Here is a 102,313-nt window from a genome sequence, read left to right on the forward strand (position 1 = left end):
AATTAACATTTACTTCTGCTAAGGATCGACTTACTACTTGTACTTTTTCAACTCATTTGCAACTATTTTTGGGTTGGGGAAGATGAAAGATGTGTAATTGGTCAAAGTCCCCGATCACTGAATGAGCATACATTGACCGTGGCTGACTATGCCTATCTGCACCCGGTCGCGACTTGTTCACCCTTTTTTTTTGTCAAAGCGACTTGTTTACCCGTTCTTCTTGTTTTGGTGACAATCGTGGTTATAGTTTTTTAAGTTATCGCAGGGTGGCGGGGTCGTCTCTGTCCTGCCGTGTTAGATGGCGCAGCGGCTAAATCCAACTCTACTGTCGCCAATTCGTGAGAACTTTCAAAGGGGTGAATCACGTTGCTAAGGGTTGTAACCATTCGCAAACTACTTGTGAGCAACTCGGTCAAAAAATTTGACTCGAACTCACATTGATCGAGTTCGAATAGCTCAATAAAGTTAAACGAGTTGAGTTTGAATATCTAGTAGCAATACTCGATGAGTCTTATTAAGTTTTTGAAATTTAATTTTTAATATATTATTATTATGAAATTACCCCTATATCCATAAAAGTACGTGGTTGAATTTATAAAATGTTTTAAATTGTATGAAATTTTTTGAAGGGATATAATGTCTTTTCACTTAAAATTTGTTACAAAAAAATGAAATCCCAAAATCTTTCTGACTCGAGCTAGATAAGGCTTGTTTCGACTTGAACTTATGCGAGTCGAACTCGAGCTCTATGAGCAAGGCATCCAATTCGAACTCGACTATCCTTCTTGAAAGTCATACTCGGTTCGATTCGATTACATTCCTACCTACGCGTTACATTACAACATAGGTACTAAGGACGGAATTTTAACTTCGCCTAGCTGCCTTAGAGTTACATTATAGCCTGCTGCTACAGGATGAAAATAAGTGGTGGCAGAATTACGGTGGGCTTTCGTGTTAAAAGGGCAAGACAAAACTATGAATATAAAAGGAGTACAACATGACATGTATTCTTAATCTTCCATACTCGCACTTGCACAAAAGAAACGTTGAATTGTTCACAGCCTTAATTATCAATTGCGTTTTTTTCACAGTGCACACTGATCAGGTCAGAGCTAGGCGAGGCTTACAGCTGACTATTTACTATTGCATCTGCATCCTTATCTTAGGAAAGATTTATCTGCATGCAGGTGCAGCAGAAAGTTTGGATAAAGGGTTTTCACCAGGAAAGGTGATCATTAAAAACATGATACATTTTCTGCAAAAGTTGGAAAACGCACTTCTTGGAGCTGACATGCGTTTAGCACATCGGTCCTGCTGTGTGGAAAGTGGAAACCAGTCCTTTTTGTTTTATCCGACCTATAACATGTCCAAAGAAGAGGTTTTTTTTTTTTTTGGGACGGGGAGCAGCTGGATGAAAGTTGAAGCCTGTATACTAGATGCAGCTGCAAATTTTTCGAATAAGGATCAGGTTTATTGGCTAATCCGTTTCGATGAAACCATAATTCAGTAAGATTCCAGTCATCAGCAAATGGTTACCACCGTCCTAGAAACCAAACAAAATTACTGCTACTTGAATCAACTATTCACACGGCACAAAAGGCGAACAAGATTCTCTAAGCAAAATCGTTTTTAATTTAATGGGGGAAATGTTATCTATACTCCCACTTTTGTCAATCACACATTCACTATTATTTTAATCATATAATTTTTATTTATTAGGATATATAATATAATAAATGATGATGGAAGTTCAAATAACAAAAAAAAAATGGAGTGTAAATAATATTTTCCTTTAATCGTTGCAAAAAACAAGAAAATTGCTCCACTGCATTGATATTCTCTCCGTGGTTGAGAAATATTTATGCATTGCGGGAGGGTGGACCTTCTGGTGTCCATGCATTACGGGAGGATGGACCCTCTGGTGTAGATCTATCCAATGGGCCTTGGTCCGTGTTTACTTGTACGGCCGGGGTTTCAGAGATAACTAAAACACGGACTCTCCTCATGCAAATACCCAAGATCCATCATGAACAATCTCTAATGGGCCATAGTGTAGCCCAACAATTTCTATGACAAAATTACCCCCAAAATCATTTCCAAATCCCCAATTGCTCCAACCTCCCCAAAACCCCTAACTAGTGATTCAAACTCTTCCCAAAAAAAAAAAAAAGAAAAAAAAGAAGCGCTGGTAGAAATGCTCCGATCACTTCTCCGATCGGTCGCCGCTTCCCAACCGCAGTCCAACCTCGCAAAGATACTACTCCCAACTGCCAGCCCAGCTCAGTTCACAGCTTCTAGAAGCTTCGCCTCAAAAAATTCGAAATCAAATGCAGGTGCAGCCCAAGCAAAGAAAAAAGCTGGTGGTAAAAAAGATGGCCCCGATGAAAAAGTCAGGCCGGAGGATGTCCTAGTTACTCCCACCGAAGAATTGGTCGCCGAAATAGAAGAAGAACACCGCCGCCGCCTGGCCCAGAACGCTGGCAACAAAGCCCTCGACGTCGGCCCCAATGGCCGTCCGTTGTTCACATCCACTCCGTCGCTTTCGGAGCTCACCCGTAAAGATGCGTGCCATTATATGGAATTCAGGTGAGGTGAATCCTTCTGAGAAATTCTTAGATGCTACTCATTAACACTGCTATAAATGTTTTCAAATGGTGTCGTTGTTGCTACTATTTGTTCTTATCTTTTATTTGTTCAGCAAGGAGGAGCTAGAAAGAGTGTTGCCGGAGGGATTCCCGCCGGGCATGGAGAAGGAGTTCGAGGAAACAATGCGACACGCGTTGCTGATTCGGCAGAGTTTTCTGGACCTGCGAGATAATTTCAGAAGGGTTGTTGATCCTCCCATGTACCCCACTGCTAAAGGTGAGAGATTTTTCAACTTTCTTTTTTTTATTTTTGTTGTTTTGAGACGTGTCTTCTATTCAGAAAGAAGTTCGTATTTTTATAGGAGTAATGTAGTACGTGGAAAAGCTTCAGAGCAAGCTGAGAATTGCTTTTCTCTTTCTACATTGGAAGGGCTTCCGTGATTGTTGTTTAACTCATGTAACGTATTAGTATGTTATTCTGAGGAGTTCTCTAGCTTGTTTGTCATGTTTGTTCGTCTTGGAAAGCTGGGGAGTGAGTTCCTAAAACAAATTGTAACTACTTGTTATTTATTTCGGTCTTGGTATTTTGCAGTCCCACAAACTAGGAGGAAAATTGTATTGGATGGGCATCGAAGTTGTGGGAAGAGTATAGCACTTGCAATGCTTGTTCATTGGGCTCGTGATGAAGGATGGTTGGTTCTCTATGTTCCCAAAGGACGAGAATGGACTCATGGAGGATTCTTTTATAGAAATCCTCGAACAGGTTTATGGGACACCCCTGTGCAGGCAGCAAATGTTCTTCAGGTAGGAGTTCTAATCTCTTTTCCACTTTTCTAATATGCAAGTTAAATAATTTGACCTGCCTTTTCTCCTCCCTAAATAGCATCTCACTTGTAATGCCTTATTGAGAAATGACAGGCTTTAATGTTGTGTTTAAGGCATTATGTTTTCACAGTTCTGATTTGCTTATAATTGAAGTTTGATATGTTCTTTTGCCCTCTCTTGACTTTTTTGTTCTTCTTTATTAGGATTTTATGAAGTTTAACCAAACACCTTTACAAGAACTGCACTGCAAACTAACCGAGCCTATCCCATTGGGGGAGGGTGCTGGTGTTGGATGGGCAAAGGGTGCTGACACAATGCCAGTGCCTGAAGGATCCACACTATATGACCTAGTTCAGTATGGGATCAAACACACACATGCTTCTGTTGGAGCACTAGTTCGTTTAAGGGAAGAGTTATTGCTTGTAGAAAAATATCCTGTACTTTTTGCAATTGATCAGGTGAGCTAATTTTGTTGCCAATCACATATTTCTTTATTTTCACCTATCTATTTGTTTCTCAATGTTGAATGATAAGCTAGTTTTGTAAGCATATGACTTTGACTCTTTTTATTGGTTTCTTCATTGGTAGTATAACAGTTGGTTCACATTTAGTGAGTATGAGGAACCAGTTACTGTTCGTTCTTGCCGTCCAATTCATGCTAGAGAGCTCACAACTGTAAGTTACAAACATGATTCTTCAACAATGTAAACGCTAATGAAAAAGTGACTTTTCCCCATTTTTTGTTATTGCTTCTTGAGTCCATTTATGAATATCACCAGATTATGGTTTTGGTCCAACAAGTTTTATCTGCACAGCTAGTGTTACAGACTCTGTTTATACACGGTCCACGAGTTGGTGCATGATGTTGATAATGTTATGATGAATTAGGAATAGGATGGAAATTTCAAGTAGTCAGAATACTAGTCTAATTTTGTTCACATGAGAGAGAGAGAGCGAGCGAGCCTAACTAATCTCTACCCCTTTTTTTGGTGGTCACATTTGAAGAAAATAAGTTTTTTTTTCACATCTCTTTTGCTCTCTTATGGGTAGCATTATTGTATGGTACATTGTTTCTCTCTGTCTGTATTCTTTTTTTCTTCTGTGCTTGCCAAACTATTTGATTGATTGAACCTAGGTGTTGCTATACTTGCTTGATTTTAAGGTACCTTGTTATCTACCAACTGTAGGTGAATGCATTTAGGTCCATGATGCACAAGGATCTGATGATGGTTGGTGCTTTCTCTCATTCAACTGCAGTAGGAAAATTACGCAAGGACTTACCAGAGGTTCCACCAAATGCTAGGATCAACTTCCCTCGCTACAACTTGGATGAAGCTGCTACTGTTTGTCATTATTATGTTAGGTACATATGCCATCTCTTTTGCTAGGATCAATTGTTAAGTTAGGTACATATGTCAGATTAACTTAAGTTTTCAATTATCAAGTTACCAAAAAGGTGTATCTGCTTTTATCTTGGTTTGTGAGGTGTAAGGTGTAGCACGAGTTTACTTTGGCAAGTTTGGTGAAGATATCCCTCTCCAACTGAAGCTACTTAATTCAGAAAGAATTGTCATATATATATATATATATATATATATATATATATATATATATATATATATTTGGGAATCAACAATTTGAGTTTCCTTCTATGGAGGCAATTTGTGTAATTGGGATTAAGAGTTAAATTGTGCAAACCTGGAGTCTCATGGATATGGTTTTCAAATTAAAGATGATGGCCTGTATATTTATGTTGTGTACAACTGATTGATGTTTCACTCTTGTGAAGATGTTAGCTATTACTTTGCTTGAACCTAATATTCAAGAGTACTAAATCGAGCATGGTGCATGATTGGATATGCATTACTTGAGAGTACTTAGAAATGTAAAATGCTGTTAGTCTGCAAGGTTTGCTATCATGACTTGGTGACTCATTTTTTCTGCTTAATTAATTACCAGGCAACAACTTGTAAATCGAGATGCTTTTTCGGAGGACAACTGGAAGAAGATATACTATCTTGCCAATGGCAATGGATCAGAGATAAGACAGTTAATGCCTTTCATGAGATGACCACAGAAAACATTTTGTGCTAACTTCTTGTGGTTCAGCAGAGTCCAACTCTTTCACGCTTTTGATTTTGGTGATTCTGTTCAATGGCTGCTTCGCTGATGTTTTCATCATACAATTTTGACAAAGTTGGTGCTTCTCTGTTTTTATTGGTTCGACTGGGGGAATGTTTTTTAGCTTTCCCTTATCTTTGATCAGTTGGAAATAGATTTCGGATCTTCCTTCTTGTTACAATTTGAGAACAGTGCTGCCTGCCCATAACTTTTTAACATCCTTTCAAGGATATCCGTCTTATCCCTATTTACTTTGTGCTCCAGTCCTTGTCATAAAATATACATATGTGACATGTCGCTGTTGGAGAACTACTTTTTGTTTAATTTTCATTTAAATTGTTTCGATTGCAAGACTGTTCACTGTTGCCTTTTCCGTAGTGATTGTTGTTTATGACCTGGAAAATGAGAAACTCCTCAATTCAGCATGGAATATGAGAAACTTTTTGTTCGATGAACTCAGGCTACTATTGGTAGTAAAGGACGTGCCCATGGTGATGCTGTGGATTTTTTATTCTTACGCCGCCCAGAGTGGCTGAGAATGGAAAGGGGTATAATAATTGATCCTAGATTTTACGTTTCATGTTTTATTTTTCTCCTGAAGTTTGTTACTCTTTTCTTGAAGCAATCCGAAAAGGGAAGAAGTTTCTATCAATCAAATGATTTTCTTGACTAAATTCAACTAAAAAATTGATCCTTGCTTTAACAATGGTACAAAATGGCATAATTTTATTGGTCTTTAGATGGAACACGAGATAAAATTGGTGGCTGTTCCAAGCGATATTTTAGTGGCATTCATATTTGCCACAAGAAAAAAAGAATGAACGACTATCACTCGTAGACTTTCTTCGTATCGGCTGAAAGCAAGGATATGAAGTCACTGGGGAAGAAAAATGACAAGCAAGAAGAATGCGATAATGCATTTTTTTCTACTTATAACAAGCAGAATATTGGCTAGAACAAAGTTGAGGCTCCACAAATTAAGGGTCCCATATTCAATTCTCTCCTTCTCCACCTTTACTTCTTAAATTTCGATTTTCAAAAAAAGAATAAAAAATATATATAGAGAATATTGGCTAGAAAGAAAAATTGGGAAGCAAGAATATCAAGAAGCAAAACGCATCAAGTGCATTCTATTGCAGAAGACCAAATAGATCGGAGAACCATTGAGAGATACTCATTGTAAACTCCACGATGCGTAAAGGGAAGGATGGAGGGAAAGGATGGATTGGATGGTACAGAAAAAGAGAGTATAGTGAAAGATCCCAAATTCAAGACCTTTGAAAAAAAAAAAAAAAAAGAAAAAGCCTCCACAGAACGTTCTTCCTACAACTTTGGGCTGTTCATCCATCTCTATTGTACATAAAACTGATTGAGACAAATTTTGCTACAGTATTGTCACTTTAAACCAGATGTGCCTCGCTTCCAGTTCTAGGATTGCCAGAAACTATCATTCCAGAACATTCTGCTCTACAAAGCTATATCTAAGCTTCTACATCTCCAGGTATACTGAGTCTCCAACAAAGCCAGACAGGGTTCTCAAAATCTATATCAATATTCTCCACTCAGGGATCTCAAAATATATATCAGTGTTCTTTCTCCGCTGAACTTCACTGACAAGGTGAGGAAAACCATTCGTGGTAATGAAAGTATTTACCCACTCATGAAGCTCACAGCTTGGTTTTCTTCAAGGTCTACTAATCCTGCCTCAAGCCCATTCTTTTTTTTTTTTTCGGTTACAAATAAACTAGTCTACGGGTGCAAGATCAAAAACCAATTCCTTATGCATCAAAGATCAAAGAAACTGGACAAAAAAGCTTCTTTGAGAAGTTGCAAATCCCTTCCAAGGCAGGCTCCATGGTAACCAGTCTTGTGCTTGAACTCAACGAGATCAGAAAGGAGACTGGCATAATGGGCAAGTAGACTTGTGAGAAGTCGAAAACCACTTGTAGAGGCAGGCTGAGTGGAACTTATGCTTGCAGGTTTTGCATGCTAGGCGTGGAAGGCTATGGTTAGAAGTATGGATGACACTGTAACAGATGGGACACTCCTCCACACCTTCAAATTCCTTGTCAAAGTTGCTTTTCCATATTCGTATTGATTCGGCTAAGGCACCATTCTGCATCACAGGAAAAATAGATTATCAGGTCCATAGTTGCAAGCTGACGAAAATCAATCGTTCAAGTAATGGCTGATTATAATAAGTGGTCAACAAATACAGTATTGCTCAAGCAACATTAGGTGAATCACATAATCTCAGATGAATGGCAAGTGAAAAACTATTACTTCGTACTTTCAGCTACTGAAAGAAAAACTGAATTCTTCAAACAAACATCACATACCTCCCGCGTTGAATACAGGACTAGTGATTAATTGAACAACTCTCACTTCTTATAAACCATTTTATAGCCCATAAGCAATTTCACAGGAAAATTAGATGAATTGAATCTTATAGGAGATACCTGATTGCGAACAAATAACATCATTGACATTAACCACTTTCTCTGCTTCACGTCACTAATGCCAAGGCTCCTAGTACAATCTACATCCACAGATCGAAGCGGATAAGATGCAGGAAGTCGAATGACTAGATCCATGCCTGTTTCATCCTTTGTGTAGGTAGCCACGACCTCATTGGCGGATTTACTCACACTAACTGAGAAATTCTCATCAGCAAAATCAGCTTTCTTGATCTGCAGATTCAAGGTTTATATTCCTTAATTAATTCCATAGTCAACGAGATGGACATATAGGCTGGATTAGATACTGAAAAAAATGTTATCAAGCATAGGCAGAAACCCCAAACATCATCTAGTAGTAGTAGATCAGGGAAAATTTGCTTCATTAAAAGAACCAAATTATTATTATTTAAAAAAAAGGTCAGCCAATCAGGTAGTTGGATACTGTTGGATTTGCTCAGCCATTACAAAAGCAGAAGGAATGACGATCACGTAAACTTCCATAATAAGCTTATTCTTCCTTACCCACAAACATACTCCCTCTTGAATTTAAATGGACCACTAGTTTCCAAGGGCTTATGACAGTAGTATACAGTCAGTTTCCACTTCATTGCCCACTGCCCATGAAAAGACAGCTCTAATTTTAAGTTTGTAAGCCTTTCTCAATGCTTACACATTCCTCAGCGATTAAAATTACCTAGGACAGGCCTCAACATCTCTACTCTGTCCAGTATTCATGTAACTTTGAAATAGGAATAGCATTTTGAAATGGTCAGAGCAGTAGTTTCAAAAGATTGGAGTGATTTGCGACACACCTGATTTAGCTCATTTTTTATCAGCAGAGGGCTGCACCATCTTATTGTGAAGGATTCAATCATAGATGACCTAGAGCGATCACGTATACTGTTAAACCATTCTCGAACATAAGCTGGAAGCATGCAGAGCATTAGACCATATATTGCACCAGCCAATGAAGTCATTTTCTCTGCTTCAAGAGGCCAAAGATTTTCTACAGAAAGCAATACTGAACCAGTAGTGATGGCATGTGCAGCAGCTGTTGCTGCCCTTGACACAGCAGGTGGAAGTTCTTTCCTTTTCAAGCTGGACCCAGCCAAGGATTCCAATGGAATATGTTGGAAAATGCAATCCAGTATTGTTGAATCAGCAGTATCTTGCATGTACTGAACCATTTTCTCCCTTGCAGATGTTGACGACGGCAAAGACGCTAGATGTGATAGCAACAAAGACCAAATAACAAATAGATTTACCTGTGAAATAACATAAAATCTGTAAATGATGCCAAATTAACTTTCCTACAAGTCATTTGCTGTATGCATCATATATTTTCTTTTCCATTTAGGCTAGGTAAGGATGCCTTGAGTATAGTGGAGGTGGATCCAAGGTCCAAAGTACCAAATTTATACATGCAAAAGCAGCTTTTAATATTTTGTCGTACATTAAAAGACTACGTACCTGTTTACAGGCCAATAAATCCATATCAAGGACTTCACGGGGGAATCTTTCAAACATGAAACTGATTTCGTCCCTCAAACGGAAATTCTGTTCTGAAGCCAAATCGGGAAGGACAGAACCCTGATTACTGGAAGTATCTTCATCAAATGATGTTTTAAATTCTTCACTTATAAAAGCCACACGTGATATAGGTTCACTAGAGAGAAGAGTATAGGCAGCAAACTGCAGATGAGGAAGGGGTTTTGAAGAAAAGAGGATAGCATATAAAGAATCAAGGGGCCCTTTACTTAGTCCCCACATATCAACTGATTTTGCGGCTTTGTCTCTTGCGTGTGATGATGACTCAGCAACAGATGAAGCAACTAGCTCCCAGAACTGCGAATCCTCTAGCCTAGATGCTGCTATAAAAGATGAAGATTCACCGCAGAAAGAGCCTTCTATCGCCTCAGCAACACCAGTAGAAAAAAACAGACGAAGAATACACTCATAAATTCGATCTTTCATGATCTCCCATCTGTCATTCCTCAATGGGTTTAAATTATCTTCCAGTTCATTGTTTTCATTCCCAAGATGGCCACAAAACAAAGAAAATGCAGCAAGAGCATTTCTTGCGATATTTATAGCAGAATGGTCTACATTTGAAGCTGTAAGCATAAGCTTGTTTAAAGTAGCTTCCAAATCACTACAAGTTGAACTGCTTGTAATAGCGTCATTCACACTTTCAGCAACTTCTTCCATCATTACAACTGTGGATTCGATCCACCATCTTAAGCGATACAAGACAAACTCCCAATCATCATGATTGAAATCCTCCCAACAATAAGCAACTGAAACCAGTAGAAGCTTTGACAATAAAACTTGGACCATGGGCAGTTTGTTAATCAAAGTTGCTGCACCAAAATTTTGTCTTTGCTTCCGAAATAATTCAAAAAGAACACCTCTCTCCAGAGAGTCAATACTCCTTTGTTTCTTTATACAATTCACTCCTTTTGCTGCACTTACAGGATAACAGGATAAAACTAGCTGAAACCAACCTTCCATATCTGCACGACATAATCAGGTACTTGCAATAAAATCAGGGTGTCATTTGAAACAGAAACTGGAAAAATTAAATACAAGAAACTATTAAACACCCATATTTTTGGCTTTTCTTTCTTTAGTTGGTAAGAACTATGGCTATTCATGCGCTGCTAATTTGGACAAAAGGAGGACTTGCCACTTCATGCTCTACCCAACAGGTGAAAATCAGAAAGTTCATCAATGTGACAAATTGCTATTGACAAGTCGCTGTTCCCAAAAATCAATGGCTTAATTACAGAAGATAATGCACTTTCACTAAATTGGAACTTTAAACACTACTTTATTTGTTCCAATTAAGTACTTAAGTAAACAAAAATAGGTAGAAGTCCAGCATCCTCCCCACCTATTAATTTTTTGCTTAGCTTTCATTTAACAAGAGGGAGCTTCACATGTTCCTGACTTAGTCATGTATCTAATTTATACTTTCAACTCATTCTGAACTTTATGTTCCAAGAAACTAGGACACTGAAGTGGAGGGAGTATATCATTACAAAGTTTTAGCATCATAAAGTTTTCAGAGTGTCAATACCTTTTCCACTTTGCCATGTATTTAGAGGAGGGAAGCATGCAGTTTTCCTGAGCCAGTCCACAACAGTAACATGTAGCTCACATTCCATGAAATCATCAGGCTGGTCGCTTTTGTGGGATGCATCAGAAGCAATGCTCAGCGGTGCTATAAAAACTTCCATACATGCAGGAAGAACATTCAAACAATTTAAGTTCACTGTTTCACCAATAAAGAGCTTCTCTCGAAGCATCCTAAAATATGACACAGCTTTGACCTTTCCCCATATATTTTTTTGAAAAAGAGTAGAGAGTAATGCTATGAGCGCTCTTAGAAAGGGCTCACTGATACTCTCAGCCTCATGATACAACCCAGGCCATACATTTCCAGGAGTCAGTTCACCACTTTCTCCATGCATAAGAGCACCATCAAGCAAAATGGAAACAATAGAATCTAAAAGGCCATGAGCAGGAGAATAATCTTGACTGATTACATAAGCACTTAGGAGAGGCAAAAATGAGCTAAAAGCACTACCACCAGGCCATTTCCAGGTGCATAATATTTCCGCAGCCAGCCAGGCACGAGAATAAGAAACCTCTGAGGTTGTCAGATTTACAGTAGGCTCCTCAGACACAGTTGGAGAATCGTGAGCAACAGCACCAGCAATAACTCTATGAAATCCAATTCTGGATATAAGTTTGTCAATCAAAATAACAAACTTCTGGTTTCCAGATTCCTGCAAACATTCCGTAAGTAAGCTTTCAAAACTTGCAGTCATCATTTGTTCAGTGTAACCCACAGACAGGTCAGCAATAACTCCGCAACTGCCTAAGTAAAGCATAGAAACTAGCACACCAATTTGTACTACAAGATTTGAAGGTGGCAATATACAAGTTGGTGGATTCACCTCTATCAAAGGCTTCAGAACTTAGACAACAGAGACCAGACATGAATTCCACCATTTACAATTGGGTTAAATACAGAAAACCCGCCTATAGTTGAGCGAATGTTCACCTTAACTCCCTATGGTTTGAAACCTACAATTTACCCCTTATGGTTTTAAGAAAATTGAAACCGTTAGTTTTTCCATCCAATTTAACAGACAAATGAAAATAGTCAAAATTTTTAATGAAAACAATGATGAAATTATCAAGTTGCTCTCTAAGCTAAGGTTAAATGAGATTCTAAAGAAAATCTGGGGTCACACTATGATTCCAGATTGACTTTAGGTAGCAATAGAATATCACCAAAAAAACCTTACTCGTCCTCTCCAATCTTCTTCTTCAACCAAGATCCAGAGATGTCTCTTGCACTACGCTGTGTGCCAGAATAATTGATGCTGGCAGCCACCACCAACGGTTACATAATTACATGAAAAATATACCGCAACTTTGTGGAAAACCAGAGTGCCAAGCCGCTATTCGGCTAATTAAGTAAAGGCTGAAATCTCGCAAAGGGTCATAATATATTGTACAAAAATTTCATAACACCATAAGATTATTACTAAGAAAAGTGAAAACTTCATAAAACTGGTCAGTGACTCAAAAAGCGCAATGAAAAAACTAGTCAATGACCAGAAATGATCAATGCTGTTTGAGCAATTACAAGAAGCCATCATAAGATGTTTTGCCATTGCAGCACCAAGCAAGCCTTGTCCAAGCTTGGTAATAAAAACTCAATTTAACAAGACAGTAATTGCTCCTCAATTGTGATGCAATCGAAGCTATAATCATGCCCAAGATATTTCTTTTCGATTGGAGACAATTGTGCATGTGGATTTTAAGCATGTTGGACTTTGGAGCCCAACAACTTGACCGGAGAATTTTTTTTTTTAGAGTGCTTCCCATCTCAAACTACCAGGGAAGTATTGGGAAAAAAAAGAGAAAATTTGCTGATTCAGCCACCCCACCTTCTCATGGTTTCTTTAAACAATCCAGCCACCCCTTCCCATTGGGTCCAAGTCTGCTGGTTGTGAAAATGGTTGGTCTAGGTTAGCAGAGGAGGTTCATATGTGAGGAGTGAGAGCAAATAAAAAAGAAAACGAAAAAAGAATTGGAAGGGGGGGGTATGGAAAGAAAGAGAAGAAGAAGAGTCTTAACTTTTGTAATATGAATTTGTCAATTTAACCTTTAACACTGTTATATGTAACACAAAATTTAACATTTCACTATAGTCTAAAGCACAAGGGGGTTTAATGTAGCTTTTTAAACAATAAGGAGTTAAGGTGAACATTTGGTTAACCACAGGAGGGTTTTTTGTATTTAACCCTTTATATTTTGACAAGAACGGATGCAACAGAGAAAAGGGATGACTGAAGTTAACAGCAAGGGTCATGAATGTTTAACTAGTTGAAGCTCAATGTCAGAAGATCCAGATCACCATGGTCATGAGAGCTTGTTATTAATAGGCTAAGACATTACCTATGAACACAAAATACAAAATCACATGATATATGTAGTTTATGGAAAAAAACTTAGCAAATTTCACTTACATCGATAGTAGTGCAATCAGTGTTCAATACAGCTGATCTTTCTTGAGAATTGGCATTTGGCATTATCCACAATGGCCAGAAATCACTTCTGCCCAAAAACTCATCTAACAACATTTGTTCCTCAAATTGGTCTAAGCATAGACATTCCATGACTTCATGCAACCATAGGCAGGATAGAGAGGTTATTTTGTCAATGTCTAACTTATCTTCCTTAAGTACAGCCCACCTTCCCATATGAACCAAAATGCTCCTCAAGTTCTTGCGGATCTCAAGGCAGAAGCTCTTTAAAAACAGACAGCTTATATTACTGCGAAAAGCATGCACAGATTCACAGAAAGGCATCCTCATCTTCACTTGCTCCATGCATTCAACATCAAGCTCACTGCTGATAACAGTTCTTATGCTATTATACTCCCAATCAATGACAAAAATAGCACCCAGTATACCAGCAATCATCTCAATTTCACAATCTAACTTCTTCAAGCAGAAGAAACTACCAGTTAGTACTTCAAGAGCAAAATTAGCTTCCTCAAGAACATGGTTAGAAGATCTCCATCTAACTTCTGACAATTTTCCTGCACAAGGAATCAGAGAGCACACACAATTGACCCATGCAAAAGTTGAATCTGCAACGAAAGTCAGCAGCTTTCTAAGTACTTCCTTGAATATCAGACTTAATGTATTTCTGGAGATGAAGGAACTTTCTTCTTTGGTTTCCCCACCAATAAGAGCACTGCACATCAAGTTGAAGAGGACACTGAATATACAGATGATGCAACGAGAAATATGCAAATATGTCCATATATATGGAAATTAAAAAAAAAACTTTTTGAACAAACCAGGCATCTAGACAGAGGGAAAGATATTACTTTATAATACTTCTAGAAAAGACACAAGATCTGCAAAAAGATGTCCAAGCAAAACAGCAAAAAAAAAAAATTTTTTTACTCGCAAAAAAAAAAGAAAAGATCAAAAAGTAAAATTTACGCGTAGAAACAACAAATGAGGCATATATATTTGAAAAGAACCATGACAAATATGAAGCCACAGGCATGCGACAGGGCTTTTGTTCTCTCTTTTTTCTATTTTTATTGTTCCTTGTTTTAGTTTTTTTTTTTTTTTTTTGGTTGGGTGGGGGGAAATGCTCCATATGCAGGATGGGATTTTTGTTGGATCAGATCTTTGGACCTAGCAAAAAGGACACTAAGCCTTCAGGCAAGCAAGAAAAGTTAGAAGCAAAATGAGGAAGCAGATCTGTCAACGAAGCAGTACCTTCCGACCGCTAAAATATAAAAGTGGTGACCCTACCTATGGAATTTCTTTCGTCCCTTTTTTGGATGAAAAAGGTTTTGATTTGTTAATAAATTCATATATTCTATATATATAGACTCAGAAATTTTTTTTTGTTTTTGGGGGGGGGGGGGGGGGGATGTCTTCTGAATCACAGCTATGACACTACATTACCAGCAAATAAATTCATATCTCCCACAAATAATACTCCTGAAATAGGAGAATTTAGAAATTCAATCCCCTATAAAAATGGGGAATTTGGCATCATGACAATAACATAAACTATGGGGTTACCAAGAAAGAGTCATAGGAATGGAGAAAGCCTCATCCATTAGTTAACCAGCTTCAGTCATAGAAACTTTTCTTTCCCTTTAGAACACGACATTATTGCTGTATAATATCAATGTCTTTCGCATACTTTACAAAGAAAAAAAATGCTGTACAACAGTTTTTTTTTTTCAATGTGCATGGTTCTTCGTACCAAAAACCCAGTAAAAAAAGGGTGGCCGGTTAATTGATTAGAAGTGCATGAAAACAATAAAAGACATGCTCAAGTTACCCAAAACAATATCAAACCCCCAACTATTATGAAACATTTAGTCCTGTGGAGAGAACAATACACAGACATAATCTGCATACCGTAGAAATCGGGCATCAGAAGTTCCAAAGGGAGGGTTGGCATTAACAACAGATAGTGCAGCAATGTCTAGAAACTCGTGTTGCCAGTCCTCTGGTTGGGAACCTTGTAGAGTATTCGCCTTTCTAAGTCTCTCCCTTGCCTTCTCCATGAGCACTGCCAGGACAGGTATTTTGGAATCCGAAGTCCTCAAAGTGCTATCCTTTGGATTTATGGCATATGTAACAATACTATTCCACTGCTCTGAAAAATATTCACTGTCAATTAATGCAAGCAAAAAATCCAATTTGGCGCTGGTAGACACACTCCAATCTTTCAAGCACCAAGGAATAAATATTTCATTGAAAGCTTGTAAAAACTGCTCTTTTCCCAATTCAATGCCCATAAGCTCTTGAATTATCTTGTGAGGTCCAAATACATAGGCTACAGCAGCCATAAATCTCAAAGCATCTGGTGGGTCCTGGAGTCGGCAAAATCAGGCATAAGAATGATTAAATATTCAAACAACATTAAACATACGATAAAAGGCAAATTGAAATGCCACAATTAGAAGTTCAAATACTATCTCATATATCCCCAGCATGAAGGTTTTACAGATGGCTGAAAATGCAGTATTCAGTAGAAACAATCAAATGAAAACCATCTATTCTTATTACAACTAATATTAAAAAGCCAAACTGTTTACCTACAATATCTTTGATTCTCGTGATTTAAGGTAGTTAACAAAAAAATTTCAACACAATGTAGTGAAGTTCTATCCTAAGTAGCAGCAATAATATGGCATGAACTGACCACAATAATTACGAGATCGCATTAGAAGCTTCGCAAAATCAACACCACATTTAAGAGGTTGAAACAGACCAACCAAGATAATATTTCAAAGTGGGCAGCCTTCCAAAATTCACTGGCAAATGCATTCTTTCCTACTTATCAAAAAAAAAAAAGAGTCGCAACTGACTTAATAACAGGATACCAAAAGTTTCCAAGACCAACTTACAAGCTCCTTAATCAATGGGAAAGATTTTGCCAGTGTTGGCCCCACCAAATAATCCAAAGGCCATGTTTCACCTTTCTTCACCACATGCTGATCCAGTAATAATACAAATCTAATGACTACTTCAACATTTCCAGAACTCTCAATTTGCTGAAATATTTCGATGCAGTGATTCTGAAAGACAGAACAGAACACTGAAAGCAGATTGTTTTCCAGAGAATACACACCAGAAAGAATCTCAACAATGCATTTCCCAAGATCTTGCTTGTAACCAACTGGATACTTCATCTTCAGGTTTTCTGTTCTTTCCATATTGGAAGTCTGAATTGTATCCTCTGATGAAACAGGGGAAGCCCCAGGAACCATTGCGCTCTTGTCTTTTGGGCTAACAAACTGTGAGTACTCACACCAAATAAGCTTCAACAGGACCTCGTCAGTAAGAGCATACTGCAGATGCTGAATAGCATCTAATGTATCACAATACCTGGCAGAAAAAAAGATTATAACCACAAAAAAGAAAAAAAAAAGTTGAAGAATGACAAATGAAACAGAAAAGAGGAAATTGCCCAAAGCAAAGAACAACGCCACATGAACATGAAGCATCATATTTGAATGTAAACTAAAGATTGCTGAACTCCCACCTTGAAGCATTTCTTAAGGCCCAAAGAAAACACTCTTTCAATGCCAGAAAGAATGCTTGTTGATCTGCAGTTAAGGAATGAGACAAGCTTCTTCCCTCCCACAGGTTCTTAAAGAAATCAAAAAAGAAATTCTCTCCAACTATTGCCTTCGGAGGTACTGCATCTAAAAACAGAATTAAAGTGGGATATGACACTTGTTGGGAGCCAAAGCACCCATTTTTAAGAAAATGCCAGAAGCAATTGAGAATGACATTTTGAACATTCAACAATGTCCAGCTTTCTGGAAACTTTTTGGAAAATAGCAACACTGTCTCCCACATTGGAGAATGACATGTGGGATCTTTTTCCTGGAAAGCACCAAGTATTGCCACAGCAAGAGTTTTTACATTTTCTTCATTAATTGCATGAGGAATGTTCTTGATGAAGCTTCTCATTGCGGAATATGTAGCTGACCGTACACCAGGGTTTTTAGACTTCAGAAAGTCTATAAAATACTTATTTGCAGAGAACAACTTTTCGGCATAAGCTATAGCAGTAGCTCTAGCTTTTGAAGCATTCTTTGGTTCAGCTTTTATGTTTTCAAAACCAGGTCTTTCAGATTGTAGGCATACCAAAACATCAAGAAGAGCCGACAAAGCAAGTAAAGAAGATGAGATCACCTGTTCTCCAGTAACAATAATTAAATGCACACCATTAGGAACAAGGAAAATAATACTACAGAATATACGACCCGGAATCACAGTAATGCTCAGTATTCCTTTTATATAAAATTACAATGTAATGTCACTAAAATACAAATGAGAGAGAGAAACAAATGTGATGAAAAACACCCAAGCCTACAATTCAAAACAGGGACAAAATAAGATACAATATAACATCATCTGTTGTACTATTTAATGCTTATGCCCCATAACTCAAGTCCGACTCTTTGGCCTAGCAATAGATTGAAAATTGGTAATTACAAACGCAAAAACCAAGACATCCAAGCTAGTAGTGTTTGAGTTGAACAGTGTTATTGAGTTCTGGTGAAATAACAAGACAACAACCAGATCACAAAGGAGGTCCAAAGTAAAGTTAAATGAAGATGCATGTTAATCATAAGACAGGAACTTAAGCATCTGTTGAAAAGATGAAGATCACTATAATGATGAATTAGAGATTCACAATCTCATTTTAAAAATAATAAAACATGAAAAGAAAAATTTCACAGAACCAAAGAAGTCATGATTGTTAATACACAAAGCAAGGTATTTCAATTGCATCAAATTCAAGGTGAAATTTCTCCGTTCAACCACTGAATCTCTGCTCTTCGACAATCAAGTAGAGCAGAGCAAATGCCTGAAGCGCTCGAATACCACATCAAGTATCTTTGACTACTACTCCTAAGTTTCAGTCTTGGACCTTGTTTAACAAAAATAATATTAAGCAGGAGACTTGAACTCCAAAAATAACTAAAGGGATTCCCAATTAAAGACCATGTCTTTGTACTCTCTCACTCTCGCTCTGATATGCACAGAGGTGAGAATCATAACTGTGAGCTAAATGCAGAAGTTTCTTCATGGAGCAGGCAGGTTATTGACATATAGTTGACCAGGTAATGCAACTGAATCATAGTGTGGAAATGAGAACATAAATCAGTACCTGCTTGTGCATCTCTTCCAATTCATCGGTGGCAGTCACTTTATCAGACATACTTTGGGGTGTAAGCTTCAGATTTTCTTCTATATACATAAAAATTTCAGATGTACCCAAAATTAAGGCATCTAGTCTTTTCTCCTGCGCTGGAAACGCTGCCTTTTCCAAGATCAGAATTAAGCAAAGTCAAGTTTTTCTGGATTAATTTTTGATAAACAGGAAGGAAAGTTCAAACAAACGAAGTGACAGGAAATAGAACTGTACAAAAGATATCTTCTTGGTATGGAAAAAAATACTTTTGAAGCTTCATTGCATCACTGGGTTGGTTATAAAATGTATAACAAATTCAAATATAAAAAAATGCTCAAATAGAGAAGCTTTTAGTCCTGAAATGATGCAGAGATCGAAGCAGGTAAGATGGAATTAGATAAAAGTTAAAAAGATTCCAAACAAGAACATCTATTCAAACTAAAAACCATGCACAAAATACAAAATGAATAATTTTGCACTAGATAATTAAAAGACAGCTGTTACAGGCAATGCAAGAGATGAAGCAAGGGTATCATCCTATTGCCACTTGCAATGCACACAAAACAGCATCGTGAATTCACTGAGTCCACATCGTCAAGAAACAGATGCAAACCTGAAATGACCTTTTTGCAGCTAGAGAAACTTCATAAACAGAATCAAATTGAGAAAACCACCAGGGTCCCAAGAAATATTTGAGATGTGGTGCTAAGTCTCTTCTGCAAAAAGGATAAATGAAGAATAATTAGCAAAAACATTATTCAAAGACTTGATGCAAAATGGGCATCCTAGTATTATACCACATAGTATATTATTGAAGGTTAAAGTTTGTAATGCAATAAATCAAGAATAATAAATTCTGAACACACAAAAGGTAAGAACCACAGGCCTTCACCATGCAATCATATATTAGTGAACACAAAGAAAAATGAGTAAAGGGACTGCAATACATTTATCATGTTTGAGAGTATATGATCCTTTTGACTGGACTAAATGCCTGCACTACATTTGCAGTTTCTCATCAGTTATGCAAATTAACTTCCCCTTGGTTTTGTTGAACATCTCTTTCAGAGGTAAGCCATGTAACACAAAATTCAGCATCAAGCCACCAAGAAAGGTAAGTTACAGGCCTACATAAGAGGGCAGTTCTCTTCTCGCTACTGCTTCCAACGCTCTACATAAAAGGCATTCCTGCTCTGAGATTGTGCGACCATGAAATTGTTTTTGAATAGCGGTTTGTCAACCTTTTGAAACTACACATTAACTGCTAGAATCTTTAATGAACTTTTGTTCAAGTACTCTTCATGAGACTAAATGATAGAGGAATACAATAAACAGATATAATAGAGGTTCAGTTCTGAAAGGAGAGAGAAGCAAGAACTATGATAGTTTAGCAATGTCTTTCTCAAATCCAAAAACTTTTTAAGTTAAAATTTCCTGTAACTTGACATTAGTTGCACAAAAGAGACCAAATCTTTTATTCCTTCCGCATTATACATAGAAGATGTCACCTTGCCAACAAGCACCATTCATCTCAAGCATGAAGCCATAGAAATAGACCATTTACAGACAGTTAAAAATCATGACCTTTAATGAAATCATGTTTTTAGTACACAAAAAATAATGTCAATTTGTGAAACAGTCTTCATCCACATAAAACAAGTTCACAAACCCGACTGCACGAACAAGATAAGCCATTGTATCATGAGTTGCTCGCCGAACGTCGCGGTTGTAATCCAACAACAGCTTCTTGTACTCAAATGCCTAGACAGAGAGCAAAAAAAATGACTTTAAGCCCCAAAAAATGCTATTTTTACCACAATACGGAATTTAAATTTGCACCCAATATGCAACCCATGCATTAGCAGCACACTTTGACATCGGAGTGAATCTGTACAAATCAAAAGATTCCTCCCACCACTTCCAAAAAATTTATGCTTCAGCTATGATCTCTATTATTATAGACCAGAGTATTTGTGGTCCCCAGCTGAACTGCAACAAGAAGGATTTGCAGCACTAAAAATTGCAGTGTCTGTTATTAGTACGTTTTGTAACGTTAATTCCTTTACCACTTGAACAAGGACTATATTTACTAGAATTGCAGCTCTTTAGAGTTCCACTTAAAAAAGGTTGTTCTTCATTCCCACTGTAGTCTAAAAAAAAATAGAAACATATGTCAATCCAGTTAAGACCAAATACACAAGAGAAAAGCCTAGTTGGATGCATTCATGCATGTCAACTATCTTAACCCAAGTAATAACTGGAACCATAAGCATGATACAAACCGGTAATAACCGTATCAAAACCAGCCTGATGAAGATGTATTGACATTCATCTAGATTTAAGCGTAGTAGCGTACCCATTGCGGAATTATAGGAGCAACTTCACTCGCAGATTTTTCTTTGAGAAGTTGAGACAATGACGTTAATGCTTTAAGCTGATGAAGCAGCAAGAGAGACGATGAGCTCGTAAGACATACAAGAGAAAGTGAACAAGGCAGAATATGTATAGAACTGGAATGCCGAGACAGAATGATGCAAATGCAAGCATTACCTTAGTGGTGGGGTCCTTCCTGGAAAGTCTCTTCAAGTGTTGTGCCACTTCGCCATCTATATCCTGTTTTTGTCAATTTCATCCCCAAACTAAGAGTCATCACAAACCCAATCAAACAAGGGGCAAGGAAAAGAATAATAAGAAGGTAGAGACACAGAATAAAAAATTTTTAGGTTAACAGAATTGGCAAATGGCCGATCAAAATTTGTGAAAAGTTCCTGAAAACTGCTAATGCTGAACTTTCAAGGGACTCATTTTCTAAGGCCACATTCAACATCAACCATTAACCAAGGTACTTCCCTGTTAAAAGGAGGGAACCAAAAAACGATTTTTTTATTCCTTTTTTTAACATTATACATATACCCATATCTACAAATACATCGGAGCTTGAAAATAGCGATAGACAACCAGTCTCCTACCAAAGAAACAGTAGGAGCCTCAGCCGAGAAAGAAGAATCGACGCGTGAGCTACCCACATAGCCTCCGAACCCTACTGCTGCAGCACCTGAGGGCAATAGCGACGCAGCAAGACTGCAAAATAGGATCGAAATTACAGCCAATTTCATCGCAAAATAAATAAGGAGACAAACCCTGAAGATAACAGAACCAAGAAGACAACCTGCTGCTAGAGGGACGAGACTTGCTTCTTGCTCCGTCTCCTTTTGGCCTTCCCATTCGCTATTCCCAAAATTTCTGTTTCTTTCTTCTTCGACCCTACTCCTCGTATTCTCTAAGAATGCGTCCTTCTTTCCTCAATTATATTTACGATTGATGCGGTAGATTACAAGAATAGGGCTTCTAAGTTCTCACTTCTTAGCTCCCGAGTGTCGAGCAGGAAGACAGAATGATGAAGAAATTGGCGCTGTCGGATATTTATAGGGTTGCCAGAGTTAGCAATTAGCTTAGAGCATCCACAATGCTATTACACTTTGTGGAGTGTAATCTACATGCCACGTCAACATTCCACTTTCTCCTCTTTTATTACACTTTCACTCACAATGAATTACACTCCATAAGGTGTAATAGCATGGGTCCACAATTAATCAAATATTTATTTTAATAATGCATAACTCATATTCCATAAATAAATAAAGTAATTTTTAAAACTAATTTTGTTATTTTTAAAAAATAAAGTACTAACTTTCGCTAAATTTTGTACATTTTGAATTTTTTTATTTTCTAAAAATGATATTATTAATTTTTAAGTTTGAATAATATATCTTTTTCTATGTTTCAAAAATAATATATTGTTATTTTTTTAAAAATAATTATGTAGGAAATTAAACAAATATTTGATACTTCAAATGTGGAGATATCATAATAATCCATACTTAATTAATAATTCGGAATGTAATTAGTTGCACTCCATAACATAATATTACATAAGTTAAATCAAATAAAATACAAATAATAACAAAATGAATTACATAAGTTCAATGGATTACACGCATCATGCGTGTAATCTCCATGACACGGCTCCAATGGGGAGTCGTGTCATGGAGCGGTGTAATGGCTCCCCATTACATCCGCATTGTGGCTGCCCTTAGCGAGGCTTTCAGTCACCGCCGCCTTTGGTTCTCTTCAATGCGTTGTCTTTTCTTCTTCTGGTTCTTTATTATTAGGGAAAAAAAGAAGAAGAAAAAGAAAAGTTACTCCCCACAAAAAAAAACACACACACACACACACTTTTTGGCCACCCAATTTCTTTCTCTTTTTTTTTTCTTATTTTGCATGGGTTTTGGAACCTCAAGTATTGTTTTAATAATTCAGCCAAAAGGAGAAGTATAAATAAAAATTTCTACTTATTTTCTATTTTTTGTTTGAAACTCAAAAGAAGAATGAGTACAATTTCTCTTTCTCTTTTCCTGTTTATTCTTTATTGAAATTTGCTACATGCCATGAATTATTGCCTAACTCTTTGCAAAGTTAATTTTCTTTATATGAAAAAAACTTTCGTTTACAATCTCACAAATAATATACATATTTTAGAAAAAAAAATCTAACCAAGGTACTTTGTTTTAATGAAGCATATTAATTTTATAATTATTTAATCTGTTTGATTATGTGTGAATATGATCATAGAATATATATATATATATATATATATGGAACACAAAAGGAGCAAATGGAGAAAGAAAAAAAAAAAGAAAGAAAACACCATCCAAACTTCTTGGAATGATTTGTGAAAAATAAAGGTTTTGCTCTTTTTTTTTCTCATTATTACTCGTAAAAAATATAAGATTAAGGATGTTATGAAACCACCACGAAAATGATCATTGTCCAGTAACATATTATATATCTATCTTGCAAGGATAGAGGGAAAAATAATTCTCTCTAAAAATGAGAGCTTCTCTCTCCAAAAGTGAGAACTTCCCTCCTTAGTGTAGGAGCTCCCTAGTTTTGTACCCGCTTTCCATTTCTCTCTATTCTCACTTTCTCGCCTAGCTTTTGAACATCTTTTCAAAATTCAAGAATAGAGAATTTAAAATTCTGCTATTTCAAGATTGTCGGATCGATGATCTGCTAAATTGCCTGAATCATTAAAGAATACAGTATGTAGTTTCTTCAGATCAAAAATTGTTTCTGTAGCTCTCTTGAGTGTCCATTTTCTTTCTTTCCCTCTCCCTTCAAATGTCTCTAAATCCACCTATCATGGAGTAGTTGTAAGCTCATATGAACAGAGTTCAGACCTACGAAACTCCAGGAACCCAGTTGGGGAGGGGGGGAAGGGCCTTATACCTTGCTTTTCCTTTTTCGGTTTACTTAATTACTAATTAGTTTTACTCATTTGTCTTTAGTCTCTGTGGTGCTTTATTTTTTTTCCTTTTATTCCCAGGTTAAACGGGAGTTTCTTTCCATATTTGAGATAGTAGTGGGAACATTGCATATTTTTGGGGAAGATGGAGGAAGCTGTAGCAAAGTGCCTTGCAAAGATTTGATCTATTAGAGACGAAAGTGGTTGGAATAGATCTAAGCAGTGCAGATGTGGAACAAAGTGTACAGGACTGTAAAGGTAGCTTAGTAGGGAGAATAATGAGAGAAAAGATAGCTAACTTCACTGGAGTTAAAAACTTCACAAATTATGCTTGGGTTATCCCAGAAACTTAAAGAGTTATTGAGATAAGCCCAAATGTGTTTCAATTTCAGTTTGAGAAGGAGGAGGAACGGAAGAAGGTCCTATCTGGAGGTCCTTGGATCTTGACCAATCATATTCTGGTGATTGGAGAATGATGTGCAGGTTTTGAAAAATATATATTGAGTGCTTTAGATTTTTCTGTCTCTGGATACAAATCTGGAACCTGTCAGTTCACTGGATGAGCAATGCAACATGAAAAAATAGGAGTGTTTAGAAAGGTAAAGGAAGTTCTTTTACCACCAAAGAGTGGAAAAGAGGGGAGACATATGAAGATTTTTGCTGAGATAGACTTGCTACAACCACTTGCAAGAGGGACCCCTGTGAAGCTAAATGGAGTGATGGTGTGGATAGAATTCAAATACGAGAGGTGTCCAGATTTTTGCTCCAAATGTGGAATCATAGGACATGGAGATAAGAATTGCAGACTTAAAATGAACTCCAACCAACCTCACAGAGACACCCAGTTTAGGCCATGGATGAGAGTAGGGAACATTATGATGTCTCATTCAGGGGCGAGTATGAAAAGGAACTGATCCTTAAGGGACAACCCCAAACATCAGAAGAAGTAAAGACTGGAGGAAGAAAGGTTCACGGGGCATTGGAGAGGATGGAACTAAAAGATTTGAGAAAGCCAATAGATGAGAGGGTAGGAAAGGTAGGGGATAGAAAGAAGGAAACAAGTAGGAAAGTGGGAAACATGTGGGACGAAGTCAATAAATAACAAGGGAGGGACAGATAAAGGAGGAAGGAAAAATGAAGAAAGGAAAAAAGATTAGGAAAAAGAAAAATAAGGAGAAATATAGCAGAAAGAGGACTTTGTAAGGGAAGGAGAGGGCCAAATGGACATGGAAATGCAAACAGGTGAAATTGGAAAAGAGAACATGAAACAGCCAAAAAATGTGGAGAGTATGCAAGGAGAACAGAAAGGGGAGCACCAAAAAGAAAGTTGCAGGCATCAAACTCAAAACCAGAAGACAAAAGAAAACAACAAAAAAAATTTCATAGGATCAAAAGAATCGCACTTGGGGAAATGAAAGAAAACATTCAGATACTGGAGTAGGGAGGCTAAAGAAAGAAGAATACAGAAAAAGAGGAGGGAGAACCAATGGACGAAGATGGTTGAAATGAACCACTGCAGAAATAAGTGAGAAGGCAAAACCAGAAAACAACTAACCAAGGGGAACTGGAGGCAACCCCAACAAAGCCTTCACAGTGCAAATAAAGGTTCTACTGTGGAATTGTCAAGGTGTGGGAGGACCTTGACAATTCTCCAACTAAAGGAGGTGATAAATCTCTACTTTCCAAGTATTGTCTTCTTGTGTGAGACAAAAAACCAAAAAATAGCAATGGAAAAGGTCCAAAGACAGATTAAATTTGATGAATGCCATGTCATTAATCCCAGTTGAAAATTAGGTGGTCTTACATTGTTCTAGAAAGAAGAGGTAGAAGTGGCAAGCATAAAAAATGAGAGTTTCTTCATAGAGGCAAAAATAAATGATACAGAGTCAAGGTGTGTGTGGTGGCTGGTGGAGGTGTATGCTAGCGCAACTGAGAATGTCAAGAAGGAACAATGGAAGATTTTAGAGCAAAAAAAGAGAGAGGGGGAAACATTGAATTATGGTTGGGGATTTTAATGATATAAGGTCTGGGAAAGAAAAATGGGGAGAGAGAAGGAGACTTGAGTGTAGTTTTAATGAGTTCAATAGGTTCATAAGGGAAAATGAGTTGGTAGATATAGGTTTTGAAGGTAAACCATGGACCTGGTGCAATCAGTAGGAAGGTGAGGAGAAAGTAAAGAAAGGATTAGATAGATGCCTTGGAAATGTGAGCTGGTACCAACTTTTAGAAAGAGCAAAGTGTATTCACCAGGAAAATGAAGCATCAGATCATAGTATGCTCATATTGGATACTAATCCAAATCACAAGAAAGCAAAAAAAAAATTATACTTTGATCAAAGATGGGTTAGAAATGAGGAGACCAAAGGGATAATAGAAAGAGCATGGAGAACTGAACAGCATGTCTCAAGAATGTTTAAGGTTACAAGGAAGATAAAAGAATGTAGAATGGCTCTTTTGACATGGAACAGGAGGAACAGCTTGAACTCTGGGGAGAAAATCAAACACATAAAATAGACACTGCAAAAAATAAAGAACTCTGACAATACAGGAAAAAGGGGACAAATAGTAGACATGAAACTGCAACTCAGTAAAGCATATAGAGAGGAGGAACTCTACTGGAGTCAAAAGGCAAGGACAATGTGACTACAAGAAGGAGACAAAAACCCTGCTTTCTTTCATGCAAGTGTTGTAGCTGCGAGAAAACAGAAAAAAATTTGCAAAGGGACAATAGAGATTGGTGCAATACTGAACAAGAAGTGATGGAGGAAATATGTAAATACTATAAGCAGATGTTCACCACAGCAAACACAGAGTAGATTGAGGAAACAATGCAAGGTTTCCCACTACTATATCAAGACAGATGAATAAGCACCTGATTAAACCAATGGATGAAAGTGACATCCAAAAAGCATTTTTTTCCATGCATCTAAACAAATCCCTTGGGACAGATGGTATGTCTCCCCTTTTTTTCCAAAAGTATTAGTACAGATCAACTCTAATATGGTTAATGCAGTTGTTAGTTTTTTTCGTACTAGTAACATGTTAAAGACTGTTAATTAAACTCTGATCCCTAAAGTGGAAAAGCCTATCAATTTGACTCAGTACAGACCGATTAGTTTGTGTAATACTTTGTATAAAATCATTTCAAAAATGCTGGCTAATAGGCTCAAAACAGTTTTGAACAAGTGCATCAGTGAGACCCAATCTACTTTTTGTCATTCTGAGACAAATCATTGATAATGTTCTCATTGCCCATGAAGTGATGCATTTTTTTTTTAAAACAACTGAAAGGGAAAAGTAGGATTCATGACTCTCAAATTAGATATGTCTAAAGCTTATGACATGGTTGAATGAAAGTTTATAGGAAGAATGATGATGCACATGGGTTTCTGTCCCATTTTTGTTAGGTTGATCATGTCCTATATATCCTCAGTTTCTTATTCTTTTAATCTTAACGGAGTAAAAGTTGGATTTATAAAATCCAGTAGAAGCCTGAGACAAGGAAACCACCTCTCCCCTTATCTGTTCTTAATTTGTGCAGAAGAATTGTCTTATCTGATTAACAAGAAGATAGACCAAAAAATGATCACAGGAATCAAAGTGTACCAGAAAAGCCCGCAGATATCACATTTGTTTTTTGTAGATGACTCTTTAATCTACTGCAAAGCAACAATCCAGAAAGCTAAATAGGTAAAAGACTTGCTAAAGATTTGCTTAGTGGTTTCCGGACAGCTGGTGAATTTTGAAAAATTAGCAATGTACTTCAGTAGGAATACCCCAACCCCAATCAAGAAAGCTATTTGTGAAGAATTAGGAAACTTGAAGGAGGCAATTAATGGCAAATTCTTGGGGCTACCAATGGCAATAGGAATGACTAAGAACCAAGTGTTTGGCTACATCAAAAGCGCAGTGACCAACAAACTGAAAAGATGGAGAAACAAAACGCTGAGTTTGGGTGGGAAAGAAATACTCATAAAGTCAGCGATCCTAGCAATGCCAAACTATGCCATGGCTTGTTTTAAACTGCCAAAAGGACTGTGTAGGGATATTTGTAAGAGTATAGCCAACTTTTGGAAAGGTAGTAATCAGCATAAAAAAAATTACACTGGATAAGTTAGAAGAAACTAGCAGAGGTCAAAGGGAGAGGAGGACTGGGGTTCAGAGATTTAGAAGCTTTTAATGAAGCTTTACTTGCTAAGAAACTTTAGAGGATCATCTCTTTCCCAAATTTGCTTATGAACAAACTAATTAGGGCCAAATACTTAAGAGATCCTAAAGCTCTGGAAACCCGCCCTCCTCAATCAGCTTCTTGGACCTGGAAAAGTATTCATAGTGCATGGAACTTGATCCAAAAAGGTCTATGGAAAATAGTGGGGGATGGAAAGCAGGTGAACATATGAAAGGACAAATAGGTGATGGGCTCTAAATCAGGAAAAGTATGAACAACATGCCCTCCAAACTGCCTTTTGTAAACAGTGGACCAGCTAATACAAGGAGGAAGATGGAATAAGGATACCCTGCAGCAAGTTTTTAATCAAAAAGACAGAGAGTAAATAGCCAATATGCCTCTCAGTGTATTTAAAAGACGAGATAGGTTCTTCTGGTGCTTTTTTACATAGTAAAAAGAAGTTATGCAACTGTTGTGCAGGAAAGCAGTAAAGACAGAAGAAGACAGAATCTGAAAGAGGAAACAAGCTGGGAAATCCGAAAACACAGCATCTGGAAGCAACTTTGGAATCTGAGTTTAAAGCACAAGTTGAAACACTTCATCTGGAAGTGTTTACAAAATGAGGCAGCTGTTAAAGAAGAACTCCATAAAAGAACAGGAAAAGGGGACAATATATGTACAGTTTGTGGAGAGAAGGTAGAAACAATAGAACACATGTTTTTCCAATGTCCAATTGCCCAAATAGTGTGGAAATTAACACCAGTCAAATGGGAAGGGCTGAGGGATCCCCACAGTAATATGTGGAGATGGTGGGAGACTGTAGCTCAGACAGGAACAAAGGAACAAGGCATGGAACAAATCAGCTTGACTGCAAACATCCTATGGCAGCTATGGAAAGCAAGAAACAAGTCAGTGTTTGAACAGCAAAGAGGAGAAGCAAGAGACATAGTTCTGAGGGCACAACAAGAATGGATTGAATTTGAAGAGACAATGCAACAGGAAACACTAAGGAAGCAGGGAAGAGGAGTTCCAAACCAGAATGAACAGACTAGTGTACCATCACTAGGAGGAGTCATCAGAATTAATATAGATGTTGCTGCCAATGCAAGGATGATCAGAATAGGGAAAGGAATAGTTGCAAGGCACTGGACAAGAAAGATTATAAGAGCAACAGGAATAGTAGAAAAGAAGAAAGGTGAAGCTCTAATGTAAGAAACCTTAACCATTAGAATGGCTCTCCAAATGCCAAGAGAAGCAGGCTGGAGGAAAATTGCAATCCTATCAAACTGCAAAACAGCCACTGACCAAATCAAAAGCAACAATGTGCAGGATGGTATTCTAGCAACCATTCTGGAGGACATTAAAGATCTAACACAAGGTTTTGAGTAATGCACAATATCTTTTGTACCTAAAACATATAATGTAGCAAGTCATATGCTAGAACATTTTGCAATAAAGCTAGTTAATGACATAGATTAGGTAAATAATTTCCCAAGTTGGTTGATAGAAGCAGCTAGGAAAGATGAGAGGGCTGATGCCCCTTTTTGTAACTAATCCTTGTATTATCAAGTGTTAATATATATAATGATATTGCCGTTTGTTGAAAAAAAAAAAAAGTAACATATTATATGACGTTTTTCTGGAACTGGATGGAATGAGGAAGATGAAAGCACACTATTACGGGAACATAATTTGACATGTATACTATTATCGCTTACTAGTTCTTGATTAGATTAGATGAGGGCTATGGCAGAAAGGCAGGGAATGGTAGTTGATGATAGCACAGACAATAATAATATTGAACAGGTAGGAGTGTAGGACTGTCTCATAAAGGGTGTAAAAAAATGCATGTGATCGACCTTGGAGTAGCATACCGGAAAGAAAAGTAGTCTCCAAGGAATGACCTTGGAGTATTTCCACTTCTGTAATCAAAACAATGGAGAATGTAATGTAATGAGTGGCAACTTATTTTGTACAATGTTGATAATCTATATCCAGAGTTTCCGTCCATCAAAAAATATAACCACCAGAGAAACAACCAGAGCAAGATCAATATGTCCAGGGAATATGGTTACTCGAAATCTACTCCTTGGAACAAAAGCCTTCTGTATCCCCATCTTGTACATTAAACTGGTCTGCATCAAGTTCAATAGTCAGACAATATCTACTTTCCAACACATTTAAACAGTTGAAAGTATCTCCCACCAACAATAAAAGGGAAATAAAAAGAGATGGAAAAAGTAAATATCTCACTATTTAGAATGTTGTCATTGCGTGACACATTGGAATAGTATAACCAACAATCATGAAGTTACTACCATTTAGATACAAATTCAAACTCAATAGCAAACTAGGGGTTACACTGCACACTGATGGAATTGAAAGTCAGGTATTATTCATATCCAACAGGAGTAAGCACATCCCTAGAACCAAATTCAAGCTCAAGACATTAACCATAGAAAAAATTGAAGAATTACAACAATAGACCATGGCCAGAAAACTTGGACTTGATCTCACATTAACTTCAAGAAGAATTCATCCGTATTTCGAATCATTTCAGAAATCACAAATGTAATTTTGACAAGATAGTATACGATTCTCCATCTTATCATGAAAGAGGGAGTTTAGTGTCAGACAGAAGACGAGTTTTAAACTAGTGAAAATTGCATTCATATCAACTGTTAACCGTCCTATAAGACTTGGACTCACGAATACCGCAAGCAAATTTAGATGGTATGTGCATTTAATCTAAACTGAAGTATGTTACTAAACGTTTCCCACATATAATCTTTTTGTCCAATGAAACAAAGTCGCATACTGGTTACAGAAGAACCATTGCAACTTATATATCAACCCAGAGTTTTGCCATTTCCATCAGCTTCAAACTCTATCTATTACTTTAAATATTAGTAAAGATCATGAAAAAGACCATGCCGACTTAAACTCAGCTTTTCCAGGGAATAAGTAGTGCAAATGATATGATTCAGACATAACCAAAATTACCATCATCACTTAATTAGTACAGCTAGATTCTACAAGTAGTACCTCGGCCATTATGGAATTGCCTTTATAGATAGTGCAGGATCTCTTGAATGGAGAACCTCTCATCTTGAAATCAGTTTTCGAGTCTTCACTTTCTTCACCAATAAGAAATATCTCAAACTCAGTTCTAGTGAGTTTATCCACAGTCTTTTGCACTCTGAACATCAATTCCTCCCTGGAATCAGTTACCCTAAAGCCTTGCCAAGATCCATCCTACAAGAAGAAAATATTAGCTTACATCTAAAGTGGCAGACACCATCACATTCTAGAATTCCTAAAACAAATCCTATCCAGTTTTCTGACACCCTCGTACATGGCTTCAACAAATACTGACCTTCCTGCACTTCCATCCCCACTCTTAGACATTATTCATACAAAGATGCAGGACTTATGCCCCTCCTAGTTTTCAATATTGAAATAAATTTCATTTTTTCAAATAATGATAATGTGATGTTAAATGAAGTAATCAAGCAAAGAATGGTCAGTTGAGAGCTTAAATAGCACCAGTATTTGCTGAAATCCTAGATCTTTTTTCTTTTTTGGAGGGAAAAGATGAATACTTTCATTCATATAAATCAGCAGACAGCATTAACCAAAAAGGAGGGAAAATTATCCCACCATACAAATCTCCGCTTTAAGCTAGCTAGCTTTAAGCTAGCTGCTAGTTTAGCTATCAGCAAGTTTGTTCACTGTTCTACATACATGTGAAATCTTGAACGTCTGGAAACTCTATTGCAATTTTCTAGCTATTCAATTGTGTGACTGTTATTGCAGTTCCAAAAAATTGTAACTAAATTTTTTAAGTGAAGTTGCTCTCCAGTTTTCTGCCTTCAGTATAAAATTTGCTACTTCTATAAGTTTAATCTTCATAAATCCAAATATATTCTGTGTAGCACAATATGGCAGCAGACAAAAGAACATGGCAGCAGGCATACGCTAATTCAACAGCTTGAGATAGAGCAAATTGTGAAGAGGTGCGGTCAGAGAAGTACTATAAACCTCACACAGAATCAGATGCTTTTAACGAAGTTAGATTGATTTGCAGAGCTATTATCTGAAATTCAAAGAAGACCACACCTCAACATTGATCATTCCTGTTGCAGCTGCAAATTACACATTCATGAAGAGCAGCTGTAGAGTCTAAACTGCTTGATCCCAGTACCATCGGACGCATTATAACTTCTCAATAAATTAACGGGCATTTGATTAAAATTTCCTTCTCCAGCCAAGTCTCAGCATGAGCTTGTAAAACTCTACCTTTTTTCAGCTTACTTCATGGTAACATTTTAGACCTAAAGCACCCAAAAATAAAAAAGTTTCTCTTCTATATTTTTGTTCCCTTATTCAGAATCCTTCTCAAGCCGGTTCATCAACCTCTATTCGCAGATAATTCTGCTTCTGATTCAACATTCTCATTCATGCCAAAACCAAAAAAGATTACGTTTTTAGGATTCAAGATACTTTAAAGAAAATGAAAATCCCAACTTTTTGTACAATATTGAAAGAGCTCGTGGTTAAAGTTCTTTGACTTTTCCAACAAAATGGAAAAAGGAGAAAGGAAAAGAATCTCACAGTTAATTTACGAATGCAAAAAAGAGTATTCCCGGAAGCATTAAAAATGAGTTTAATCGGAGGGTTCTGATGACAAGTTGCAGCTGACTTCTGGTCGCGGCTGTTTGGTGGTGGGGGACGTTCGACTTTGAATACTAAATTTCCACAAGAATCGTTGAATCTGATGCAGCTTCCGCTGCCCAGTATTCCATTCTTTTGTTTCTTTGACACAAAAAGATCGAACGGTATTCGGAACCTGGCATCATCTACATATTGTTCACTTTCATCTGGGACACTAGAGCTCCCCATCTAGAAATCTTTTCTTCTTCTTTTTTGTTTTCTTTTCTGGTGGAAGAACTGTACAAAGTGATCCTTAGGACGATAGAAAACAGATCATGGTAATGGATTTGATTAAAAAAGAAAAGGCCAAAAAGAGCAGAGATTCTTCGACTTTGAGGGGCTTTTTTTTTTTTTTTGCCCCCTTCGGAGGCAGGCAAGAGGAGGAGTAGAGACAATAAAGTTCATTGGCCGCCGGCAGGATTGTCTATCGTTGTTAAATTCCATCTCGGCCAGCACCGCAATTGTCAAAAATATGCTGGTCTGAATATGGGCCAATTCTAAGGCCTGTTTTCACAAAGGATCGCACTAATCTCCTCCCATTTCAGCCAAAGCCCGAAGCATTTCCTATACCTTAGTTTGAGGCCCATTATCCAAGTGGGTCGTACTGAGCTTAGCAAGTTTTCAGCCCAAGCTTTTTTTCTTATATATATATATACTTTTTTTGTGGATTAATTTATTTCTCACTACCTTTTGTTAAAAATAAATATATAGTGGATTAATTTATTTCTCACTACCTTTTGTTAAAAATAAATATATAAATTTTTATGAAATTTGTGCTGTGCAAATTGAATGCCATGACAAGAATCGGAATTAAAAGTGATGGCCATAGTAACGGTGATTAGGACTGTCAATGGGGCTGGGCCAGCCCGAGCTCGGCTCGTTTGGCCCGACAGAAAGCCCGATGAGCCCGATCATTTAGTGAGCCGGTCTGAGTTTGAGCCTAAAAATTAGGCCCGAATTAAATGTGAGCCGAGCTTGGGCCTTATTAGGCTCATACCCGATATAGGCCCGGCCCTTTAATTACCTATATAAATAATATTTATATTTTGATATTATGTATAATTATATATCCAAATATATTTTTGCTAAATACTAAATATATATATAAATTACAAAACACAAAAACACATCTAAAGACTCTTTCATGAGCTTTCTTGAGAGCCAATATTAGTAATGCATAACTAAATCTCTAATTTTTCTTATTAGTTGAGTAACTTTTTGTATTGGCATATTATTGATTGATTTTTTTTTTGGTCTACAAACACAAAAATCATCAAGCATATTTGGATTTAAATCACAAGATTATAAAAAAAAGTTTCAACTTTTAAAGATGTATTGGCTTATGATTGCATGTTTTATTACTATTTTTCATGCATTTTAAACGGATTACATATAAATATTGTTGAAAAAATTTTGGTTTATATACTTTTTAAGAACTATTATTTGTTCATGTTTAGTTTTAATATTATAGTCTTGTAAATGTTAAATTAGTTTTACAACTTAATAGTTATAGTAATTATATTAAGAAAATTCAGGAGTAATAAGTGAGCTTGGGCTAAGCCCGATTAAGGCTCACAATCCGAATATTATGTGAGCTGAGTATGAGCTTCACATTTACGAACCCGAAACTCATAGCCCGAAGCCCGAAAATGTCTCAAATTAAATGAGTTGAGCTTGAACTCATCAAAGCCCGGCTCATTAGGCCCGATTGACAGGCCTAATGGTGATCTTGCAAAATGACCCGTTTATGGATGTGTCAGATCATAATACAATACTCAATCCATAATTCTTTGCATTTATCCGAAACAGAGCAACAGCATTACTGTCTATAACATAAAATAACCATCAAACGATCAAATTAACATCATCAACATAAATTTAACATCAAATAACCATAAAATTAACATTTGAAAGTAACATAAAATTAACATCAAATAACCATCAGATGATAAAGGCAAATCAAAGCCCCCATTGGGTAGTTCGATTGGGACTGATCGTCCGTCTTTACAGTAAGATTCCAGGTTTGACTCCACTTGCTATCGTTGCTGGGCATATTTAGGGCGAGTTCTGCCTAATTTGGAGGATTAGTCTGGATAATTCCAGGATACCCCTGTAGACCGGAAGGAAAAAAAAAAAAAAGAAGAAGAAAGAAAGATAAAAGGCAAATCATGAATGCAAAAACAAACAAGCTGCGCTGCTTTATTTCTCATCACCCGTCAATGTTGATCCGAGATGATCTTCAGAGCAGCCATCTCTTCTTCAAACCTGTTCATTGCAGCTTCAGGAAGGGCGACGAGTATCCTCACTCCTCCTTTCATGGAAGCATTAATTCTGCAAGGAGGCATGAAAATGCACAAATCCACGTACCCGAACATGTTCCAAGGGAGTGGCACCATATTCACAGATTCCTTCCACCCAAAATCCTCCTCTTCCAGCAATCCCAGTTGTCTCCAATCAGTCAGTACTAGAGAAGCACCATAGGTTTCAATCTTCATTTTTTGCCGATTAAGTTTCTCGAGCATGTTCAATGTACGACATACGTACTCATTACTGGAAGCAATTCTTTTGCTCTCCTTTATTAACTTGGCAACTTTAGATAGTGGTCCGTGATCTAAATCCCTTCCTAAAAGCTCAACATTTCCAGATACGAAGGCATTACCATAATATCCAGCAGGCAACGGTGGATTTATGAAGTTTCTCATCCCTATAGCTAAACAAAACATGGTTTTTCCATCGGGATTATGGTTTAGAGCTCTATATCTAGACCTCCAAACGTAAGCACCAAGAACCTCAAGCGTGGTGAAGCTTTCTTTTGGAATTTCATGATCACATTCCTGAACTAGATCCAATTTCAGTTTTCGTATACTCTCACTATCTAAGTTGAAACACGCATGAGAAATTTTATCAGTGGGAATAAATGGCGAAATGGCGAAGGAGACTTGGTCGAAAGTTGGAACTTGTTCTTGATCGCTAGGCTTCCCCACGAGCCTTTCCCTTTCCCACACAGGTTTTACGGTTGGCGCAGTCTTTCCGCTTGCTAGCTCGCTCATTGTTCGAAAGAAGAGAGCTGCCCCGAAACCATCACACACTGAATGTGACAATCCCATGCCAATGGTGAATCCGCCACAAGAAAATTTTGTGACCTGAAGGACCAGTGGATGATAGCCATATTCACCATCAGTCGCCCAATCAAAGACAAATTTCTTGCCAGTTTCAACATCAATACCATCAAAATAGTTGAGCGCTGAAAGATGGCAATCGGCAGTCGCCTCCAAGAACGGGACACCGTCCCCATTGCATGTAATTTGAAGCCTTCCATCAGCCTGCCTCTTCAGCTTTCCAGCCAGGGGATAGAAGTGTACTAAAGCCTTTGAAAGGGCTTCTTTCACTATTAAAGCTGGCTCTTGCTGCAATTGTGCTTTGCCAATTTCATCATGGTTCTTGCTTTTATAGGAACTGACATTCGCTTGGTAGACGTAAAGGGTCTGGCAGAGAAGCTCAATATTGTAGTCATTGTCTATTGTGGACAAAGAAAGAACTTCTGATGGCGTTGGTTCTGCAGGCATAACAAGCACGACATCCTTCTTGTGAAGAAGGAATTTTGTATTATGTTGTTGTGTTGCCATTAAGGTGTTGCAGACACAAGAGCCTTTAACGAGCAGAATCAAAATGGCAAAAGATGTTGTATTATAGATGCTGTGTCATGGTGAAGGACACAAAAACTGTGGCCGATATTCTGCAAGACACGAGCATTCCTATATAGATGTTGTATCATTGTTGCAGACACGAGAGCCTTCAAAAGATGTCGCATTAACGAGAAGGAACAAGCACATCATTGTCCATAGATGGTGTATTGCCATTAAATAGTTCCACTACCCCTAATAAATTTATAGGAATGCAATAATACATAATGTATCTATCCCTCGTTCCCTTGTGCCCAAATGGTCCAAACCTTCGTTCGAGAAACGAAATTTGACTAATTTAACCTAATCCCAGAACCGGCAACTCTTGAATTGCTTCTAGGGACTTAACTATCCAAATCTCAACCCCCAAAATCGCACGTGGGATAGAAACCCCTACAGGGGGCCAAGCCAATTGGACCCAAATGGTCCAAACCCACTTAGAGAAAATTGTTGGTGAGCAGGGTCAACGAGAAGCTGAATGGTGATATCACGTGTGACCATGCTACTCTGCATTGGAACCAACTAACAGGAAAACGCTTGCGCGTGCACCCCATTAATTTTAATTTTGGACTCGAAGGTGGAGGCCATCATGCCTTTACTCCCACCCCCATGTGTGAGATGACCCTGGAAGCTCACGAATTGCATCAATTCAAGATAGTGTAGCATATCTTCTCATAAATCATGACTGCATCACAGTCCGGCACAAGTATACTGTTCTTATCATCATTTGATCTTAAGGTGGGAGGACCGCATACAAACATACGTCATACATGTACATTGGATAAGAAATAGCTAATTATACATGTAGGTCGACACACCAAATATAAAATCCTATTTTCTTTTGGAAAAATCCTATTTTAGGTGACAAAGGACTTAACCGAGAATAATCCACTTCCTTGATTTTAGGGATTCCCGTATCTCTTGAAAGTTGTCATAATCAATTTTCTTGTAAAAAAAAAAACGAAATAATTTTAGAAACCTTCCTAATTAAGATTTCTGATACTTTTATTGACCTCTCCTGAATTTTTGGAAATATCACACACCTCCCATATCAATTAATTGGGATCCATTGCTGACATCACCAATGACAGAATGACTCTTATTACCCGCCTTAAATTGGTATAGCTAATTTAAACTCAATCACAAAATTGATCCCGTGTAATTAAGAGTTGGTAACTAGTATTATTCATATGCTCATTACCCTTTGTTGACTAACGCGCTCCATTAATACGTGGCCAAATATGTATTTTATATTATCTATTTTCCTTTTAGTTTCATTTTTTTAAGTAAGTTGATGTAATTCTATCCTCAACACATGAAGGTTACACGACGCTTCACCGGATGATCATGCTATAGTTTCTTTATTTGTTCTTCATAGTTTCTAATTCTTAAATTACTAATTTGTGATAAAGGAATTAGGCACTCGCGATAACAAGTCAGAAAACTATATAAGTTAATTTTTTTTATAATATATACTACTTGTTAATTTATAATGGTTACATATGTTTCATAACAAAATAAAAATATACGTCAAAAAAGAAATTATTGATAATAATAAAGAAGAAAGATAAAATTAAAAATTTAAAAAAAGGTGTAAGTAAAATACTTTTACTCAAATTTTAATATCTATTTTATGAAAAATTAATGCATAATAATGTGTTGTCAATAAAAAAAAAGAAATTACATTAAACGTTTGCACTAGATAGTTTTAATGTCTTATGATCATGGATGATGATTACAGATCTTTCAATGAAAATCTCAAGAGCACGAGTCATGAAAAGAAATTTTTTTTTATTACGATGAAGAAGAAAGAAAGAAAGAAAAAATATGAAAGAAAAAGGCAAGTATTTAGCGATATAGGGATAGGAAATGAATTTCCAATTTGAGAGCACAATTATTATTTTTATTTTTTTACAGCCGTCTTAGAGTTGACCAATCTGCTTGACAAGAGTGTACCGTACCGTATCGTTTTGAGCATATGGAATAGATTGCTTGACCGATTTAACGTTGTAAAATCAGTAGTAACTATAAAAGTGGTACAAGGCTTAGGCAAGAATTCTCGAGCGATAGAATAGAATATAGCCCTGAGGCACCCCTCCACACATGTAAAAACTTTTCATTGCTTTGATAGTAGATATACAAAAAGTGAAGTCCAGTTCTTGGACTGTTGTGTTATTATACTCTGCTTATGCTTCACTCTTTCGAGTCCAACACAACTTTTCCAGAAACAGATTACTCAGAAGTCTACCACACGTTTAAACAAAATGGAGAGGGAGACAACGAGGTGATGCCTCACCATCCCCTTGCCAGAAGGCAAATATACAATTCAAATACGAACAAAGTTCCAGAGAGAGCTGCACGCTTGTACATAATTATGGCAGTTTATAAACATCTGTTTTCTTCCATTACTGCAATAGCTTCACATCTTTGACATCACGAAGTCCATCACGCCCACCAAATAATCTAAAATAGGGTTAGAAAAGACATCTGATTTAGTCAGCAAATAGTAGGCAAAATGAGGAGAAACAGAGGACGACAATCATGCAAGGAAAACAGACCAGCATCTTCTTTCTTGAAGCAGAGGGGAGGAGTTATCCTGAACACGTTTCCAAAAAAACCACCTTTCCCGATAAGAACTCCCAGCTCTGGAAGCATCAGGAACTCTCAGTCAGAATACGTGCAAGATACAGGGTTCGGGGTTCACAAGTCTGTAGATAAGCAGAGAAGAAAAGAGAGCCATTACCTTTCATCTCATCCATTAAATGAGCAGTCTCAACCTTAGCTGGAGTTTTCAACTCGCGATCTTGTACAAGTTCAACCCCAAGCATCAGACCCCTGCCCCTTACGTCACCAATGACTACAAAAGTAGGCAGAGTCAGTAACAAAATTTATTGTGAGAAATCAAATCTGAAGTTTTTCCATTGATCTCCCTACTCATTCGCGTGACTTGCCTTAGGCTCAACCTGATTTGCATTATTATTATTATTTTTTTTTTTTTTGGCCAATCCCGCATGATTAAACCAAACATTTTTCCACATTAATTTCCTACATTTCCAAGAAAACTTACTCTCATGCTTCCCCTTGAGTGATGTAAGACGCTCCTTCAGATATGAACCCACGGTAAAAGCATTTTGCTGAAGCTTTTCCTTCTCTATCACTCTAAGAACAGCAAGACCACCAGCGGTACACATAGGATTACCTCCAAAGGTATTAAAGTAATTGCGACGAGTCAAGACATTCGCAATTTCTGGAGTTGTAACCACAGCCCCAATTGGAATTCCATTCCCAATGCCCTGAAGCACAAAAGAAGTGAAAGATAAAGCATCCTAGCAAGAAAGACTTAACGCAATAACCAATGTTTTAGGGACAAAACATCTTTGAGAAAAATCATGTCTAAATTTTAAAGAACTCACAAATCCAGCTAGAGATGATAAACTTGAGACAAGGTCATCACCTCTTATAGCATCGATAGAAGGAGAAAGAGTTTCATTAAACTATCCAAAATTCATAATAGTAATGGAGATATCCATCCGATAAGGATAAAATTCCTATACATTGACATGTCTAATATACTTTTACCAACAGAATATATGAAACTGGATGTAAGTAGATGTAGTGATGATGACAAAATTTTCATGAAGATGCCTGTCAGAATTCACGGATGAGGATTCTACCTTTGCCATAGTAACAATATCAGGCACAACACCGTGGCCCTCAAAACCCCAGAAATGGCTTCCAATGCGAGCAAAACCTGACTGAACCTCATCGGCTATACAGAGGCCACCAGCCTTTCTAATGGTGCTATAGACAGCAGGCAAATATCCAGGGGCCAACTCTAGAATTCCACCTACACCCTGTCAAAAGGAACACAGCTGACCCTGAGAAAGCCATGCATTCGTTTATCTATGTTTTTAGCTTTCGTAGCCGCATGGTTGGATGATTACCTGTATAGCTTCTGCAATAAAGCCAGCAACACAGCCACAAGTCCCATAGGTAATGAGATCCTCCACATCCTTTGCATATTTAGGTCCATCAGATCCAAAGATTCCTCTGTACTGATCTGGGTTTAGGGCATGGTGTACTCCTGTCTGTTGACCCATCATGCCATAAAAGAATAAGAAAGCCAAACAAAACACAGAATCACAAAAAAACTTACACACGAGAAAAATCACCACTATAAACGTTTCTTCACAAGTTAGAAGACAAATTCATATGACCTTCATACTTCATATCACACATAAAACATACAGGCCTGCACATATAAAAAAAAAAAAAACAAACTAGATATGTCACTGGCTTACTACTAAAATAACCAAAGAACATTTCTCAGCTCTTGACCAGTTCAAGTTATGCGAAATCTAGCATCTAAAACCACCTGGTCCTCTACTAAGTGCCTAGCCGACTGCCATAACTGTAGCAAATGCCAGAAAGCATCATATCAGTACTTTCACTAGGCATTTATCTGCATGTAGCATGCCAAAAATGTGATGTTTTTGTCATCACAACATCATGAGACAGAAACAGGCAAAAGATCTTCTTAGAACAATTTTAATGTACCGACCATGTTCTCGACAATCTCATTTCTGAGATTACAAAGCATAAAGCTAGTGTTACTGTTCCCCAGTTTTCTCGTACATAGAGAAAATAGGAAAGAATAATACGTATTTCACGTTGCGATAGCTTCAAGTACCTGCATAACATTGAATTTATAGTTGCTCTGAGCAGTAGCTCCCATTGTTCCAGCAGCATTTCCATGATAAGAGTTCCTCAGAGAAATGATATCGTGGTAACCCGTGTACAGACGTGCCAACAGCATTGCCAACTCATTCGCCTCTGTCCCAGAATTTGTAAAGAAAACAACCTACACAAAAACTTCCAAATTCAATCATCGGATAATCCCAACCAAGAATTAGAAGAGATTAAAAAAAGGTAATGTCACCGAACGAAGACGAGAGTTAAAACACCAGAAATTTAAAAAGAAAAAAAAAAAAAGACCTTGAGATCACCGGGGAGTTTAGATGCAAGAGCTTCAGCAAAATCAGCAATGGCATGATTGAGATATAAAACGGTGGAATGCTGCAATCGCTTAGTCTGATTAACAATTGCATCCACCACTTCAGGGTGACAGTGCCCACAACACACAGTTGCTATCCCGCCAAACGCATCCAAATATCTACGACCCTTTTCGTCGAATAAATATTGCATTTTCCCATCTACCAAATTCAACTGCCCCAAGCCCACCAAACACAACATGAAAAAAAAAGGAAAAGAAAAAAAGACCTAAACTTGGTATCATAAAAAGGGAAAAGAAATGCAGAAACGGAGGTAGAATGAATAAATGATCCTTACAGGTTTTTTGTAGAAATGGCAGATGGCAGGGCTGAGATATTGCTGGCGTTTCCGGAGGATTTCTTCGGTGGAGGGGCCGGAATAGGGAGGTGGGGTGTAGTCGAAGGGGGGCATTTGGGAAACAAATGCGTCATTTTCTTGGATAGACGTACTGGAATGGGACTGCTGCGATAGCGTGGACAGAGATTGACGGCTTAAGATGATCGGCTTTCTTCTTGATAACACCGCCTTGGGTTTGATGATTCGCTGCATTTTTTTTTTCAGGGAAACAATAATAATGAGACCGGGGGATGAAGCACTGAAGAGGAAAAGATATTGGCTATCTTGTTTTGGTAAGACACTGAAAGGTGGGGTGGCCAGAAATGCCAGAGGCTGATACAGAATTTGAGTATTTAATACTCCCTGTGCGGGAGATTCAATCAGAAAATACTCGGGTGTGACTTGATAGCGTCATCGGTATTTGTTTGTTTGCGGCTGCTGAGTTGGCCCTTGTCGTGTTCTTCGGAATGTACCCGAATACCTGCTTTACATGTGTCATCACATATTCAATTCCCGAATACCTGCTTTTCATTCAGCCCAAAAAAAAACAAAACAGTTAGCAATTGACTGGATGGTAATAGCATACCCTTTAGGTTGAGTAAAACTCTCCTTGGTATGTTCTGAGTGTAGTTTAATTTTTTTCCTGTTAAATACTTATTGTCAAGAAAAAAAATTTTCAGCCAAAAAAAAATGGTTTTTTGGGATAGACTGTGATTTTCTTTTGAATTTTTCAAAAAATGTACTTTTCATCCCTATTTTGACGGTTTGAGCAATTTGGTCCCAATTGTTTCAAGAGAAAATACATTTCATCCCTTTACTCATTGGTCAATAAGGGACAATCGATGTTTAATCACTCAATTTAGCAGAAATTGATATTTGATCATTTAATCTTGAAGAAATAAAACGCATGAACACAGGAGTCCCATGTAGATGCACAGGGCCGTTTGGATGTACAAAGAAGTCATTAGACAAATCACATTGGCCCTTTCATAGATAACTACTAGGTACCCTGAGAAGTTGATTAGCATCAAGATAAAATTCCTCTCCAAGTACAACTTTCAAATCCTTCTGTTTTTTATTTAAAAAGAATATTCCCCTGATGTATGGCCTAGTTCTTACTTTATCACCTAACATTTATCTTGTGTCAACTAACCTCTTGCGAGGCAAAAATACCAGCTTACCATGCTAATTTTTTTTTTATTCCAAATGAGTTTTCTTTTTTCAAAATTTTGTTTTAATCCAAAATAGAAAATTTATCTAACAAAAAAAATTTTGGATTCCCACTCTGTAATATAGTACAAAATTGAAGGAACTATATAAATTTTTATATAATTAGTTTCATGTACTTTCCAATTTAAGAAAATAATTATATTGTATTTTCTTATAATTAGAAATTCAAAGTCAATTTTCATTTGTTTACAATCACACATTCACAAGCTAGCTATGTGGACATTTTTTGTTCTTTTTTCCTGTGTCAGATTATAGCTTATTAGGATCTTTTCTTTGCATTTTTACGATTTCTAGCTATGTGGACATTCACAAGGTTTTTTTTTTCTCTGCAAAAAATAATCAATTGTTAATGTATTCTCTAATAAATATACTCCTCTCATGTGAAACTTTATCACCAATAATTAGAGTGGTGAAAATTAAATCATAGGTTAAAATTCATTAAAAAATAAATTAAAATTTTAAAAATAAAAAACTCATCGTAGTAGAAAGGTATTTTGTTTCTTAGGAGGTCAAGTGACACAAAATCAAAATTAGAGGACAAAGCGAAATTTAGGTCATGCTTGGATTGCTTGTTTCCGTCAAAAAATATTATCGTTTTTCGTGATCACATTTCCCTATCATTTTTTTCCCTCGTATATATCAAATCGCTACAGTAATTTTTCTATGAAAAATGAGGGAAAATGCAATCCAAACACAACCTTAGACTATACTTTAGAGGGATCAATTGTAGTTAACCCTCGAATATGAATTTGAAATTCCCTCAAATTACTAGTCATTTGACATCCCTCGTTCCATGTCTCCATTGCTTGGCTGACCTGCCTATGGTTTTCTGCTCATGAAGCATGTTAGAAACATGGCATCGCTGTCTTCCACCATCGCCTTCGGAAAGAGAAATCGTGCACACACATACATAGCGAACTGTGGATGTCTGTCCTTATCACGATGGCTCCAATGCCGTGACAAGGACCAACTTACTCGTGCTATTCTGCGTGTGAGAAAAAAATTCATCGGCCACCAAAAAGGTATCTTCTCTATGAAAGGGAGATGGAACACAAAACTACAGAAACGGCGATACCTTCCATTGGGACATGGGAAGATAAAACTAGTGGGTCGCCTTGTGCGAAGGAGAAAGGAAAAATGGAAATTCAACAATTGACCCCCTAAATTCTCGAGTATATCAACTTTACCCAAATTATTTGTGCTAATTATAAGTCTGGCTCTCGTGATAATTCTTGGCAGCCAAAATATTTAAATTACTGGAATTTGTTGTCTGTTCATTCGAAAATCCATCTCTATTGTTGATTTGCTCGTTTGAGATGATATTTTTTGGTTAGTGCTTTGTTTGAGTAAAATAAATTGACCTATTGTATATGAGTAATCTTTTTTGGTAGAAGACAATTTACTCAAGAAAATGAAGATAAAACAAAATTAACAACAAATACAAACGTACCTAACAAAAGTATGTGCTGTATTGGTAAACGCTTCCGTTAGAGCAAAGTACATTGCCCTTTCCGCGGGAGTATTATCTTTTTCGGTAAAAGACAATTTTATCAAGAAAATTAAGATAAAACAAAATTAACAGCAATAAGAAACGTACCTGACAAAAGTGATATATACTTATGGAAATTATCATTCATATAACCAAACGCTTTTCTATCTGTTTTCTATGAGCTAAGGATAAGCACACAAAATAAACTTCAAACCTTACCGTCTATCCTTTGATTTGTGTTAATTTTTACCTATAAAATGAATTAAACATCTGAGTTAACTTCTTATTCTGTCCTCAAGGGCACGTAATAATACTTTTTATGATATGATACGTGTGAGATAAAAAAATAATTAAAAATATAAAAAAATAAATTGAAAAGCTTTTAAACTCTTGATGCTAACTGATGCCGCTTCAGTGCAACGAGGAATCTGCCATAACTATACGTGTCATTCGTCTCCTGTTTCTCCAGTTGAAGGCCGAAAACACTCGCATTCTTCCACACGAGTGTAACTCCATACATATATAGAATCAGGACACATCAATGAAAAGTCATTGGTCGGGACAGCACAAGTGCTAAGCCAATTGCAACTTCGCGTAAGTGGCAAGGCAAAAGTTACGTAGAAAACGGCACAACAACTTCAGATATCCACTCATCTTCTTCACACAACTCCATATTAAGTTCATTCATGGCCTTTTCCTTCGTCTAAATTTACGGTGTGTTGCAATTCGAGTGCCCACATTGCAGAAGCTATAGTCACCAAGTCAGATTTTTTGCTTCTAAATCACCGGGGAGCATGGAGAAGAATGTACTAACTTGGCAAATATTCACGATGCCAAATATATAAAGCAATCTTGTGTACAGTAACTAATACACAATCCTACCAGGCCAAAACCAAGGTTCTGGTCATCTCCACTCCTCTAGGTCACTAAAATCACCATAATCATAACTTTCGACACCATCATAGTCATCATACATTTCATCTTCAGACCAATCATGTTGTCCCGATAGTCCAGATTCGATAGACTTTTGACTGATACTTTCAGCTTCTTCTGATTGATGACAAGAGGATCTACCGTCTATTTCTGAATCATCCTCGGAGCATTTGCTACCAACATCATCCTCAACGTCTGAGGACTGTTCATCCGGATAGTCATTCAAAGGATTGTTTTCAGCTGAAAATGCAAAGCATATCAACTACATGATAAGCACCTTCAATTCCAGGGCCACAAGGAGAGAGTCAAAACTAGAAGAGAAAAATGCCTTACCATTAGAATCATCAGTTTCATATTCAGAATCATCTGGACCATCATAGCAATCATCATCCTCCACTTGCAACCTGGAACAGTTAAAGCATTCTCTTAGTGAAAATGGCAACAGATGAGATCATTACGTTTGACTATCACCACAAATTCTTACAAAGGAAATGGGCTTGCAGCATTTTCTTCAGTGATATCCATGTCATCCTGAACGGCATAATAGTCATAGACATATTTATCTGGTAACTCTGCACAATAATAAAGATAATAACTCACATCATTCAAAAAGGGCATGAATGAGCAGAACCATCCAAGTAAAAAAATTTTTTTTAAGAAAAAAAATCCTCCATGGGCATCATAAACCAAAACAGAAGAAAGAAAAACACAAAGAAGTAGACTTAAATGCGCCAGCTCTATCCTCACTGATGTCATGGAAAACCAGCATTTCCTTTTGTACCATGGGATCAGAAACCAAACCTAAATTGACAAATTACAACAATCAAGTCCCAGTTTTTCATGACATACAGATAAATTACTGCATAAGTTTTCTCCCTCCTGTCTATTGCCTTCATTGGTCAGACATTCAGTTCAAGTGATCCATCTCTATCATAACTCCTTATATACTTCCAGGAGAATCTTAACTAGATTCGTTTACTTACAACCATGCTAACAAGAGAAGAAAAGTAAAGAACCAAAATACCAGTTTTAGAGGTAGAAATACCAGGCAATCTAACAATTCTGAATCCAGTTTCATTAGCTCACTCTAAACAGTGAAGTATTCCATAAGAAATAAATGAGAAAACAACTGGTTCTCTAGCATTTAAATTTCTATTTCTATATAACGCTAATAAACAAATTAATTTTTGGAATGGCAAAAACTTTTGAAGCAAATTACTCCATCCACAGCAAGAAACTGGAAAATAGGCCAAGCCCACCCAAACATTCTACCCTAGAGAAAAAATGGATAAAGATTCAAGACCTCCTTTTGCCATGCAGCCAACAATATCGGCTTCAATTTCCACTGCCACACTAGGTAGGGCTTCTCTTAAGAGAGGCAAATATTCAGACATCATCCTGCAGTCCTCAAGTTCAGAGTAACTGCATGAAAATCAAAGAAGCTGCATTACTCTCAAAAAGTTCTGCAATTTGCTAGCAATATCATCTCATGTACTGAACTTACTCTACATTAACTTCACTCTTTTTCTCAACATCAACACGAACAACATCGTAGAGTCGACACATCTCCTGTAGAGCATCATCATTTGCATACTCATTCTTCTGCTTTCTGCTTCTCCATATTTGCTCAAAACGAGCATTTTTTGATGAAATCTAGAGGAAGAGAAAGCCAAATAAGTCTAAGGCAAATTGAAAATGGTAAGGTTTCCACTTTTAAACCTCAGGAAACAAGGAAAGACTGTCTTTCTTCTTTAAACAGAAGATACTAGCCTCAAGTTTATTAAACAACAAAACATTCCCAGCAGCCTCCAGAAAAATGTAAAGCAAATTTACCAGAATTTCACCACTCATTGTTAGAAGATTCAGAACACCATTAAATGGTTAGATCAACTACAATTCACAGGAATAACATTTTTGTTCTCTGATGTGATTCAAAAAGGAACAAATCTACAATCTTATCACACCAAATGTAAGGATAAAATAAATATATTGCTGCCTCCATAAACAACATTCTGACATTTACAAATTCTCAATTAACTATTACAGAATTTTTATTGGACAGGTGGGCTCCAGAATATGGCTTTGACATTTTTTGGTTCCCAAATACAGCCAAAAGAAATATGGCAACTCAACAAGCTCAATGGTAGGGAATAACTTAGTGGGAAAAAAAGGGTGCATGAATACAAAAGACTAAAGAAATTGGAGAACACTAAACAGACAAATACCATCCTCAAAACAAAAGAAAGATAGAACTAAAGCCTACAACACAAGACAAATACAGAACAAGAGAACCTACAGCTGTTGTCTTCTCTATCAACTGAAAAAGTAGGTTCTACAAATAACTACACACCAAAAATTCAAGAAGTAGATGGATAGAAACAAGGTTTACAGTTCAGCATACCTCTTGCTGTTCTTTTGCTTTAGAAAGCAATTTCTCTTGTTTCTGTTGACATCACATTGACGGATTAGTCATACAAATAAAGGTAGTCTTCTAATAATCTGAAGTACGAAAAAATTATGCCTATCTCATGAGGCAAAAAGAAGCTTTACAGACAACAAATAGATGAACCCACAACTACTCATGTGTAGATGAAGCACAAAATAAGATTCAATGAATAAATTCAATTGAAATCATTATACATAAAATATCATTTTCAAAAGTTTAAACAATATTTCCTATGGCAGTCCAAAGATGACATGGTTTTGGCTGATAATTCTTAAAAAACAGAGCAGGAAGTTTATAGTTCCAATTGTAAATCTAAAACAAGGAAAGTATCAATACAAAAAGAACGTTACGAACTGATCTCAAGTCTGCGCATGCATGCACAAACATCACACATAGAAAGAGAACTTACATTCTCAGTCTTAAACTTCCTCTTGATTTCATTTTTACCTTTAAGTTCCACCTCATCTGCTGGATTAGACTGTTCAAAATTGAGCAAATGTCAGACTACTAAATATGTAGAGCTTTAAACAAAAGTAGCCTTTTCATTATCACTAAGCTAACCTTTGGAACTGAAGGATAAAGAACAAAACAAGCAAGCTTCAATTAGCACATAAAAGAAAATCAGCATGACATCAAATAACAATAAGGGGATTAGCAACTACACTAACCACAAGTGTTTGCAGAATATCGACAGTGACCTCCGAAGTCGTCACAGTCTCCACATGTCGCACAAAGACCTTTCTACTCTTCAGTTCCTCAACTGCCAAATTTTAGAAAAGCATTACCATAAATAGTTAATTTTAGCCATCCCCAATAGGACGATAATTCAGCAGAATGTTTGTAAACATTTACATGTAAAGTTGAACACGTTTACGCCATATATAAGCTTACAACATAAGTAGACGGAGAGCAAGAGCATCGGTTATTCAGCACACCTTTAGTAGAAGAATCGGAGAGTGAGAGCTTCTCAAAGTCGAGCAATGGCCGCTTTAAAGGCCTTTCATTAATTTCGAGCCCTACCACAAGCAACAGTCACAGAAAGCGCAACTTCATAGCTCAAAATCAGTAAATTCGGCCAGAATTCCGGTAAACAGAGGAGAAAAATACAAAGCTGAAATAAAATGCAAGAGTAAACCGTAGAATTAACCCACAGAAAGCATCGATCCGCGACTGAGAAGCTTTCCTTTTAACCCTGACAATTACGGGCTTGTCATTCTCGGCCGGAGTCGAAGAGCTCGTCGCCGTAGCAGCCATTGAAATGGGAAATTCGAAGGAAACAAAACCCAGGGTGATTTTGGAATAGGTAGTAGGTTTCTTAAGCTCTTTTTTTTTTATTTATATATATAAATAAATAACGAACGGGAATTATTCGTCAGAGTCCGTAAAATTCTGAAGAAGACGAAGGAACATTTTTCTCCCGCGCACAGGGCCTGTGCCTTGTTGCTTCTGTGTTGAATTAAAGATCTCCTTGTGGCCCAAGCCCAATAAAACCTCTCCAAGTAATAGTAGGCTGACTCTTACAGATGCGACAAGCCTATGGACTTGCTTCATCTACTTTTTGGTGATCAGGCCCAGTCCGTCATTTGAAGGTTGCTTTTTACCTTCTTTTTTTTTTTTTTTGCCCTCTTTTCCGTCATTCCGTTTTGGCGTGAATCTCACTTGTTTTATCTTTTGGTCGTCAAAGTAGAGTTTGAACTTGGCATTCAAGGTGACATAGAAAATAACCAATAAATAATGTCCAGTTTGAATTCTCTAAAGCGAGTTAGGAAAAGAAACAACAAACAAACCATCAAGTAGTATCAATCATGGTTTGTTCCTCAATTTTTAGCATCATGGTTCATGATTATCTAGGTCAGTTTTTTCTTTTTGTGGTCAAAGTCAAAACCAAAATACGAGAATAAATGTGTTGCCGAATATGAAAAAAGAATATTCCTGTATCAAAGCCTACCCATGTAGTTCAAATTGCTCTACCCACACGTGGCACAAGCAATGTGAGTTTTCAGGTCTGATAATTAGAGAATTGCAATATTGTATGGGGAGTCATTATTAGTTCTATATCTACGCGTGTGTAATAAAAAAATGCATAATACTTATGATAAATGAAATTTATATGAATTTTGTATTGCTAAAGTAGACTTTAATCTCTTAAGTTTCTTTCGCATAATAATTATTATATTGCTCGTTATAATAATGTTTAGGATCTATGTTTTCAGAACCGGACCGGATAGCGACTCGCCCAAGGTCAGGGGTCAGGGGTCAATGGGTTCGACCGGGGGTCGATAGGGGGTCGAACCGGATGACGTCATAAATAAAAATTATTTAAAAATTAAAATATTATATTTATAATATCTAATAATATATTGATATTAATAAAAGTATATTCATATATATTTGATGTTTCAAATATATTTAACAAGAAAATATAAAGAAATTAGAACAATTAAGTAGCAATTTATATTATTTAATAAATATTAACAAGTTTAGAATTAAAATTATGAGTTTAATTGAAAAATAACATCAAATTTTAGGACAATATTTATAAAGTATCAAATATTTGAGGTATATCGATAAGTTTTAACAATTTAGGGAGTCAAAACATAATATTATAAAGTTTGAATTTGTTTAAAAAAAAATTACTGTTGAACCGGAAAAATCGATTTTTTTCCAGTCAAACCCGATTTTTGACCGAATTTTAAATTTTCGGTTTTTTAATAAGACTCGGACCGACTACCTGGCCGGTTCTCGGTTCGACCGGTTCGACCGGCCGATCCGATCCGAGTTTCAAAACAGAGTTTAGGATTAGTCGTCTTGAAAAAGTAAACAGTTAAAGCGACACGTGTTTTCAAGATAATTAACCACAAATATGTCTTTAGAAAGTTAAAAATAAAAGCAGTTTCTATAAAGGGTAAAAATAAAAGTTTAAAAAAGTGACAAATAATATTTACGCCAAATCTCCCTCTTTTCCTTTTTTTTTTTTTTTTTACCACCTTCCCCGTTTCCCAAATCCCCTCCTAACCCTCAGTCTATTAGTCTAGGGGCTTGAATCCCTCCTTTATATACTGTATAGATATCAAAAGTAAATATATTCCAAATCTTGAATCCTTGTTCACATCTTACGACATTAACTTACCGTACAGTAATATCCTAACCACGTACACTTTCTGACTTTTTACATAGCTGCTCATCATGTTCTTTAACAGTAGTGGATTTTCCTTTTTCCTTCATAAAAGCATGTCTAAAGTCTAAGCTGTGCTCGACTGGAACTTTAGAAACGCTTGAATGATGCGTGTTAAAATAATTCTGCTAGACGATTATTTCCGTGAAGAAATATCCAAAACTTGAACTAGACGAAAAAGTTGTATATCCTTTACTGTTTGTATTAAGGGTAAGCCATTCGCCTTCCTTTCTTAATCTTTCATGAGTTTTCACTCGCCTGTGTCCTTATTCTGAAGGTATGTATAGCTTTTTAAACAAACTACTTTCTTCTGTAGTCTTTCAGGAGCTTTAAACAAAATTTCTTGTGTATTAAGTTTTTGTACCACATTGATAAGTTGTGGTATATTCTAATACACTAATCAAATCCACGTAATAAAAGTTCCTTAGCCAAAGTACGTGGGATTGATCGTCAAGAAATTAAGCTAGCTTAGATGTAAAGTAAGTACTAGTATTAAAATGACAAATCTAAGCCAAGCGTAATCCTTTCTACCATGCAATAAAATGTAAACTCTAAAACAGAATAATACAGATGCTGTCCAAGGTGTATCTGTCAGATTAAGACCCTATTTGATAATCCAATTCAGCACTTAAACTTAATGGATTCAGATGTTAACATATTCAAACCGTTTGATAGCAAAATATTGAACATCTGAATTAATTAAATAACATTGAATTTTCTAGGCAAAACTTATTCTTAAAGTTACGCGATAACTTATTTTCTTATTACTGAATGTAACATGCACTCAAATATATTAAATTTAATATTTAACAATTCAATAATTTAATGAATTCAAACTTCAATTTTATCAAACGCAACCTAAATTGTCTAGAAAGGGAAATCAAGCCAAGCGGGCCAGTGATTTCGTGGTGAGCATTTTTTCGGGTGTTCTATATCGATCTGGCATTTCATATGCCCCTCTTGAGGAGAATTTATTTCACATGATACTACTGTGTTTGACTGAAAATTCAAAAGTTCACAATGCAAATGGACTATTCCACGTTTGGTTAACTCATGTCTCCAACTGATTTGGATATCTTAATCAGGAGTTCCAAAATTTTAGATAACCTACGTGCACATAAGCTTATCATACACATGATTAATTGACCTCGGTAACTGATTCAATGGTATGGAGAAAGCTCTAATGGATTTTAGAGTTCTCTCCACTGTCAAGTTCAGAAATCAAATCTTGAACCTGATAGTTCAAATCTTGAACCTGATAGTTTCCACTGTCAAGTTCAGAAATCAAATCTTGAACCTGATAGTTAGGGATGAAAATGGTGGAGATTAAAAGAAAAAAAAAACTATTTGATCTTTTGCCTTGTCTAGTTTCTGTCAAATTTTTGTTTTTGTGGTGTATAATCACTAGTAAAATACTTAAGCCCGCTTCCCACCTGCGGTGTTACTTTACTGGTGATCGGTCCCGTTCCGTGGCGGAATTCTTGTTTCAAAGCCAAAATATTTCTTCTATGTTTCCAGATTACGGTCAAGAATGCCAAATGCTTTGACAAGAAGCCAGAAAGATCTTTTAATCGTCGTCTTGCTTGTAGTCGATCCGAGGGAATCTTAAATTTTGCCAGTAATAACAATCTCGTTCACTGTTTTCTGGCGTGTGCATGCATGATTTTTACAAGTACAATCACAGTTTACAAAGGTCAAAGACGGGAAATTAAGGGTCCAAGGCTTTGAATATATTGTATGCGTATATTCTCGCAAAAGTATGTTTAATCTAATTGTCCTACTGTCGAAGTATAATAGTTAAAGTTGAAAAATTAAGATGTAGAGGCCTTGATTCGAAACAAGTTTACTGGGAATGGATATTCGAAAAAACAGGAGGAGGAGGAGGAGGAGGAGGGGTCACGTATTCTCGTGCATGAGCATGACGCCAATAACTTCAAGTTATAAACCTCTTTTTTATTCGGCAGAGATTATAAACCTCTTCATTAGGCGACGGCACGGAAACGGTGGCCGTTAGTCGCTGCTGATTGCCCATCTGCCTGCCAATTACGAGATTACCATCCTTCACCATTGACAATTAACGATCCGTAGCATTGCTGAAACCTTATTTTTCATTTCACACACATCAAACCCAAAAGCCATTAATTGCAAAGGTGGTGGTCCTTGAACGAACACATTCTAGGCCTAACCACCACAATATATATAAAATGGTTCATCTCCATTGTATCTCGACTCTCTCTATTTACTCTCTTTAACTCCACATATTACCCCACAACAAAACACGCTCTATAAACATATACATGCATCACTTTGAAAGAATTTCAACCAATTCCAACTGCTAAGCTACGTTTTATCTGCCTTCTATGGCCATACAGTGGCTTAGTTTGATAGCTGCCATTTGGCTACAATGCATAAATGGAACTAACACAAACTTTCCTGCTTATTCTTCCCAACTCAAGCATCTTCTCTCACTATCGCAACTCCAGTTGAACAACTTGGCTCTTGCTTCTGATGCCGGGAAATTGCTCGGTTGGCTTTCTGGGATCGCCACGGCTTATTTGCCACTTTGGCTGGTCCTTATGATCGGCGCAACTCTTGGATTTGTGGGTTATGGGGTTCAATATCTCTTCATAACAAACCAAATTTCCGGTTTATCTTACTGGCACATATTTTTACTGACTTCTTTAGCTGGAAATGGCATATGTTGGATCAACACTGTTAGTTACATTATTGCCATTCAAAATTTCCCTTTTGACCGCCAAATTGCTGTGGGTTTATCGACTAGTTACCAAGGTCTAACTGCAAAGATTTTCACGGTCCTTGTTGATGTTGTCAGTCGCACTTCACCAAGTCACAGAGCCAAAACCTACCTACTCCTCAACGCTGTTGTGCCTCTGTTAGTATGTATTGCAGCTTCACCTATCGCGAAGCATGTCAAGATAGGAAAATCGAAGAACTTGGCAGGTGGGTTCATTGCTATGTTTGTCATAACAACATTGACGGGAATCTATGCTATTCTAAGTAGTTTTAGCTCTATCACAAGTTCACTCCCACCGGTGGTTATGGTTATTGGAATGGGATTATTTCTTGCCGTCCCTCTCGCAGTTCCATTGGGTGAAAAAATCAGGGAATCGTTACAGCAGAAATGTTGGTTAAGAAGAGAAATGAGAGTGTGCCATGTAGCCACGGAAAATAACGATGACAATATCATGAGATCAATGGAGAGTGGAGAGGCGCAAGAAAATGGAAGCGAAGTCTATAACGTGCGTGTTAGGGAGGAACTGGGAGTGAGATTGATGTTACAAAGAGTAGATTTTTGGTTGTACTACTTCGCCTATCTGTTGGGAGCAACCCTTGGTTTAGTTTATCTCAATAACTTGGGACAGATTGTTGAGTCTCGCGGCAGCTCAAGGACTTCATCCCTTGTCTCGTTGTGTTCATCATTTACTTTTTTCGGTCGACTCATTCCGTCAGTTGTGGACTATCATTTGACAAAGTAAGTAAAAAAATAGTAAGAATCGAATATTTTCCCCTCTCTTTTTTGATTTTTCCCTCTTGAGACTGGGATGGCTCATTTTCCAGCTTTACTTGTCTTGAATTGACAGAAAAAACTACATAGTTTCAAGACCAGCATCAATTGCACTGACGATGATCCCGTTATCTGGTGCCTTTTTCTTGCTTCTCATGGGGAATAATCTCTCTCTTTACATCAGCACCGCCATCATAGGTACATGCACAGGCGCAATCACTTCTATCTCTGTCCCTACCACAACCGAGCTGTTCGGAGCAAAAAACTTTGGTGTAAATCACAACATATTGGTTACCAATATCCCAGTGGGCTCATTTGTATTTGGTGATCTAGCAGCTATACTCTATAAGAATCAAGAAACCGCAGCAGATGGCAGCTGTATGGGGGTAAAATGCTATGAAACCACCTTTATCATATGGGGTTCTCTATGCCTTCTTGGAACTTTACTAGCTGTTATTCTCCATGCAAGAACTAGAAAATTCTATTCCCAAAATTTAGTATAGCTAGTTGGCGGCGAAGTACAGCTGCAAGGTTACTAGATGGTACTTCCTTTTGTTTTCATTTTTCTCTTTTCACCAAGTTAAGATTTGTTTTCTTTATTTATTATTATTACTTGTTTTTTTTTTGTACCTTCAGCTGGATATACTACAGCTATATACATATATATATATATATATATATCTATGGTGACTCAGTAAATGATACATGACAGCACCGATCGATCGATCGAATATTACTGCTTCTGCTGTGTCACTCTTCTGAATTGATCTACTTAGTATTAACATTGAATGCGGGATTTCCAAATGACCACAAGTAGTTTGTACACGAGATGTATAGCTATAACTTGTAGCTGAGCTTGATTTTCACGTCATCTCACCTGTTAATTCTTCACTAAACATCGAAATCAAGGCAGATTGCGACAAAATTCTGATACCAAACTGTTGCCTGGCACTGTGGCCTGATTTTTATGGCCGTTCTGATCTGAGCCGATGATAATTAAAGACGGCAATTGATACCAAGCTGTCGTCTTGTGGCGTGCGTGACATGACCAAAAATTCAACCTTTGTAAACGAAGCAGTCTGAGTGGAACTATTAGGCATGACTTCCTGTTGACGTCATCCAGCATCATACCTGATCAATTTGGTAGTAAACTGGAGGCAGCAACGAAAGGTTTCATTAAGAAGTGGGGATGTTGCCGTAACTACGCTTCTTGGTGATGGGGTGGGGTGGGGTGCGGTTAGATAACGCAAATGCTTGCGTCTTAGCGTAGATGCATTTACACTTGCACTGCTCCATCAATGATCATGAGTACAGCAGCTTCCATGTGTGGTTGCCCGCTGGAACATCTGTTACCAGTACATTTTATAGCGGCGCCGGTCGTAGTCAGAAAGAACGAGGCTTCTTTGTATTTATAAATATTTACAATTTTTCGTGCCATTTTTTTTGGTTCTTTGAAGATTAATCTCATGATACAGGCTGCCCACGTACCGTGACATTTTTTGCTACGCATATTCAAGCATGATTGAACTGGACGTCTAGAGAGCTAGTACTAGTACAGGTTGATCCTCCTCCTGTTCGCAGAACGTTGCAAATGTACGTCGGACGTGTTTTATGGGACGTATTAGGAATGTCCGAAATGAACTCTGCTGAGCTCGCTCCCGCTAATCGGATCCTAAGCAACAACTCGTGGCGTAGGATTGAGAAATGTTGGAATTCTGGAGGTTGATGAAATTAAATCCTAAGTCGGCACGACAGAAGGACTCCGTCGGTTCTGGCCACCCGAGCGCCACATATGACGGAGGGAACTGCCGTCCCAAAAAATACAACATTAATGTATCCGACCACCCAACGCTGGTGATTGGTAAATGTCTTTAAAGATGGCTCGAAACTCGGGGGTTATCTGGCTCTCAACGATCCTTTTTTCCTTTTTTATGCTTCTTGGCTTATTGACAAAGGTGAACGAGGGACTTAAACTTAAGTGGGGTCGATTAATTGTTTGAGTATGACTGATGCGCTTATCGAAGACGGAAATCTGGAAAATTCTTTTACCTTGTCCGGCTTTTTTGACATACGATTGGACCTACGGACCAATATCATTGACGGATCTGGATTTTCTGTTGTGACCGCGGACGACAGTGATGGTGTGTGATTTTGAAATGGATGGCTATGATTGAATTTGTTGGCAAAAATTTTAATAAGCAACAAAAATTGGTTGTGCTTTTATGTGTTGCTAGTATTTTAGTATCTACAATTAGTTTAGGATCTGGATTTATTGTATTGTTGTATGAGAGTCTAATGTTGCACCATACACAGAAGCCAGCCCTTAAAGAAAAAGGTATTGGATGAATCATGTACATTATGTGACATGTTATGTGCTACATTATTATTAATCATTAAATAATTAGTCATGGTATTGGAATAACATACATCCAATTATTAGTCAGGGTATTGGAAGCGCCTTTGAAGGGACCTCCCCAGAATTCGAACCCTTGATCTTTAAGGTATTTGGGTTGGAATGCCTGGCCTTTTTGTGGAGACCAATTATGGATTTGTCCACTGAGGAGGTGATTTTTGGTGGGTTTACGTGTCCGAGGTGGATGGCGGGGCTTCTCCCCTGGGATCACTCCGACGATCAAGTTAGTATGAGAACGAGAAATACAATAGTATGAGTGAGTGAACAGTGTGCTTACTGATGAGGGGTGTCCGAGAGGTATTTATAGAATGAGAATAGAGGACAGGACGGAGGGCTCATGCTAGTGGGACCCACATTCTGACATTACGGCTCTGTCCCCTGTCAGGAGGTCTGACCCTGACACTGTAGCCGCCTGGACATGATGACGGAGGTATTTAAGTACCTCCAGTGCTTTTCAGATAAAGCACTGGCCCCGGATGATGTCAGGTAGGTGGATATCTCAGCGACAGCCAAGGTCGAACCATGAGAGGTGGAAATCACTTAAGCCGTCGACCAGCGGGTCCCACGAGCTCAAGGCCCGAACTCAGGATATGACTAAGCCCAGGTGGAGGATGAGATGGGGGTCACCTCGGCCGTAGTACAACGGCCGAGGTGCGCATCCTCATCCACCTTTGCACCGTCTTGGAATTAAGAGTGAGCCCTTTAAACCCTAGTAGCGCTTTTAGAGGGGCCTTTCCAGGATTCGAACTCTTAACCTTTAAGATCTTTGGGTTGGAATACCTGGTACCACTTGGGCGCCAGAGTTTAAAGGGCTCACCCTTAACCCCAAGACGGTGTCGAGGTGGACAAATTCACAATTTGCCTCCACACACATCGAGTATAGCCTAGTTCCTCACCTTATAATTAAGGTTAAAATTCGAGAATTAAAAGTTCTAATTTCAATTTTCAAGGAAGCACTTCTTGAAAGTCTCACACTTCTCAAGATACATTTCTAAATATGGTTTGTTATTTGTACAAGATAATTCTTGACACCATGTTACCTAAGTATGTATTCTTATCCTTTCAAAAATTTTTCATCCAAAAATTTGTACGTGTTTTCCGTAAACATGAAAGAAGAAAAATTTTTCTAATTTTTGCTACAGTTGTACTCAACCAAAGGTTCTTATACTGTCCCCATATACTTGTGCTTCTCAGACAATAGTCTCAAGGTTCAATCACCAACTATGTAACAAAAAAAAAAAATTTTGACAAACATTTTTGCAAAATGAAATACGACTTTGAATTGAAATTCTTTCTTACAAAATATTTTTATAGTACGATTCCTTGCATCTACATCGGCTTCTTCGTAGTCAAATGTGTGACAAAATGGTTACGTACTTCATAGCTAGACGGGAAAGAGCATCTACCGAAAGGCCAAAAAAGAAGGAAGATCCTGTGCCACGAAAAAACCACGAGAATGACCAGTCGGCTACTTTTTGGAGCCAAGAGTAAATGATTAGGACCACAGGCGAGAAATGGACGGGCAGACTAGACGCACAGGTCATAAATTATTGTTGAATTTTACGATTTTGTGACCTCGATCTACAAATGAATGCCTAATGGCGGCATTATACAGGACACTTCCACTTGGCGAAAATGTTCACCATTTCATAGGCTAGATTGCAATAATTATGTACTTAGAAAATACATCGTGTTATAATTATAGTGCATTGACGTCTAAAATTTAATGGATATAGCAAATCTGATAAATCATCACGCATTAAAATAACATTATTTGTAACTCGAAAATATCTTTATCATCAAGAGAAACTATTAATTGTAACTCAATAAAGCTGTGCATGTCTTCTTATGTTAAAATAAAATAAAACGCTGCTTCAAACCTATTCAGAAATTTTAATTTGATGTGATAAAAGGTTGAAATTTCACTCCTAGATCTATGAAGTTTCAAATCTCACAGAAAAATGGCAAAAATAAATGAATAAAAAACCTCCACATAGACACAAAAATATCTCACAAAGCAGACGGAACAGTGAATTAAACAATCTTTTTTTTTTCCGGACACGATAGATCCAAGGGGAGTTATTGAGAATCCGGAAGAAACTGAATCGCTCCCGTCGGTGAAATCTTCACAAATTTTTGGACAAGAATGCAGGCCAAGGATCCGCAGAGTAAGGAGGCACATTTTTCTAGGTGCCAGAAATTAATGAACCACCCTCGTACGTACAACTACTTAGAGCATCTACAATGCTATTACACTTTGTGGAGTGTAATCCACATGCCACGTCAGCATTCCACTTTCTCATCTTTTATTACACTTTCACTCACATTGGATTACACTCCACAAGGTGTAATAGCATGGGTCCACAATTAATCAAATATTTATTTTAATAATGCATAACTCATATCCCATAAATAAATAAAGTAATTTTTAAAACTAATTTTGTTATTTTTAAAAAATAAAGTACTAACTTTCGTTAAATTTTGTACATTTTGATTTTGTGAGGATGATGAATTTTCTATATTTGGAGCATTTAACATATTTGTAAAACTACTCCAATTTTCATCCATAATCACAAAAAATGAATTAAATGAGTGAGAGAGTAGAAGTGTGTGAGAGAATAAAAGAAATAATAGAGTAGAATATTGGGATATGTTTTAGCAAAAAGTGTTGTGTGTTTATATAGAATTCTAAAAATAGTGCCGTTGATTATAACCGTTGGAAATGTTAAATGTGCTTTGTGCTGAAATTTTACCGTTGCCATAGGGCCCACCTTCAATGGATTACACGCATCATGGATATGATGCGTGTAATCTCCATGACACGGCTCCAATGGGGAGCCGTGTCATGGAGCGGTGTAATGGCTCCCCATTACACCCGCGTTGTGGTGTCATGGAGCGGTGTAATGGCTCCCCATTACACCCGCGTTGTGGCTGCCCTTAGGAGAGTATCTGCCTCATGTCGTATATCTGTGAACTTGATCCAATACAAGTCGTATATCTGTGAACTTGATCCAATACAAGGAGACTTGTATGGGTCTCAATTTAATGCTTTGGCGAAGAGCTGCAATGATGAACAAAATTTGGTGTTGGAAATAGTCGGAAGAATAGAAGGGGTTCAATAAATTTGACTGGAAGGAAAACGTGGCATCTGTACACCCGACTGGTCTTGCACGACATGCAGGCGGAGGACTGATGAGTGATCATCATTTCTTTTCGTGAATTCAACCTTCAAACTCCCTATTTCCTTTTAACAGGAGGGTAACTCAATCTTTAAGAATGGACAAACCAAAAAAAAAACAAGGCATGGTGCCCAATATCAAGAGTTCTTATCTTTTCAGACAGTAGACAGAGTGGAAAATTCCGAGTTATCTTATCTTTTACTACACGCAGCAGTAGTGGCACCCTCTCCTTCCCTATCTGTAACTAGAGTTAAATAATAATAATGTTCCGTTATACCCCATGAAGCTTCTATTGATACATCAGCATCTGATCTTTTTGCCATCCCCCAGCCAGCAATATCATGAATTCATTGACCCCATTCCCGTCCCAGTAATCTAGCAACACATCGGTTACAATTGAACGGCTCAGCCGGTATATTGCTCTCACTGTATCCAGGCTTCTTGAATTACTGTATATGTTTTTATGATGATGTCACGGCCGGGAAGCCCACCCTGATTTTTTCTCTGCAACAGTGAAGCTGCGGTCCAATTTTTTTTTCTTTTTATCTTATTTTTTAATTTCACTCACCATTTTCAGCATTGCTGGATGTGAAAACGGAATTCGATTGCATGTATACACACATGCACTGGGCGATATATGGTACCTCTTAATCTCATCTTAGACGGAAGATGGATTACTCTGCAGAGGAGCTGGAAGACGGAGAAAGATAGTAGTATTATAATAAAGGATGAAAATGAGAGCGGGCGCAGGGAAATCTCGACATTGGTTTATTGAACTGGAAATGATCGACAGGCCAAGAGCCCAAGTCCTGTTAGACCAACTTCGGCAAAAACCCAAATCTCAAGACATTAATACATCCGTAAATGTACACTGCATAAAGCTAGCACAAGCACAGCCAATTGACAAGAACAGGAAATTGTGGAAAAGAAAAAAGTAACAGAGGTTAAAAAGGGGGGAAACAAAGTTAATCGAGCATATCTCTTTACTTGCCATGCGTATATAATTCTCGCACTAATTCATTAATAATTCATTTCGGGAGAACAACTTGGACATCCAATCATTGTGGACTACCATGAAACTTTCTCCAACATTCATGCACCTTAAGCTAGACCAAAGACTATATAATAATCGCCACGCAGCTGGCCCTTACTTAGCATTTCACCGCAAGAGAATGTAAAAGACATGGCAAAATATATAGTGTGCAACAGCTTTTGCTCGATGATTCGCAAAACGCTGGAAACTTCGGTGCTTTGCAGAAAGTACCTTCAGGTGAGTTCTGTTCAGAAATTGGGAAACACACAAGCTAGTCAATTCACACCCCGCAAAGTGTTGTACCTCTTGATCATCTGCACTCACGCAATCAACTAAACATCAAAAACTGAACTAACTACTGTTGTGAAAGCATCCATAACTCCGTCACATTGTTTACGTACTAGTGCTTGTAGGGGAAGAGATTTGGGGTTTGCTACTCAGCAGGGGATAATCTTCTTTACAAATTGAAGAACCAACTGCAAAGACAAAATTTTGAGTCCCACGCCCCCAACCCAGAGGAAATTACAACAACGCCTTGATTTTATTTTCTGGCTTTTCCTTCCATAATTTCCAAGCAGTCCTGACTTCTGCCAGTTGGAATTCTGGGATGCTTGTGTTAGCATCTAAAGTATTCACCCAATCATTCCAAGGGTACTTTGAAGGGTTCAAGAAAGTAGCCACCTGAGGTAACATTACAGAATGGTAGAATTCATCCACTGCAGTGACAATTTCTTCTGATTCAAGAAGGGTCAACATCTCTGGCCTTGTTTCTTTCCCAGGTCGTTTTCTCAAAGCAAAATTGTTTCCCCTCAATATAAGAACCTCAGATGGAGCAAGAGGTAGAACAATCCGCGAGAACTTTGAAAGAGACAACTGCAGGACATCAACCGGAAGTAATTTTCGTTTTATTGCCACAGCTGTCCCAACCATTTTGCGTATCTAATTTGATGCCACAAGTAGGCATAGAAGATGCAGCAAAATATATCAGCATATGCAACATCAATGTCAAAAACCATTTACATTAACAAAAATCTCAGTATATCGTGCATGGAACAAATGAACTAATTGACAGCTGAAATGTCGCGAATTTAAGCAAATAATCCAGCTGAACAATGGTCACCCAGAATGCCATTGCTATGGCAAGAAACTTCTTTTGTTCTTTTCCTGCTACCCCAATGCCCAATTAGAACTCGCAGAAGTAATGTAAAGAACCACATCATCAAATCAAATATGATTTTGTTTAAAAAAAAAAAAAAAACTGGTGGAAAAGTCTTAACTCTTTTCAGTTACTAGGAAAATAATCTCGAGCATATAGCACTGGCAGGAACATATATTATTAGTGGAAAATGTGCGAGAATATAAGCAGTCGATCAAGAATACCAAAAATCAATCAACAGCTTCATTGCCGACTTGAGAAGAGAAACAAGTCAAAACAAAAGGACTTTTCTTCTTCTGCAGAACTAAAATTTTATGCTGGATGAAGAAGGTAATTGATAGCATATTCCGAAGTAAGCCTCCACAAAATTTTGAAGTTTCGTCACAGAATATAAGCATTTGATAGAAAATGAGAATTTGCAGTCCTGCACTCATGTCAAAAGAGACTTACCTGATGCAACATGAACGATTCTCCACAAATCCAGATCTCTACATAATTCATACCACACATGCGCTCCAACTTTCCACAATAACACTGAAAAATCTTTCTGAAGTGGGCAGCACTAAGTTTATCCCTCGCATCAGGTTCATACAACCATCGTGCAATTGGCAAAGCAGAATTTTGTTTCTTCAAATTTCTTCCATCCTCACCATAGCTGCTTGATGGAGATTCACAAAAAGAAGGTGAAGAATCATAAATCCTTTTGACTAACTCTGGCACAACTTTTTGCCCATCGATAGGCTCAACTCCATCACTTTCATCAACTGTATCAACTTCTTTCCCTTCAGAAACTAAATCTCCATCACTTCCTTCATGCTCACAGGCTGCTTCCTCATCAGATGATCTTGCTCCCTTGTCACATATGTTAGAGCTTCTGGTACGTAACTGTTTCCTATACTTGGCTCTTATTGTATAATTGTGGAAAGGATGTTCTCCCTACACCACCCATAATGACAAAATAATTATACGAAATTCATTCTTTAGGTGAACTATCCACAAAATAGGTTAACAATGACAATTCAACGAATTTCAGCGAAGTTCTGGTGGAGACTAAGACAACCATAAATGCTAACATGAATTACACTGGAATTCTTTTCATCAATGTTTTATTAAGGACTTACTTCTGCTGAACATGGAAAATTATTTTCCTTCTACATTTTAAAGGGAAACCTCAAACTGGTAAGTGGCACAAGCAAAAGCTTCAACAAGGAATGGTAGACTGTCTACTCATTAAAAACAGACCTCAAAAGAATTCAGGAATCCATTAAATTCTGATAAATGCAAATCAACTTCGGCAGCAGTAAATTCATTCCTTATGCCAATAATTTCAGCAGGAAGGAGATAAGAATATTTGCGGACATCGCATTCCCTTCTGGCATCAAAGCTCCTGAAAATCTCCCAAATAAAGTAAATGCCACTAAATTGTAAGAGCAAAAACATCATGGAACAAAGAACTCCATAATTTTGAACAGGTGGCAGACAAGCACCAAGAATATACAGCCATTGCAAGAAGGCCGTGTTACCCTTGCTATTCAGAGAAGCAATGGAAACTAAAAAGTTGCAGGCCTTTATTCCTGAGATCACTAATGGCACAAAAATTGAGTTGATGGCTTCCATAGTTGAACTTCAGCTGTCCTCAAAATGTTAGAAAATGGCATTAGTGAGAAGATTGTATTGCAAGACACTCAATTCATTCTCCGACTTGGATTCATTTGAGGAAAATGATCTGATGTTTTTCCAGGCTTGTTACAATCTCTAGGCCTTTCTTCTATCTCCATGTTATTGGGCGCTTTCTATTAATATCATCCTTAAATAACAGTACAAAGGGATAGAGAAACTTGTACTTAAATCGAAATACCATTTACTAACATTGTTTGTGTTATAGAGCACTTTCTATTAATATTGTTTGTTGAATTTTGCTTTTACAATTTGCATACTTATCCAGGATTAAGCAGCTCATACTACTTGTACATTCTTTTACCTGTCATTTATATTTTCAATCTTTCTTCTCTGGAAAGTTAAAAATGAAAGAGATATTGCAATCTGATTACAATATTTCTCCTTATTTCCTGCAAATTCTCTACAAAACTAACTGTAATAAGATCAAAAGAGCCACGCAAGAAGGGTTCATACAGATATATCAATATCCTAGGTGCTTAAACTTAAAACCAAGTTGCACTCATGAATCAAATGCACCATGCTTTTTAAATTCATATCATCAGATATTCTAAAGCATCAGAATGGAGACTAACTAGAAAACTGAAGTGTCTCCTCTAGACAGCTACAAATGCAAGAGAATGAAATGAGTGGTAAAGACACAATACAAAAACTCACCTTTGTGATGGTAAAATGCTGAACACGCAGATGTTTTCCGGAAGAAATGAGTTGACATAGTTAGCAAGAGCAATTCCGTTGGGGTCATCCTTCCAAGCATTTTCAGGGATTTCCATTTTAAAAGATATCATCGTAGCCAGCGAATGAACCTGAAATTCATATTATCTTGAGAGACCAACAAGCAGCCAGGAACAGGTCATGTAATGCAAAACATCAGCATAAATTGGAGTTTGAGAAACATACTCCTTTATCAGTCCTGCTACTTCTTGCCCAAGCAATTTTCTGCAAGTCTCCAAAGTTACTATCACGAATTCCGCCAGCTTTATGAAGTGCCTTCTCCAGTTCACCTTCAATAGCTGCATTATGGAATTGTAATGCTTTAGCCCAATTCCATCCATGCTAGCTATGCTAATGAGATATGTAATATGGACGAGTCAACAGGACGTTATATCATTAGAAAGGTAGAGATTGTCACCAAAAGTTTTTTTCCCTCCTTTTTGTGAAGGTAAAGGTAATCAAAAGTCTCTTCAGTTCTTAAACCGCAGCAAATGCAATTATAAGAGTTACAACAGAAGATTTCACAGCAAGCAAAAGCCTGCACTTCTTCATATAACACAAAATCCAATTGCAGTTCAGGAAAGATAAGCACCAAATAAGTCGCGAAATATGTCCATTTGAAAAAAATAATTATTATAAAAGGACCATTTTAGCCAATAAACTCACCAAAAAATTTTGTTTTTAAGCTCAAAGTCTAACTGGCTCAGCCAAAGACATTAAAGAAGCAGAATTGATCAAGCAAGACTAATGAGCAAGAAAGCAAATGAAGCACCCAGACACGAATGACAATGCCATAAAAACTCAATCCAAAAGGGAAATGACAAAAAAAAAAACTTACTGGGTAATGCATGTTCATCCCTTTGCATTTGAAGACCTGCCCACCAACAATCACTATTTAATGAGCACACTAACAAATCACACCAAAATTGAGAATTGAAAACTAGTGATGGAAAAAATAAAGAAAAGAACGACTCGAATTCTCAACGGAAAGGACGGAGGAAGAGATTGGTATAGTACCTCGATAATCGGACCCTACATAACCAACGCGCATTACCACTTTCTTTTTGCGAAAGGGCTCCCATTTGTTTTGGGGAGGAGGGCTAGGAGAAGAAGAGGGAGGCAGAGGGACTGAGTCTTGGGCGGCGGCATCGGAGGCAGCTGCTGAAGTGGAGAAACGAAGAAGAAATGGTTTGAGAGGCTTGTTTGGGTTAAAGAATTGGAGGGTTGTTGGAGCTGCTCGCGCAGCCAGCCACGGTGATAGCGGAAGCCGTAATGGAATAACTGCCATTCTTTTGCTTTAGCCACTGCCGGTCTGCTACTGTAACCATCTGAAACGGAGTTTAGATCGTTAAGGGTCCCTTTGGGAGTTGAGGATTTGAACGGAAGAGAAAAGGAAAGAGGGGAAAGCCTGATTTTCTTTTGTTTGGTAATTTTAAGTAGGGAAGAAAAGAAAGGAAAGAGGAGGATGAATAGTGATCAAAATGTTTCCTCCCAAATCGGAAGAAAATGAAGAGAAAGTTTGGAGGAAGCTTGTTAATTTTTCTAAAATACCTATTTTGTCCTTAAAATGCTTTGAACAAATATTTAATAATTTTTATATTCAAAATTATTTCACTAATTCTCAAAACTCCCAAACAACATAACAATCTCTTCTCTCATGACTTAAGCTTTCCCTTTTTTTCTTTTCTATCCTAAATTCCCAAACTAAGCCTAAGAGTTGATACTAATTGTGAGCTGATGATTTAATCGATTATTCCCAGCAGTGGTCTACTCTTGTTGGCAAAATGCCTTGAAAGACCCTCGAGAGGGATGCTATGCTTTTGTGCTTGTGGCAACTTTGGTGTATTTGGATTGCTTTGAAAAATTGTTGCGTTTCTGTAAATACATTTTTCAATCATTTTTTTACCTCATATATATCAAATTGCTGTAGTAATTTTTTTACAAAAAATTCAGAAAAATGCAATCCAAACAAAGCCAAGCAAATTACAAATAATATACAAAAAGATAATTACAGAAACCTTCCCTGATATTTCTGATTGTAGTACTCATCTTCCTTATGATTTAGAAAATAGCACTTACCATCGTTGAACTTAAGGTTTGTGTTGCAGATTCAATCCATGCCAAAAAAGTTATCATTAAAAAAAATTATGGAATGAGATGAGAAATTTGTATCAGATTTGCCCTTCATGCTGCTTGTCAAATTATATTAACAGAGAAATGACAAAATATGAAATGCTATTAAGAATTAGTAAATTCAAGGGGTATAAGTGCAACTGAATGAAATTTACCAATAATACATGAAACAACAGTAGATATTAACGATCAGTTAAATGACTATATATCCAAATTCTTGCAGCAAAGTTTATAAAGTAATGTCACTTTTAAAACTTTCTATTAGTAATATGAATAGTTATTTTATAGGAGTAACATAACTGCTTATGTTGTCAGCACCAATCATATACAAAAAAATTATCGCTAAACAATCAGCTAATTAACTGCATATTTAAACATCACTAAAAGTTACTGTGCATGAAATAAGCCTAGTTACAAGTAATTAAAAGTGCATGCTAATAAGATAAAGTTATCTTTAGTAAATGAAAAATGCAATAAGTGCATTAAAACTACGTACTAAAACTGTTGCCACTGCTGATATTTTCAAATTGTAGGATTATAACTGTATTAATAGAAAGAGGTGTAACAACTGGAGAAGTAGTAGTAAACTAAACTACAAGAATTTTTGAAATAGAAAAGACTTGAGCAACTATATTGTGCAAGTTCTCTTTGTACTTACTTTAGTAAAACCTCCAAAATTGCTTACTGGACTTCCTCTCTGTAGTTGTATAAAATTAGATTTAAATTGAATGGGTTTAAAAAACATAATATAGAAACATGTACGTCGTTTTCTTCCCTCAATTGACACTATTTCTTAGTTTTGCTTACAATAGCTAATGATGCTAAAACTCACAGGTAATCTAGTTTAATTAGTCACTCAATTTGTTGACAAAAAATAAAATTTTTTTTCTAAAATTCTTTCATTAAGTTTCTACAGTTAGTTAGGGTATAAAAGTAAAATCATACAATTTATTGTTAGTTATAGGTCCAATTTCCTCCTATGGGAGGTTAATACAATTTTAGAAATCATATGGGAGGTGAGTGTTAGTGTTAAAAAACTCAAGGGAGATTTCTGCAATTATCCCATATACAAAAGTAAAAAGTTTTTTTTCCTTTTTTATTTTTTTGGCCAGAACAAAAAGAAGATTAGTACATATGTGGGTAAGAATAAAAGATGACTGCAGCCAATGTCATGGTCCAAATTCCATCTTCACGAGCGTTCTTGCATTTAAATGTTCAAACTTACACCTCTCAAGCCGAAATACAAGATGGACTCCAAAAGGATAGTTTTATCTTTTAATCAAAATTATTGTGGAAATAAAATTTAAGACTGTGATAATAGTGGGGAGGAATGAGTTTGATGGTAAAAAAGAAAATAGTGTAAGTGAAGAGTTCAAATTTATATCATTCCAATTCTCATTTACACAGTTAAAAAATAATTATTTGTTAAAAAAAAGACCATGGCAAATATTTGCCATACAAGATTGGGATCATAACTTCATTAAGGTAACAGATTTTAAGTAATAGGTATAAAAGAAGAGAAAAACACTTTTAAGAAGATTGTAACAAATATTACCTCTTTTGTAATGGAAAAAAATATATTAGACGATTTGACAATTTAATCATAATTGGTTTGTGAATGTATCTTTTTATTGTGTGTGCGGAGTTAAATATTGTAGCATTTGAAATTACACTAATATGATCACAATAAAGAGTAAAGGAGTTCTTTACTTTATGATCCTCAGATGGCAAAATTTTGAAGCTAATAAGAAAAGTAAAAACTTTTTTTTTTTTTGGGTTTGTGCAAGGAGATTAAAAACTTGCAAACGTATTCCTGAAATTTGAAAAAAATAAATAAAATAAGGTATAAAAATGATAGAATTGCTATAATTATGTAAGAAACTCAGTACAATGCTTTCTTAGAAGGCCAATATTAGAGAAAATTAACAAAATAAGTGTGAAGAGTTTTCAAAGTAGTCAATGATGGAGGCAACAATCATTTAGCTGAAAAATAGAGGGCTAATAATTAATTATACAAATCTTTGACTGTCACGCCCCAAATCCGGATCCTTGGACCCGATTTGCAACGTGATACGCCGTATCTATGAGACGTTATTCCTATAAATATAAGGCACCATAATCATAACTTATAAAATCCACTAAAATTTTAAAACTTACATATACCAATGAGACATATAAACTTCAATAAATTACCTCTACAAAATGCTTTATTCTAATTCCTCATAATTTAAACATCTATCTCTATACCTTTCTTACTTATCTTTTAAACGTACATGAGTCGGCTTTCTTAACCTGCGAGAAAGATAAATAGACGTGGGTTGAGCGACATATGCCCAGTAGGTAGTACTTACTCCCCTGTCGGATCATGTAGTTATATACATACTATATACATTTGCAAATTCGGTCACACAATACCACATGCATAAAGCAATTAAAAACATTTATCATCCTATTTCATATATTACATAAGTATATTTCATTGAAAATAAGTGGCTTATACATAAGTGCCCTCAATCCGACATGGCACTTAGTCTCGTAGATCCCAGAGGTGGCCTCCGCCGAACATAGCTTAGAAATATACATAATATAACATGATCGTATTCATTGAACATAATTGCAAATCATAAATTATATCAATCATGTCATCTCATTTCATAACATAGCTCATAAACAAGCACATGCAATATTCGGCTTCTTAGTACTCAGTCTAGAGATTAAACCCATTTTAAGTGGGTGACCAATAGATTTCGCAACTATCAATTGGTCTCATTTCATACATGGGTCAATCGGCCGGACTTTATATCAGGTTATCATGACCTTCTTAATCAGTCGGACTCTATACCAAGCTGTCATTACAATTAGACAGGTCTATAACCCCTACCGTTTATTCCATGACTGTTTTGAGCTTTTCGTAACATAAAATCATTTCATACATCACATGCACATTTCTTTCGTTTCATGAAAATATACCACTCATTCCATAAAATATTGCATAGCAAAATATTTCAAGTATTCATAATTTCATGCTTGCAAAACATTTGAAACAGGCATACATGATCCATTGCTTCATATATCAAAATAAAGCTCTTACTCGAAAAATATTCATATTTAACATTTAAAAAATACAAAGGGGTAAGCACCACCTACCTCAAACTGCACTTTTGAAGAGATTCTTAGCGCACCGTTAAACTTGCTTCAAGCCTATAACCAATAATATATATACCTTAATTAATTTAATTATCTTATTCTTAAAGTGCCTAATCCTACCTTAAACAACCTAGAAAACATGTTTACGTATTCTCTAAAATGCACTTGAATAGTTTCCCAATAAAAATAGAATGGCTCCCCTTCCCAAAAATTTCCTAATTTAGAAAGTTTCATTTATTTTTATTTTTAGAAAGTTTCTCGATTTGAAAACTTTTCTATTTTTTTTTTGGCAGAAAACCAAATAAGATCCAGTGGTTGTGTCTAACTTATCCAAATCCGAGGCCTGACTTTAGTTCATGCAAAGCCTTAACATTTCTTACTTTCTAACTAGCGGCACAAGATGAAATGTTGATACCTTATACTGACTGAAATATTACAGACTATGAACTAAAAGGCTCTAGTGGCAGACACTTCCAGGTATATTTTTAGTGAATTCTAGGCTAAGAAAATTCGTAAAATGAATAAATCAGAAAATTATGAGTCAGAACCTTACTTGTTCAAGGTGTGAAGATGAAAGTTTTTTTTTTTTTTTTTTTTTTTGTGTTTCCGAACCAAAGAACCGATTGGAATAATGCATGACAAATTCATGTTTACAAGTTTCGATCAATCCGGTTTTTTGACAAAAGTAAGGTATTAGTACCAATATTAAATGACGAAGAGTCTAATGATCCCAACTAGAAGTATAACATATAGATTTCATATAGTCAGCCGTGAAGCCAATCAGGTCTTGATTGTGAAAAGAATTTCCAAAATAAAACCGACTTCGGTTCAGACATGCTTAAGGCTTATAATCATGAATCAAAAACCTTGAAAAATAAATAAATAAATAAATAATATTACTAAAGAAATAATAACGAAATCTGTAGTCTTTCATGTTCACACCTTAAGGATGTTGCATTCTGTCTTCTTTTTGCATAATTCCTCCCTTTTATTTTGCATAACTATATGCACACAACTTTCTTTCTTTTGGGCTTTGGTCTTTGACAAATTAGAAGTTACGGAGAGAAATAGGTTGTTGAGTAGTAGTTTAATACTTTGGCAAAATCATTTTGTTTAAGGACTCCCACTACTACTATTTTACCCAAGAGTAGGTTAATTTGAGTAGGTATCTTCGTAAGTTACACAACATTTCCTCTCAACATCCACTATCCTTAGTGGTTGAGATAAGATAGGATACCATTAAAACCTCTAAAAATATATAACTGACGTGATTAAACCAAATTGGTATTAGCAAAGAGAGGTAAAAATTTGGGGTTTTACATTGACAGTAGCAGTTTATCTTCTCCCTCGCATTCTCCACCCCAAGCTCCAATCCCTCACCTGTCTTCTCCCCGCTGCTTTCTGACAAAACATTCTTTAAACCCTATAAAACCCCGCTTCCACCATTTTGCTTACCCCCTGCCTTCCAACACTCAGTTCCCTTTCTCTCTTCCCAACCCTCCACCACCAACAAATAGAGGGAAAAAAGAGAGAAAAAAGACATCTTTTTTCTTATTTTAACCAAAAATGAACACATCCATTTTCCTCACAGCTAGCCCATCCGTTGCCCAACCGAAAGTACTCTTCTCCCCGTTTCTTCCCCCAAACCCGCTCCGCCTTTCCACCACACTAGCTTACCACCAGAGCCATCGCCGCCGCCGTTACCGTATATCCACAATCCGCTCCGCCAGCATACCCACCTCACTGTCCGCGTCATCATCTTCAGACCAGCCCATCAAGGCCATTAAGCCGGATGTATTTGGGGGAAAGAAAGAGCTCACGGGCTTCCAAGCCCTGGCGGATGCAATGTCGCCGACTGTGAGAATTGCAAGCTCAGCCCTTATATTTGCTGGTGCTATTGCTGCTGGATATGGACTTGGGTCCAAGTTTGGTGGGTCCCGCAACGTGGCCATGGGTGGGGCCGTGGCTCTTGGCACTGCTGGCGCTGGAGTGGCCTACGCATTGAATTCTTGCGTTCCTGAAGTTGCTGCTGTCAATTTGCATAATTATGTCGCTGATTTTGATGACCCTGCTGCCTTGACCAAGGAAGATATTGAAGCAATAGCAAATAGGTAACTTGGGACGGTTCAAAATTTTGTTTTGAATGGTCTTGTTTGCTTGTTTCCTTGGTTTACCTATTTCTATTTCAAAAATTGTCTATAAAGAAATTCAAAGTATCAGTCTGTGGAAGGGTCGCCTCAAGTTTTGATAGTTCTTTTGTTCGTATTGTGGAGTAATATTTGTTTATTAAGGTTCTATATCATGATAAATTCACATTATCTGGTGATTGAACATTCGAACACTGGTAGATATTATGAATTGAAATACTTCAGGGGTACCAAAAGCTGATAATGGGAATGGTGAATTTGTTCTAAAAGTTTTTTACTTTTAGTTAGGATTGAGTTGAACCAAGGAGGCTTTTCTGAGGAACACAAGTTTGTTTTGCAATTGAGAATGGTTTTTGATTTCATTTTGCTAATTACCGTCGTTTTAGATCAGAGAATTGCTCCAAGATACAGCAATTAGGTCAGCTTGAAAGTACTCATCGCCTCGCTATGCTTAGTCGTATTCTATCCCATTGGTTTGGCACTTTGGCTGCCCTACTAGAGTGTATTAGCTTAGCTGCTTGTGCATTTTATAGGCCAGATTAGGTCGCTTTGACTTTCTGTCTGGCATCCACTTTCCTTGCCGGAAACGGACTGGTGTCATGTTTGCTCAGGGAATGCAGAAAGCATGTGCTGATGTGCTATGTATGAGCTGTGTTTTATTTTCATCTTGGTTTTTTAGTTAATTTTATCTTGTCTTGGTTGCATATTTTGCACTTTTTCAGTTTTTGACATTGTGCTGTCACTAGTATTAGTTAGTCACCCAATAGTATGTTCTTTGTTTTATTTCTAATTTCGCACATCTTTTCAGATATGGTATTAGCAAACAAAATGAAGCCTTCAATGCAGAGCTTTGTGATATATATTGCAGGTGAGTATAGAAATTCATTCTATAAAAGTAGCTGTGATAATTAATCTTTTCGAGTCATTTCTCCTAATGATTAGTATTCTTGCCTGTTGTCAGTTTGGACTAATTTCTGTTAGGAAAGAGAAAACCGTATTACTACTATTAGTGATTGTAGTGGTCTGTATGTTCTTCGGGTTCTCTTTGATCTTAAACTGTCGCTTTGATGTGAAAATAATGGAACTATATATATTTGGATTTGCATTATGCAATTCAAACTTTTCAGATATGTATCTTCCATCCTTCCTCCGGGAAATGAAGATCTCAAAGGTGATGAAGTTGAGACAATCATCAAGTTTAAGAATGCATTGGGTATCGATGATCCAGATGCAGCAGCTATGCACATGGAGGTAAGTATGATTGTTCTTTTGATTTTATTATGAAGGATGTGAATCTTTCCATTGCTAAGTTTGAATGGAGAGGTCATATTTCCTTTTGCTTGGAACTAATTTAACTGTTAATTTCTCAGATTGGTAGGCGAATTTTCAGACAAAGGCTTGAAACGGGAGACCGTGATGCTGATCTGGAGCAGCGTCGGGTATGTTGTTGCTTTGATACATCTACTAAGACAGTTAGTTAGCAGGTGGTCAGGTCTATAAAACAAGGTTTGGAACTTGACCGTTCTCAGTGTTTCCAGTGCAGGCATTTCAGAAGTTGATATATGTTTCAACTCTTGTGTTTGGGGAGGCATCTTCTTTCCTTTTACCTTGGAAACGAGTTTTCAAAGTCACTGATGCACAGGTATCTAGTTTGTTCATGTTTTTCCGCGGACTTCTATTCCTGTTAACTTGCAAAGTTTTGATCTTTGCTATCTTTCTCATGTAATATGCTTTACTATTAAGCATCATTTGGTCTTCTGAAGGCACTGTGAACAGAGCTGACATGCCTAAGGTTGAATTTATTTGCCATGTTTTAATGTCTTTAATGTTCTTGTTCATTAGGTTGAACTTGCTGTTAGAGACAATGCACAGCGGTTGTATGGCTTCAAGGTTAAATCAATTGGTCAAGGTAACTGCTGAGTTTCTCCTGCTTGTTTGATGTGCCTTTACTTTTGTAATATTTGACATATATTTGTGGCAGGGAATGTCCCAAATCGACATGTTTTTCACTTTGTATAACAATACATTGCCCAAGCAGAAATATCCAGTAAACTTACTAGTGTATTCCTTTCATTTTCATGTTTATACAAACTGTAGTGAATAATCAGCTCAGAAAAGCAAATTTTTATGCTTTAGTCTAATCTTCAATGCAATATTTTGTGTTAAACTTTGAATTTCTAATAATTGAAGCCGTTTCAACTTCAAATGCAAAAGTCTGGCTTTTGATCCTTCTATGAAATCAAACGCTGCCATCTAAGCTTGGAAGGATCAAAAAGGTTAATTTACTTTGTATTTTTTTGTTTCATTCTAAAATGATTGATTTCCTTCCATATTCTTATGGAAATGGCTTGGAAAACATGCAAATGTTTTGATCATGTCTTTTGTATTTGTAAGTCCTTGGCTTTCATGATGGACTGGTCTTATTTGAACTCTGGTTGGTTTGCTGGTATCCAGACTTATTTCAAGATATATTCTCTAATTTTACTTTCTTAAGAGTTTTGCTTATCCGCTTTGGGGTCTGGTTATTTCCATTTTGCTGCTTGTTTTTAGAGTCATTGGATGAGCTGCTGGGCTTTTCAAGTTGTATTGCCATACTGTAATTTAGACAAATTGCACTTGCTGCTCTTCTGTATTAACAAGAGTTGGAATTTTTGTTAGATGTTAATGTTGACCAGCTGGTTGGCCTCAGAGAAGCACAGCTTGCGTATCGGCTTTCAGATGAGGTACTGCCATCTGTATATTTGATCTTATCTGCAATTGTCTGGCATGTTACAAAAACAAGACATATAGTATTTCACATGAATGTTGATATCTTTTTTTGGCTCATCGCTTACCCTTCTTTTGCAGCTTGCTGAGGATATGTTTAAAGAGCTTACAAGGAAGCTTGTAGAGGAGAATATATCAACTGCTCTTAACATATTAAAATCCAGGACAAGAGCATCGTATGTATTTTTTTCCTTCTTGATTCTTGGTAATAGAAAGGATGAGAAGCGCATGGTCAGAACTAGATAGTCTGTAGGAGGTAAACTTGCATCTATGCAGAAAGTTAGAATTGATAGGCATCCTTTTAACGCACTTTTAAGAATCCCTAGTTTTTAGTGAAGATGAGTTTTCAAACTTTTATGGAACAAGTCAGTAAGAAAATGTGGGTTTGGCCAACTATGGTTATCAGTGGTGATATCTTTCGCTGTTTTTCTTTTCCTTGTGTCAGCTTGTAGAATCATTTTCATGAAAACCTATTTGGGTACCTGCAGGGAAGCAACTCGTATTGTTGAAGAGCTCAATAAGGTGCTGAAATTTAATAATTTGCTTATTTCGCTGAAGAACCATCCTGAAGCCAACCGTTTTGCTCGGGGAGTTGGGCCAGTTTCTTTGTTAGGTAAGGAGGATGCTAACTGCTTTCCACTTGTCTGCGCAAATGATGATGTGGCTTTCTTCTTTTTCCTTGTTTTCGTTGTTATTTTTGTTTTGTAATTGATTGCAATTTTGGGCCTTGGTTCTTTCAATGTATACTGTTTAAACTTTCAGCTGGAGTTAATGTGACATTATTGCCTAGGTGGGGAGTATGACTCTGACAGAAAAATAGATGACCTAAAGCTCCTATACAGAGCCTATGTCTGGGACTCATTATCAAGCGGTCGGATGGCAGAAGATAAGGTGCTTAAGTGACCTCATTCCTTTGCAAACACATGCAACCTGTGTATATGTGTGTGTGTGTGTGTAAGTACAGAGATAAAATATGCAGATTAACCTATAAATTGTTATACTCAAACTGCAATGGTTCATACCTGCATTCTTTTGTTTGTATAACTCTTGGTAGTGTTAAGAGTTCTGAGTTTTACAGAATAATGCTTTATGCCCGGCCTCATGGAGTGAGGACTATCATTATCATGCATGCCCGGAACAGATTTCTCACATGTGGCCTCGCATTGGCACGAGTTTGTTTCATGAACAATTTTTGACTGCTAATGAAACACATGAGTTGCATGCTTGTCTCCCACCTGACCCCTGCAATCCTGGCCCCTTTCTTTTTGATCTTCTTTCTTTTGCTTTGTAGCGCAAATACTTTTCTGCTCAATATTCTTGAGTATAAAATGTATGTTCGGGTATGGGGACCTGTTAAATTTACAACTGAGACGATCCAGAATTTCTTTCATGACATTTCGTAATTGGCAAGCTTGTTGCTGACTATCAGAGCTCATGTATGACAAAATTGTGGATTGCACATTAAAGCTCATAACTGTGTGTAAGATGTTGCAAAAATGCTGGCCAAAGCTAGAGCACATTCAATGATATTTTGTGTACATAAATAGTTTAAAGATTGGGTGCAAAGGAAGGCTTTATTTCTGGAGATGTAAGACTGTTGGTGCTCAGGAAACAAGATTTTAGTCAGTGGCCACATCAATTGTCAGATGTAAAATATCAGTCAAAACGTACTTTATTTGAGTGGTATACTTCCATTTGGAGGCCAAACCTTCACAGAAATGACAAGAACCCTTGGGGTTGAAACATAAAATGGAGAGGATTGAAAAAAAGAAAGGAAAATAGAGTGAAAGATAGCTTTTGCTGGACGTTGTTTGTCAATATTACATGTTATTGTTTTTTATTTTTTTTTGTGTCTATTGACATTGACTTTCTTTTCTACTGTAGCTCACTGCACTGAACCAGTTGAGGAATATTTTCGGTTTAGGTATGCGAGAAGCAGAATCCATTAAACTGGAGGTTACCTCAAAAGTGTATCGCAGGCAACTTGCTCAAGCTGTATCTAGTGGTGATTTAGCTGCTGCTGATAGTAAAGCAGCTTATCTTCAAAACCTCTGTGAAGAGTTGCAGTTTGATGCGGAGAAGGCTGTTGAGATCCATGAAGGTAATAGTGGTTCAAATAAGTGGCAGCTCTCCTGTCTTTGCAACTTGCACGGGCTGGTTAAATATAAATATTCTACTATTTCCTTTAAAACTCTATCATGACATGCTTTTACTTTAGTGACTGTATGCTCTATGGTATAGGTCGCAATTAACAATTTGCAGAAAGTTCTCTTAAATGTATATTTCCTAATATAATAGTTGAGCAACTTGTCAAGATCATGTTTTTGATTTACAGAAATCTACCGGCAAAAGCTTCAGCAAGCTGTAGCTGATGGAGCACTAAGTGACGAGGATGTTAAAGTGTTGGAAAAGTTACAGATTATGTTCTGCATTCCAAGGGAAACAGTTGAAGCAGCTCATGCAGACATCTGTGGTAGCTTATTTGAGAAGGTAACCACTATTTGAATTCCATTGGTGTCGTTCTCTGTGATCAGATTGGAAGTACGGAAAACAGATGGAGGGCCATTTCCACCAGGGATTAAATGACCTGATGTTCCATTAATTACACATGGCTTGGCTGGTAAATTGGTAGAAAAGATAAAGTGTGCATCTGGCAAGCGTTTAAAATACATATTGATGTTCATAACTGGTAAAGTGTTTTTCAATCTTTACAACCTTGATTAGAGTTGATAGTCACTGAGATTTCTGATGAATGATGGAGTCATAAAGTACCAACATGTTATGACTAAAGTAATGATGCCCTTTGTGTGCGTATTGGGAGAAACACTGCCAGCTTGTTTTCCAACAAAATGCTTACTTGTGGCTTTCTCAAAATGGTATTCAAATTTTCAGAATGTGTAGCTTTAAGAACTTCTAGTGTATTGTAATCATGTTCCAGATATAGGCCCTATTGTCTTGAATCGAAGATTTTTTTCTATATAGGTGCAATGTCTACAGTTATAGTGGCCTGATTCTTTTTCCAGGTTGTTAAGGAAGCAATTGCCGCTGGAGTCGATGGATATGATGCTGAAATCAAGAAATCTGTGAGAAAGGCTGCATTTGGTTTACGCTTAACTAGAGAGGTTGCTTTGAATATAGCTAGCAAGGCAGTAAGTATCAGATCCTGGCTACATTTCACTTTACTTATTGCTTCAGAACCTTTTGTTTTATTGAACAAGCCCCGTGTTCTTCCGGTGTCAATCACGGTAATACCAGTAATAATTACCCTCCCATTTGCACTGCATATGTTCAGGTCCGTAAGATCTTTATTAGTTACATCCAAAGAGCACGAGCAGCTGGTAGCCGCACGGAATCTGCAAAAGAGCTCAAAAAGATGATTGCTTTCAACAGCTTGGTTGTGACAGAATTAGTGGCAGATATTAAAGGCGAGTCATCTGATACTCCACCTGCAGAGGCCCCTGTGGAAAAGGAAGAAAAAGTGGTTGATGAGGGCGAGGATGAGGAATGGGAGTCGTTGCAGTCACTTAGGAAAGTAAGACCTGGTAAAGAAAGTTTGGCAAAGAAAGGCCAGACTGAGATAAACCTTAAAGATGACCTACCAGAAAGGGACAGAACTGATCTTTACAAGACATATCTGCTTTATTGTATAACTGGAGAAGTGACCAATATCCCTCTGGGTACCCAATTCACCACAAAAAAGGATGATTCTGAATATGCATTGCTGAACCAACTGGGGGGGATACTTGGCTTGACTTCTAAGGAGATTGTTGAAGTACATAGAAGCTTAGCGGAGCAGGCCTTTAGGCAAAAAGCAGAGGTGATTTTAGCAGACGGACAATTGACAAAAGCTCGAATTGAGCAGCTCAACGAGTTACAGAAGGATGTTGGCCTGCCGCCTCAGCATGCCCAAAAGATTATTAAGGGCATTACAACAACTAAAATGGCAGCAGCTCTCGAAACAGCTGTTGCACAGGGGAGGCTTAGCATAAAGGAAATTAGGGAACTGAGAGAGGCTGGTGTTGAATTGGATACCATGATTTCTGAGAGCTTAAGAGAGAATCTTTTCAAAAAAACTGTAGATAGTATTTTCTCATCCGGTACTGGAGAGTTTGATGAAGAGGAAGTGTATGAGAAAATTCCTAAAGATCTAAACATCAATGTGGAGAAAGCTAAACGAGTTGTTCGCGATCTTGCACGGAGTAGATTGTCAAATTCACTTATTCAAGCCGTGGCACTTCTTCGACAGAGAAATCATATTGGGGTGGTAAGGAAGCTTATTCTTGGAATCTCTTTGATTGGTTTTCTAATGTATTTGCGCTTGATATGTCTTAGATTTAATGCTTCTTCCTACTGTTTTAGGCATCCTCACTGAACGACTTGTTAGCCTGCGACAAGGCTGTTCCTTCTACCTCATTAACATGGGAGGTACCAGAGGAATTGGCTGATCTGTACGTCATATACCTGAAAAATGATCCAGCACCAGAAAAGTTGTCCAGATTACAGTATCTATTGAACATAAGTGATTCAACAGCAGAAGCTTTACAAGCAATGAAGGATAGAGCACTGCCAAATGGAAATGCTACTGCTGGTGAGGAAGAGTTTGTATTTTGAAGGGTCCAACCACGTTAGGTTGTGACCCTGATTGAGTCACATTGCTTCGCCCCTTTTTCCTTGTAGATGGAAAGGAAAAGATCACGATTTTGTTTGCCCATTAATGGGTTATAGGCTTGTAGTAATTTCTTGGCTCGAGTTGAAAATGCTTTGGGTTTGAAATGAAAAGAAAAATCTGCTCCTAAAATTAAGTGATAAGTTATTCATTTATTATTGAATGTAATATATATTCAAATATATTAAATATAATAATTAATAATTTAATAAATTCAAACTTTAGAATTCAATTTTCAAACTTCAGTTTCATTAAACACATCATAAATATCAAAAAATCTTGTCTTGGAAGTTTGAAAAACCAGAACCTTGTCTATAAGCTGCTGCAGGCTGGGTAAATAAATTTTAAACTAAAAAAAATTCGAGAACGAGATTAACTTATGCTCTTCTTTTATATATGCATGCCGAAATTCACAGAATGATAAAAGGTCGGTAAATTTACGCTACCAATTGCTAATAAAATTCTGGGTTAAGCCTGTTAAGTGGATACCACCTCATTGCAAGTCTAATGGTGCGAATAATTCAGATAGTATTTGCCGAGTGAAAGTCCCGGTTAAGAGTTGGGATAACATTTGTTTGCCCAGGCACCTACATCACGTGTTTTGAGTGGGCTTTTTGTCATTCAGTCTACCCGAGAAGGTTCTAAAGTTTGGGGGCCTCGCAAAGCACATAATGGATATTCAACTGAACACACAAAAACTGAAGCTTAATGAAAGAAGCATAATACGTCTGACTAATGATGAGATTCTCTTGAGAAACCCGTGTTCACACCAACCCACCACGCCAACAACCTCATTCTAATACAAAATTTGTCGATTAATTCCAAGCATAAAAGTCCAAATATTAGTGCGCCTTCTTTCTCTCCATTATCCAAACAATTTAGACTTTCCCCACCTGGTCTCAAACATGACATACAATCAAAGGGGTAACGTGCCATACAAATAAACTCTTCGGGCAGGTAGATGCGTGGTTATGTTACGTGCACCAATTACTATCACCATGTGTATTAGCCAACCAAGAAATCTTTAAAACGCTACTTTGATGTAGGTCAAGATCTCTTGACCTGCATTTTAATACTCAAACTTTTTTTAAAATATTTCATTAACGGGTGCGTAGACAGGCACTTGTTTGAATCAGCGATGATTCATCGAATTTTTCTTGAATTCTTTAAGTTCCCTTCTCTCGCGTAGAATCTATCGTGTCGAGAAAAAAAAAATCACCATGTATACTAATTCTAGTGGTGCGTAAGTATAATTACTCTCAATCATAGAGAGATTTCCACAGAAAAAAAGAATTTCATAAATCCATTTTTGTTAACAATGTTATCGTAATTAAGTATACTAAAGTGTGAAATACTCTAAGCTATTCGACTTGCTAATCAAATGAGAAGCTGCGAGGATTAGAAAGCCTGATATACTACAGTACTAAGACATCCAAATAAGAGTGAGCGATCTAGTCCAGTCCCGTCATTCTCAATGAATTGAAAAGCCATAAACATGATTATAAGTTGAAAACCACAGCATATTCCGACACAGACAGGCCAGTCTTGTGCAGATCTCGGTTTTGTCAAAGGGTATTCTCATTACTTATTCTTTTTAAAGTGTCTTTTAACTCCAAAATGGTGATGACCATGGACAGATTGTCAATGGGCTAGATCTTTAAATCCCTCGGGTGACTCCTGCAGCATTGTCGTCAAACTTGGAGTTGCACATCTACAAATAGCTAGGCAATTAAGCCACATATATCCTTTCTCTCCTCTCTACTGGTTAATTACCATCGTCGTATTTGAATCATGGCAATAGAGCACTCATCAGTGAAGTGCAGCTTCGTCTACTCATCCTGTTTTCTAGTACTACTTGTCTTAAACTTCTCGTCAGCGCAATTGTCCTCAAATTTCTATGCAAAAACATGCCCCAAAGCTCTTTACACCATCAGAAATGTCGTCAGTAACGCCGTGGTCAAGGAGCATCGCATGGGGGCCTCCCTCCTCCGCCTTCATTTCCATGATTGCTTTGTCAATGCAAGTCCATCATCTCATCATCTCCTTCATGCGCGCCTTTTCTTGCATAAAATACATCCATGGTCTGGATGCATCATGCGTTCAGTTTTTTTTTTTTTTTTTTGGGAGAAGAGAGAGGGGGGGTGGGGGGTGGGGTTGAGATCTTCTTGCATGCTGCATGTTCATAGTAGCTACGCATGGTTCTTGGTTGAATAACAAAGTGGAACCAATTGCATGTTGTTGGTTAGTTTGAGTTCTTCATGCACGACAGAGATTCACGTGCATGCATAGTAGACCATAGAGCTCCATCAATCGTATCTTCATATTTTTTGACAATAAATATTCTTCTCCAGGGGGAAAAAAAATAGATGATTTTAAAATCAAAAGTAATTTTTAGTCATTTAGATACTGATTCTTTATCTTTTGTGCACAAATTTTATCAGGCGCACATCTTTAATATTTTGAAATTCCCATATGATAAGATCTTTTTTGATAAGAAATATGAAGCTTTGTTATGAAAACTGAAAATCAGCCATTACAACAGGTCTTGCTTCTTGTACAACTTTATCTCAGGGTTAAGGGGGCGTTTTTTTTTTTTTTTTTTTTTTTTTCTGGCTGCTGTTTTAATTAATGGCGTGATACTTTAAAGCAAAACAAGTTGCACGCCTTCGTGGCCCATCCACCGAACGACTCCATCGTCGTCTATAGCTTAACGCTGGATTAAAATGTCGCTCCCTCTTCCCCTTCGATACATTACAATTAACAATTATGCTCCCTTTTGGTTTTATATAGTAATAATTACAAATGAGTTGCATCAGGGGGAATAGTTATACGAATACAGTGAAATACCATGAGATAAAAGTACCACACTCAAAAATTAAAAAAGAAAAAAAAAGGAAAAAAACCGCATGCCTGTTGATGCTTAATTAGAATCATTAATGCGTGTGGTTCATTTGTAGGGATGTGATGCTTCAGTTTTGCTGGATGATACTTCAAGTTTCACTGGAGAAAAGGGGGCTGGTGCAAATGTAAACTCTTTGAGGGGTTTTGACGTAATTGACACCGTTAAAACTCAGCTAGAGAGCATATGTCCGGGTGTAGTTTCTTGTGCAGATATTCTGGCTGTTGCGGCAAGAGATTCAGTTGTTGCTGTAAGCATCTTCCCCCATATGTGATCATTTGGAAATCTTTCTAAAATTCGAATATGTTCTATGTGTACCCTGGATTCTAACAATTTAATGAGTTTCAAGTTTATTTCTTTCATATGGCTACAAAAAAAAAGAAAGAAAAGGTTCACTTTGATTGTGTAGAGTTACAAAATCAAGTACATAGAGGTGTGCTGTTGTTCGTTGACTATGAGATTGTGTTGATTAATGATCAGTTGGGTGGACCGACATGGAACGTTCAATTAGGCAGAAGAGACTCTACCACGGCAAGTCTTGATGATGCAAACAAAGTTGCCAACATTCCATCGCCTGCAATGGATCTCAGCGACATTTTAACCGTCTTTACCAACAAGGGTTTCACCACTAAAGAAATGGTTGCCCTTTTGGGTACGTAAGAAACTCGACTAAGTGAAACATGAACACATTTATTCTTAACAAGATTGACAATTTCATTTTTCTGCAGAAAGTTTAGCTCTTCTCTTCTGGGGTTTGTCATTATTGGAGGGTTTTTTTAGTTTTTATTTTTCAAAATACAATCATGAAGAATTTAATCATGTCTCAAGTCCCGCCATGACCAATTCAAGAACTCCATTTGTTGGTATAGCATCAATTCTTTACCTCAACGTTTGGTCTGGCATGGAAAATGAAAGAAGAAAAGACAAGTATCTTGTGACTGCATATGTTTGGATTTGGATTTCAATTCTATTCTTAATCTGCATGTTCTTCAAAAGACCTGCACTCTCTTTCTGTCCTGCCAAACTAAAATAACAAATAGATACAAGGGAATCACGTTCATTTCCCATTCAATAGTATTCAAGAATCCATATATTTGTATGCAGGATCTCACACAATAGGCCAAGCCAGATGCTTAACATTTCGCAATCGCGTCTACAACGAGACTCTGATTGATGCATCATTCGCTACTTCACTGAAAACTAATTGTCCTATCACACTTGGTGATGACAACCTTACTGCACTGGACGCCAGCTCCCCGATTCTATTTGACAACGGCTATTTCCATAATCTTGTTAAAAACGAAGGCCTTCTACATTCGGACCAACAACTCTTCAGTGGTGGGTCCACGGATTCTCAAGTTAGTGCTTATCGAGCTAACTTTATCACTTTCTTTGTCGATTTCGCCAATGCAATCCTCAAAATGGGAAATCTCAGCCCACTTACCGGTAACAATGGCGAGATCAGAACTAATTGCAGGAAAGTCAATTGATTTGGCTTTGGTTTAAAAGATGCCTATACTGTTGTAAGTGCAGTAGTTGATAATGCAATGAATAAAGTGCTATCTGGAAACTCTAGGTGCAAGGCAAGAAAAACTTTCTTTCAATCTTGTAGCGGGGCTTTCTGGATATTTCAAACTTATAATTTGGTGTGTTCTGGTTGCAATGTAAAACTTTGTTCAATCTTATCTTTCTTAAGTTGTTCCTTGGGAGTGATTTTGTATTTTTTGTGGTGTACTTGTTCAAATGCATGTCAGTCACTTTTTTGTCTTTTTTCTTTCTTTTAGTTGATATAAATTATTGCTACTTTGAAAGGAAATTTTGACTTCTTGAATTTACTAAAGAAGGATGTAAGCACAAGGAGATTTGTTATCACTTTAAACAAAGAATTAGAATTTTGCCAGTGTCTTAGCACGGTCTTTTTTTTTTTATTTATTATGAATTTATACAAATATGAATAATTTAAATACAAAAATTAACAACAATTATACATGTTCATTCATATTAATTTTTAAAAAATTAATGTATTCTAAATGTTCAATTATTTACTAATTTTTAAAAATTTGTCTACATACTTTCACTATAATATAATAGTATACATCAAATAATGTATCTCATATCAAAAACTTGGTAAATATTCTTTTTTTTTTATAAATATTCTTTTAGATAATTTAAATTTTTGTAATGACCATAAACTTAGAACTATATATTCACATTTAATTAAGTAGAAAAGATCCAACAATCCACTTTTTTCATTAATAAATATTTAGTTTCAAACAATATTGGTAAATCTGTCAGTGTAATAGTTAATTCTCTAGTTTACAATAAGTTAATTCAAAATTAAGGGAAGAGATGATGAACAATTTGAATACTAATCAATGATATGTGGTGAAATGAAATAATTTATGGAATATGTAACATTTCAATAATTGCGATTTGAAAGAGGTTTTACTATAGTTCTATTTATAATAATTTGATAGAAAGCAAAATCATTAATATAAAATTAGTTGATTTTTAAAGCAATGTTATTAAGATAAGATTAGTTATTTTTTAAAGTTACTTTAAAATTAGAGATAATTTTTAAACATATAATATAGTCCAAATAGGATTCAATATGGGTAAAACCCAAGTGATCTATAACCCGTTAATTCTCTTCAATTAGACATGGTACATAGGAGTGAAACATAACTTTGATTAAAATATCTACTTTCATATATATATATATATATATATATATATAGCACTTCAAATTGCTTCCGTCCAATAGGACATACATTTCAAACAATTCTCTCAAGCAATAATGGTGAAAAGAATTGCTTACTTAGGGAATGATAAACAATAAACAACCTCAAATCACATTCTCAAATTTAATGAAAATAAGAGAGCATATATAAAATAGCAACGTTAGGTAATCTCTTAGTTGACCCTTCTGCAATTCTGCCTGATCTGACCATTTTGGCCAGTGAGTGGCTTCAAATTGCCCATCTTGATCATAGAGGCGCCAAAATCAGCCCAAAATGCCTCGGGGTTGTTACTGTAGAGTGTCACTAGGCCATCCGTTTCACTTCCATCATTTTTAAAGAGCTCTTGATCAGAGTGAAGAAGACCTTTAAATTGCAGCAAATCCTTGAAGTAGACAGTGTCAAATAATGTTGTAGTGGAGTCAAGAGGGCTGGTATTATCATTTTGAGCTCCAGCATTAGGGCACCCCTTCTGCAATGAGGCTCTAAAATCAGAATCGATATTCGTGTCATTGGTTATCCTGGGCAGGTAGATAGCGCACCGTGCAACACCGATGGTATGGCCACCGGATAGGACCACCAGATCCTGTAAATTCAGCCCATGATTTTGGAAATTGGACAAAAGAGCTTGGAGGTTCGAAGATGGAGGGGGGATATCGTTATTAGCATCGTTGAAGCTGGCGGTTGTTGCATCTCTTCTGCCTAGTAAAACTTGGTAGGCTGGACCTCCAAACTGGAAACATAATTAAAAAGTAGTTACAAGAATGTGATCAGACATAAGCACGTAAATTTGACGCAAAAGAAGTATGAGTGTGAATTTACAATGTTTACGGAGTCCCTAGCTGCAACTGCGACGATATCAGCACACGAGACTACGTTGCCATTGCATACTGAGTTCAACTCTGATTTGATTTGGTCGACCACATCAAATCCTCTCAGGGAATTAAGATTGGGACCGGCTGTTTTTTCTCCTGTGAAAGTTGGGGTATCATCTAATAGATTTGATCCGTCACAACCCTGGCACCAGACAATGAAATTTTGTATATCAATCTAACCATGTGAATTATGGTACTCCAGAAAAACTTTTTGATCAGTAAGAAGATGTGTACTGTACAACATTTAACGTATATGATCTAGCTAGCTTAATTAGGAACTACATACTACTAAAAAACTTACGTTGACAAAACAATCGTGAAAATGTAAGCGAAGCAGCGACGCACCCATGCGTGGCTCCTGCTGAATTGCTTGCTCAACAACGCCTCTGATCGTGGGCAAAGCATCCGGGCACGCTTGCTCATAGAAATCAGGAGTAAGTTGTGCACAAGTATGCGTAAATGCAATAATAGCAGCAACCGTCAAACACAATGGAGAACATTGGAATCTAGACATTGTGGCTATCAGCGAGGAAGAAATTTTAATGCGAAGTCAGTCAATTTATCGGGTGCCTCTTTCTTGGAGATTGGTAAGAGAGTACTGGGTCATATTTATAGTAATCTCAAGATATACGCTTTTGAGCCCTAATGGCTGTTGTCAAAGTTGTTATAGTAATTATTAAATTTTTCTTCAAGGTAAATATTATAGTATTAGACCAGTTCATTTCTTCCAGCAGTGGATAATTGACCATGGCCTTCTTGTTAAATTTGCTCACCAAAAATCTTTTTAGATTTTGGCTTTTGCTTCGCCGCGTGATATGACCCGGATGTATCTACCTGCCCCGCGTAGATTCCATGCAAACAAGCTTAGAATATCATTATTGTTACTCACTAATCCATCATTGGCTGCAGCTAGCCAGGTAATTGAAAGAGTAAATGACTGGCGAGTTAATTTGCGCGACGATCACGTCTTAATCTTAATTTCTTGTCGAAAATAATGTAGCAGTTGTTTCATTGACCTTACAGGAGCAGTAGAATATTCTAAACCTTGCTAAATCAGAATCCCGAGTTTGCAGATGAAAATTTTTAAAGTTCAACGTAAAACTTGATGCATAAACAATCTAAGATTTGGTGGATGTAAGTTTCTTAATTAGGCGTCTTGAAGACTTTAAGTTCCAAGTAAATGCTTTGACTTTGTCCCAAAATAGTCAAATGGAATCGCAAGCAAAACAATTTCTGGATAGCCACATTAATCGCATCATGCGACATGTGAACTTTGCAAATTACTTTCGGTGGATCGATCGGAGGGTGATACACAGTCTTGGAGCGTTGACACATGAAATGAGAAAGATGTCGACGAATTCCATCTGCGAAACTAAACGACTGGTGAAGCTAGCTACTTCAGCCACAACTTTTAACTGCTCCTTTCTTTATTTCTTTTTAATTTTCATAGTTGTTTGAAAGTTTCTGAGCTCTACATAACCACAAATTCATAAATGTATATATTTTCAAAACTATAAGGAGGTTATGTGGTAAAACACAAATTCATAAAAGGAGTTAAAGTGTCATGCATATTATGTTTATATATTTTGATCATTTCAATCATTTTAATTTTTAAACAAGAGTAATCTCTATATTTCTATAGGCTCCGTTATAGAGGATCATTTCCGTTATTTTAACATTTTAGTTAAGATCATAAAAGGGTTATTTATAATTTTTGAAACTATAGGAGATCATGTGAAAAATCGCTAAATTACATAAGGGTAAAGTGTATTTTACCTTTTGAGAAAGAACGAGGTTCATCAAGTGGTTAGTTAGTATTACCCTTTTTATTCATAATATAACCGAATTTTACTCTCACTAGTATTTTCCTTAACATTATTGTTCCTCACTATTTTTGTAAGTGTTCTTTATTAGTAGTATTATTGCACGGCCTTGCTTCTCTTTCCTAGGACAGTTACGTGACATGCCCAACAAAAACTCATCTCTGAGAATGGCATTTGAAGACTTCCTAAAAACATCATATTGAAAAGAGGGATAACGGCAGGTAGAACCGAAATCCACCGACTTGTTATTTTACAGATTTTTACTTCTTGTGATTAGGATTTCATATTCTTGACCTTTTCAGCACAAACTAATTAACCGAAATCAATCCATGATCATTTCACTATTTTATATGTATGTTTAATAGAAGTTTGAAGTTTCAACCACTTACTTTTTGAAGCAGTACGTACTTCATACCTAATGTTGGACCCCGGCCGGTCGCTGCATATAATAATAAGTCTTGAAGGGCTAATACTTAAGCTATTTGGCCAATGTGTCTTGGAAATCGTTTTGCTAAATTACATTCAGTTTGAGAATGAGCTAATTAGTCATATTTATTTTACTATGTGATGCATGGAAAACGTTTTGCCGGCTTGTGAATGTCATGACAAGTGGCATGATGAAATAATTCAATCTAGCTATCATTTAAAGAGAGAATGCATGATTTATCGTGGGACGCGAACTGTCGGCATATTAAACCAAGGGTATGGTATTAATTTTAAAAGTTCACATTATATTATTATTATTATTTAGCTAGTTTTTTCATCAACTCAAGTTTTTGATAATTTTTTTATACAGTAAATCGGGTATTGGATTAGATAATTTCTTGTAGTGTTTGTTTCTTGGTTATCAAATCATGTGAAACTAGCAGAAATATACCGCGCTTGCGCACGGTGAAGAATGGATGTAATGCCCACAATGAGCATTATAGTGTATGAATTTAATAAAGTACTAGAATTGATATTTGCAGTATGATGTGTATAAATTATGTGGTGTAGGGGAGATAGTTATAAAGATGGAAAAAAGGATAAACTAACCATTACTTCAAATGACACTGCCATCTGAATCAAGAATCGCAAGGTTAGTAGAAATTTTTTTTTACCATGTAACATGAAATTTGGCAAGCATAGGATTGCAATTATAAATAAACAATATGGAGAATTTGGTATTAACTAAAAAGGAGATAATTAAGGTAGAATATAATAAACTTAATTATTTGTCCCACCCTTAGTGAAACAGATAAAAAAAAGTTTTGTAGGCAAATAAAGTGAACAGATAACTGTTTGTTGACAAAATAATTTGCTGTAATTAATAGAATTTAAGAACATTAAGTACAATTAATATATTTACACAATGCGTATGGAAATGTACGAAAACTACGTCGACTCTTTATTTACTGCTTTACAGAGAAAGCATCAGACAGGGGAAAAAATAGGTTAATTGACAAAAATAGGCCTGCTATAGAATGACCATCAAACCTGAGGATATTTTTTGATGTTCGTTGACTTTTAATGGATTTCATGTTTTGGTGCATGTTATGGAATTTTGAGCATCTATTGGAACAGGTTAATTTTTTTTTAGTAACACATTCTTTGTTTGATAGTTTCCCTGGTTTACGCTACAATATATTTCAATTGTAACATAGTCATAATAAGTATACTGTTGGTAATAAAAGCATGAGTATAAAGATAAAATGTAAGTTATTCAAAGTTTTTTACAAAAATCATGCATGGTCCTAAATGCATTACAAGAAAATTGTTCATTAGTGACAACACAAAGTCATCACAAAACATACAAATATCGTTACAAATACCTTTTATTGACGACTTTTTGATCGTCATAAAGTCGTCACTAAATCCCCGTCGGTAAAAGTAAACAGTGACGACATTTTAATAGTTCTCATTAGTGACGACTTTAAGTAGAGCATTTTTGACAAAAGATCAAGTCGTCAATAAAACGCTTCCAGATTGTCGTCATTAATGACAACTATTTAGTGACGACCTGAAATGTCGTCACTAAATAGTTGTCATTAGTGACAACAATCCGGAAGTGTTTTATTGATGAATTGACCTTTTGTCAAAAATGCTCTACTTAAGATCGTCACTAAAAAGCACCGAAAGCCATTGTATATAACTATTTTACTGACAACAATTGTCGTCACAAATTTAGCTTAGATTTAGTGACAGTCTCTGTTGTGACAAGGAGTTTTTATTTTCTATTTTGTGACAACTTTTTTTTGTCATTAGATAATTTCTCAATAGCTTAATAGTCATAATTTGACCTGTAATCATTGCTAAATCATTGATTTTAAACAAACCATACAAATAAATATGAACGATTGATAACCAAAAGTATTTGTATTAGATTACATGGTAATAATATAGCATTCTCAAATGCCAAATTCAAGTGTACATTACCCAACTAATGCCTACAAAAATAACATTTGTCCAAAATATCACTTGTACATAAGGTACATTTACAAAAGCAATCACAGTTTAAGAAATTGAATAACATCTAAATGAACCACTCCATGAGCAAAAGGCAATTTTGTCTTCAACATTCTTCAACCATAACCATAGATATCTTCCAAAAGCTAGTATGAATAGCATTTATCTGTCATAAAAGAGTAAAAGAAGTAGGTAAGAACCTCATATAATTTGGGCCCACATATTACAGCACCAGCAAGAAGTTAGAAATTACAGTCCAATCTATACAAATACAACACTGCATAAGCTCAACTAAAGAGCTCTCTGCCGGAACTTCAAACAAATTCACAAGATAAGAATCTAAGGTCCAACCATAATCTTGCAAATAAAAACTTCAGCATTCACAGCAAAACAGTCCTCCAGGTCATCGGATGGAGGAAACTGACAGCTTTCATTCAAAATGGCATAAATGAAACGACAATGGCAAAGCTGAAAACATATTCTACTACAGGAAAACTGATATGGGTCAAATTATTCACATGCCAAGTGTAGAATCCTTTGAAAAGAACATACAAAGCCATGAGGAACTTTTCTTTTGGACAACAAATATTCTCTGCAATAATTTTATTCCCAACCGTGGCCTTCTTTTAATTCATCATTTCAAATCTATTGCACAACCACAAGGGAAAAGCAGGGAGCTACAGCATGCCATCTTAGCAAAAACAAAACCCAACCTCTAGCATAATTACCAAAAATTTCAACTACCCAACTCTGGTAAACAAAATTTCTGGGATAAGAACAACGCAAAACGCAAGCAAAAATCATCTTCAAAGCAGGACTTTCGGTTAGGCATTTCGTCGAACAGCAAATAGGCACTAAAATTTCACCGACTTTTTTTGCTCAATTAAGGTCATTTTCAGCCCCAAAATTTTGCCAGAAACACAGTAAACAGTCCAATTAACACATACAGCATGCGTATTCAAAAATCATGAACAAACAACCGAAAATTGCAACCAAACACAGTCACGGCAGCCTGTTTCAAAGGCTTGAACAAAATTGAAGTTTTAAAGAAGAAAAGACAGCTTACCGTGCTCTTGTTTGATGAAAATTGGCCGGTGATGATGGTGGGTTCGGTGAAGTGGCGGCGCTGGTGGTGGTCGACGGCAGTGGTGATTCTGGTTCTTACTCTCCTCTGCCTCCGTTTTGATTTTTCCCTAGCCCGAAGCTTCTTTCTTCCTCTTGTTCTGGTTCCTGCTCTTGTCTTCCTCTCAGAAACTCCCCGAAGTTCTCCCTTTCACTTTCGCGTCTCCCTTTTCTCTAACCCTAGCCGTCCCTTTTCCTCTTAGTTTTCTGCTTTGTTCCGCCGCCCCTTGTCTTTCCTTTGCTTTGTTCTTTTTAGCCCAAACCTCTCTCGGCCTTCTCTGTTTTTCCCCACCGAAGCCCCCCTCTCGGTTCTCTCATTTTTCTTCTCCTTGTTCTCAGCCCCTCTGTTTTCCCCTTGCGTTTTTGCTCTTTTTTCCTCCTCTGCTCGTCAGCCGCCACCCTCTTTTCCGTTTCTCTGTTTTTTGTTTTCGTTGAGCTTCCCTCTCCGTCCTTTTCCCTTCACTAAGCCGAAGCCTCTCCTCAGCCTTCAGCCGCTAAACTTCCCCTTTTTTCCTTTCAATCTTTCTCTTTCTTTTCCTTTAGCCTCTGATGAAGCACCTCCTTTTTTTCCTTTTCGTTTTCCAAGGTTCATTTTCATCCGCCACCCCCTTGATTTTTCTTTTACTCTGTTTTTTCCAGCCGTCCTCCCCTCTCGGTTCTCTCCTTTCTTTTTTCTCTTTTCGGCCACCAACCAGGTTCCCCCCCTATTCAGCCGCCAAACCCTCCTCTTTGTCTTGCCTTTTTTTCAAGCCCCGTTGCCCTTTTTTTCTCTTTCTTTTCCTTTTCAAAATATCTATCCTACAAGTGTCTAGACACCTCACCATCTAGGTGAGGTGTTGTCAAATGCAAAAAGGGACACTTGTCTCTATCCATGATCCCCACTTGTCATTATTTTTTTTTTGCTTTTTCTTTTTCTCTCTTTTTTTAGTACGAAGACAAAAATAAATAATAAAATAAAATGAACTAGAACAAAATAAAATAAAAAAAAATAAAAATAAAAGCCCTAGAATTGAAACAAATAAACCTATTAAATTAATTAAACAAAATAAAATTTAAAAAACAAAAATTTGGTGTCTACACATAGTTTCAATAAAAATAATCATTTTCCCAACATTTGAGACCAATCATCATGTTTTTTTTTTATTTTTAATTTGGTTTGAAGCATAGATTTTATTGCTATAGTATTATTCTTTATTTTTTAGTACAAAAACACAAATTTTTATCAATATAGGTGGCAAAATTTGTTAATTACATATAAGTGAAAATATACTTTTATAATTTGCAAATATTTTAGCCCTGCAATTTTTTATAATTGCAGCACTAAAGTACATCATTAATTGAAAATAACGAAAGTCAAATTCTATGGTTATAACAGACTTTCATTAAAAATAATCAAATGCTATTAATAAGACATTATTGTTAAGTCAAAATCAAAGAAAATTTAGTGATGACATAATGTTATCACTAATTTATTCAAGATTATAATGACAAGAAAAGTCATCACTAATTAAATTGCTAGTTTTTAATATTGTCAATTGCTAGTTTTTAATACTTTTGTGAAAATATTGATAATGGTTGAGAAAATTTTGTTACATTATTGCAAGGGATAAATGTACTTTTGTTCTTTTTCAAACATTTATTTTAATGTTTAATTTTATTTAAAACTATTGTACTAGTATAGATTTGCAAGACAAAACTTAAGTTCTCAATAGTTAAAAAATTCATTACAGAGAAAACACAAAGTAGTAGTTGCAAAATGTGTATAAATTACAGATATTTTGTTAATTACTTTGTAGTACTTTGTTATTCCTTTGCTAATACTACTTGACATGTAGTACAAAGGATAAATCTGCCTTAAATTTCTTTTTCCATTGATAAAAAGACCTGCCTGTCTTATAACTATTGTAATGAAAGATATATCTTTAGAGTTTATAACAAATTATTACTTAAGTTTGAGAAAATTATAAAATATTTATACATAGTTTATCAAGATACCATTCGCAATTTCCTAATAAAAAAATAGGGGCTAAATTGTAAAAGTTAGGGTGCCATAATAGAAATAATAAAATTGATGTATTACATATGTGGGTTAAATTGTAAAAGTTAGAGTGCCATAGTAGAATTAATGAAATTGGTGAATTACATATGGGGCTAAATTACAAAAGTTAGGGAGTAATAATAGAATTAAAGAAATCGGTGTACCACATATGGGGCTAAATTGAAAAAGTTAAGGTATCATAATGGAATTAATGGAATTTATTACAACATTTGGGGCTAAATCGCAAAAGTTAGGGTGGCACAGTAGAATTAATAAAAGTGACTTAGAAATAAGTACTTTAAACAGTGACGATTAATTCTTGTCACTAAATCCAAATCGGTAGAGTGACAGTGGCGATATTAGAAGTTGTCACTATATAGATCATTTTAGTGACAACTTTTTCAAGGTCGTTACTGAAGATTTAGTTGCTTTGAGCAATTATGACAACTTTCCTTGTCGTCACTAAATAACCACGTTTTGTGACGACTTTTGTCGTCACTAAAAAATGTTGTCACTAATGACCATATTTCTTGCAGTGTAGTTCGTGGCGAAAATAACGGGTCGTCACTAAACATTTAGTTGCTTTGATGCAATTGTGACAACTTTAGGTGTCACGACTAAAGAAACTCCTTTTGTGACAACTTATTGTCATCACTACAGAATGTTGTCACTAATATCTTTTTTTTTAGTGATCAGTGACGACAACAAAAAGTCGTCCGTAAATAGGCCAAGCAATAGTGATGATGTTCTTAATGTCGTCACTATTGTGTGTTCTAAACACTCCCGCGCTCTTGCTAAATTTTGGCGGGAATTTACTAGTGACGACTTTTCTAAATTGTCACAAATGAGTTGGCTCCCATTAGAGGTTTGTGACGAGTTAGAAAGTCGTCAATAAAGGATCCACTTCTGTGACAACTTTTTTTCGTAGATAAATTGCTAAGGTAAATTTGGTATTGAAAAAATAATGGACAGTAAAAGCTGGCATTCATATGTTTACTGAACATTTAAGAAGGACAACGTTTCTCGTAGAATAAATGTAAAAGAAGTTGGCTAAGTTCTACCGGTTGGTGTATCAGAGAAGATGCAGAACTTATTGTACCAAGGAGACAGTTTTTCGACTCCATATTTGTCAAAGATTATGACAGTATAGTAGGACTTTGTTTCGGGGATAAATACTAGTGTGTCGCCAAATTCTAGCTGATGTTCAAACTTAAACGTGTTCCAGTTAGTTGTAAATTGTCTCTGACGCATTCCAAGAGTGATTGTCTTGTTTCCAATTCTTAGGGTGATCAGAGGAGTTTTGTCACAGTGTATGAAGAAGGATACAAATTTGGGCACTTTTTGTGTTCAGCAAAAAAATATATATATATATTAGTGGGAAAGAAAGTAATAAATGAAAAAAAAAACAGGAGATAACTGAAACTTACAAAATGATGCTGGTTTTGCTGAGTGAAGATCTCATAGAATGATAAACCATCAGTGATGTCTTGAACGAAATTTGGTTTCATTGCCGACGCTACTTTCTGACACTGCATTCTCTGTGCTGTGTTTCATAAAAAAGGTAAGAATACAAAGCTGGCAAATAAAACGAGAATAATGCTAAAAGCTGGAAGTGTTCAAGTTGGAGAAAACTAACTTTTTAGGATAGCATGTCCTGGAGTATCTAACAGATTGGGTGGTGGCTCAGTCCAAGGTAAGTAGTCATGCGTTTTTGTTGCTGAGTAATGGAGCACGTCAAACAACAAGTTTCCGGAATGTCGAAGGAACATTGTGTCATCTTCACGGATGATATTATTCTTGCAGAAGTCTTGCCATCCTTCTCCAAACCAAGTTTCTAAAATACTGATAGTCCATGTTCTATAGCCTTCTTGAATAGTTATCTTATGTTGTTGGTGTTTTCTTAGAAGTAGCAGAAACTGAGCAGGGAATATCTAATTAATTTGAAAACACTCTGGTTAGCATTAAAGAATTTACACTGCATGAGAAAAGCTAAACTATATAGAAGCAAAAGTACCTGTTTAGAATTGTTACAGCTAAAGAAGAAACAGCATTCCATGCTGCCAGTAATATTTGGTGGAAGACTGGAGGATCCAACACTTTCAAAGGATTCCATATTTGTTTGTCAATAACTATAATAGGCTTCTGAGGATGTAGATTTTAGTAGGTTGTTCTTGTTATATATATATAGAGGCTTGATAACAAGAACATGTAGCATTAATTGGGCTGTAAGAGTATCTGGTAACCAGTGCATTTATTTAAAGTGGTTGAACTAACACCTGCAGGATTAGTAATGAATGCAGAAAAGCAGTCTTGGAAGGGTTCAATGTGGTTTAGTGTTTGGAGGCAATAGTTAATTCATGGTACATTATTTCAGAAGAAATGCACTGGAAAGTGAAAAGCTTTGCTAATTATATTGAATGGCAAAAAGTGTTGCTGTTGGCAATCAATGTTACTTTCAAACAGCACGAATGATACCAGATAATGTGGAAACATTATAGCAATTATGCTACTTTCAAATTAAGTTGCAAAAGGCATGTAGATTAATAGGCAATGTTTAACAGTGTGCAAAAAAACATAGTTCAGCCGCATGAATATTTCATAGCATTTCATAGGCACATCAGTAGCACGACAGTGCTCCAAAAATGTTGAGACTTGGTTTCCTTCACCACACAAAAGACACATAGCAGAGAATGCAGCAAAAAACAATATGCCTTGTTTGGAAAAGGAACTACTCTAAGCTTGTCTGATTTTTTTCCTGGGGCTGCACTGAGGAGCTTCAGAGCTTAATTGCCTACTTTCATCAGACTCGTCAAATTTTTGCAGAAGACAAGCTTTAGCTTTGGAAGAAGACGTTTCTGGGGGCATTTCTGCATAATGTTTCTGGCGCTTTGCATTTCTATCCATGATATGGCATGATACGAGACTTGCGAGAGAACTACATAAACGGGGCACAGGTATTGCCAACCGCAAAGTAAGCAGATTAGGCAGGAAGTAAACGCAGAAGAAGATAACGTGGCAAACACACAAAATGGAGAACAAAGTAGCTAATAATTGTTGTCTAATAAAAGGAGAAGAATAGAGGTCAATGGATTAGTAAACATAACGGCTCAATCACAATAAAAAAATGTTAAGTACCTTTTGCTGAAGCAAGGAAAATAAGTAGCAATTTGTAGCAAGCAAAAGCTAGAGGAAATGAAGAGGGCCACGAAAAAATAGCAATAAATGACAGAAAGCTACAAAGGGTACAAACAATAATAGCATGAAAACCAAAATGTACAAGAAAGCATACGAAACATATAGAACAGAGACAATGCTTCTAAAAGGAGAAGGACAGAGTTCAATGGATCAGTAAGCATACCGGCTCAAGCACAATAAAAAAAGGCTAGGTACCTTTCTTGCTGAAGCAGGAAAATAAGTAGCAATGCGCAGCAAGCAGAGCTTGGAGGAAAGCAAGAGGGCCATGAAAAAAGCAAAAAATGGCAAAAAGCTACAAAGTGCAGAAACAATAATAGCATGAAAGCGAAGATGATCAAGACAGCATATGAAACACATACAACAGAGGCAATGTTTCAGCAGGAAAGCCGACAAAAAAGGAACAGAGGCAACAGAAAAACTGGGTGGAAGTGAAATTAAAAAGTGAAGCTAAAACAATAAGAGACAATAACGGAATGAAAATGAAAACGATAGAACAAACAGAAGTGTAAAGCAACAAAAAATGCAGGATGAATAATAATAGCATAGTCAGGTAGAATTAGGGGTGTATTCGAGCCGAGTCGAGCTCGAGTACCGCTATACTCGAGCTCGACTCGGCTATAATATAATTATACTCGAGCTCGAGCTCGAGCTCGATCGAGTCGGAGAATCACAGCTCGAGCTCGAGCTCGATCGAGTCCTTAAAAAGCTCGAGCTCGACTCGATAAAGGTACTCATCGGTAATTTCTCAGAATTTATTTACCTATATTAGTAATTTTATATATAATTTTTTTTAATTTTTTATGTGATACTCGATAGAGCTCGTCGAGCTCTCAAATATCAAACTTCTGAGCTCGACCTCGATTCGATAGCTCTAACGAGCAACTCGAGATCGAGCTCGAGATCGATTAAGCGAGCTCGAGCTTGAGCTTCTAATCGAGTACATATCGAGCTCGAGTTGAGTAGTTTGAATCAGCTCCACCCCTAGGTAGAATAAAGCAGTAAGCATGATAAGCAGGAGAATATGGGGGAATAGGGACAAAGAGTATTACAAGAATAGGGATAGCGAAATTGGAGCAGCACTTACAGTAGATGTAATAGCAAACAGCAGGAAAACAGCAATAACAGTGATTGAAGAAAGATGCACAAGGAAACAGAGCAAAAGAAAAGCTCGGCGAAAAAGAAGTGGAAGCAATGTACAAAACGAAGTAAAAGAATAAGGAAAGAACGCTGAAATGCAAGGGAAAGGAATTCAAATGATTACCTGGATTCTCTTGCATGCATGAGAACCCGAGAAAGCGTGTCTAGAGACGTGCAATTCTTGCGTGGAGATGCCAAAAACTAATGGATTGCAGGCTGCGTATGCTGAAAGGTGACTCCGCCGACCAATGGAAGAAACAGGCAAGGCGTCTGATTGTATTGGCTCGATTATTAATGTTATGGTTTAATTATACTAATCTATCATTTGTATTAGGCTTATAATAATAAGTGCCATTATTATTATGATTAATAATATTGTCATTACAATATAGATAAGATATTATACTAATCTGTCGTTAGTATTAGGCCCATAATAATAAGTGCTATTGTTGTCATGATTAATAATATTTTCATTACAATATAGATAAGATACATCATATAAGAAAAATGATAAATAAGACTGGGAAACGAAAATAAAACGAAAATTATTATGCAAAAGGGAAAAGAGATAGTCCGTCAGCAATAACAATAGAATAAATAATATTAAATACAGGATAAAGGAAAAAATATTTTTAGAAAAAATGAAATATTTATTTCAAAGGAGGAGAGGGAAAAAAAGCAGCGATTATTAATGTTCTGTTTTAGTTATACTAATCTATCATTAGTATTAGGCTTATTATACTAATCTATCATTAGTATTAGGCTTATAATAATAAGTACCATTATTATTATGATTAATATCGCCATTACAATATAGATAAGATATTATACTAATCTGTCATTAGTATTAGCCCTATAATAATAAGTGTTACTGTTATCACGATTAATAATATTTTCATTACAATATAGATAAGATACATCACATAAGAAAAATTATAAAGAAGATTGCAAAACGAAAATTATCATGCAAAAAGGGGAAAAAAATAGTCAGGCAGCAATAGCAATAGAATAAATAATATAAAATACGGGATAAAGAAAAAGGATAATATATTTTAAAAAAATTAAATATTTATTCTAAAGGAGGAGAGGGGAAAAAAACAGCATAGGTACAATATAAAAGAAAGCAACTATTGAATCGCGAAATAATATAAAAGCAAATACTGAATAGTGAAATATAGACTAAATAGAATATAGGTATACAGTACATAAAATAATATAATATAATATAAAAACAAAGAAGTAGAGGGGAAGAAAACAGCATGGGTATATAAAAAAGAAGAAAATAATGGATAATGACCGATCTGAATTCAGGGGGGAAAAAATAGAAGATAGGTGGTGCAGGGGATGCAAAAAATGACAGTGCATGATGACGGACAGACGGAGGAGCAAAAAGGCATCAGCCCACTTGGGACCAGCAACCGGATTTGCACGGCCATGTGATCCGCACATGAGTAGGAGGGCGAAAGACCAACAACAATTGAAGTGACATTCCCACTTTATATAAAGTACTTTACATACAATACTTTCAAAGTTAATGAAATATGAGCAGCACGATCGAGTCTTGTTATTTGTCTTCTCTCAAGAGCAAAAGTACTGGCAAGTTATCTTCTTCTTATAATTGAGTTAGTGATATTATATTATTGAATTTATTTCTTGTTCCCACGAATATTTTTATGTGCGTAAAATGTCTCCTCTCGTGTTATGTTGGTATGAACCAAATCACTTCATACGTGTTCTTTCGCCGTTTTTTATTTTTATTTATTTTTAATTTTTTTGTAAGCTCCTTAATTCTATCATTGATTAAGCATACACCAGGGAGGTGAACGCCCAAACCAGTACAAAAGTATTCAGTATCAGAACCACAGAGTTCAACCAGTTCCAGCCATCTAACTAACTGAAAAGACAGAAAAATTCACTGTCAATGCATTATGCAGAATGCACATATATTCTCCTGCATCTTCTGGTGCACCCCTCTCCGTTCAGCAGCAACAACCATGCAAACATCTCCAATGATCGATCTGCCATATATGTGCTCTTTCTTGTAACAACTGCATGGAATATACCACTCCATTTCCCTGTGCACCACCGACAGTTTTATGTGCTGCAGCCAGGATTAATGTACGTATAATAGTTTTGTCGGCCCTAGTTTTGTTTCCTCTAATAATTAAATTGACTTGGCTACAAGGGAAAAGGAAATTTTGGTTTTTGCTGGGTGCAATGTCACATTTAGTTACAGATTGAGTGCTTTAGGAAATGGCTGCGGATCAGGTTTTAACTTATGACCAAACACTTGCATGTATATTTAGTCCATTATTACGTAGTAGCACTACTACGTGTTGGTACAAATTTATACCATCAGCAAGTGCTCAAGATTTTACCGTTACAAATTCTTTGCTCTTACAGAGGGAAGAAAAAAGGCTCGTGGCCAGCCTTCAAAGTTCAAAATACTTGCATAAATCACCTATATATTTGGAGTCCAACCCTTTGTTTTAGCACTTCATACGTACGGCACAATAAGTCCCTCAATCTAAAATTAGAAAATAAGTTGATTAGACCAAAAAACCTTGTTTTAATTTGATATTTTTGCCTTGTGATCGTGTGACAGGTGGAACAAAAAGCTGCCGGAGCAGTTAAGCTGTAATTTTCATCGGGGACAAGAGTTATCAAAAGAAGGAAGGAAGAAAAAAAGAACATGACCATCTCCTACAGTTGCTTAATTTCTCGAGGCTATTAATCAAGAACTAGTAGTCGTCAATAGAAGTCTAATCGGGGGCATGCGTCCTAGACACCTAGATTCTCATATTATAAAGGAGAAGATAACATCAAGGATTAGGTGTTGACAGCGTTGCTACTTGCTACCAAATAGAAAAATCAAAAGCAGCCAAAGTTTGCTTGAGTTTCTTTCTTTCTTGCTTTCTTTTTTTTTTTAAAAAAAAAAAAAAATAAGGCTGCTTAGTTTATTAACAAGAAAGTGTACGTGTGGTATGAATGTAGATTTCCATTCATTCAACTACTTCCCTTGCTTAATTGGATGAACAAAATCGGGTTAGAGAAATTGAGTTCCTGCTCTGTTGTATGAATGAATAGCCAAAATAACCATCAATACATCTGTTGCAGTGATGCACTCTACTGTTTTCATGAGACCAATCAAAACTCATCTTATGGACTCGGGGGGATTTTGTTTTCCTAATTACATGAGGATAATAAGATTAAAAAAAAAAAAGAAAAGCTCATAAATAATTAATTAGCACGATAGTCTTGGATACAGCTGTCGGCAGTTGGCAACTGATCAAGTAATGCATGTTTTTCTTTAATTATCGTAAACGTTGGACCGAAGAAGTGAAGATTACCTAAATTAATGATTTGAAACTACATTTTCCTTGTTTTTTTTTTAAACATGATTTGGAATATCCAATTAAGGAACCAAAAGGCATTTGGTTTTGAACGAAAAAAAGTTGCCGTCAGCCGTCGGCCGTCGCCTCTATTTCAATGGTGAACCTAACTCATGTATGTCTACGCTATTGCAAGTCTATCTTGGCAATCGCATGATCACGCTTGACCTTATAAACCATCACATTACTAGTTTGCTTTTCTTTTTACTTGTTTACAGCGACGGGATCAATCATAAAATTATGCACATATCATAGTCAAGCACGTAAGCTCATCCAATCATACTCAGTAGAACCCTTTTGTATTCATGAAACCAGTGTGGATCCAAGGTACGTACATGAAGGATCTGACACCCCCACGCTTCTTCAAGAAATTAAGTAATTGAGAATTTTAAAGGTAGTACTCCCAATTGACATGATACTTATGCAGTTATTAAATTATTATTTTATTATTCTACCCTTCTATCCTGCTTTTAAGATCTTGTTTATATGGTCGATTTGACTAACTGGTACTTAATGGGCATTCGTTAAGAGATGATTCAGATGTTGATCTTTTGAAAAAGTGTAATTAATTTGAGAAAGCGTCTAAATGTGGGAGGTGCACTAATTGTGAGTGCGTGTATTAACACGGTAAGTTAGTTGTGATTTAGCTGTGCTAACAATCCTTAAGATAAACTCTTTTAAGCATATGAAGAAAGGGCCTGAAGCAAAAAGAAAAAAACAAGGCTGTCTAATTTTCTGTGCACTTTGAAAAAAGAACTAAATTACCAATGAATCATACTTCTTAATTTTCTATTAATCC

The 102,313-nt window shown here is 36.6% G+C and overlaps 11 protein-coding genes and 1 long non-coding RNA gene across 17 annotated transcripts; 4 read left to right on the forward strand and 8 right to left on the reverse strand.

The window, feature by feature from the left end:
* Positions 1 to 2,139: 2,139 nt before the first annotated feature.
* Positions 2,140 to 5,882, forward strand: LOC113731211 (uncharacterized). 3 transcript variants are annotated; one of them, XR_011840508.1, is made up of 7 exons: positions 2,140 to 2,586; positions 2,699 to 2,862; positions 3,178 to 3,389; positions 3,614 to 3,868; positions 3,999 to 4,085; positions 4,668 to 4,773; positions 5,370 to 5,491. XR_011840508.1 is itself a non-coding variant. In XM_027256351.2 (7 exons), exons 1-7 carry the CDS (start codon positions 2,195 to 2,197, stop codon positions 5,479 to 5,481), a joined length of 1,398 nt encoding a protein of 465 aa, XP_027112152.2. In that variant the 5' UTR covers positions 2,141 to 2,194; the 3' UTR covers positions 5,482 to 5,882. The 3 variants fall into 3 exon arrangements, 2 of the variants coding, with proteins under 2 accessions (XP_027112152.2, XP_071936144.1); XM_027256351.2 differs by having other exon boundaries at positions 2,141 to 2,586; positions 4,598 to 4,773; positions 5,370 to 5,882; XM_072080043.1 differs by lacking the exon at positions 3,999 to 4,085 and having other exon boundaries at positions 2,141 to 2,586; positions 4,598 to 4,773; positions 5,370 to 5,882.
* Positions 5,883 to 6,910: 1,028 nt separating this feature from the next.
* Positions 6,911 to 22,128, reverse strand: LOC113731206 (E3 ubiquitin-protein ligase listerin-like). The gene is made up of 16 exons (XM_027256337.2): positions 21,933 to 22,128; positions 21,733 to 21,844; positions 21,314 to 21,376; positions 21,120 to 21,197; positions 20,433 to 20,524; positions 19,377 to 19,479; positions 18,740 to 18,892; positions 17,099 to 17,757; positions 16,461 to 16,941; positions 15,466 to 15,923; positions 13,537 to 14,269; positions 11,070 to 11,781; positions 9,461 to 10,503; positions 8,803 to 9,255; positions 7,991 to 8,221; positions 6,911 to 7,647 (listed from the first exon to the last, which is right to left on the reverse strand). The coding sequence occupies exons 1-16, from the start codon at positions 21,986 to 21,988 to the stop codon at positions 7,420 to 7,422; spliced, it is 5,655 nt and encodes a 1,884-aa protein (XP_027112138.2). The 5' UTR covers positions 21,989 to 22,128; the 3' UTR covers positions 6,911 to 7,419.
* Positions 22,129 to 30,107: 7,979 nt separating this feature from the next.
* Positions 30,108 to 33,375, reverse strand: LOC113731225 (protein LURP-one-related 7). 2 transcript variants are annotated; one of them, XM_027256371.2, is made up of 3 exons: positions 32,851 to 33,375; positions 31,282 to 31,491; positions 30,108 to 30,371 (listed from the first exon to the last, which is right to left on the reverse strand). In XM_027256371.2, the coding sequence occupies exons 1-3, from the start codon at positions 33,136 to 33,138 to the stop codon at positions 30,225 to 30,227; spliced, it is 645 nt and encodes a 214-aa protein (XP_027112172.1). In that variant the 5' UTR covers positions 33,139 to 33,375; the 3' UTR covers positions 30,108 to 30,224. The 2 variants fall into 2 exon arrangements, with proteins under 2 accessions (XP_027112172.1, XP_071936158.1); XM_072080057.1 differs by lacking the exon at positions 32,851 to 33,375 and adding an exon at positions 32,356 to 32,844.
* Positions 33,376 to 35,165: 1,790 nt separating this feature from the next.
* Positions 35,166 to 36,575, reverse strand: LOC113731234 (tetrahydroanabasine acetyltransferase-like). The gene has a single exon (XM_027256382.2). It carries the CDS (start codon positions 36,573 to 36,575, stop codon positions 35,166 to 35,168), a length of 1,410 nt encoding a protein of 469 aa, XP_027112183.2.
* A 2,126-nt stretch (positions 36,576 to 38,701) lies between these two features.
* Positions 38,702 to 42,409, reverse strand: LOC113743012 (alanine--glyoxylate aminotransferase 2 homolog 3, mitochondrial-like). The gene is made up of 9 exons (XM_027271073.2): positions 41,982 to 42,409; positions 41,628 to 41,858; positions 41,323 to 41,493; positions 40,577 to 40,720; positions 40,307 to 40,486; positions 39,700 to 39,925; positions 39,376 to 39,489; positions 39,191 to 39,277; positions 38,702 to 39,095 (listed from the first exon to the last, which is right to left on the reverse strand). The coding sequence occupies exons 1-9, from the start codon at positions 42,231 to 42,233 to the stop codon at positions 39,052 to 39,054; spliced, it is 1,449 nt and encodes a 482-aa protein (XP_027126874.2). The 5' UTR covers positions 42,234 to 42,409; the 3' UTR covers positions 38,702 to 39,051.
* Positions 42,410 to 45,488: 3,079 nt separating this feature from the next.
* LOC113731242 (RNA-directed DNA methylation 4-like) lies at positions 45,489 to 49,548 on the reverse strand. Of its 3 annotated transcripts, XM_072080060.1 has the most exons (11): positions 49,270 to 49,502; positions 49,054 to 49,134; positions 48,787 to 48,878; positions 48,528 to 48,596; positions 48,074 to 48,115; positions 47,177 to 47,325; positions 46,976 to 47,094; positions 46,420 to 46,473; positions 46,157 to 46,244; positions 46,006 to 46,076; positions 45,545 to 45,912 (listed from the first exon to the last, which is right to left on the reverse strand). In XM_072080060.1, the coding sequence occupies exons 1-11, from the start codon at positions 49,370 to 49,372 to the stop codon at positions 45,644 to 45,646; spliced, it is 1,137 nt and encodes a 378-aa protein (XP_071936161.1). In that variant the 5' UTR covers positions 49,373 to 49,502; the 3' UTR covers positions 45,545 to 45,643. The 3 variants fall into 3 exon arrangements, with proteins under 3 accessions (XP_071936164.1, XP_071936161.1, XP_071936166.1); XM_072080063.1 differs by lacking the exon at positions 46,420 to 46,473 and having other exon boundaries at positions 45,489 to 45,912; positions 49,270 to 49,548; XM_072080065.1 differs by lacking the exon at positions 49,270 to 49,502 and having other exon boundaries at positions 49,010 to 49,134.
* A 3,736-nt stretch (positions 49,549 to 53,284) lies between these two features.
* On the forward strand, positions 53,285 to 55,560 carry LOC113731248 (protein NUCLEAR FUSION DEFECTIVE 4-like). The gene is made up of 2 exons (XM_072080079.1): positions 53,285 to 54,786; positions 54,896 to 55,560. The coding sequence occupies exons 1-2, from the start codon at positions 53,654 to 53,656 to the stop codon at positions 55,320 to 55,322; spliced, it is 1,560 nt and encodes a 519-aa protein (XP_071936180.1). The 5' UTR covers positions 53,285 to 53,653; the 3' UTR covers positions 55,323 to 55,560.
* A 5,809-nt stretch (positions 55,561 to 61,369) lies between these two features.
* LOC113731257 (putative tRNA pseudouridine synthase) lies at positions 61,370 to 66,453 on the reverse strand. The gene is made up of 7 exons (XM_072080090.1): positions 66,009 to 66,453; positions 65,830 to 65,865; positions 65,178 to 65,290; positions 64,935 to 65,083; positions 63,843 to 63,987; positions 63,051 to 63,536; positions 61,370 to 62,383 (listed from the first exon to the last, which is right to left on the reverse strand). Exons 1-7 carry the CDS (start codon positions 66,277 to 66,279, stop codon positions 61,967 to 61,969), a joined length of 1,617 nt encoding a protein of 538 aa, XP_071936191.1. The 5' UTR covers positions 66,280 to 66,453; the 3' UTR covers positions 61,370 to 61,966.
* Positions 66,454 to 71,691: 5,238 nt separating this feature from the next.
* On the forward strand, positions 71,692 to 79,986 carry LOC113743022 (protein TIC110, chloroplastic-like). The gene is made up of 15 exons (XM_072080093.1): positions 71,692 to 72,382; positions 73,227 to 73,286; positions 73,546 to 73,669; positions 73,789 to 73,857; positions 73,962 to 74,060; positions 74,261 to 74,327; positions 75,077 to 75,141; positions 75,266 to 75,360; positions 75,673 to 75,797; positions 75,975 to 76,075; positions 77,069 to 77,285; positions 77,520 to 77,674; positions 78,208 to 78,333; positions 78,477 to 79,448; positions 79,544 to 79,986. Exons 1-15 carry the CDS (start codon positions 71,838 to 71,840, stop codon positions 79,793 to 79,795), a joined length of 3,072 nt encoding a protein of 1,023 aa, XP_071936194.1. The 5' UTR covers positions 71,692 to 71,837; the 3' UTR covers positions 79,796 to 79,986.
* Positions 79,987 to 81,493: 1,507 nt separating this feature from the next.
* On the forward strand, positions 81,494 to 84,474 carry LOC113731265 (cationic peroxidase 1-like). Its single transcript, XM_027256429.2, has 4 exons — positions 81,494 to 81,869; positions 82,808 to 82,999; positions 83,230 to 83,401; positions 83,854 to 84,474. The coding sequence occupies exons 1-4, from the start codon at positions 81,642 to 81,644 to the stop codon at positions 84,237 to 84,239; spliced, it is 978 nt and encodes a 325-aa protein (XP_027112230.1). The 5' UTR covers positions 81,494 to 81,641; the 3' UTR covers positions 84,240 to 84,474.
* A 1,018-nt stretch (positions 84,475 to 85,492) lies between these two features.
* On the reverse strand, positions 85,493 to 86,922 carry LOC113743033 (peroxidase RIP1-like). Its single transcript, XM_072049104.1, has 3 exons — positions 86,664 to 86,922; positions 86,310 to 86,504; positions 85,493 to 86,220 (listed from the first exon to the last, which is right to left on the reverse strand). Exons 1-3 carry the CDS (start codon positions 86,874 to 86,876, stop codon positions 85,663 to 85,665), a joined length of 966 nt encoding a protein of 321 aa, XP_071905205.1. The 5' UTR covers positions 86,877 to 86,922; the 3' UTR covers positions 85,493 to 85,662.
* A 3,606-nt stretch (positions 86,923 to 90,528) lies between these two features.
* LOC140036924 (uncharacterized) lies at positions 90,529 to 92,501 on the reverse strand. Its single transcript, XR_011840531.1, has 2 exons — positions 91,697 to 92,501; positions 90,529 to 90,796 (listed from the first exon to the last, which is right to left on the reverse strand). It is a non-coding gene; the product is annotated as an uncharacterized lncRNA (long non-coding RNA).
* Positions 92,502 to 102,313: the final 9,812 nt, after the last annotated feature.

This window comes from Coffea arabica, chromosome 1c (assembly GCF_036785885.1).
Source record: "Coffea arabica cultivar ET-39 chromosome 1c, Coffea Arabica ET-39 HiFi, whole genome shotgun sequence".
Lineage (NCBI taxonomy): Eukaryota > Viridiplantae > Streptophyta > Magnoliopsida > Gentianales > Rubiaceae > Coffea > Coffea arabica.

Bases quoted from the DNA above. Each gene is read 5' to 3' on its own strand.
- LOC113731257 (XM_072080090.1), bottom strand. From the start codon at position 66,279: ATGGCAGTTATTCCATTACGGCTTCCGCTATCACCGTGGCTGGCTGCG. The intron at 65,291-65,829 runs GTAAGTTTTTTT...TCCATAATGCAG, and splicing joins GGATGAACATGCATTACCCA to CTATTGAAGGTGAACTGGAG. The intron at 63,988-64,934 runs GTGAGTTTTTGT...GGAGATTTTCAG, and splicing joins AGCATTTTACCATCACAAAG to GAGCTTTGATGCCAGAAGGG.
- LOC113731225 (XM_027256371.2), bottom strand. From the start codon at position 33,138: ATGGGGAGCTCTAGTGTCCCAGATGAAAGTGAACAATATGTAGATGAT. The intron at 31,492-32,850 runs GTGAGATTCTTT...TTCTTCTTGTAG, and splicing joins TTTGCATTCGTAAATTAACT to GATGGATCTTGGCAAGGCTT. The intron at 30,372-31,281 runs GTACTACTTGTA...AACTTGATGCAG, and splicing joins GCAATTCCATAATGGCCGAG to ACCAGTTTAATGTACAAGAT.
- LOC113731211 (XM_027256351.2), top strand. From the start codon at position 2,195: ATGCTCCGATCACTTCTCCGATCGGTCGCCGCTTCCCAACCGCAGTCC. The intron at 3,390-3,613 runs GTAGGAGTTCTA...CTTCTTTATTAG, and splicing joins AGGCAGCAAATGTTCTTCAG to GATTTTATGAAGTTTAACCA. The intron at 4,774-5,369 runs GTACATATGCCA...ATTAATTACCAG, and splicing joins GTTTGTCATTATTATGTTAG to GCAACAACTTGTAAATCGAG.
- LOC113743012 (XM_027271073.2), bottom strand. From the start codon at position 42,233: ATGCAGCGAATCATCAAACCCAAGGCGGTGTTATCAAGAAGAAAGCCG. The intron at 40,487-40,576 runs GTAATCATCCAA...TCCTTTTGACAG, and splicing joins TTATTGCAGAAGCTATACAG to GGTGTAGGTGGAATTCTAGA. The intron at 39,278-39,375 runs GTAATGGCTCTC...TGATGCTTCCAG, and splicing joins TTTAATGGATGAGATGAAAG to AGCTGGGAGTTCTTATCGGG.
- LOC113731206 (XM_027256337.2), bottom strand. From the start codon at position 21,988: ATGGGAAGGCCAAAAGGAGACGGAGCAAGAAGCAAGTCTCGTCCCTCT. The intron at 21,198-21,313 runs GTAATGCTTGCA...CTGCTTCATCAG, and splicing joins GGAAGGACCCCACCACTAAG to CTTAAAGCATTAACGTCATT. The intron at 17,758-18,739 runs GTACTGATTTAT...ACTGGAGAACAG, and splicing joins TGGAAGAGATGCACAAGCAG to GTGATCTCATCTTCTTTACT.
- LOC113743022 (XM_072080093.1), top strand. From the start codon at position 71,838: ATGAACACATCCATTTTCCTCACAGCTAGCCCATCCGTTGCCCAACCG. The intron at 78,334-78,476 runs GTAAGTATCAGA...GCATATGTTCAG, and splicing joins TGAATATAGCTAGCAAGGCA to GTCCGTAAGATCTTTATTAG. The intron at 79,449-79,543 runs GTAAGGAAGCTT...CTACTGTTTTAG, and splicing joins AGAGAAATCATATTGGGGTG to GCATCCTCACTGAACGACTT.
- LOC113731265 (XM_027256429.2), top strand. From the start codon at position 81,642: ATGGCAATAGAGCACTCATCAGTGAAGTGCAGCTTCGTCTACTCATCC. The intron at 81,870-82,807 runs GCAAGTCCATCA...GTTCATTTGTAG, and splicing joins TCCATGATTGCTTTGTCAAT to GGATGTGATGCTTCAGTTTT. The intron at 83,402-83,853 runs GTACGTAAGAAA...ATTTGTATGCAG, and splicing joins AGAAATGGTTGCCCTTTTGG to GATCTCACACAATAGGCCAA.
- LOC113731248 (XM_072080079.1), top strand. From the start codon at position 53,654: ATGGCCATACAGTGGCTTAGTTTGATAGCTGCCATTTGGCTACAATGC. The intron at 54,787-54,895 runs GTAAGTAAAAAA...TTGAATTGACAG, and splicing joins GTGGACTATCATTTGACAAA to AAAAAACTACATAGTTTCAA.
- LOC113731242 (XM_072080060.1), bottom strand. From the start codon at position 49,372: ATGGCTGCTACGGCGACGAGCTCTTCGACTCCGGCCGAGAATGACAAG. The intron at 46,245-46,419 runs GTGAGGATAGAG...ATTATTGTGCAG, and splicing joins GCTGGTTTTCCATGACATCA to AGTTACCAGATAAATATGTC. The intron at 45,913-46,005 runs GTAAGGCATTTT...TTGCATTTTCAG, and splicing joins TGAAACTGATGATTCTAATG to CTGAAAACAATCCTTTGAAT.
- LOC113731234 (XM_027256382.2), bottom strand. From the start codon at position 36,575: ATGGCAACACAACAACATAATACAAAATTCCTTCTTCACAAGAAGGAT.
- LOC113743033 (XM_072049104.1), bottom strand. From the start codon at position 86,876: ATGTCTAGATTCCAATGTTCTCCATTGTGTTTGACGGTTGCTGCTATT. The intron at 86,505-86,663 runs GTAAGTTTTTTA...GTCTGGTGCCAG, and splicing joins TTCACGATTGTTTTGTCAAC to GGTTGTGACGGATCAAATCT. The intron at 86,221-86,309 runs GTAAATTCACAC...TTATGTTTCCAG, and splicing joins CTAGGGACTCCGTAAACATT to TTTGGAGGTCCAGCCTACCA.